Below are 114,011 nucleotides of genomic sequence, written 5' to 3' on the forward strand. Positions count from 1 at the left end.
GCCCAAGAAATTTTTTTTTTTTTTCTTACAAAGTCTCATATTCCACTAACTTGTGTCAAAAAATAAAATCTCACATGAACTCACCATACCCCTCACGGAATCCAAATGCGTAAAAATTTTTAGACATTTATATTCCAGACTTCTTCTCACGCTTTAGGGCCCCTAGAATGCCAGGGCAGTATAAATACCCCACATGTGACCCCATTTCGGAAAGAAGACACCCCAAGGTATTCCGTGAGGGGCATATTGAGTCCATGAAAGATTGAAATTTTTGTCCCAAGTTAGCGGAAAGGGAGACTTTGTGAGAAAAAGTGAGGCCATGCCCCTCATTGAATACCTTGGGGTGTCTTCTTTCCAAAATGGGGTCACATGTGGGGTATTTATACTGCCCTGGCATTTAGGGGCCCTAAAGCGTGAGAAGAAGTCTGGGATCCAAATGTCTAAAAATGCCCTCATAAAATTAATGTGGGCCCCTTTGCGCATCTAGGCTGCAAAAAAGTGTATATGTAAAAAGACACCCCAAAACGCATTGCCCAACTTCTCCTGAATACGGCGATACCACATGTGTGACACTTTTTTGCAGCCTAGGTGGGCAAAGGGGCCCACATTCCAAAGAGCACCTTAAATATCTTGGTCAAATGCCAACTTTGTATAAAAAAAATGGGAAAAGTTGTCTTTTGCCAAGATATTTCTCTCACCCAGCATGGGTATATGTAAAATGACACCCCAAAACACATTGCCCTACTTCTCCTGAGTACGGAGATACCACATGTGTGACACTTTTTTGCAGCCTAGATGGGCAAAGGGGCCCACATTCCAAAGAGCACCTATCAGATGTCACCGTCCATTTTTTACAGATTTTGATTTCAAACTACTTACCACACATTAGGGCCCCTAGAATGCCAGGGCAGTATAACTACCCCACAAGTGACACCATTTTGGAAAGAAGACACCCCAAGGTATTCGCTGATGGGCATAGTGAGTTCATAGAAGTTTGTTTTTTTTGTCACAAGTTAGTGGAATATGAGACTTTGTAAGAAAAAACAAAACAAAACAAAAACATCATTTTCCGCTAACTTGTGACAAAAAATAAAAACTTCTATGAACTCACTATGCCCATCAGCGAATACCTTAGCGTGTCTACTTTCCAAAATGGGGTCATTTGTGGGGTGTTTGTACTGTCTGGCCATTGTAGAACCTCAGGAAACATGACAGGTGCTCAGAAAGTCAGAGTTGCTTCAAAAAGCGGAAATTTACATTTTTGTACCATAGTTTGTAAACACTATAACTTTTACCCAAACCATTTTTTTTTTTACCCAAACATTTTTTTTTTTATCAAAGACATGTAGAACAATAAATTTTGAGAAAAATTTATATATGGATGTCGTTTTTTTTGCAAAATTTTGCAACTGAAAGTGAAAAATGTCATTTTTTTGCAAAAAAATCGTTAAATTTCGATTAATAACAAAAAAATTAAAAATGTCAGCAGCAATGAAATACCACCAAATGAAAGCTCTATTAGTGAGAAGAAAAGGAGGTAAAATTCATTTGGGTGGTAAGTTGCATGACCGAGCAATAAACGGTTAAAGTAGTGTAGGTCAGAAGTGTAAAAAGTGGCCTGGTCATTAAGGGTGTTTAAGCTAGGGGGGCTGAGGTGGTTAAACCTGACAGGGCACACCTGTGAAGTGAAAACCATTTCAGGGGACTACCTCTTGAAGCTCATCAAGAGAATGCCAAGAGTGTGCAAAGCAGTAATCAAAGCAAAAGGTGGCTACTTTGAAGAACCTAGAATATGACATATTTTCAGTTGTTTCACACTTGTTTGTTATGTATATAATTCCACGTGTTAATTCATAGTTTTGATGCCTTCAGTGTGAATCTACAATTTTCATAGTCATGAAAATAAAGAAAACTCTTTGAATGAGAAGGTGTGTCCAAACTTTTGGTCTGTACTGTATATATATATATATATATATATATATATCTATATCACTGGGCCCACATACACGCACAAGGGACACATGGGCAAATACTGGGCCCATACAAATATATACACAGGGGATATATGTACAGGGTGGGCCATTTATATGGATACACCTTAATAAAATGGGAATGGTTGGTGATATTAACTTCCTGTTTGTGGCACATTAGTATATGTGAGGGGGGAAACTTTTCAAGATGGGTGGTGACCATGGCGACACATCAAACTTATTGGGAATTTCACAAGAAAAACAATGGTGTGCTTGATTTTAAGGTAACTTTATTCTTTCATGAGTTATTTACAAGTTTCTGACCACTTATAAAATGTGTTCAATGTGCTGCCCATTGTGTTGGATTGGCAATGCAACCCTCTTCTCCCACTCTTCACACACTGATAGCAACACCGCAGGAGAAATGCTAGCACAGGCTTCCAGTATCCGTAGTTTCAGGTGCTGCACATCTCGTATCTTCACAGCATAGACAATTGCCTTCAGATGACCCCAAAGATAAAAGTCTAAGGGGGTCACTGGATATGCGAAATTGCTACATGATGATGTGTTTCCCTCTTTATGCACTGAAGCTGGCACGTTCCCTGAGTTTTTCCAGCAAGATGGTGCACCACCACATTATGGGTGTCAGGTCCGAGCATTCCTAGATGAACAGTTTCCTGGAAAGTGGATTGGTCGTCGTGGGCCAGTTGAATGGCCCCCAAGGTCTCCCGATCTGACCCCCTTAGACTTTTATCTTTGGGGTCATCTGAAGGCAATTGTCGATGCTGTGAAGATACGAGATGTGCAGTACCTGAAACTACGGATACTGGAAGCCTGTGCTAGCATTTCTCCATAAAAGTGACCCCATCTAAGAAACTACACCCCTTAAGGTATTCAAAACTGATTTTACAAACTTTGTTAACCCTTTAGGTGCTCCACAAGAGTTATTGGCAAATGGAGATGACATTTCAGAATTTCAATTTTTTTGTAACCTTGCCTCACAAAAATGTAATGTAGAGCAACCAAAAATGATATGTACCCTAAAAATAGTCCCAACTAAACTGCCACCTTATCCTGTAGTTTCCAAAATGGGGTCACTTTTTTTGAGTTTCTACTCTAGAGGTGCATCAGGAGGGCTTAAAATGGGACACATGTAAATAAACCAGTACAGCAAAATCTGCCTTTCAGAAACCATATGGTATTCCTTTCCTTCTGCGCCCTGCCGCGTGCCCGTAAAGTAGTTTACGACCACATATGGGGTGTTTCTTTAAACTACAGAATCAGGACAATAAATATAGAGTTTTGTTTGGCTGTTAACTCTTGCTTTGTTATTGGAAAAAATGGAAAATTTGCCAAAAAATTGAAATTCTGAAATTTCATCTCCCTTTGCCAATAACTCTTGTGGAACACCTAAAGGATTAACAAAGTTTGTAAAATCAGTTTTGAATACCTTGAGGGGTGTAGTTTCCAAAATGGGGTCATTTTTGGGTGGTTTCTATTATGTAAGCCTCAAAAGTGGGTTTTGGAAAATTTCAAGATTTGCTTCAAAACCTTGTAATGTACCCAAAAAATAAAATTGCAGTCCCAAAATGATCCAAACATGAAGTAGACATATGGGGAATGTAAATTAATAACTATTTTTGGAGGTATTACTATGTATTATAGAAAAAGAGAAATTGAAACTTGGAAATTTGCTAATTTTTCAACGTTTTTGGCAAATTTTGTATTTTTTTTATAAATAAAAAAAAAATTGACTCCATATTACCAGTGTCATGAAGTACAGTATGTGATGAAAAAAACAATCTCAGAATGGCCTGGATAAGTAAAAGCGTTTAAGTTATTCACACATAAAGTGACACTGGTCAGATTTGCAAAAAATGGCCTGGTCCTGAAGGTGAAAATGACCCCGGTCCTCAAGGGGTTAAACAGAGTTGAGGAAGCCTGGGATGAACCATCGGACCCTGGGATAAAAAATCTTGCAGGAGAGGAAGAGTCCAGGAATGATCTCCCGCTAAATTGTTTTTGCAACGGGAACCAAGCCCTCCTGGGCCAAAATGATGTTATTAGAATGACCTGAAATTAATTGCCAACTCTGACCCCTTCACACGTGTTGAGACACTATATAATCATTATTTACAAGTGGTCCAAAGGGCCAATGGTTGTCTCTTATTTACACGTGCTGCCTGTGTAGGTATCTTAAAACATAACCTTTACTTTATATTTATATTTAAAAAAAATCCTTATTCCTATCTAAAGTCTATTTTAAAACTATCAGCGGTGCCTACCGATTGACTGCTAATTGTCCTATAGGATATATTCGCACTGTTAGTTTACAGTGCTGTGCAAGCTAGTGATCAAGTGAAGCATTGACTTTGCGTATAGCCCAACGCCAGGACTATTCTAATCCCTATGCTCTTTTATCATGCAGTCTACCTATAGAGTACTCGCTGTCTAAAAGCTTATTCACAAGCTGCCCCTCGACATGTTTCGCCAACTGATTGGCGTCTTCAGGGGTTGCGGGCAGTCTGCTAGTGAAGAAAAGGGGCGGGAACTAGGCTTTAAAACTTCCCCTTTGTGACGTCACAGCCCCAGTAGCTACTTAGCAACTACTTTGTTGCAATGTTGCTCTAATGACCTAAGGTTAGTCTGGACGCATACTCTGTCAGTTGGTCACTCCTCTTTTTTCATGCTCCAATCGCTGCTTCCGATCCTATAGTCAAGCGCTGCAAATTAGACTCTAGATCGTTTTGTCGTCTCTATTGCGCATGTCACTGGACTTATGTCACCCTTACGATGGAATTATCTATTGCGCTTGCGCTCAGACTTTGAGGAGGTTGAATTCTTACACTGTGCATGTCTTGGGACTTATCTTCCATTTTGCTACGGATCTCTTTCTGCGCTTGCGCTACAACTTCTACCTTCTTCACTCATACATCATTGAAACTGCGCATCCTCCCAGACTTAAAATTTCTGGTGGTTAAGCTTTTCTATTGCGCAGGTCATTGGACTTGTATTACATTCTGCTCGAGAACTCTATCGGCGCATGTGTCAGAACTTTTACTTTTTCACGATTAGGTTGTTATCTCTGTGCATCCTCCCGGACTTGGTCTCCGGTCAGTGAAGGTGTTACACAAAGCATACAACAGAGCCAAACATATGAACAGGGCCAACCTATTGCTAAATGAAAAGCACAAGATCACAAAAGAAAATAATATAGTACGATGTATAGGTACCTTTGATATTCAACATGAGAAAATCAGGAGCATCCTTAGACGACATTGGCACATATTACTGTCAGATGAGGAACTAAAAGAAATAATTTCTCAAAATCCAGCGATTACCTACAGAAGGTTTCAGAATATCAAAGAGAAATTAGTACACAGTCATTTTTTACGGGAAATAAAACAACCTACAAGTACATGGCTAGCTACAAAAGGATCCATGTGGGGACTGCATTTTTTGTCAGAAGATGACACCAAGGAAGGACTTTGAGAATCCGGTGGATAATAATAAAAAATACCAAATAAAGGAGTATATAAACTGTAAATCCACAGGTATCATATATGCCATACAATGCAGCTGCCCTAAATTATATATAGGCAAAACTATACAGGAACTTCGAAAACGTATATCCAAACATCTTAGTTGTATTAACACAGATTCTGACATCACTCTGTCTAGACATGTACAAACTATACATAATGGAAAGCCAGTGCTTCAAATTTTGGGGAATTAAAAAAAAATGACATTAGGCCCCAGAATGGGCAATTTGGATAGAAGATTACAACAGAATGAAGCAAGATGGATTTACCATCTAAAAAGCCTAGCCCCATATGAATTAAATGGCTTTACCTATGCATCATTTCTCTGAGATTGGAAGCCTGACTAGATTAACAAATATATATATAGGAAAGTATACTAACAAAGTAAGTAATCTAACCTATCAAGTTTATAAGATAAGAGCAGGGACGGGAAAACAGAATCAATAAATATACAAAGTAACTTACTTGGGACCCCGTGTAGAAACGTCACCCCCCTGTGGAAGGCTTCTGTCTAAAAATAGGTTAGATCCGCTGCCAGTGCAAAGTATTGATCGAGGCAAGGTAGGCCCAAGTGGATGCGCATTAGTAAAACCTAGAGACATTAAAAGATAAGCTGTACGACATATATAGCTTAAGATAGAGAACCAAAATCACATAAGGTAGGAGGTGAGCGCAGAATATCATCCATGATATAACAGAAGCCCAGTGACATGCGAAGTACAAATAGAGAAGATCATTGAAGCCCCAGTCAGAGTGGTTTGAGTAAACAAATAGTATTGACCAAGTCCGTGAGGATGCGCAGAGGAAACAACTCATCAGCGAAAAAGTAAAAGTCCTGTCGCAGTTCTTAAGAGTTCTTTAGTAGGATAGAGGACAAGTCTCATGACTTGCACAAAGGAAAAAAACTAACCTTCACAATCTCTAAGTCCGGGAGGATGCATAGAGTATGCGCAAAAGATATAAGCGAATCACTGACCGGAGACTAAGTCCGGGAGGATGCGCAGTGGAAACAACTTACCAGCAAAAAAGAAAAATTTCTGCCGCATGCGCCGAAATAGATCTCTAGTAGAAAAAGAAGAGGTCTCATGACCTGCGCAATGAAAAACCTAACCTTTACAATTTCTAAGTCTGGGAGGATGCATAGAGCATGCGCAAAAGATATAAGCTAATCACTGACTGGAGACCAAGTCCGGGAGGATGCGTAGAGATAACAACCTACCGGTGAAAAAGTAAAAGTTCTGACACATGCGCAGATAGAGTTCTCGAGCAGAATGGAATACAAGTCCAATGGCCTGCGCAATAGAAAGCTTAACCTCCAAAAAATTTAAGTCCGGGAGGATGCGCAGTTTCAATGATGTATGAGTGAGAAGGTAGCAAAATGGAAGATAAGTCCCAAGACATGCACAGTGTAAGAATTCAACCTCCTCAAAGTCTGAGCGCAAACGCAATCGATAATTCCATCGTAGGGCTGACATAAGTCCAGTGACATGCGCAATAGAGACGACAAAACAATCTAGAGTCTAATTTGCAGCGCATGACTATTGGATCGGAAGCAGCGATTGGAGCATGAGAAAAGAGGAGTGACCAACTGACGGAGTATGCGTCCAGACTAACCTTCTATAGGTCATTAGAGCAACATTGCAACAAAGTAGTTGCTAACTAGCTACTGGGGCTGTGATGTCACAAAGGGGAAGTTTTAAAGCCTAGTTCCCGCCCCTTTTCTTCACTAGCAGACTGCCCGCAACCCCTGAAGACGCCAATGAGTTGGCGAAACATGTCGGGGGGCAGCTTGTGAATAAGCTTTTAGACAGCGAGTGCACTATATGTAGACTGCATGATAAAAGAGCATAGGGATTAGAATAGTCCCGGCGTTGGGCTATACGCAAAGTCAATGTTTCACTTGATCACTAGCTTACACAGCACTGTAAACTAACAGTGCGAGTATATCCTATAGGACAATTAGCAGTCAATCGGTAGACTTTTAATGAAAACATATTGATTTTAAGGCTGAAATTTTATGTCCTTCTGTAAGTAGAATAAAACCTGCTAATTGCGGAACTACCTGGTGGAACTTCACTATTTGTGTAATAACTTCCCTCTAGGGTGCACGTGTACGCGAGTGCACCAGCCTCTGGTAACCGATTGTTTGGCTACAAGGTGAAACAACTGCACATTTGGAATAAGGATCTGGGATTGGAACTCCACACTCATAAGGCAGCGCGATCAACATTTATTGGAACTTTGACTGTGAAGCAAACTTTACCCACGTCGCTTGGTGGATCTGCAGCACTGACAAGTAACCACAAAGATTAGAGACTGCTTGTATTTAAATGATTAGAATGACCTGAGCTCTTTCTTCTATAATCTTTGTTAACATCTTGGGAATTAGAGGGAACGGGAGAAAAGCATAGAGGAGTCCCCTGGGCCAAGGAGTTAACAGCGCTTCTACTTTCAGAGGTCGATCCTGAAGGGACAGAGAGTAGAACCTTTTCACTTTCCTGTTCTTACTTTAGGCAAACAAGTCAACTCTTGGAGGTCCCCATTTCATACATATTTGATTGAATACCAGTGGATTCAGACTCCATTCTCCTTCTTTTAGCCGTTGTCTGCTCAAAAAGTCTGCCACCCGATTTTCCTTTCATATGGATGGCTGAAAGAGACTATAGGTTCGCCTCAGCCCAAACAAAGATCTTCCTTGCTATGAGAGAGAGAGACACAGAGAGAGAGAGAGAGAGAGATCGGCTCCTCATCCCCCCTTGTTTGTTCAGATATGCTACCGTGGTGGTGGTGTCTGAAAGAGTTTTTACATGTTTCAACCAAACCGAGGGAGAAAAGGATTTTACTGCCTGCCAAACTGCACTCAGTTCTCGCGTATTGGAGGATGCTCGTTCCAGGTCTGCCTGGCATAGGCCCTGCTTCGTGGTAGTCCCTATGAGTGCTCCCCAACTCTGCTTGCTTGCATCGGTTGTAATCACCACCCGATTCATTTGTCACCACTCCACTCGCCGGGATAGATTTTTCTGCTTTGTCCACCATGACAAAGAACTTCACCTCTGTCAGAATTTTTACTCTTTTGTTTAAAGAGGTTTGCTTCTTGTCCCATATTTTCAACAAGAACGACTAAAGGAACCTCGAGTGGGCTTATGACCACGTCACTGATGGAATGGTGGAAGTCATGAGACCTAGCACTGTCATTATCTCCCTTATTGGGCATACCCTTAGCTGATGAAATTTTTTAATCCTCCGGATTAAATCTTCTCGTTTCTCGTCTGGAAGAAACTAAGACATCTGACGGGAGTCTAGCAATACTCCGAGAAATATTATTTTCTGTGTGGGAAGAAGACAAGATTTCTCTAAGTTTACAATTCAGCCTAGATCTGAAAGGGTGTCTGATACGGTCTGAAAATGAGGCCGCAGGTGTTTCTCTGTTGGTGCCGTAGTTAGGAAGTCGTCCAAGTAAGGTATCAGTAAGATTCCTGCCAGATGAAAGAATTTTGCTACCTCCGCCATAATCTTCGGGGCTGGAGGAGTAAAAGAGGAGTCAAGAGCAAGACCAGATTTCCAGTCTCGAGGTCCTAAGTCCCCAATCTCTCTCCCAGTCTACATTTCCTTTTCCAGCAAACCAAGTGTATTTGTTTATACACATGCACCTATATACATGCATACTCCCTCTATCGACGTTAACGTACGGGTTTATCCTGATGCGTTCCACTTGTCCCAAATTTTAAGGTATTTGTCATGGGATCTATTTAGCTAACTAGTCATCTCTTCAAATTGAGAGATCTGATTCACTTTTGCCCTCCACTCCCGGACCGTGGGGGGAATTTTGTCCAGCCAATGTAAAGGTATCAAGGATTTTGCAGCTGCGATAAGATGTGTCACCAAATTATTCTTAGCTGGGGTATACTGACTGTTTCGTTTTGAAAAGACTACCATCTCTAACGTGATCTGAAAATCATGTGAGGTGAGCTGTCTAATCTCTTCAGTGATCTCCCTCCAATATGTCTGTATCTGAGTACAAGTCCACCAAAAATGGGAAAGTGACCCAGTCTCGCTCTCACACCTCCAGCACCTCTGGGTAGGCGCCAGTCCCCTATTGAAAAGGAACTCTGGCGTTCTATACCATATAGTGAGCAATTTGAAATGGCTTTCCTGAAGCTTCACTCATTGCGAAAAGCCGTGTGACGTTGCTAACAGATTTTTTGTTTGTGAGTACTATTTTCATCATTTTTCCCCAGTCCAGTAAGTATGTCGTTTTCAAGTTCTCTCCCTGTTATCCAAGAAGGGAGTAGAGCCCAGAGACTTTTCTTACTTATTTGGGTATGCAGCAGTTTTTCTAACTCAGTCAAAGGTCTCTGAAATATATACTTCTTTTTTACTCTCCTGCACACAAAACGCATCTGAGATTCCTTTAAGAAAAATGTTGATGAATGCCTAAGTGATTTTGGTAATACTGCCCCCAGAGAGGCCTTAGTGTCCGTCAGTAATTCCTGTGTACTAATTCGTGGCAAGGATCTCCATACCTTAGGGGCATTTTGGTATGCCATGTCCACCAGGTATGGGAGGAGGGACCATGGCGTCATAGGGGACGGGGTGGGAGCTATCCTTTCCCCTAGCATCTTCCATACTTCGCAGACACCTCTAACCATTGGATCAAAGTCTGATGTTTATAAGGCAGCCAAAGGTATTTCAGGAACGAAGAACCCACACTATTCTTCACAGTTCTCTCACACATCAGCTTGTCTCTTAGGTTCTGCGAGTTCCAACCACCTGTTTAATTGTATAGCTTGATAATATTTATCTACAGTATGTCTGGGAAGCCCAGCCCACCATTTTCTCTAAGTCTACTCAATACTCTATATGAGAGTCTAGGCCTTTTTCCATTCCAAAGATACCTGGAGAACATATTTTTTATGGTCGCAAAGAAACTAGGGGGGAGACTAATAGGGACCATTTGCAACACATATAGGATCTTGGGTAGTACATATGCCTTAATGACGTTCTTCCTACCCATCCATGATAAAAAAAGGGATGTTGTACTTCTGTAATAGCTGTTTTAGGTTTTCTGCGAGGGGAGTGTAATTGTATTTGAATAGGTCTTCCAGGTGTCTCGGAATTTGTATACCAAGATATTTTATGGGGCCAAGGGACCAGTGAAAAGGCAATGATGACCGCAACAAAGTTACCTGGGAATCCTGAAGAGTAATATTCAAGATTTCAGATTTGGTGTGATTTATTTTAAAGTCTGATACTCTGCCGAAGTCATCTATTTGTCTCTCCAATGCACTCAGTCCCTTTTCGGGATTCTTGACGAGAAATAATAGGTCGTCTGCAAATGCTGTGCATTTAAGTTCTCCAGTTCCGTATTTAATTCCCTATATGTCCTGTGCTTGTCTCACTGACTGCAATAGGGTTTCTGCAACCAGGATAAAGAAGGATGGAGATAGGGGGCATCCCTGTCTGGTCCCGTTCTAAATTTCAAATGGCTGAGATAGTGTGCCATTGACTTTCAGTCTTGCGTGGGGCTGTTCATATAGGGTAAATACTGATTCTATGAATGAGTCTGGTATGGCAAATTTCCCCAGAACCAATTTCATATAACTCCAATTGACCCTATTGAACGCCTTTTCGGCATCGATACCCAAAAGTACTACAGGTATTTTCCTAGTGTTTGCTATGTGTATGGAGTGGAATAGTCTGAGAATTATCCTTTCCTTCCCTCCCTTTGACAAATCCTGACTGTTCACATTGTATTAATGAGGGAAGTACCTTACTCAATCTGGTAGCTAACAATTTCGCCCAAATCTTCAGATCCAGGTTCAATAATGATATTGGTCTATAGCTGCCACAATTTTGCGGGTCCTTGCCTTCTTTGTGTATCAAGGTTACATGAGATTCTTGTGTTTGGCTAGGGAGCGTGTCACCCTGTAGAAGTGCATTACACACTGCTGTGAATTTAGGGATAAGTATTTCTTGAAACTTGAAACAGGGCCTGGACGATGAACAAGAATATTACAATTAGACCACGCAGGGTCCAGTGCATAAATTAACAATGAGACTAGTTATTATCAGCAACACATATAGGGAGCGTATACAATCGTCAATAAATGAATAGATATATGAATACATATATAGACATTTCGTTACATGTGTCCATGATGATGGAAACCATCAAAACTTAATGGTCTATGCAACCGATTGCCAATCCCAATACAATCTTTGTGGCTCTAACTCTATCTCATTGGGAATTATCACCATTTAGTAAAACATCAACATGGGGAGAGACAAGGGCAGAGAAAGGAGGGGGTGGAAGGAAGAAGGGAGGTGGTGGAAGGAGAGACAGCATTGAAAGAAGCTAATATAGATATAAGCGTAAATGGACCTGACCTAAAGAAACTGAGAGAGGTCTTGAGTGCTACAGGAACTCATTACACTCCTATCAAGTCATTAAACTCCGGTGAGTCCAAAAACTGTAGTAAGGGGTCACAACTACGCGCAAAAATTTCAGCTCTTTCTTGCTCAATTGCAATCAACTCTTCCATACGCAGTATAAATCTCTTTTACCCATTCAAGCAAAGTGGGTGGAGAACTGAACTTCCAATGTCTGGGGATAACCATCCTGGCAGCTGACAGGAAATGTCGCAGAACCCCTTTCTTGACCTGAGCAAGAGCGCCAGGAACTAGGGATAGAAGGGTAAGTTGTGGAGTGTTAGGGATCGTCCTGCATAAATCATAGATCGTACTTGGCATAAATCTGCAAGATACGTTCCCAGAACGAGTAGATTTTCGGACAGCTCCACCAAATATGCAACAAGGAACCCTTATCATTATCCCATCTCCAGCACTTATCTGACACCGTAGGGAACATCTGATGTAGTTTAGTAGGACAGTAATACCATCTTGAGAGAATTTTGTAATTATTTTCCTTGACCTGTGACACCAATGAAATTCCATGGGAGAACGTACACATCTTCTCCACCTCCTCCCCCGATAACCTGACCTGCAAATCAGCTTCCCATCTATCGAAAAATGATGCCCTTTCACCACTATGTATATCCAGGAGCACTCTGTATATTGTGCACAAGGTACCTTTAATTATGCCTTGTTGCAGATATAATCTATCAAAATCTGTCATTGGGTTCACCACTCCTCTGGAGAATATGGTTCCAAAAAAGGAAGTTAATTGAGCATATCCCAGCCAGGAAGCCACTCTTATTGCTGCGTTCTGGCGTAGATTTTTAAAGGAGGATAGTGACCCCCTTGACAGGACATCTCTAACTCTCATTAAATCGTTATGTGTGGTTTTGATGAGAAAGGATGATGAAATCATGCCCGGGATAAACACTGGGTTCCCATGGAGTGGAGTCATAGGACCTGGTCTGAAGGTGATTTGGGATTTGGAAATCCATTCCTCCCAGACCGCAAGAGCATGTCTCACAAGAAATGGGAATTCTTCTTGAGAGGGTCTGTCATTTATATTTAGCCAGGGTAAGGCTTGAAGAGAGAGAGGCGATAAATATTGTTCCAGAGTAACCCAAAGTTTCTTTAAGCCTTTATGTCTCCAATCTAAAAGTCTAGCAAGTACCGCCGCTTCATGATATAGGCGAATATCTGGTAATCCAAACCCCCCAAGGGATTTATGTTTGATTAGGTCTTTTTTATTCAATCTAGGTTTACTAGTGTGCCAAATAAACCTATTGAGGGCCGTTTGGATCTCTAAGAAGTATTTTTTAGGTATATGAATAGGTATAGTTTGGAAAAGGTATAAAAACCTTGGCAAAATGTCCATTTTGACAGTATTCATACTACCGAACCAGGAAAGGTGTTTAAGTTTGTATGTCTGTTATTCCTCAAGGGTTCTTTTCTGTAAAGGTAGGTAGTTTAAGGGGAATAACTGGTGTAGCTGCGGTGGAACCTGAATGCCTAGAATGCCTGAATGAAGGTCTTATCCATGTTCACCTTAAAGTTGCTAAGATGGCTAAACCTATTGAACTCCTTGAGCAGGGACAGAATGGAAGTATGAGGGGAGGTTACATATAGAAGGAGGTCATCTGCAAAGAGTGCAAGTTTATGATGCAACTTGGGAGTCTCTATTCCCTTGATGTTCGGGTTGTTCCTGATTGCCTCTGCCAGATGTTCGATTGACAGGACATATAGGAGGGGAAACAAGGGGCATCCCTGACGTGTTCCATTGTGTATGTCGAATAGAGGGGCTAGAATACCATTAGTTTGGACTCGTGCTGTTGGATGTGAATACAAAGCCGCTACCATCTCTACATATCTTTCCCCAATGCCTACTTGTTTTAGGGAAGCCAACATAAATTGCCAGTGTACCCTGTCGAACGCCTTTTCGGCGTCTACCGACATCAGGCACATGGGAATCTTTTGTTTCTGAGCTTGTGAAATTAGGGTTATGGTGCATATGGTATTGTCTCTAGCCTCTCTCCCTAAGATGAATCCTACTTGGTCTTTGTTGATAATTTCAGGCAGTATGTTATTGAGTCTGTTTGCTAGAATTTTCGAATAGATCTTAATGTCGCAATTTATTAAGGATATTGGCCTATAGTTACTGCATATAGTTCCATCTTTGTTTGGTTTAGGTAAAACCACTATGTGAGCTTCTAAGGATTGTTTAGGGAAGAGACATGTAGGGGAAATACTGTTATATATCTTAGTGAGAAAGGGGAGCAGTGATTCTTGGTATCTTTTAAAGAAAATGGCTGTAAAACCATCTGGGCCAGGACTTTTCTTCCCTTTAAGAGATGAGATTACTGTTTTAATTTCTGATTCTGTGAAAGGCTGGTCCAAATCCGTACTCTGTTCAGCCGAAATCCCTGGTAGAGCTGTTTCTGACATGTAAGTAGATATACGTCTATCAAGATCTTGTTGGGACATATCTGCAAACTGGCCTCTAATATCATACAAGAATTCATAGTATGTCCTAAAGGTATTGGCAATGTGAGAGGGATGATGTATTGATTGACCCCTATGGTCTTTGATCACAGGGATATATGTTTGGATGGCCTAGGGTGTAACAGCTTGGCAAGCGCGCTTCCACATTTGTTGGCCTTGTCATATAGAAAACTCTGAAACCTTTCCCTATAGAAGGTGGAGCATTTATCTATAGCTATTTTAAGATTATCACTTATTGTTGTTAGTTCCACCAGGAGAGCAGGAGTAAGGAGTCGCTTGTGTAGTGATTCTAAATCTTGAAAGCGTTCTGTTAACCTCTTAATATGAGCCTCACCTTCCTTTTTCAGTCTAGATCCGTGTTGTATGACTGTGCCTCGTATTACACATTTAAAGGGCTTCTGTCACCCCACTAAAGTCATTTTTTTTTTTTTTGGGCTAGTTAAATTACTTATCCTGCGATATATGAAAATATAATGGTCTTACTTACTTTGATTCAGCAGTTTCTTCTAAAATCAAACTTTTATAATATGTAAATTAGGTCTCTACCAGCAAGTAGGGCGGCTACTTGCTGGTAGCAGCTGCAGAAAACCGCCCCCTTGTCGTGTTGATTGACAGGGCCAGCCGGGATCTCCTCCTCCGGCCAGCCCTGTCGGCATTTTAAAAATCGCGCGCCTGTGTTCATTCTGCGCAGGCGCTCTGAGATGAGGAGGCTCGCCTCCTCAGAACTCCCTCAGTGTGCCTGCGCCGATGACGTCTTCTATTTCGGTGATGTCATCGGCGCAGGCACACTGAGGGAGTTCTGAGGAGGCGAGCCTCCTCATCTCAGAGCGCCTGCGCAGAATGAACACAGGCGCGCGATTTTTAAAATGCCGACAGGGCTGGCCGGAGGAGGAGATCCCGGCTGGCCCTGTCAATCAACACGACGAGGGGGCGGTTTTCTGCAGCTGCTACCAGCAAGTAGCCGCCCTACTTGCTGGTAGAGACCTAATTTACATATTATAAAAGTTCGTTTTTAGAAGAAACTGCTAAATCAAAGTAAGTAACACCATAATATTTTCATATATCGCAGGATAAGTAATTTAACTAGCCCCCAAAAAAAAATGACTTTAGTGGGGTGACAGAAGCCCTTTAAGTGCTTCCCACTGCAGAGGGAGGGCTGTGGTGTCAGAAGCATGGTTCCCTAAAAAATCCTGAATCGTATCCTCAATCGCCTTATTGCACACCGCATCTCTCAACAGGGTTTCATTAAGTAGCCATGTCCACTCCCTGGCTACCAAGTCAGGCAGCTCCAGGGTAAGGAATATGGGTGCATGGTCTGACCACAAAGCTGTGCCAATGGTAGCTTTAGGATGGAACATTAAGGCATGGTGAGAGATGGCGAATAAATCAATCCTGCTGTAAGTGCGGTGAGCTGGAGAGAAGTATGTGTAGTCTCTGTCATTTGGATGTAGAGTTCTCCATACATCTACCAGTCTTCTATTGTGTAGGATTGTGCGTATTCTGGATATTGCAGAGTATGGCACTAAGGACCTGCCCAGGGATGTGTCTATCTTTGGGTTTAGCGTCAGATTGAAGTCGCCCCCAAGGAGGAGAACCCCCTCAATGAAGGAGTCCAATCCAGACATTATAGAGGCAAAGGCCTTACCCTGTCCCGAGTTTGGCAGATAGATGTTACCAATTGTGTACGTTCTCCCATGGATTGCTAGCTTGACGAATACTAATCTTCCTTTGTCACAAGACCTGAAATCCAGAACAGAACAAGAAAAGGATTTATGAAAAGCAATGGAGACACCTCTAGCTTTAGTCTCAGGATTAGTGCTGTGATACCAAGTATTATAGGACTTTGAGCGTAAACGTGGGATATGATTTGTCTTGAAATGAGTTTCCTGCAACAGAACAATATGAGCTTTTTCTTTCTGCAAATCTGACAAAATCGTTGCTCTTTTTTCTGGGATGTTGAGCCCTCGAACATTTAAGGAGACAAGTTTGATCGTGCCTGGAGTAGACATCTTATAGTGTCAGGCCTATCTCTCTAGCCTAGGAAGAGGGGGGAGAATAGGAAAGAAACAAAGGGGAAAAACACAAGGGTAGGAAAGTGAATACGATACACCAGACAGGGAAGACAAGCAAGGAGGGGATAGTGTGCAGTTCCTGGGGGGGATATACACACGTATAACCTAAATAAACCTCGGAAAAGAGGCAAATAACGTAAACGCTATTCTGTGTGGGGATGGTCTTCCAGTAACAGGTGAAAAGACCGCTACGAGACTAAACATAACTTCCTTAAATTGGTACATACTCCTCACTTTAAACACTTCTAACAAGAGGCTTAACGTACATAGGTCAGCGCCTGTCAATCTCTAATGTCTGAAGAGTTATCATAGAATTGCATAACATTACATAACTAAGGATCCCTCACAAAGTATGATCGTTTATCAATTCGGACAGTAGGCTAACTAGCCCATAGTATAACTCTCAACTCTCTTCTATAGTAACAAACAGCAGTATATTGACGCGGTATGTTACTAGGGACCTCAAGTTGAACTGCAGGTCACTGGTTAATGAGTGGTCATACTTGGAGACCCTACATCTTGTAGACTATATACCAGACCTGATTTGGAACTAATAACCTGACATATAACCAACTGCCCTTTATAAGAACAGGCAGGCACATATTGAGAACATGTGTTATCAAAGGGTCCCCCGCAACATTGCGGAGCCTTAACTGATAGGAGATCCCAGAATTAGGAGACCCTACATACTATAGATTGTACAATCATCTTTAGGGTAACAAAGATCAGGTTGGATAACCCTGGGAGTTGGCCACCATTCTTGATCCAGACTTTTTCGCTTTCCAGACCGAAAAGCGTGCCAGAAGTGGCGGAATGGCATGCCAGTCCGGCAGATTAACATCTGGTAGGCCCAAAGCAGCTAGGAAGTCTGGTAATTCGGCAGGGGGTCTTAGCTCATAACGCTTGCCTCCACGTCGGACCACCAATTGAAAGGGGTATCCCCACATGTATGGAATTTCTCTTTCCTTTAGACATTCCAACAGCGGTCGCAGAGCACTTTGTTGCAAATCTTGCAGTAGAGAGATGTGAGCATTTCTGAATTTAATGGTTGGTTGATTCCGCGTCTTCTGCATTATTTCCTCTTTGACTGTATAGTAGTGCAAGCGACATATAATGTCCCTAGGTTTAGAAGGGTCAGGGTTAGGAGGCGCCAGAGCCCTGTGCGCCCTAACACTTTCGAGGTCATCAGTAACAGACCTGTCCAGGATTTTCTTGAAAAAGTCCTGTAAACTGTGAATCAAATCTGCTGTAGGGATAGACTCTGGGAGCCCTCTGATCCTTATGTTGTTTCTTCTGCTCCTATTTTCAGTATCTTCTTGGAGCCAGTATAGCTGACTTATATGTTGATCTCTGATGCATCCTTTGTCCTCTATGTCGTCTAATCTGGCCGACATTTCTTCTTGATGAGAGACTACATCATCGACTCTTTCCTCCATGATTTGCATGTTGTTGGAGATTACATGTGGCTCTTCTTTATAAGAATTTTCCAAGCGCACTATAAACTGCTCCATCTCTTGCCTAGTCAGTAGTTGCTTCACATGCTCCCTCCAGTCCCAAGATCCCTCATTTGTGGAGAGTATTGTAGACGCCACTGGGCCATGGGGAGACTGATGTTTGGAGGGTAGAGGCTCCATAGATGGCGAGCAAGATGGCGGTCGACACGTGGCGCCTTGCGCCGGCAACTGGCCTCCCTCATCTGGTGGCATAGTTTCCCTCTCCCTGTTTGGGTCACGTTCCATGTCCCTGTCCGCTGCTCTGTGCGGCTGGAGGGGATGGGGATCAAGCGGTGGCGCCGTAGCGCACGTTTTATGCGCCATGGGGGAGAAGGCAGTAGCGTGCGGAGTGCGGCTTGTTACTGTCTGCCCTTCCGGGGCGAAGAATTTCTGAATACCGCTTCTTCCTCTCTCTGAGGTACCGGCAGTAGAGCCCTTTCTTGTCCGGACCATTTGCCAGTGAAAACGGACCGCTGGTGAGTAAGGAGCTCGTTATTTTCATCTCGCGGCGGGAGCTCACCGTGAGTGCGACTTCACGCTGCCATAGTCAGGACACGCCCCCCAGGGCCTTGACTTTTACCCGGGGGAAAGCTGTATATTATTTGTTTTATTTCCGAGTGGGTAGCAGGAATAGTCAGGCAGCAAGCCATTTCAGGAGATACCGCAGGGAGCTGAAGCGCATCTAAATACTTGCCGATATTTTGTTTTCTACGATCTCCCTGCTCTGGGCTTTCATTTAGATTTAAATTGTATAACGCTGTATAGAAACTCTGGAATGTTTTAGCTATCGCTGGAGTGTCCTTGTGTACAGCTCCATCCCGTCCCTTCACCTTGGTTATGTGTGTCATGCTCTTGTTTTTTTGAGAAGTGAGGTCCTCAGCTTCCCGCCCTTATTACAGTGAGTATACTTTGTGTTGGAAGTATAGCATCTGCTTCGTTATTCTCTTCGTCAAGATTTTACATAGTTAAACCCTAAGATCTGTTAATTTTCCTTGGAAGGCTCTACTAGCAGATTGCTTATTAAGCTTTTCCGGTGTAGCTATTTGCGCTAGCAGGGAGTCAATTATCTTTTACCGATCTTTTTTGACTTTGGTGCCTAAAGCAATGAATATACCCCTTATGGGCTTCCCAAATGATGGGATGCCCACTGTGTGCGGGAGAGTTACTATCAAAAAAAATCTCTAACTGAGATCTGACCTGTTGTTCAAAAGTGATTTGTTGAGTCTCCAGCTCCTGTCCCTCCTGGTCATGGAGTCCAAGACAAAGGCTGCAGTGCACGGAGCGTGATCAGAAACGGTGATGCTTCCTATCCCAGCTGTGCTGAAAGAAGGCAACAGAGAGACAGATGTTAAAATATAATCCAACCTCTGATATGATTTATGGGGGTTGGAATAGAAGGACTAATCCTTCACTGTTGGATTGAGAGATCTCTACACATCTATCAGCTGAAGCTCTTGGAGTTTACTGTGCAAGCGGCTAATATGTTTTTGCGCTATATGCGACCTGGAGGTAGGAGTCAACTGTAGGATTAAGGACTAAGGGCCCTTTCACACTTGCGTTCTTTTCTTCCGGCATAGAGTTCCGTCGTCGGGGCTCTATGCCGGAAGAATCCTGATCAGTTTTATCCTAATGCATTCTGAATGGAGAGAAATCCGTTCAGGATGCATCAGGATGTCTTCAGTTCCGGACCGGAACGTTATTTGGCTGGAGAAAATACCGCAGCATGCTGCGCTTTTTGCTCCGGCCAAAAATCCTGAACACTTGCCGCAAGGCCGGATCCGGAATTAATGCCCATTGAAAGGCATTAATCCGGATCCGGCCTTAAGCTAAACGTCGTTTGACGCATTGCCGGATCCGACGTTTATCTTTTTCTGAATGGTTACCATGGCTGCCAGGACGCTAAAGTCCTGGTTGCCATGGTAAAGTGTAGTGGGGAGCGGGGGAGCAGTATACTTACCATCCGTGCGGCTCCTGGGGCGCTTCAGAGTGACGTCAGGGCGCCCCACGCGCATGGATGACGTGATCGCATGGACACGTCATCCATGTGCATGGGGCGCTCTGACGTCATTCTGGAGCGCCCCGGGAGCCGCGCGGACTGTAAGTATACTGCTCCCCCGCTCCCCACTACTACTATGGCAACCAGGACTTTAATAGCGTCCTGGGTGCCATAGTAACACTGAACGCATTTTGAAGACGGATCCGTCTTCAAATGCTTTCAGTTCACTTGCGTTTTTCCGGATCCGGCGTGTAATTCCGGCAAATGGAGTACACGCCGGATCCGGACAACGCAAGTGTGAAAGAGCCCTTAGTTAAGATCTGTACCAACAATAATGGTCCCTTCAGCAAAAAGTTTGATCTTATCAAACGCCTTTATAAGCCACTGTACTGCAGAGGTTTTCGGTGCGTAGAGATTCACCAGTGTGAATTTGCGAAGCGCAAGTTCCCCTTTCAACAGGAGCATTCTACCCTCTGCATCCGAGAGTTGTTGCTCTAATATGAATGGTACTGTATGGTGAATAGCTATAGACACTCCCTTAGATGCAGAGGATGATGCGTACTATGGAACCATTGCTTATATGGAGGTGTTGGTAGTTTTGGTATTCTGCCAGAGCGGAAATGCGTTTCTTGTATAAACACTATTTCTGAGTTTAGTTTGCGCACCATAAGCATCACTTGGCGGGTTCATGCCTTTTACATTGAATGTGGTGATCTTAATATCCCTCATGCTGCGATATATTGTCTCAATAAAACTTACACAACAGAAAAGTGCAAGACAGCAGAATTCGGGGCGTGTAGTCGCCCAAACCTCACGAGTCCGTCACAGACAAGGAGAGATAGAAAATGGAGGGGGGGGGGGGAATGGGTGTATATAAGGGAGAAAGGAGTTAGGAGGAGAAGGAGTTGTGATCCAGTGAGCCTGGACAGGCCTTGTGGCTAGAGATGTCCCAAATAGTTCGCCGGCAAATAGTTCCTGGCGAACATAGCTTGTTCGCGTTCGCCGCGGCGGGCGAACATATGCAATGTTCGGTGCACTCCCTATACATCATCATTGAGTAAACTTTGACCCTCTACCTCACAGTCAGCAGACACATTCCAGCCAATCAGCAGCAGACCCTCCCTCCCAGCGATGGACTGGCCATCGGGAGTACCGGGAGAATCCCGGTGGGCCGATCGAATTATGGGCCGCCGGGCCGGCCATCAGGGGCAGGGGGGTAAAGCTCCAGTAACAGCAGGGTAGTGTGGGGGCGGCGGCGCGGCGCGGCGCTCACTCACTGACGTCACACGCCTGCTCCTCCCACTAGGCGGCGCAGGCGCGTGACGTCAGTGAGTGAGCGCTGCCGCCCGCACTTGTTACTGGAGAGGCTCAGGCTGGAGGCGGGAGCTGAATGAATGTAAGCCTGTAAGGTACTGTCTGTAGTTAAGAGACTAAAGAGATGAGATGAGCGCTGCCTGTGTTAAAATTAAAGTTACTGTCTGCAGCCTGCACTGCAGCCGGATCGGATACCGATTTATTAATGTTATACTACTGTGATGTGAGTGGCGGGGAGGGGGATCTATGGATGACGGCACTGTTATAGGGAGGGGGATCCGTGGATGGCACTGTTATGGGGGGGGGGTCTGTCATGTGGATGACACTTATGGGGGGGGGGGTCTGTGGATGACACTTATGGGGGGGATCTGTGGATGGCACTGTTATGGAGGGTATCTGACTGTGAATGGCACTGTTATGGAGGGGTATCTGTGGATGACACATAGCATAAGATGCTATATACGGTATGTGCCATCCACAGATCCCCCCATAACAGTGCCATCCACAGATCCCCTCCATAACAGTGCCATCCACAGATCCTCTCCATAACAGTGCCATCCACAGATCCCCTCCATAACAGTGCCATCCACAGATCCCCTCCATAACAGTGCTATCCACAGATCCCCTCCATAAAAGTGCCATTCACAGATCCCCTCCATAACAGTGCCATCCACAGATCCTCTCCATAACAGTGCCATCCACAGATCCTCTCCATAACAGTGCCATCCACAGATCCCCTCCATAACAGTGCCATCCACAGATCCCCTCCATAACAGTGCCATTCACAGATCCCCTCCATAACAGCGCCATTCACATGTTATTTTTTGAGTGTGTTTGGGAAAAATAAAGTGGGCCGGTCTGGCTGAAGTCCAGGGCCACTTTATTGTCCCAGTCCATCCCTGCTCCCTCCCAGACCCTCCCACCTCCTGGACAGCATCAATTTTACATTAATTCGGAAGCTGCATTCTTAGTGAGAGGAGGGACAGTGTAGCTGCTGCTGATTTAATAGGGAAATCGATAGCTAGGCAAGTGTATTAAGTGTCCACTGCAGTCCTGAAGGACTCATCTGATCTCTGCTGTAAGGACAGCACCCCAAAAAGCCCTTTTTAGGGCTAGAACATCAGTCTGCTTTTTTTTTTTTTTTTTTCCTGTGTAATCTAATTGCAGTTGCCTGCCTGAATAAATAGCAGTCAGTTAGACATACGTGTTTGTGTGTTTAAGGCCCAGTGCAGTGCATAGTGTCACTTCAGCGCCATTCATATCTGGTGTCACATTCGATTCCATTTCATTCCGCTTCAGCCCCCCACACCCTTAATGACCAGACCACTTTTTACAATTCTGCACTACACTACATTTAACGGTTTATTGCTCGGTCACACAACTTACCACCCAAATGAATTTTACCTCCTTTTCTTCTCACTAATAGAGCTTTCATTTGGTGGTATTTCATTGCTGCTGACATTTTTACTTTTTTTGTTATTAATCGAAATTTAACGAAATTTTTGCAAAAAAAAAAGACATTTTTTACACTATCAGTTGTAAAAAATAAAAAAAAAAAAAAAAAATACATTTCTATATAAAATTTTCTCTAAATTTATTGTTCATCATGTCTTCGATAAAAAAAAAATGTTTGGGTAAAAAAAAAAAAAATGGTTTGGGTGAAAGTTATATTTACAAACTATGATACAAAAATGTGAATTTCCGCATTTTGAAGCAACTCTGACTTTCTGAGCACCTGTCATGTTTCCTGAGGTTCTACAATGGCCAGACAGTACCAACACCCCACAAATGACCCCATTTTGGAAAGTAGACACCCTAAGGTATTCACTGATGGGCATAGTGAGTTCATAGAACTTTTTATTTGTCACAAGTTAGCGGAAAATGATGATTTTTTTTTTTCCTTACAAAGTCTCATATTCCACTAACTTGTGACAAAAAATAAAAACTTCCATGAACTCACTATGCCCATCACGAAATATCTTGGGGTGTCTTCTTTCCAAAATGGGGTCACTTGTGGGGTAGTTATACTGCCCTGGCATTTTAGGGGCCCTGATGCGTGAGAAGTAGTTTGAAATCCAAATGTGTAAAAAATGCCCTGTGAAATCCTAAAGATGCTCTTTAGAATTTGGGCCACTTTGCCCACCTAGGCTGCAAAAAAGTGTCACACATGTGGTATCGCCGTACTCAGGAGAAGTAGGGCAATGTGTTTTGGGGTGTATTTTTACATATACCCATGCTTGGTGAGAGAAATATCTCTCTAAAAGTCAACTTTTCCCATTTTTTTTATACAAAGTTGTCATTATAGAGAGATATTTCTCTCACCTAGCATGGGTATATGTAAAAAGACACCCCAAAACACATTGCCCAACTTCTCCTGAGTACAGTGATACCACATGTGTGACACTGTTTTGCAGCCTAGGTGCGCAAAGGGGCCCAAATTCCAATGAGTATCTTTTAGGAGGGCATTTGGATTCCAGACTTCTTCTCATGCTTTAGGGCCCCTAAAATGCCAGGGCAGTATAAATACCCCACATGTGACCCCATTTTGGAAAGAAGACACCCCAAGGTATTCCGTGAGGGGCATGGCGAGTTCATAGAAGTTTTTTTTTTTTTTCACAAGTTAGCGGAAATGTTTTTTTTTTTCTCACAAAGTCTCCCTTTCCGCTAACTTGTGACAAAAAATAAAATTTTACATTAACTCACCATGCCCTTCAAAAAATACCTTGAGGTGTCTTCTTTCCAAAATGGGGTCACATGTGGGGTATTTATACCGCCCTGACATTTTAGGGGCCCTAAAGCGTGAGAAGAAGTCTGGAATATAAATGTCTAAAAAATTTTACGTATTTGGATTAGGGGTATGGTGAGTTCATGTGAGATTTTATTTTTTGTCACAAGTTAGTGGAATATGAGACTTTGTAAGAAAAAAAAAATATCAATTTCCGCTAACTTGTGCCAAAAAAATGTCTGAATGGAGCCTTACAGGGGGGTGATCAATGACAGGGGGGTGATCAGGGAGTCTATATGGGGTGATCACCACCCTGTCATTGATCACCCCCCTGTAAGGCTCCATTCAGAGGTCCGTTTGTGTTTTGCGGATCCACGGATCGGATCCGCAAAACACATACGGACGTCTGAATGGAGCCTTACAGGGGGGTGATCAGGGAGTCTATATGGGGTGATCACCCCCCTGTCATTGATCACCCCCCTTGTAAGGCTCCATTCAGACGTCTGTATGTGTTTTGCGGATCCGCGGATCCATGGATCGGATCCGCAAAACACATACGGACGTCTAAGTGGAGCCTTTCAGGGGGGTGATCAATGACAGGGGGGTGATCAGGGAGTCTAATATGGGGTGATCAGGGGGGGGGTGTAGTGTAGTGGTGTTTGGTGCTACTTATTACAGAGCTGCCTGTGTCCTCTGGTGGTCGATCCAAGCAAAAGGGACCACCAGAGGACCAGGTAGCAGGTATATTAGACGCTGTTATCAAAACAGCGTCTAATATACCTGTTAGGGGTTAAAAAAATCGCATCTGCAGCCTGCCAGCGAACGATCGCCGCTGGCAGGCTGTAGATCCACTCGCTTACCTTTGGTTCCTGTGAACGCGCGCGCCTGTGTGCACGCGTTCACAGGAAATCTCGCCTCTCGCGAGAGGACGTGTATATGCGTCCAGGAGGAATAACAGGGTTAAAAGAAAAAAAACAATTTTGACTGAATAAATAGCAGTCAGTTACACACGTGTTTGTGTGTTTAAGGCCCAGTGCAGTGCATAGTATCACTTCAGCGCAACTCATATCTTGTGTCACAGTAGCTTGCATGCATTGTACAACTTAACTAATCTAAAAAAAGATGACAGGCAAAGGCTGGCCACCCCGCAGGGGCAGTCGTGGTCGTGGTACTGTGATTCCCTTTGGCCCTAGACTAATGCCCAGTGTTCAGAGGCCACGTACCCTGAACTCGAAAAGTTCTGAGGACATAGTTGACTGGCTAACACAGGACACCCAATCTTCTACAGCTTCCGCTCGGAACCTTGACGCACCATCCTCCTCCAGCTCAGCTTTGGGCACCTCTCAAGTTACCACTCGCCCGCCTGCCGCCACCACCAACACTAGCACCACAGCAGCTTCCCTTGATCTGTCAGAGGAGTTATTTACACATCAGTTGGAAGAAATGAGTGATGCCCAACCATTATTGCAAGAGGATATAACAGGGATATGTCTCAGTCAGGCAGCATTACACACATGGACGTATGGTGTGATGATGATGATGATGATGTTGTACCCGCTGCTGCTTCCTTTGCTGAGTTGTCAGATACAAGTGAAGCAGTTGATGATGATGATGATAATGTGTCCGTGGATGTCACGTGGGTGCCCGGTCGAAGAGAAGAACAGGGGGAAAGTTCTGATGGGGAGACAGAGAGGAGGAGGAGACGAGTTGGAAGCAGGGGGAGGTCGTCGCAAGGAGCTAGTGGCACAGTCAGACAGCATGCATCAGCACCCGGGGTCAGCCAGACAGCACGCCAATCAACGAATGCTGTTGCCACCACCAGAATGCAGTCATTGCAGAGCTCAGCAGTGTGGCATTTTTTTTGTGTGTCTGCCTCTGACAACAGCGATGCCATTTGCAACCTGTGCCAAAAGAAACTGAGTGGTGGGAAGTCCAACACCCACCTAGGTACAACTGCTTTGCGAAGGCACATGATCGCACATCACAAACGCCTATGGGTTCAACACATAAGTACAAGCAGCACACAAACTCAAAGCCGCAATCCTCCTCCTGGTCCAGCATCTTCAGCCACATCAACCACTGCTGTCCTCCTTGCCCCTTCTCAACCATCCGCCTCTCGCAGTTCCTGCTCATCTGCCCACAGTCAGGTGTCTGTCAAGGACATGTTTGAGCGTAAGAAGCCAATGTCACAAAGTCACCCGCTTGCCCAGCGTCTGACAGCTGGCTTGTCTGAACTCTTAGCCCGCCAGCTTTTACCATACAAGCTGGTGGAGTCTGAGGCGTTCCAGGGGGGACTTAACAGGGATTAAACTGATAAGAATAGAACAACATAACACACCACAACTATCTGGCGGCACATTAGATTGCACGCGCAGTGCCCCAAATTTGAAGTAGGAGGACCGACCAAGCATCTTTTTCCATCTCCCCATTCCTAAAATCGATGCCATATACACGTCCCCTGATAGGGGACGTAACAGGGATTAAACTGATAGGAATAGTACTACTTAACACACCTTATAATAACCCAGAGAGAGGCAAAGCAGAGAGAGGAGTCTGAAGAAGAGGAGTCTGAGGAGGAAGGTGGCTTTGAGGAGGTGGAATACCAACCACAGCAGGCATCCCAGGGGGCTTGTTGTCACCTTTCGGGGACCCTTGGTGTTGTACGTGGCTGGGTGGAGGAAGAGACCTTCAATAACATCAGTAAGGACAAGGAACGGGACATGGCTAGTAATATCCAACCTTATGCAAATGGGGAGTTTGCGGTTGTGCAAATGGACTGTTTGCGGTGCGTTAAACGGGGAGTTTGGTCTGTCACTGTGAAGCGGGGCGTAACCCTTACACTACCTGATCGATACAACATCATACCTGATGTTTTAAAGCACGTTATTCCAAACAATTTAGGAATGTTAGGTGATTTATGCCCATTATGGATTAAAACCCGACTCTGCGTCAACTACGTAATTTTCCATGGGAGTTTTGCCATGGATCCCCCTCCGGCATGCCACAGTCCAGGTGTTAGTCCCCTTGAAACAACTTTTCCATCACTATTGTGGCCAGAAAGAGTCCCTGTGGTTTTAAAATTCGCCTGCCTATTGAAGTCAATGGCGGTTCACGAACATTTGCGAAAATTCGCGTTCGCCGTTCGGGAATGGAAAATTTTATGTTCGCGACATCACTACTTGTGGCCTGATCGGTGATCAGAGATAGACCGTTCGATAACAGTGGATTTAGCACAATGTACAAAATGAACAAAGTAACAGTCTCGGCTATAATAAAACAGGCTTATTGCTCAGAAATAGCAGGTTTCCCAATTTGACAACTAGGCCAAAAAGGGTATATACCCTTTGAAGAAAAACTAGTTCTAAGTGATTGGGATGAAAGACAGAGCTGTTCTGACGCAGATCCTCCCTAAGGAGAAAGAAAAAGAAACAGAAAAAGAAGAAACAGAAAAAGAAGAGAAAGAAAAAGAAAGAAGATGAAAAGGGAGGCTGTAAGTAGTTGGGAGAGTACAAATTGAGCAAATCATGAAACATTAGCTATGCAGTAGGTAAACAATATCGCATTCGAGGACACCACGGAGGGTAGAAGGGGGCACACAGCTGTCTATAGCATTGAGGACAAATTAATGCAAATCAACAATACGGAGTAGTGGTGAATTGTCAGGATCTCTCATGATGGCAGGGAGCCCCAGGCTTATGTAAGTGGTGGCATTCCTTGTCTGTTCTTGGTCATCTTGCCATGATGGATTTCCTGCACCTTTCTCCATGAGGCCTCTCGCGGGAGTCGTGGCCATGCGGTCGGGTGCACTACTGGCATCTATGTGGAGACCTTTATAGGAGCGATTTCTAGAACCGACCATGCTTTTTCTAGGTCTTCCGATGTGTGTGTATGGCAATCCTTTTCCCATTTTTGGAGGACTGAGATACAGAACAGGTATAGCTATGAATATGGCAGTTTATGCGTCCTCAGGGCCTCCAGGAGAGGCTTCATAATGTGGCGCTTGTTCAAAGGTAGATGCAGCAATGTCCTGATATATAGCAATGTCCACCCCCGCGTACGACAGCTGGCCCCTTGCTCTGGCAGCAGTTAGAATGCGGGCGGTGTCTACAAAAGAGAGGATACCACATATAACATCTCTTGGTCTTTCTGTTGTCTTCGGAGCAGGCCTCAGCGCTCTATGTATGCGCTGCTTCTTGGCCCAAGAGGTCAGCGAATATTTCAAGTCCCACTTTTCGCAGCCATTCCACTGCCTAGGTTTCTGGCAGCCCTTTCATGCACACATTTCGCCTTCTGCTGTGATTTTCTTGGTCCTCTAGCATGATCAACGCCTTATTTAACTCTATAGTGTGCGTCTCCAAGCCCTCCGAATCCGATATAATCCCTTGAGTTGTGGCCTCTACCCACTGCCAGATATGTATGAGCCCAGACTTAATGTCCAATAGTTCTGTGAGGACTGGTCTGATTGCCCTTTCAAGAGCTTGCCCCAGTACTTTGGTTAAAAAAAAGACTTTCATATCAGCAAGCTGTCGCAGGCTTCTGTTTCCTCACCCTGGATGCTCTCCTACTCTGACTCCTCATCGTCAGCAGCGCACGCTTCCGCCTCCACCATCTTGGCCCCGACGTGCTGCGCTTGAGAGTTCCTTTTTTTGAAAAAAACTCTGGCTGGGTTTTTAGTTTTTTCCTTGTTGAATTTGCCCATCATGAAACAGGTCACTGCTAGTGAAAGTGGTCTCAGACGCTTGGGTGTGGAGGAGCTGAAGCTTCACACAGCCCTCCACCATGGCATCCATGCGCCCCCTACCCCCATAAAGCACTCTTTTGATAGTAGATTACAGACTTTACTGATTCCATCTTAAATCTCTTTTATACAGTGTACCTGTTTAGATTCTTCAGATTTATTATCGCCCGAAAGGAACAGTTTGGTTTCTTAACTAGGAAGATTGAAGAGTAAAATCCGTTCCCTTGTTCCTTTAACGCGGACATGCTCAACCTGCAGCCCTCCAGCTGTTGTAAAACTACAACTCCCACAATGCCCTGCTGTAGGCTGTTCAGGCATGCTGGGAGTTGTAGTTTTGCAACAGCTGGAGGGCCACAGGCTGAGCATGCCTCCTCTAATGGGACTTGCATTACGGCCTTTTTCTGTAAAAGCAAAGCGATCTGCTGGTCCATCGTTTCCGATCCTCTCCAATTAATTTTGAGTTTTCCAGTTATTTGTCTGGAGGGATTTGCAGGAACTCCAAACAGTAACATTCCCTGATGGACAAGAACACCCAAGGAGAGGCATGAATTCTTTCCCAGGCTAAATGAAAGTGTTTCACCTTGCTCTGCGACCCCTTCTCCTGCAGCAGCCCTCCAGTCAAACCAGGCTTAACAAACCTAAAGGCCCTGCACATCATGCTGATCCATAATCCTGCCTTCAGAGGGACAGGAAACTGCAGAAGGTAAGAGGGAGGGGGCCCTTTATTGGCTGATCTCAGTTGTTTCCTGTCCCTGAGAAGGCGGGATATCCTCCAGGTGGTGCCATTGGAATGTAATGGACAAACGAATGAACAACACAATCTTTATTTCTCAATATTCCATGCTGTTAAACAGTCTGCTAAAAAAGCCAAGACGTCCGGCAACCATAATCTTAAGAGTGCAGCAAAGCTTTTGATGATGATCCGCAGGCACTGTTTCAATGCTGCACATTTACATTACATATTATGGCACAATAGACTGCAGAATTACAGATGGAAATGCAATGGGAAGCGTTCTGATATTTTTGATATCCGACAACATAAAAATGTAAGAAAACAATACAATAAGGTACAGAGTGGGGGGGGGGAGGAATTAAATGGTTTTTCAATTTTTCATGACTCGAGTTGACACTACACGCACTCAGACAGTCAAACATCAGGATCCAGTCTCAGTAACAATTTCTTTATATACTTACACTATAGCCATGCTCATGTGGGGAGCATTTCAGTATAGACAAAAATGTTTCATGTTAAATTTAAGTTTTACATATAAAAGTCCCCTTGCATAACTGTAGCAGTCAGCTCTTGGGGCGACTTTGGGCTAAGTTAACATTTGCATTGTGGCTTTCGTTTATAATCACCAATATCCACTGACCCTATGGACTAATAGGGTCTAACATTTTTTTTATCAAATACAACGGAACTGGCAACAAAAGCTATGAATAGAGCCTTCGATGTAGATGCGAACATAGCCTTAGGCTGCTTTGAAACAGCTGTTCTTGGGCGGACCATGGCTCATGTGACACAAACTCAAAAGATTTATGATGCTGCAAGTTTCTGCCCGACTGCGGATTTACTGTACTGACAGCATCATGAGTATAATAGAGCAGATCTGCAGGCCAGATACCACTATGATGTCATGAGTTAGAGGGGTATCTGAGACAATGGGGGCATATTGCTAAGAAAAACCCTTTAAAAAAAAAAAAGTCAGACGAGCCATGGTCACTCAGGAAATGATGTGACCGTCAAACAGAAGGCTTCCTGGACAGCAGATGGCCATCTGAGTAATAAATATGCCTTAAAGGGCTTCTGTCACCCCACTATACTAATTTTTTTTGGTGTACTTATAATCCCCATACTGCGATTTATCCATACATAATGTGATTAATCATTTTGGTTCAGCAGATTCTGCAAAAAAATGACTTTTATAATATGCAAATTACCTGTCTACCAGCAAGTAGGGCGGCTACTTGCTGGTAGCAGCCACATCCTCCTCTCATAATGACGCCCCCTCCTCATGTTGATTGACAGGGCCAGCGGACGCGCTCGCTCTCTGCTGGCTCTGTCTGCATTCAAAATCTGGCGCCATACCAGTCTTCAGTCGGCGCAGGCGCACTGAGGGGGAGGACACTCGCTCGGCCGCTCCATCCTCAATGCGCCTGCGCCGGTGACGTCACATCTACACCCGGCCCAGGCGCATTGCGGATGGAGCGGCCGAGCGAGCGTCCTCCCCTCAGTGCGCCTGCGCCGACTGAAGACTGGTACAGCACCGGCGCCAGATTTTGAATGCAGACAGAGCCAGCAGAGAACGAGCGCGTCCGCTGGCCCTGTCAATCAACATGAGGAGGGGGCGTCTTTATGAGAGGAGGATGCGGCTGCTACCAGCAAGTAGCCGCCCTACTTGCTGGTAGACAGGTAATTTGCATATTATAAAAGTACGTTTTTTGCAGAATCTGCTGAACCAAAATGATTAATCACATTATGTATGGATAAATCGCAGTATAGGGATTATAAGTACCCCAAAAGAGTTTAGTGGGGTGACAGAAGCCCTTTAAGTTTATAAAATATTTACAAAACACTTTCAACCAGAAAGTAGGAAGGAGGATATGGCCAGTCAAACTTCGAAACAGATTTAATAATCACAACTGTTAAAGCATTTTTGATAAATGATTCTTTTCCATAACAGGTTTAGTAAGAGATGGGCAAAGAAAATGGCTGCTAAAATAAGATTATTGAATATAAATATTTAAAGTAACTAAATTAGTTTAAAAACAAAAAAAATACATACTTAATGTAACCACAGATTGAAACAGCATACATGGTTTAAAACAACCTAATGTTAACGTTATCATTGTGTTACAAGAGCACTTTGGATGAAAAAGAGGGGTTGCTCAGGATCAGACAGTCCATGGGATAATAAAAGAAAACACCACACACCTTTTCTTTTAAATCTGGACAACCTCTTTAAAGAAAGCGGACCTTCCACCACTCCTGACACGCCTGTTTTAATATTACATGGGGAATGCATGAAGCTAACAGTTCTGGAGCATCTACTCTATTATTTAAAGGGATTCTGTCACCTCGTTTTCGGTTATAGAGCTGCGGACATGCATGGTTAGATTGCCGCTAGCATGTCCGCAATATACCGGTCCTATAGGGCTGTGTCCTTTTATTTGGTTTAAAAAACAAACATCAATTTTACCAGTGACTCCCTATAATGAGGCAAATTATAAGATCCCATGTTTTACACAGCAAATTTTAGGTCTTGGGATCAAGATACATAGACCCACAGGGACAGAACACTAGTGCAAACAGATATATACAAAAATATTTAACGGTTCTCCCTGCTTAACAATGAGCTGCTTCAACACAAAAAGACCCTTTCAGACCCTAAATAGCCACAAAGTGAAAAGAGGTGCATCAGACAAACCGGTGAATGTAAAAATGATAAAATTTTTGTATTTGAAATTAATTTCCATTACCTTTTAAGAAATTGTATGAGACACAGAAAATGTTGGGGGTCATGTACTAACATTCTATGCCAGAGCAGTTTTGTGACAAAATGTTCAACTTTTTAGCTATTTCTGACACTCAAGCAACTTTTCCATGGAGTGGGTGAGGTATGAGCAGGGGGAGTTAGGGTTACCAACATGTGACCCAGAAATCTACTGCAGCTCCTGGCAGACAGACTGCAGAAGATGCAACAAGCTTATTATTAAGAGGCACGTGGCATTCTAGGGAAGTTTTTTAGTTATTTTTTTTTTACAAAAACCAGTGTGTGAAATGCCGGTCTTTAGTAAAATGATACCCATTTTTTTTTTTAAACCCAGAAACAGCACCATGCTGTATTACCAGGCAAAGCCCATGGAAGATTGTAGTGCCGTTTCTGAAAAAAAATAGAGAAATAAGGTTTTTTTTTCCCCCTCTTTCTTGCTTGTTTCCACATGTTCTTCTCCCCAGCAGTCAGATTCGCTGCTCTGTGTCGTTCTATTCTTAAAAGGGTTGTATGAGATTAGAATTTTTTTTTAAAATTTTTTTTAATCTCATACAACCCTTTTAAGAAGAGAACGACACAGAGCAGTAAATCTGACTGCTGGGGAGAAGAACATGTGGAAACAAGCAAATTACTTTAAAGGGGGTTGGACAGGATTGGGGGGGGGGGAAAGAAAAAAAAAAAAAAAAAAAGTAATTTCCCCCCTAACAAACTGTACCATGACTGTCCACGGGTTGTATGTGGTATAGCAGCTTAGCCCCATTACTCCACTGGAGCACAGCTACAATACCGGATACAACCCATGGACAACTGTGTTGCCATTTCTGGAAGAAGCCGGCTAAATTTTTTAATACTGTACTGTTAAGAGAAAAATTTAATGGGAACCTCTATATTTATTGCCAGAGGTCATCTACTGCCTTGTACAGCCTAGTAACAAAAATCTGCATCAATGCATTTTATATCAAATGCAATTGCATGTAAAAAAAAACCAAAAAAAAAAACCACCCACTCAGGAGTCATAAAAGCGTTCCATAGATCTGTCAGGTCCTCCAGAGTGAGAACCGGTCTTTGTAGTCACTCTAAGCTCTGGCTAATAGACGAGGATCTCAAGTAGAGGATACACGAGTTATGCAAGTGATTATTAAAATGGCAGCCCCATCATTTAGTACTGTTACAGCATGTTTCTGGGATATGCCACATTATAAACAGCGAGGGGACTCCAACGGTCCAAAGGACTAAGGGATAAAAGTTTCCAGTGTTCCTGACCTCCTGCTACCCAGGGAACTGCAACACTGTTCCATTTGAGTTAGGCCTCATGCAAACAGCAGGTCTGCAATATGTGGGCACTGGCCGTATGCTCCCCGCATCATGGATGCGGACCCATTTACTTCCGTCCGTGCCTCCGCACCGCAAAAATATAGAACAGGTTCTATTTTTTTGCAGTGTGGACCAATCACGGACACATTCAAGTTGAATGGGTCTCAATCAGTCCCGGACTGCAAATTGCAGTCCCCAATGCACGGAACGGCCGCGTGCATGAGGCCTTAATCGGTTGTGTTGCCGTTGTCTGTACAGTGGGTGGCTGAGGCTGCTGTGCAAGGGGATCTCTTGTACTTAGCTGGCACTGTGGCTCCTCCATTCTCAGGAACACCGAGGGTCCCACAGTATACAGATTACAGCATGGATTTTGGTAACACAATAATTGAATATGGCATTATTGCCTCCTATCTACAATGCAAATGCAACAGATGAAAAATAAATATAGCTTAACTGACCAAGGCTTAAGAACGAACAGTTTTCACAACTCAGTCTGAAAGTTCACAGGAACTGGTACACATTACTAAGTTATACAAGCTGCTATGGTACGACATGCCAGAAGCGGAGTAATGGATCTTAAAGAAGACCTTTCACTAGAATAGAAAATCTAAACTAAGCATACACAGACATGTAGAGCGGCGCCCAGGGATCCCCCTGCACTTATTATCCCTGGGCGCCGCTCCGTTCTCCCGGTATAGGCTCTGGTATCTTCATATGTTCGGCTCCACCCAGGGGAACCTGCCGGCATCTTTCTCCCAGGCTGTAGCGCTGGCCAATCGCAGCGCTCAGCTCATAGCCCGAGAGAAAAAAAACCTCTCAGGCTATGAGCTGAGCGCTGCGATTGGCCAGCGCTACAGCATGGGAGAAGGACGCCGGCAGGCTCAACTGGGTGGAGCCGAACCTATGAAGATACCGGAGCCTATACCGGGAGAACGGAGCGGCGGCCAGGGATAATAGTAAGTGCAGGGAGATCCCTGGGCGCCGCTCTCCATGTCTGTATACTTAGTTTAGATTTTCTATTCTAGTGAAAGGTCCTCTTTAAAGTATAAACTGCTATTAAAACAAAAATAGAGTAATTCAAGCATAATCCAAACTAAATGTGGATGAGAATTAATGCATCCTAAATAATGCAATGGAAGTCTTGCTTGGAAATGACATGAAACTAATTTATAAGCAGAAGTGTCACATTAGGCTTCTCCCTCCCAGGTTTACACAGGACGATTACCGTAATCTGCTTCTCAAGATAAAAAAATAAAAATAAAATCATTCCTTAAAATCCAATTAAATTTATAGGAGTTACAGCTACAATCCGGCTGTTCATTAAATTAATTTGCTCTTTATCATCCTTAAGCCGGTCAACAGCAAGTCTTGACACAAAGGCGATTTAATTGCTATTAAGCAGTGGCTATTCAAGTAGCCATTGACAATAGTTTTTTAGGGCTTCACTGGCTGAAGTGTATGGAACTGCAGGATAGCTGGGAGTGTCTGCTTCTTTCCATTAAACGGTAATTGGGGCACACTGAAGCTGTTGGAAGGAGAAAGTAGTTGAGCAGCCATGTTTAACAACCCCCTGCTGGGGCACATGTCCCTTGAGACTTCACTTTATGCCTCTGTCCACCGCGACGTCTTCCTCCTCCTCCCGTCTTGGGCTATGAAAAAAAAAGGAAAAAAAAAAAAGTTAATACAATAAGTTATGTATTGAGAAAATCACCATTGATTGTTAACATTCAGTCCACCAGGAATATGATTTGTGCCAGTGGATACCATGAACAGTCTCATGTATATAGTGACAGCTTGCCCGAAACAGGGACTGTACATGTTGGCGTTTACCCCCTTGGTATACTAAGAATTTCAGGAATGATTTGGAGTTGCTGCAGCTTTCACCCTTTTTTAATGTGTAGGGTGAAATCTGTGGTAAATATGTATGGTGCCATTTTGGGGTACACATTTTACTTTCTGGGAGGGGGATAGGAAAAAAACAAATACTGCCACTGAGTTTGTTATAAATTTAGCAGCATTCATTTTTCAGCATAACTTTATTCTCTGAGTCAGTATGATTACAGGGATACCAAATAGTTTTTTTACGTTTTACTACCTTTGCACAATAAACCCCCCCCCCTTTTTTTTTTTTTTTTTTTTAAAGAAGAAAATATTTTTGCATCGCTGCATCCCAAGACCAGTAATTATTTTTTTTTTCTTTCTATGGAGCTGTGTGAGGACTTGATGTTTGCAGGATGCCTTGTAGTCAGTTTGTTTTTTGTATAATTTTGGGGCATGTTACGCTCTCTCAATCCCTTTTTTGGTGGCGAACAAAAAGCAGCAATTTTGGCTTTTTTTTTTCTCATCCGTATTATTGGGGGGACACAGTCTTGACCTTGGGTATGGGTATTGCCACTAGGAGACGAAACAAAAAATAACCCAAGGTGTCCCAAAAAAGGGGTGGGGGGATGATATCCACCCTTTTACTGGAATAGTACACCCCAGAGAAGGGACACACAAAGATGAGACTCGGTAAGAAGCTCCCGAGTAAACTAGCAGGAAAAAAAAAAAAAAAAGAAAAAAGGAGCTCATGTTACCAAAAAATATATTGTTTATTAAGGCATGATTAAAAATGACATTAGTGAAGCCAATAAATAAATGGTGCCATGAACATGATGAAAAGTCGGAGCGGAGGACAGAAAAAGAAACGCCACCCCGGAAGAACAAAGCACACGGATCAAGAAAGCATGGTACAGTGTATAAAAAAGAGACATGGTTTAGAGCATTGTCTCTGCATTGTTTTCCATGTACTGGATATTAATGGAATAAGGTACCAGGTGAGACGCATGTCAACCGCATGAACACCTCTGTATATGAGTCATTGGTATGCAGGCAGGCAGTAAACCATAAAGTAATGCTGTAGACCAATGAGCAATGAAAAATGAGGGTAATGATGATGGCGGTACAACAGAGGGGAACAGCCGGAGACAGGGACTCACCGAATGAAGAGCCGTGTGCTAGGAAAAACCAGGGTGGCGCTACCCCTTTTTTATACACTGTACCATGCTTTCTTGATCCGTGTGCTTTGTTCTTCCGGGGTGGCGTTTCTTTTTCTGTCCTCCGCTCCGACTTTTCATCATGTTCATGGCACCATTTATTTATTGGCTTCACTTATGTCATTTTTAATCATGCCTTAATAAACATTGCCACTTGGAGGTGGACCCTTTCGGGTCACCAGGTCCGGTCTCCACAAAAGTCCCCTCTGTTACCGTTGTAGCTACCCTTACCAAGGGGTAACACACCGAAGCTGGTGACCCGGCTGAAGCCAGGGGGGAGGGGGGCAGAAAACGCCAGACGGGTGAGTATTCTCTCAGTCCCCAAGGCCCCCCATTCCTCCTCCCTTCTGAGGCCTCAGTTTTGGCAGGTGCCCCCTCCCTAGGGGTTGGGGAGACTTCTGCCTATTCCTAGACTTTCTCTAATAGCTCAGTGTGTTATTAGGTCGTTTCCTAAGAAAAATGCCCCTGTAATCTGGTGATTAACCTGCATGTGCATTTGGAAGCTAAGGGTACTTTCACACTAGCGTTTCTTTTCTGGCACAGAGTTCCGTCAAAAGGGCTCAATCCCGGAAAATAACTGATCAGGCATATCCCCAAGCATTCTGGATGGAGTGTAATCCATTCAGGATGCATAAGGATGTCTTCAGTTCAGTCACTTTGACTGATCAGGCAAAAAAGATAAAACCGCAGCATGCTACGGTTTTATCTCCGGTGAAAAAAAACCTGAAGACTTGCCTGAATGCAAAAAAATAAATGCCACATCAGTTTTGCCGGACGACACCGGAAAGACTGATCTGGCATTTCAATGCATTTTTCTGACTGATCAGGATCCTGATCATTTTTAAAATGCCTGATCAGCCTTACAAATGCCATCAGTTGGCATACGTTTTGCAGGATCCAGCGACGGAACTGCTTGCCGGATCTCTCTGCCACAAGTGTCAAAGTAGCCTAAGCAGGATGTGTTGTTGAGAGTCCAACCTGGTGTAGTAATTGCTCTAGCCCCACCAGCTGCCAATAAGCTCCGACCCTGCCTTCTGCTTAACCCCTTCCTTGCCTCAGTGCTACTGTGCTAAAGAAAGTGCTTCTGGGCTCTGTTGAGGCTTGCAGTGCTGGTTATTAGTACAGATGAATGTGGGTGCAGTTCCCTTTGGTCTGTTTGGTTATAATTCAGCTGTACTGATACATACGTCCTATGCGCTACTGCACTCCCTGTAGCTTGCCCTCTTTCTACAGGCGGAGTAGTTACATGGTAGCATACCCTACTTCCATAGGCCCTTCTATAGGCGGAGTAATTGCACGTGCTCTGGATGCTGTGCACCCTATAGCATTACCCTCCTTCCATAAAAGGTGGAGTAATTGCACGTCCAATGGATACTGTACATTTTGTAGCATTACCCTGCTTCCATAGACTGAGTAATTGCACTTGCAGTGGATACTGGGCAGCTTATAGCATTACTCGCCTTCCATAGGTGGAGTAATTGCACTTCCTGGGTGCTGTGCTGCCTTTAGGATTACCTCCTTCCAGAGGCAGAGTAATTGCACTTAAACTCGATGCTGTACTGATTGTAGCATCACCCTCCTTCCATAGGTGGAGTAATTACACTTACATTGGATGCTGTACTGCCTATTGCATTACACTCCTTTCATAGGCAGAGTAATTTGCATTTGCACTGGATACCGTACAGCAATACATTTCCTTCCTAGGTGGAGTACTTACTGTATAGCCTGCACCATTACCCTTCTTCCATAGACAGGGTAATAGCACTTCCATGGAGTACCGTACAGTCCGTTTCATTATGCTCTTTACATAGGCGGAGTAGTGCCACTAACCCTGGACATGGCAGGAGGGTAAAGCTACCGGCTGTACCAAGGGCAGAGTAGTTGCACCATCACTGGATCCTATGCTTCTGCTAGCATTCCTCTCCTTCCATAATAGGAGTATTTGCACTTACTCCGTATACTGTACATTTTGTGGTATTACCCTCTTTGTATAGAGTAGTTGCTCTACCACGGATTCCTATACAGGCTATTGCATTACTCTCCTTCATTGGGCGGGTAACTGCACTTCCGCTAGATACCATACGTCCTGTTGCATTACCCCCTCCGCAGGCGGAGTAATTGCACTAATACTGGTTGTCATCTGTCCTTTCAGTTGTCCCCCTTCTATAGGTGACTTGCACCACAATTGCATACTGTAGATCCGGTAGCATTACCTTCCTTCTATTGGTGGAGTAGTTGCACAACCAGTAGTGCTTACACTACCCGTGGACCCGATACATTGTGTCGTGTTTCCCTCTTCAGTCAGCGGAGTGATGTTCTATCGCATTTTAAGTCTTTGTTTTTAGGTGGGACGGTAGCAGACAGGCTGTGGACTCAACACGATCGACATCCATTCTCTGTCAGTAGGTGGATCAGATGCATGGCTTGTCAGTTTCCTTGCTCAAGTGGAGGATGGCACTAGCACCATATTCTGGGTGTTTACTGCCGTTTGGCCTCATTCTCAGGGGGAGCCTCTCCTCTGGTCCTGGAAACCATAGTTGGGCTATGGCCTCCACCCTATGAGGTAGCCTTGCGCTGGCCACAGATTTTATAGCTACTCTTGTTCCGTGCCCCTACTGTGGGACTCCGTCCCAGGGGAGAATTTCTGTTCACAGTCTCCCTTCTAGGGGTGGAACCTTCTCACTAGTTGTAGCTGTGATTGTGCCTACATTTCCTTATCACTGTGCTCATGCTCTGCCATCACCAGGTGCGATAGATCCTCCAGGCCTTATATGTATGGTGTTCCTGAGGCGCTGGCTGACAGGTACTCTTATTCCTTGTCATCTGCCAATACCATCACAGGTTTCAGCTGGTGGGTTTGCTCACTTCGTAGGTATTAGTACAGCTTTCGATGCATGGTATAACCTGCCGATATCTAGGGTGCGAGCTTTAAGCCTTTGCATTGCCTCTACCTTCTACTACGGTAACAGCATCAGCATTGCCTCAGTGTGGTTTTGGGTAGGCACTTATTCAGTTTGCATGTGTATTGTTTGCACGGCTCCCCTCCCAGTTAGAGCGGTGGTACTGTCCTTGTTGTCACCCCTAGATGCTGGTTCCCCCTACTGAGCCGCATCAGCCTTCTCTACTTCTCTCCTTTCGTAGGGAGAGTAGTTGCACTTTCTCCACATACTGTTACTGCCTGCTTGGCTAGTGTTCATAGCCATTGGGGGCTCGTATGCACCTTTTTGCTGTGGGGTGCCTGCACGAGTGGTGCTGGTCCAGGTTCTCTAGCCCCGACTTGTTAGTCATGGTCCTGCTGGAGTGTTCTTTTCTGCCAGTCCGGTATGGTGTGTGGGGCCTCTGCCTTCAGGCATCCCTACTTCCTCCCCCATGGGGGAGGACAAGTTTGGTCACATATGCAGTTCTTTGGCCCTTGATATCCAGACGCCATTATTTTTCAGCGGAATTTGGCTTCCGTTGAATCCTTGGGACCTTAATCTGGTGCTCTCCAGTCCTCTGTTTGAACCTCTGCAGCAGGAATCCCTTCGCTTCCAGTCCTGCAAAGTGGTCTTTTTGGTGGCAGTCTTCCATCCGTAGGGTGTCGGATCTAACGGCTCTTGCAGGTCGGTCGCCCTTCATCATCAGCGGGCATCTGGTTTGGATTTGCATCTATCCGTTACAGACGTCCTTTTTTCGACGGACTAATTCATTATTAGTCATTTCGGAGGGACCGAGACGAGGGCTGGCAAACTCCAAAGTTTCCATTTCCCAATGGATTTGTTTGGCTATTGTGGAAGCGTACCGCATCAGTGGCCGGGCTCCACCCTTCCGGGTTACTGCTAATTTTGCTCGGGCAATGGTTGGGCAGTACATCATAGGGCTTCGGCCTTTCAGGGGTGCAGGGTGGCTGCCTTGTCGTCTGGGCACACTTTTCAAAGTTTTACAGAGTGCACACCTTTGCATCTTCTGACGCTTCTCTGGGGCGTAGAGTTTTGCAGAAAGCGGTCCTCGAATTGGCAGGATGGCTTCTTCATTTATGACCCACCCCGGGGACTGCTCTGGAACGTCCCAAGGTCAAGACTGTCTCCCAATGATACGGATGAGAAAACTCTGTTTTTGTACTTACCCGTAAAATCTGTTTCTCTTCCGCTCATTTTGGGGGGGGGGGGGGGGACGATTACTTTTTTTTATTTTATTTTCTTCTTCTTTTTTTTGTGGGGTACAGATACAGAAGGAATAGGCTCATCTATATCCACTTACATGCCAAGGACAATGGCCACCATGGCATGTTAGTGGTTAAACAGTCTGGAATGGCACACCCCAGCTCTTATGCGAGAGCCAAACCCCTGCTCTCGGCTGCACGGGAGACCCAACCTAAAGCTGGGAGGGGGAAGCTGCAAGGAGACCAGCTTCTTTCTGGTCACTGAGTGGTGAGCTGACTATCCTTAAATTTTTTATACTCTATAGGGATTTCTGTCAATTAGCTCCAAGTGATTTTACAAAGTTTGTTGATCATGGTGGAAGATTAATCTTCTACCTAGTTGAAGCATGTTTTTCCATGAGATCTGCCACCTGAATATTTTATATTGTAAGTTTCCTTTTCTAACTGACACTTTAAAATGCGGAAAGTTTTTGGATTTCACCTGTACCTGTGTTTGCAGTGGGGATGCTCCTGAGGCGGCAGCATTAGCTGTGGGGGAAACCTCATCTGTTACTGCTGTCCCTGGGCTCGATTCTTCCTTCTTTCCAAGTGGACCTTTTTTGGTGGACTGCATCTTTACCTGTTGTGGCTTTGAGTTCATTGGCAAGTTGTTTGTGCTCTGTAATAACTGGAAATTACACAGTAATTACAATTTTTACTCTACATTTCTATCAATATCATTATATACAATGAAATTTAAAAAGTGCAACTTCAATATCTGACGTGTGCGAATACTAGAGTTGCCATCATTATTCAGCAAATGTATTCTTTAGTGCTTAGACAGATGCATTTCTTTTAGGGCTAGAGGAATGGACACACATGGGTAACCGATGAGGAAACAACGATCAGTCATTTTAGTCTTGAAATAGTCTGACAATCTCAAACATTCTCTCAGCGAGGACTACTCTACCTTTGTTATGGTGCCCACAGCTTTGGTTCGTCCCTCTCTGAAAACCAGCCTTTGGTCTATATGCAAGTACTCAGGAGTCTTAATGAATCTGAAGTGAACTGTAGCTTTATCACCAGTACGTAGGCAGTCACGGCTCATGCTCAAGATGGTGGCAGTTTGGCGAATACTTCCACAGTGTACTAAAAGAGAATATTTCTTTGACATGTTATATAAAGTACAAGGTCACTGACTACTCAGAAGATTTAGAATTAAACATGAAGCTGTAGGAGACATACCTACTGACTTAACCTTTGGCTAGCAGCTCTCTCATATGAATAACCAGCCATGAAAATAGGAATGCAAGACGATAGACAAATTAATTATATAATGCTAAGCTGAACCTTTGGATGTGCTAGTGTAAATTTTCTTGCAGTATGTTTGGAGGGTAGCCCCCTCCTTTAGATTGAGCACTCCCCACCCATCTGCCCAGGGCTTCTGAGCAGAGTATAAATGTAGCTGGTTCCTACACCGCCCTGAACATTGTAGACTTAGGTTAGGTCCAGGAGAGGCAGTTCTGTTAGTGTTAGGTACCCATCTGCGGAAGCCACCTTGATGCAGTTTGATCAAAAATGTGCGCAAAGAGCTTCTATTTTCTATGTATAGTAGCACTTTAATCCAGAATAATCCCTAGTTCTATTGTTTGCACGTTCAATGATGTGCTGCCATACATTTGTTTGCAGTCTGCATGCTAGCTTTATGGATGTGCACCTGTGCTTGTCTAAATGTTCTTGCGGAATCTTTGAACCTTATCCTGTAATGATTATTCAGGGCTGTACACATTTATGCTCTTCAATGTCTCATCAGAAGCTCGATGCATTATACTGACAGCATGCTGAAAGGTTATTTAGCACCCTTGAGTATAACACAGGGTGTGCCATTTATATGGATACACCTTAATAAAATGGGAATGGTTGGTGATATTAACTTCCTGTTTGTGGCACATTAGTATATGTGAGGGGGGAAACTTTTCAAGATGGGTGGTGACCATGGTGGCCATTTTGAATCCAACTTTTGTTTTTTCAATAGGAAGAGGGTCATGTGACACAAACTTATTGGGAATTTCACACGAAAAACAATGGTGTGCTTGGTTTTAACGTAACTTTATTCTTTCATGAGTTATTTACAAGTTTCTCTTTGTTTACAGCCATTGACATGTCGCCGAGGTTAACACGTGAGGAGCGGATAGAAATTGTGTTGATGTCTGGTGAACGCAGTAACCGGGTCATTGCAGCAGATTTCAATGCAAGACACCCTACGAGACCACCCATCTCCCATGCTACAGTTAGCAAACTGCTTGCCAAGTTACGTGAAAATGATTCAGTGTTGGATTTGCCAAAATGTGGACGCATGAAATCTGTCTCTAATGAAGAAACATCAGTGGCTGTCCTAGCTTCATTCAGCAAGAGCCCACAGCGTAGCACTCACCGCATGTCACTGGAGAGTGGCATTAGTCGAACATCCCTTTGGCGGATATTAGCTACTCACAAATGGCACACTTACAAACTCCAGCTACTGCAGCATCTCAACGATGATGACCCAGATCGGCGCACTGAATTTGCAGAATGGGCAAAACAAAAATTGGAACAGGACCCTCAGTTTACGCAGAAGATTTTGTTCAGTGATGAGGCAAACTTTTATGTGAATGGTGAACTTAACAAACAAAACCACCGCTATTGGTCTGACACTAACCCACATTGGATAGATCCCTCCAAGACTGTTGGAACCAAAAAAATTGATGGTATGGTGTGGTATATGGGGTACAAAGATAGTGGGGCCATTCTTCATCAATGGAAACCTCAAGGCCACTGGATATGCGGAATTGCTACATGATGATGTGTTTCCCTCTTTATGCACTGAAGCTGGCACGTTCCCTGAGTTTTTCCAGCAAGATGGTGCACCACCACATTATGGGTGTCAGGTCCAAGCATTCCTAGATGAACAGTTTCCTGGAAAGTGGATTGGTTGTCGTGGGCCAGTTGAATGGCCCCCCAAGGTCTCCCGATCTGACCTCCTTAGAATTTTATCTTTGGGGTCATCTGAAGGAAATGGTCTATGCTGTGAAGATACGAGATGTGCAGCACCTGAAACTACGGATACTGGAAGCCTGTGCTAGCATTTCTCCTGCGGTGTTGCTATCAGTGTGTGAAGAGTGGGAGAAGAGGGTTGCATTGACAATCCAACACAATGGGCAGCACATTGAACACATTTTATAAGTGGTCAGAAACTTGTAAATAACTCATGAAAGAATAAGGTTACGTTAAAACCAAGCACACCATTGTTTTTCTTGTGAAATTCCCAATAAGTTTGTGTCACATAACCCTCTTCCTATTGAAAAAACAAAAGTTGGATTTAAAATGGCCGCCATGGTCACCACCCATCTTGAAAAGTTCTCCCCCCTCACATATACTAATGTGCCACAAACAGGAAGTTAATATAAGATGGTAACCAATCTGTACAGAAAACCCACCGCGACCAATAACCTGTTAAGATGGGACAGTGGCCACCCGACACCTCTGAAAAGAGGTATACCGAAAGGACAGTACTTAAAGGGGTTCTGCACTTTGTTTAAACTGATGATCTATCCTCCGGATAGATCATCAGCATCTGATCGGCGGGAGTCTGACACCCAGTACCCCTGCTGATTAGCTGTTTGAGAAGGCACCGTTGCTCCAGCAGCGCAGCGGCCTTCTCACAGTTTACCGCTGGCCCAGTGACATCACGACTAGTACAACTGGCCTGGGCAGGGCTAAGCTCCATTCAAGTGAACAGAGCTTAGCCCCGCCCAGGCCAGTGATACTAGTCGTGACATCACTGGGCCTGTGGTAAACAGTGAGAAGGCCGCAGCGCTGCTGCCTTCTCAAACAGCTGATAGTCGGGGGTCCCGGGTGTCAGACCCCTGCCGATCAGATGTTGATGATCTATCCAGAGGATAGATCAGTTTAAACAAAGTGCAGAACCCCTTTAAGGACTTGAAGAAACTGTTAATAAAAAAATAAAAAAAAAGCGTAGCAACCGTGAGCAATTGCTATGCCCCCAGGTTAGACCAAGGGAAGACAAGACTTGTCGAATTATTGCCACTTTTGATAGATCCCAGCGTGAGATCCGAGAAATACTGTCAGCATATTAGAGTATTTTAAAGTCTGAGCAAGACGTTGGGGCCCTCTTAACTAGTCATCCATCCATTACCTATTGCCACAACAAAGACAGTCTTGTCCAGAGCTTTTATCAGGCTCCGAAACCAGCAAGGTCATGGTTGAGGAATGACCTGGTTGGCACATGATCTTTTTGCAAATACATCTTAACCCTTTCATGACCAAAGGTCATTGATGCCCCAGTGTCCAGGTCAAAATTTACAAATCTGACATGCGTCACTTTAAGTGGTAATAGCTTTGGAACACTTTTACTTATCCACGCCATTCTGAGATTGTTTTCTTGTGACACATTGTACTTCAGGACAGTCATAAATTTGAGTCAATATATATCACCTTTATTTATGAAAAAATCCCAAATTTACCAAAAATAAATAAAAATTAGCAATTTTCTAAATTTCAATTTCTCTGCTTCTAAAACAGAAAGTGATACCTCATAAAATATTTATTACATAACATTCCTCATATGTCTACTTTATGTTGGCATCATTTTGGAAATGTTATTTTATTTTTTTAGGACGTTAGAAGGCTTAAAAGTTTAGAAGCAATTCTTAAAATTGTTAAGAAAATTTCCAAAACCCACTTTTTAAGGACTAGTTCAGGTCTGAAGTCACTTTGTGGGGCCTATATAGTAGATACCCCCATAAATGACCCCATTGTAGAAACTAGACCCCTCAAGTTACTTAAAACCAATTTTACAAACGTTATTAACCCTTTAGGTGTTCCACAAGAATTAAAGGAAAGTGGAGAGGAAATTTCTAAATTTCACTTTTTTAGCAGATTTTCTATTTTATTACATTTTTTTCTTTAACACATTAAGGGTTAACAGCCAAACAAAACTCAATATTTATTACTCTGATTCTGGGGTTTACGGAAACACCCCACATGTGGTCGTAAACTGATGTAAGGGCGCACGGCAGGGCACAGAAGGAAAGGAGCACCGCGTTTTTGGAAGGCAGATCTTGCTGGATTGGTTTTCTGAACGCCATATGTTTTTTATTTTTCTACTGATCGTCTTGTGCAGGGGCTCATTTTTTGCAGAAAGGAGTTGAGGTTTTTATTGGTACCATTTTTGGGTACATAGGATTTTTTGATCATTCATTATTACACTTTATGGGACAAGGTGGCCAAAAAATTGGCTGTTTTGGAACAGTTTTTTTTTTTTACAGCGTTCATCTGAGGGGTTAGGTCATGTGACAGTTTTATAGAGCAGATCGTTACGGACGTGGCAATACCCAATATGTATACTTTTTCTTATTTAAGTTTTACACAATAATAGCATTTCTGAAACCAAAAAAAATGATGTTTTAGTGTCTCCATAGTCTGAGAGCCATAGCTTTTTTATTTTTTGTGCGATTGTCTTAAATATGGGCTTTTTTTGCGGGATGAGGTAACGGTTTGATTGGTACTATTTTGGGGTATATACGCCTTTTTTGATCGCTTGGTGTTGCACTTTTTGTGATGTAAGGTGACAAAAATGGCTTATTTTTTTACACCGTTTTTTTTTTTTTATGGTGTTTATTGGACGGGGTTGATGATGTGATATATTTATAGAGATGGTCGCTACGGACGCGGTGACACCTAATATGTGTGGTTTTTGTTAGTTTTTTTTATAGGAAAAGGAAATTTATTTTTTACATTTTTATTTATTTTTACTTTTATTATTTTCAATTTTTTTTTTATCAGTTCCCTCTTGGATCTTGAAGATCCAGTGGGGCTGATGGTTGTACTATACTTTGCAATGCTTTTGCATTGCAAAGTATAATACAAATCAGATGCCTGTAGGTGGCAGCACCGGACGCCTATGCCATGGCAACCGGACGCCTTTGCAAAGCGTCCGGTTGCCATGGCAACAATCGGGCGCTGCAATCGCAGCAGCCCTGATGGTTGAGATAGGGAGACCCTCCCTCTATTAACCCCATGGATGCCGCTACTGCGGCATCTATGCGGTTACAGCAGTGTCAGCATAGAGCTGACACACGCTTCTGATGGCGGCGGCTCAGGAATGGAGCCGCCGCCATCACACACAGAAGGGGGACCGCATCGGGGGCAGCATTTTACTTATTACAGATCGGGGCAGGAGGGGGCGGACCGCATCGGGGGCAGCATTTTACTTATTACAGATCGGGGCAGGAGGGGGTGGATCGCATCGGGCGCGGGATAAGAAGAAGAAGGACAAGAAGGGGGCACAGATCGGGGCAGGAGGGGGAGGACCAAATCGGGGGCAGGATAAGAATAAGGACAAGGGGGCACAGATCGGGGCAGGAGGGGGCGGACCGCATCGGGGGCAGGGTAAGAAGGACAAGAACAAGAAGGGGGCACAGATCGGGGGCTTCAGGACACATTACCGATTTCAGGCTGTGATCTGCAGAGCGCAGATCAGAGCCTGAAACCGGCATTTTAACACTGCCGCGATCCGATTGGTTAGTCTGCACAGACTAACCAATCGGATCGATTGCCGGCAAGGGGCCACTCTGATTGGCCCCTTGCTGGCATTACTAGACTGTATGCTGTCCGTGACAGCAGCAGGGTAGGGGCAGAAGCTTTAATCCAAGCGCTTTGCAGCGCTTGGATTAAAGAGCTGGCTTGATGTCTATACACGTGATAGCTGCACGGGGCATGTGCAGCTATCACGTATATATACAGATTGCGGTCGTGAAGAGGTTAAGGAGCAAACTTCAGAAAAAAGACCACTGGGGCCTCATATGTGATAAGATCGTTTATGAACTGTAAGACGATAGGTGTGATCTATCTCCCAATATGCGATTGTGGTAAACAGTATATCGGGAAGACGAAGCGTGGATTGCGAAAAAGAATTGGTGAAAATCTATCAGATATCAGGAATGAAGCAGAGACACCAATAGCACGGCACATAAGTGAATGCCATACTGGCTGAGAAGACACAGTTAGGTTTCAGGGTGTCAAACGATCTATACGGGGCAGAGATATAGATGAAATTTTGCCAAGTAAAGACGTACAGTGGATTTTCAGGATGCAGACGGTCAAACCAATGGGCCTAAATTATGCCATCTTAAAATGCATGTTTTATCTAGGCTCCATATATTCACTGTGTACAGCATGATAGCTCCCACTGCTAGGCTGTGTTTGATCACATCAATGCATGGTACACAACCGGTTGTCATATTTACTATGACATACCTGGATGTTGTCCCTGGCTTATACTGTTATGCACGGACTGATGGTCTTTGCCAATCAGTTAAGGTGGTGCAATTAAATCATGATACAATTGCAGTTATATGCAACATTGTTTCCCACCACGTCTGGTAATGGCTGATATGCCACGCCGATTAACATTTTAATATTAGAACTATGTATCAGGTGTGATGTTTGACACATTGGGAAGTATCCCGATACATGCTAAGTGCTACGGATGATCTATTTGACATTCTTCCGACTTTGCTATGGGGCTGATACCTTAATATCCTGGTAGCTAAAGGCCAAGTGTCCCATCATGTTTAATATGACTAACTGGCCCCGCTTTGGTCACTGCCACGATGGGCAGTGACCGAACCTGCTGGGGGCGGAGCTTGAGCTATATAATGCCGGAGTGTGTTCGGACATCATAGCGCTGGGATGCTGTTGCACTGTGCACCACCATGTGCAGCATGTATATTTGCTATTTACTTCTATTACTAAGGGCTCTTTCACACTTGCGTTCTTTTCTTCCGGCATAGAATTCCGTCGTCGGGGCTCTATGCCGGAAGAATCCTGATCAGGATTATCCCCATGCATTCTGAATGGAGTGAAATCCGTTCAGGATGCATCAGGATGTCTTCAGTTCCGGTACGGAACGTTTTTTGGCCGGAGAAAATACCGCAGCATGCTGCGCTTTTTGCTCCGGCCAAAAATCCTGAAGACTTGCCGCAAGGCCGGATCCGGAATTAATGCCCATTAAAAGGCATTGATCCGGATCCGGCCGTAAGCTAAACGTCGTTTCGGCGCATTGCCGGAGCCGACATTTAGCTTTTTCTGAATGGTTACCATGGCTGCCGGGACGCTAAAGTCCTGGCAGCCATGGTAAAGTGTAGCGGGGAGCAGCATACTTACCGTCCGTGCGGCTCCCGGGGCGCTCCAGAGTGGCGTCAGGGCGCCCCAAGCGCATGGATCACATGATCGCATTGGACACGTCATCCATGCGCATGGGGCGCTCTGACGTCATTTTGGAGCGCCCCGGGAGCCGCACGGACTGTAAGTATACCGCTCCCCCGCTCCTACTATGGCAACAAGGACTTTAATAGCGTCCTGGCTGCCATAGTAACACTGAAAGCATTTTGAAGACGGTTCCGTCTTCAAATGCTTTCAGTACACTTGCGTTTTTCCGGATCCGGAGTGTAATTCCGGCAAGTGGAGTACATGCCGGATCCGGACAACGCAAGTGTGAAAGAGCCCTTAGCTGCTCCTGATGAAATGCGAGTTCAGCACTGCATGGAAACGCATAGAGTAGGTTATTGTTAAGTGGGAATAGCATGTTTAATTGGTATAAGGCTACTTTCACACTGGCGTTTTGAATTCAGTTTGTGAGATCCGTTTTAGGGATCTCAAACCGTTCAAAAACAGATCAGTCCAGCCCCAATGCATTCTGAATGGATAAGGATCCGTTCAGAATGCATCAGTTTGGCTCCGTTCAGCCTCCATTCCGCTCTGGATGCAGACACCAAAATACTGCTTGCAGCGTTTTGGTGTCCGCCTGGCGATGGAGCCAAACGGATCCGTCCTAATTTACAATGTAAGTTAATGGGGACAGATCAGTCCCCGATTGACTTTCAAAGTAAGTCAGGACGGATCAGTTTTGACTTAGACTTTTTTAAAAAAAAAAGAATAATGCAAACAGATCCGAGATCTGAACAGATACAAACATTTGCATTATAGGTGCGGATCAGTCTGTGCAGATACCAGACAGATCTGCACCCAACGCAGGTGTGAAAGAAGCCTAAAGGGTAGAAACTACACGCTACCCTTGTGAGCGACCATATAAAATGAGGCCGCTACACAGAGCCCATTGCTGTATTTCTTCTTTGGGGAGAGTCCCTGATGATATCTTTCAGCACAACAGCATACAGCTGAGACTTTCAAGAATGGTAGCACTATAATTGATAGGCACTGTTTGAAATATCTCAGTTGTAAAGGCTTAGGCCACTTGCAGACAAGCATGAGCAGATTATGTCCGGATGCGTTTAGTGAAAAATGCGTAATTTCGGAAAAAAGTTTATTGCACGCATGATGAGATGTTTGTAAACATTCAGTTTAGCAAACATCAGTGAAAAGCGCATCGCATCCGCACTTGCTTGCGGATGAGATTTTCACGCAGCCCCATTAACTTCTATGGGGCAAGCGCTGTGTGAAAAAAAAAAATAGAACGTTTGTTTTCACGCAGCACTTGTGCATTGCGTGAAAATCGCAGCATGTTCATGTACACAGCCCCATTGAAATGAATACTCTCTCGTGTGAAAGGGGCATTAGGGTGAGGGGTGTATATTTAGTGCTTTGATCTCCTCTACATCATTGAGAGACGATAGGTGGAGGCAAACATCCATATGGTCTCCATCCTCTAAATCTGACCCCCCATGAGGTCATACCTGTTAGTCTGATTAGGTAATATAAGTGAGCTCCTTGCTCCTCTGTTTTAACAAATATATGTATGTAATAAAGATTATTTTTAACGTTCCATTCAGCTAAAGATTGTGATTTGTGATATTAGGGACGTATATGATAAGAAATATATTGAGCAGATTCAGTGACTTACTTATGCATGAGCAGTTAAAATGACTGCATACTTTGCATTTAAGTACAGACTATTTGGCCTGAATGACCTTCAAATTTTAGAAATAGAAGCATAGTACCCATTGCCTGGTATCGCGGGCTGATTGTGGTTGGATGATGCAGCACCAAGATCTCTGCTTCAAACTCCCAGGATGCCTGAGGATTCAGGCGTGGGGAAACCATCACCATGCCCTTCCTGATAGATGAACGTTTGATCTGAAGATGGAACACATTATAAAAGGTTTGGAGTAAAAAAATTATACTGTCCACCAATTAACATATTTGCTGCTCTGGACTGTTTGCCTTCCAAGGTGTTTTTCTTCTTAACAGACATTTACCTTCTTCAAAGCAAAAGATGCTGTCTGGCCACCTCGCACTTCTTTGACAGGCATACGCTTGCGATGTATTGACTTTACTGCAATTGATGTAAAGTTGCCCAGAGGGTCTGGTCCTAGTAGCAGCAGATCGTTGAGCTTAATCAGACCCCTTAAGGTAGTTCCAGAAACCACTGTGCCCACACCCTAAAGAGAAAATGTCATTAAAAACTATCCACCAAAAAGTCCTGGGAGAACCCTGCCTTAGTGTTCTTGTTCTACAATATGAAAAAAAAATAATAATCATAATTATGCAATTTCCCAGCCTTACCGGTACTGAGTAAGTATCGTCAATCTGAAACTCTGCAGGTTCCTCCTCCCTGGAGCTAGTACGGGGCGACAGCAGATTAAGGAACATCTTAAGGAGATCCAGATTCTCCCCTGTTACATTTGAGATCTGAAAGATCGGACACATCCTGTGAAGAAAGTCAGAGCACTGATCAGCTACTAGTAGACAAAAATAAATTAAATAAATCTTTAGGTTCCTACTTTTTTTAAACACTTGAATCTTTCATTTAATCATCATCAGATCCTTGAGCTCAGTTCACATTAGTATCAGGGATTTCATTATTAGCCGAGACATGGCAACTGAAGGGATTTTTTTAAAATGTATTTATTTTTTAAATATCACCGCAAACTACTGCATCCTTGCTATCAACTCAATAGAATGGCTACTAGAGCTCAATGGTGTTCACATGTTCATCATCACACACGGCCGTTCTAATTTTAACATAACCAGAAATTCCATTTATATTGGAGACTTGTACCTTTCTGAGCTGAAGTTGGAAGCAGTGACAATAACATCGTCTTTGTTTTGAACCAAGACTGGGATCTTTCTGCAACCTGGAGACTTAAGTAGCCTCTGCAGCAGCTTCAGGGTTTCTAAAAAGTTAAACAACCCAAAGTTTTTATAAAGCAACTGAAATCTGCTGTGTCTGAATAAGGCCTTACAGGACAGAATTGCTAGTTTGAAAAAAAAATGTTCATACGAATAAACAGTCTTACGTAGATTTGCTATGTAATGCAATGTCGGCTAAGCACCTGTAAATTCACGTATGATAAGGAAAAGGTTACTACTTCTCACCTTGCAATATGTTTGCTGGACACATGTCAATCTTTGTTACCACCACAAAAACTGGGACGTTCAAAGCCAGCGCCAAACCCAGGTGCTCTTTTGTCATGCCAACGATACCAGCATTACTGCCCACCTATGGAAGGAACAACATATTGCTAATTTACAGGCAATTATAAAAGGCAATGTCTTACTAGAGGAGTTCTACTCATGAAATCAATGGCAAATTGAAGTTAAAGGTGTTCTCCGGGCTAGTCATAAAATCCTGCATGTGCAGATGGACAGGAAGACTCCCGATCACAAGCAGTTGGAATCGAGTGGAAGAACCTGCAGCCAGTCTAAGCAAAGCAGAGACGGCACCGAGACTGACAAACCTATCTCGGGTCATAAAATGCCAGGAACTTATGAAAAGACTGGATAACCCTTTTATTATGTCAAATCAGGCAGGTTACAAAAAGGTTTAATTATGGGTGATAGGACAAGAAGGACGTCCAAACATAAGGCATCTGCTTATGCTCTCAAGTTTCTGTTTTTTTACTCTCAATAGAGGCGACTGCCCAAAGACTATCCATGTAAAAACTAAGATAGATTAGATACAGTCAGGTCCATAAATACTGGGACATCGACACAATTCTAACATTTTTGGCTCTATACACCACCACAATGGATTTGGAATGAAAAAACAAACAAGATGCGCTTTAACTGCAGGCTGTCAGCTATAATTTGAAGGTATTTACATCCAAATCAGGTGAACGGTGCAGGAATTACAACAGTTTGTATATGTGCCTCCCACTTGTTAAGGAACCAAAAGTAATGGGACAGAATAATAATCAGAACTCAAACTTTCACTTTAATACTTGGTTGCAAATCCTTTGCAGTCAATTACAGCCTGAAGTCTGGAACGCATAGACATCACCAGACGCTAGGTTTCATCCCTGGTGATGCTCTGCCAGGCCTCTACTGCAACTGTCTTCAGTTCCTGCTTGTTCTTGGGGCATTTTCCCTTCAGTTTTGTCTTCAGCAAGTGAAATTCATGCTCAAATCGGATTCAGGTCAGGTGATTGACTTGGCCATTGCAGAACATTCCACTTCTTTCCCTTAAACGCTTTGGTTGCTTTTGCAGTATGCTTTGGGTCATTGTCCATCTGCACTGTGAAGCGCCGTCCAATGAGTTCGGAAGCATTTGGCTGAATAGGAACAGATAATATTGGCCGAAACACTTCAGAATTCATCCTGCTGCTTTTGTCAGCAGTCACATCATCAATACATACAAAAGAACCAGTTCCATTGGCAGCCATAAATGCCCACGCCATGACACTACCACCACCATGCTTGACTGATGAGGTGGTATGCTTAGGATCATGAGCAGTTCCTTTCCTTCTCCATACTCTTCCCATCACTCTGGTACAAGTTGGTCTTGGTCTCATCTGTCCATAGGATGTTGTTCCAGAACTGTGAAGGCTTTTTTAGATGTCGTTTGGCAAACTCTAATCTGGCCTTCCTGTTTTTGAGGCTCACCAATTGTTTACATCTTGTGGTGAACCCTCTGTATTCACTCTGGTGAAGTCTTCTCTTGATTGTTGACTGACACACATACACCTACCTCTTGGAGAGCATTCTTGATCTGGCCAACTGTTGTGAAGGGCGTTTTATTCACCAGGGAAAGAATTCTTCGGTCATCCACCACAGTTGTTTTCCGTGGTCTTTTGGTGTTGCTGAGCTCACCGGTGCGTTCCTTCTTTTTAAGAATGTTCCAAACAGTTGATTTGGTCACACCTGTGGGTTTGTTGTGTTTTTTCAGCCTAATGATGGCTTGCTTCACTGATAGTGACAGCTCTTTGGGTCTCATCTTGAGTTGACAGCAACAGATTCCAAATGCAAATAGCACACCTGAAATGAACTCTGGACCTTTTATCTGCTCATTGTAATTGGGAAAATGAGGGAACAACACACACCTGGCCATGGAACAGCTGAGAAGCCAATTGTCCCATTACTTTTGGTCCCTTAACAAGTGGGAGGCACATATGCAAACGGTTGTAATTCCTACACCCGCTCACCTGATTTGGATGTAAATACCTTCAAATTAAAGTATACTGGTATACAGCGGCTCACCCACCTTCTCCCCACGGACCCAGTGCTCACTCCACGGATTCACCCAAAGCCGATTAGGAAAGTGCAAAATAAAACAATTGGAGGGCACTCAATTACCTGACAACATCCGACAGGGTATCAATAGACCTATTTATTACACATAAAATAAATCGCTGGAATGTTCGCATCAAATAATCGCATGAACAATTCACCTAAAACACTATAAAAATTGTGTACACATATAATCGCATAGGGGTATGTTCGTATAATGTAAAGAATCCGATTTAAACTGCAATATAAGTATTGGGCTGCATTGATTTAATATATCCGTTATACTTGGCTATTGAACACGCTTTCTATATATGCCATGGTTTGTGATCATAGGCGGCAATAAGATCGCACAAAGAGACCGCATACTTATATTGCAGTTTAAATCGGATTCTTTACATTAGGATCGAATACATTATCCAAACATACCCCTATGCGATTATATGTGTACACAATTTTTATAGTGTTTTATGTGAATTGTTCATGCGATTATTTGATGCGAACATTCCAGCGATTATTTTATGTGTAATAAATAGGTCTATTGATACCCTGTCGGATGTTGTCAGGTAATTGAGTGCCCTCCAACAATTGTTTTATTTTGCACCTTCAAATTAAAGCTGACAGTCTGCAGTTAAAGCACATCTTGTTAGTTTCATTTCAAATCCATTGTGGTGGTGTATAGAGCCCAAAATGTTACAATTGTCCCAAAGATGTCCCAATATTTATGGACCTGACTGTAGATAGATAGAATTAGATAGATAAATGCACACTAACAGCACACACCCAATAACCCATTACTTTCTCACCATGAGCATACAGAAGTCTGGTAGATGACCAGTCATTCCAAACACAGTTGTCTTCAAGTATTTTTCATGACCAGCTAGATCAATGAAAGTAATTATCTTTGAAGATTTCTCGCATATCTTGGTCCACTCCAAACTTCCACCATGACTGTCTGGCTTATTGACAACAAGACCATGGCTATCAAACCCCAAGATGTCATTGCCTACACTACTAGTGCGACCTGACTCGATCTCATGCTTGTGCCGAAAAAGTTTCTGCCTGGCAAAGCCACGACCATTATCAAGTTCTCCATGAGTCAAAACTCCCAAGAGTGTGCTTTTTCCAGCATCCACATTCCCTACTACAGCAACCCTATAAGAGAACACAAAGAAAATAAAAACATCATACTAGTAAATGAAGTTAAAATGAAAACACTGACCATTAGATATTACATTGAACTGACATCTTTGGTCCAAAGTTAAAGGGCTAATCCTATCACTATATTATACCACAACATTACTGGGGGGGGAGGGGGGAAGCTAGGAAGAGTCAAACTTTTAAACGGGTTCTGTAGCTTTTGTTAACTGATGATCTATACTTCTGATCAATCTGATCGGCGGGGCTCTCGCGTTTCGGCTATTTCAGAACAGAAGGCAGTGGTGCTGGCAGTAGCGCTGCGGCCTTCTTGCCATTTCCTGCAGGCCCAGTGATTTCATGACTAGTATCAGTGGCCTGGGAGGAGGATAGGTTATCAGGGGGGGGGGGGGAAACAACACACACACAGAATACCCCTTTAAAGGGCTTCTGTCACCCCACTAAACTTTTTTTTTGTGTACTTATAATCCCTATTCTGCCATACATTATGTTATTAATAATTTTCGTTCAGTAGATTTAGCAAAAAACTTACTTTTATGATATGCTAATTACCTTTCTACCAGCAAGTAGGGAGTCTACTTGCTGGTAGCAGCCGCAGAAAACCGCCCCCTCCTTCTGTTGATTGACAGGGCCAGCCGCGATCTCCTCCTCTGGCCAGCCCTGTCAGCATTTCAAAAATCGCGCGCCTGTGTTGATTCGGCGCAGGCGCTCTGAGATAAGGAGGCTCGCCTCCTCAGCACTCCCTCAGTGCTCCTGCGCTGTTGACGTCTTCTCTTTTGGTGACGTCATCGGCGCAGGAGCACTGAGGGAGTGCTGAGGAGGCGAGCCTCCTTATCTCAGAGCGCCTGCGCCGAATCAACACAGGCGCGCGATTTTTTAAATGCTGACAGGGCTGGCCGGAGGAGGAGATCGCGGCTGGCCCTGTCAATCAACAAGAGGAGGGGGCGGTTTTCTGCGGCTGCTACCAGCAAGTAGACGCCCTACTTGCTGGTAGAAAGCTAATTAGCATATCATAAAAGTAAGTTTTCTGCTAAATCTACTGAACGAAAATTAATTAATAACAATGTATGGCAATATATATAATAATAATAATAATAAAATAATAATATAATAATAAAATAATAATTTTAGTGGGGTGACAGAAGCCCTTTAAGGCCAGTTTTAGAGCTTCAATCTATGAAACATGGTCTTTGTGACAGACATTTCCCAGACTGACCAGAGCTCAGGTGACCCGAACTTTATTGTAGTGATCTATGATGCTGTGAGTTCCAGCCCAACTGCGGGTCTATTGTCCCATACTCACATCAATCAGTATGATACAGTAAGTTCAGGTCAGCCAAGCCACGGCCAGTATGGGAAATACATTCATCAGACAGACCATGCTTCATGGATCGAACATGTTGCTCTGAAACTGTGTTTAACTGAACTGAACTCAGAGTATGGATCCTTACCATGCTGCGAGTTCAGGTTAGTTAAACCCAGTTAGGCCGTGACAGTCGAGTAATACGGACATATAATGCATTCAGAACAGGGATGTGTGAATCCAACCAAAGCCAAACACGTAGGGGGACATTTATTAAGACTGTCAATTTAGATGCAGTCTTAGTCCCTCTGCGCTTCCGGTGAATGCACAGGCCTCTACATAACTTTGGCACTTCCTCCAGTAGGCCGTGCGACATACTAAAATCTACACCAGCTTTCTTGCTGACGTAGATTTAAGTAATTTTCTTCACCAAAAGCTGGCGCCCTCTTTCCTCGGCACTCAGTAAAAGTGGAGTGAGTAGCAAAGAGTTACAGATTTTGCAACAATATCTGCCAAATTTAATTTAATAATAAAATAGACAATAATAAATAATTGTTCCCTATAATTTCAGGGGGGGGGAACAAAAAAAATAAAGGGAAAGGTTAACCGCACACAAAGCTTACCTTACTTCCAAGAAGTCATTATCTCCTACACATTTGCGGACCAAATAGTCTCGAACTTTGCCTCCAGCCTCCTGGTGCTCCCGCAGCAGGATCATATCAGCACCAATTTGCTCTGCCATGCTGGTAACTGTAGCAACAGATGCCTCCATATCCGCTTCATTAAGACCATATTCTGTCCCATCTAAACCAAGGATCAAATCATTATGTGAAGGAACACGTGACATGAAACGCGGACTTAATAGCAATCAAATCAATAGCGTATGCCTGAGGTGGTCAGTTTTACCTATAATTGCTCCACAATGTGCTATGAGAACATATTGCAAGTAATGTAATCATAAGCGGCAAGTTATTATGGAAATGAAATGACAGTGCCCTAATATCTGTGCCAACCATACAGCTCTATTCAAGGCCTACAAATTACATTAAAAATATGGATGCAAGTTCGCCAAACTGATACACCTATGGGTGCAGTATGGATACTTTATAACTTTTAGGGCTCATTTAGAAGACCGTATGAATGGGTCCACATCCGTAGTTCTGTTCTACGGCCAAGCAAAAAAGATAGAGCATGCAATTGTGGACAAGAATAGGCATTTATCATAGTGCCGACCATATGTGGCCCGCAAAGTGCGGAACGCACACGGGCTGGTATCAGTGGTTTGCGGACCGCAAACTACTGAAGCTGAGAATACACAAGATGGCGGCCAGCAGGTTATGCCCCAATAACAGTTAACAGATATGCCTGTTCTGATGCTTGACACCCATGGCATGAGCTTTATAACAGTACTTCTGAACACAAAGATCCAGTTACATATAAGGAATAGGAAAATAAAATGGACTGAATATTTCAACGACATGCACTTTGGGGCTTTATCGTAGTACTTTGTGGCTTTATCACCTCCCAACACAAGCTGTCAAGACGACAAGGTCAGCAGGACCAGCCCTACACGGTCACAGAGATTAGAAGTCACAGCCTTGTAATTCTGTAAGAAACAAGGATCACAGATGTAGGGACAAGTCTGAACGTACTACAGTCCTGATCAAAAGTTTAAGACCATCATATTTAGCATGGCTGGATCTTAACAAGGTTCCAAGTAGAGCTTCAACATGCAACAAGAAGAAATTAGAGTGAGACAAAACATTTTTTGAGCATTCAATTTAATGAAAACAAATAAACTGAAACAGGCTGTTTTTCAGCTGATCAAAAGTTTAGGACCACATGCTTTAAAAGGCCAAATCTGTGCAAAGATGTGGATTCATTGTCATTTTCTGTCAGGTAGTCACACGTTGTGATGGCAAAAGGCAAAAGAAAACTCTCCCTTTTTGAACGTGGTCGGGTCTCTCACAGCGCGCCATCGCTGCCGAGGTGGGACGCAGTAAGACAGTCATTTGGAATTTCTTAAATGATCCTGAGGGTTATGGAACAAAAAAGTCAAGTGGAAGACCCAAAAAAAATGTCATCAGCACTGAGCCGGAGGATCCAATTGGCTGTCCGTCAAGACACTGGACGATCCTTGACCCAAATTAAGGCCCTTACTGGTGCGGACTGCAGCCCCATAACCATCAGACGGCATCTAAGACTGAAGGGCTTTAAAAAAAAAAAAAACGTCTTCAAAGACCTCGTCTCCTTGAACGCCACAGAACTGCTCGTTTGGACTTTGCAAGAGAGCACCAAACATGGGACATTTAAAGGTGGAAGAAAGTTTTATTCTCCGATGAGAATTTTTTTTGAACCTTGATGGTCCTGATGGTTTCCAACGTTACTGGCATGACAAGCAGATCCCACCCGAGATGTTTTCTACGCGCCACAGTGGAGGGGGCGCCATAATGGTCTGGGGTGCTTTTTCCTTCAGTGGAACAATGGAGCTTCAGAAAGTGCAGGGGCATCAAACGGCCGCTGGCTATGTCCAGATGTTGCAGAGAGCATTCCTCATGACTGAGGGCCCTCGTCTGTGTGGTAAACACTGGGTTTTTCAACAGGACAATGCTACAGTACACAATGCCCGCAGGATAAGGGACTTCTTCCAGGAGAATAACATCACTCTTTTGGCCCATCCTGCGTGTTCCCCTGATCTAAATCCAATTGAGAACCTTTGGGGGATGGATGGCAAGGGAAGTTTACAAAAATGGACAACAGTTGCAGACAGTAGATGGCCTTCGTGCGGCCGTCTTCACCACTTGGAGAAATGTTCCCACTCACCTCATGGAAACTCTTGCATCAAGCATGCCGAAACAAATTTTGGAAGTGATAAACAATAACGGCGGAGCTACTCATTACTGAGTTCATGTTTGGAAGTTGGATTTCATTTTTTTTTTTAAGGGGGGGGGGGGGGGGGGGGGGTTAGTTTTTTTTTTTTTTTTGGAGGTGTGGTCCTAAACTTTATCAGCTGAAAAACAGCCTGTTCCAGTTTATTCGTTTTCATTAAATTGAATGCTCAAAAAATGTTTTGTCTCACTCCCATTTCTTCTTGTTGCATGTTGAAGCTCCACTTAGAACCTTGTTAAGATCCAGCCATGCTAAACATTATTTCTTGCCATTTTTCAAGTGGTCTTAAACTTTTGATCAGGACTGTATTAGGAAGTTATAGGCGGAAGAACCATCAACGACTTGTAGATCAACTACAGCAAGAGGCGCAACTACAATGTATCAGGTGGTAGCAGTCATATGAAGATACAGTATGCTATATCTGTGTAGATTTCTAGCGAGATTGATCTAGGAGATCATGTGACAGACACAGCCGCAAGAAAGCGCAGAGCTCCATATATTTGCATATGATGAAGTTGCATCAGAGGGCTACAACTGGGTGACTACAACTGATGTTTACAGGGAGTAGGAGTTTCACAACTTTTCTCATTTGCTGTTATGCACTAACAAAATTTATTCCCATGCAATGAAAAAAATTCCTTTAAAAAAGGAGGGAGGAGAGGATCAGAATAGATGCAGTGGAAATTTTCTCCATTGATTTTGCTATAAAATACACTTACAGATCTGGAGAAATACTGTTTGCAATGCAAAGAGCGAAATAATTAGCAAAATTCAGCAACAAATGTAGGAGCCAAGACAGTACACTACGTGACAGGAAAATGGATATTATAAAAGTGAGAGTAGCCCTCTTCTTTAAAGGGAACCAAGGAAAGCCCCCCTTAAAGGGGTTGTCCGGGTTAAGAGCTGAACCCGGACATACCCTTCTTTTAACCCCGGCAGCCCCCCAGATGTTGGCATCAGAGCATCTGATGCTCAGATGCGCTCCCTTGCCCTGCACTAGATTGCGCAGGGCAAGGGCTCTTGTTTTCAATAACACACTGCCGGGCGGAAACTTCCGCCCGGCAGTGTGTTCGGTGACGTCACCGGCTCTGATGGGCAGGCTTTAGCGCTGCCCTAGCCTTTATACTGGCTAGGGCAGCGCTAAATCCCTCCCATCAGTTCCGGTGATGTCACCGGGGTTCCTGGCAGCCCCATGGAGAGCCCCGGTACATCACTGGATCTCCAAAAAATGCCTTTTCCCCGCGTGATTTAGCGCAGGGCAAAGGAGAGCATAGGAGCATGAACTGCTCCGATGCTCATGTTAGGGGGGCTGCCGGGGGGAAAATGGAGGGATATCCGGGTTCAGCCCTTTAATCCGGACAAGCCCTTTAACTATTGCTCTCTCTACCTACTTACCTTCCCCCACAAAGGGTCCATGCTCCATATGCTAATGCATACAGAGGACACCTAAAGCTCTGCAATTATAATGATGCGGACTTCTAAGTGCTTCAGCCCTAGGCAGGCTTAGTGCAGAGGAATACAAGGGAGCAGAGCCGCTGTTATAGTAGTTCAGGAGGGGAGGTCTTATTTTTTTTGGAGGAGAACTATGCATACATTGCTTAATCTCTACAGGAACTATGGTAATGTACCAAGGTCTATCCATCTGGATGAAGACCACACAATTAGGTAGAGATATTGATCTTTCTACTACAGTGCACCCTATTAGACACTTAAAAAGGTTGTGCCATGAATAATATTCTACAGTTTTCAAACCAACACCTGGATCTTTTTTTAAATCAGATTATTTTTATTGAACAATTTTAAAGAAATAAAGAGAACAAACAAACAAACATTCTCGCCATCCCTCCCCCCCTGGTCCCAAATGTCCTACATCGGAGGAGAAGATCTCCAAAAGTCTCTGAGAAGAAAAATCTGATCATGAAAAGCAGTAGTAACTCCAATCCACTATTAACCAGATACACAGTTCACATTGGTGTAGTACATATAGCAAATCTTCAGTTCAACTCATATGATAGCATATTACAAGGTAAGGTAATAAATCACATGTAGCACATCGACCCCTTCAGGACACAGCCTTATTTCACCTTAAGGACCAGGCCATTTTTTGCAAATCTTTAGTGCTGATAACTTTAAAACGGTTTGACTTATCCAGGCCATTCTGAGATTGTATTTTCGTCACATATTGTGCTTCATGACACTGGTAAAAATGTAAAAAATTTTATTTATTTATAAAAAAAATTATAAAAATTTACCAAAAATTGCAAATTTCCAAGTTTCAATTTCTCTACTTCTATAATACATAGTAATACCTAAAAAAAATAAATAGTTATTACTTTACATTCCCCATATGTCTACTTCATGTTTGGATCAATTTGGGAATGATATTTTATTTTTGGGGGATGTTACAAGAAGTTTAGAAGCAAATCTTGAAATTTTTCAGAAATTTTCAAACACCCACTTTTTAGGGACCAGTTCAGGTCTGAAGTCACTTTGTGAGGCTTACATAATAGAAACCACCCAAAAATGACCCCATTCTAGAAACTACACCCCTCAAGGTATTCAAAACAGATTTTACAAACTTTGTTAACCCTTTAGGTGTTGCACAATGTTTTATGGAAAATAGAGATAAAATTTAAAAAAATTCACTTTTTTGGCAGATTTTCCATTTTAAGATTTTTTTTCCAGTTACAAAGCAAGGGTTAACAGCCAAACAAAACTCAATATTTATGGCCCTGATTCTGTAGTTTACAGAAACACCCCATATGTGGTCGTAAACTGCTGTACGGGCACACGGCAGGGCGCAGAAGGAAAGGAATGCCATACGGTTTGCTGGACTGTTTTTTTTTTTTACACCATGTCCCATTTGAAGCCCCCCTGATGTACTCCTAGAGTAGAAACTCCAAAAAAAAAAAGTGACCCCATTTTAGAAACTACGGGATAGGGTGGCAGTTTTTGTTGGTACTAGTTTAGGGTACATATGATTTTTGGTTGCTCTATATTACACTTTTTGTGAGGCAAGGTAACAAGAAATAGCACCTTTTTTCTTTTGTTATTTACAACATTCATCTGACAGGTTAGATCATGTGGTATTTTTATAGAGCAGGTTGTCACGGACGCGGCGATACCCAATATGTATACTTTTTTTTATTGATGTAAGTTTTACACAATGATTTCATTTTTGAAACAAAAAAATATATATAAAAATAGAAAAATAAAAATCATGTTTTAGTGTTTCCATAGTCTAAGCCATATTTTTTTTTCAGTTTTTGGGCGATTATCTTGGGTAGGGTATGATTTTTGCGGGATGAGATTACAGTTTGATTGGTACTATTTTGGCGTAAATGCGACTTTTTTGATCACTTTTATTACCTTTTTTGGGAAGTAAGGTGGGCAAAATTTCAATTTCCTCATTATTTTTATGGCGTTCACCGTGCGGGGAAAGTAACATGACCGTTTTATAGATCAGGTCGTTACGGACGCGGCGATACCCAATATGTGTTGTGTAGTGCGACCCCCCCCCCCCGCGCATTTAGCCGAGGTGCCTGCTCAATGATTTGAGCAGGCACCTTGTTCCGATCACCTCCCTCCGGGCGGCGGCGATCGGAACACCACATGACGTATCGGTACGTCATGTGTCCTTAAGGACTCGGGAAACATGCCGTAACGGTACGTCATGTGTCCTTAAGGGGTTAAAAGCTAGAACCTTATCCCACCCATATCCATAACATCTCACCTGCTCCCTAAGAGTATCGGCACCAGATTTCCAGAGGGATAACACCCAGAAGCTCTTGCAAGATCGGGGCAGTTCAGTCACCAACTCTCAATCTACAATATTATAATGTTTCTTCCATCTGCCCCAGATCTTCTCAAACTTTGAGATTATTCCTCTTTTGGTATACAAATCTCTCCAATTGCAACAGGGTGTGAACCTTATTGACTAGTTCCCTAACCTTAGGAGGATCAGGATCCACCCAATGATACGCTATCACCTTCCTTGCCTGATATAGTATGCGAATAATCGCTAATTTATGTTCAGCAGGTAATGATAAAGTTTCAACACAGCCAAGTACACACACCCTGGCAGCGATTACAATTTGTGTCTCAAACACCTTTTGTAATACATCCATCACTCCTCTCTCCCCCCCCAATACCTCCTCAGCCTGGGGCAGTTCCACATAAGGTGTATCAGCATAGCCTTAGGTGCACCACATCTGGGACACAAGTCGTCTAAACTGTATCCCATTTTCCTTAGGAGGCCAGGTGTCCGGTAAACTCTATGTAACAATAGCAACTGTGACATTGTGTGTTTCACCTACCGCTATATCAGTAAACCCTCCAAGCACTGTGTGCCACTGGTCTTCCGTCAAGTCTGTTATATCTTTCCGCCATTTATCATACAAATCGGAGAGGCGGCTTTTTAAATTGCGTTTCCATGAGACTACTGTAGTGTAGCGATATGTCCCCGCTAGTGGATCCCCCAGAGCTCGCCAGAGGCCGGTTTAATCCCCTCTACTCCTCCTTGGGAATTGATAGCATGCCGAAGCTGTAAATATAGGTAAAATTGGGAGTGTGGAAGCTGAAACTCACGTTGTTGTTGGGCATATTCTTTCAGAGTATCCCCATCGTAGAGCTGATGCAGGTGTGTAAGTCCATATTGTCCCCAAGTCTAAACATTAGATACTTTATGCAGTTCTGCATACACGAGATTGGGCCAAGTTACGGTAAACTTAGTGTAACTTTGTATCCCTGCTACTTTCCTCGCTCTCCAAACTTTATGAATTACTCGAAGTATTGGAGTATCATTCCCTGCTTTATCCAGCGATCTATCCTCTACTAGAATTTGCGTGATTCGCCCCGCCTTATTAATGTCCTCGTCCACCCCCCAAACCCGCAGATGTTGGAGTTGGGCAGCCAAATAATAAGTCCATGGGTCTGGAGCCCCAAGTCCTCCATCTGTTTTTGGTCTGCAGAGCGTAGCCAATTTTATACGTGGAATCCCTCTTCCAGATTAAGTCCCTAAATATGGCATTAACCGTGACAAAGAATCAGGCAGGAACCCATATAGGCCCATTATGTAGCAAGTATAGGAGTTGTGGCATTGGGATCTTTTTTAGAAGGTTAACCCTTCCTATTACTGAGTGTGACAATTTGGTCCAAATCTGTACCTTCTGTCGAAATCTCTGTAACAGCGGAGTTAAATTCAGTCTTTCATAGTCCCTGACATCAATGGTGACCTGGACACCCAAATATTTAAAAGACGTGACAAGTTGCAGGCCTTCTGTTGAGCGGTAATGGTTCCCATTGTCAGCAGAGAGCAGCATCAACACAGACTTGGACCAATTAATGTTCAGCCCTGACAGGCGACTAAATCCATTAATAATGCTCATGGCTGCCGGAAGAGAGGAGCTCCATTCATCTAGGAATAGAAGCATGTCATCGGCGTAAAGAGCCACTTTTTCGATAAGCCCGTTATATCTAAAGCCCTGGACTTCCCGCTCTTCCCTTAGCGCCGCTGCCAGGGGCTCAATTGCTATTGCAAAGAGTAAGGGTGACAGGGGGCCCCCCTGCCTAGTCCCTCTATGCAAATGGGAAAATCGGGAGAGAGCTCCATTCACCCTAATCCAACTGCTGGGGAGTTATACAAGAGTTGGATCCACTGGATAAAGGTTGTCCCAAAGCCCATTCTTTTGAGCACAGCCCACAAGTATCTCCATTCCACGCTATCGAACGCTTTGGCCGCGTCAAGAGACGCGACCGCCGTATTCAATCAGTGGAACAGACCTGCCTGTATGTTTAGGAAAAGACGCCTGATATTGACCGCAGTCGACATATTAGGCATGAACCCTGCCTGATCTGAGTGTATAAGCGTCGTTATCACTGTATTGAGTCTATTCGCTAACACTTTCGCTAGCAGCTTCACATGAACTGGAAGCAGAGAGATAGGCCGATATGATTCTGCCATCAGGGGGTCTTTGCCCTGTTTGGGAATGATGACTATGATCGCCTCATTCATACTGCGTGGCAATCCATGCCGAAGTTGTGCCTCCTTAAGCACCTCCAACAACTGAGGAAGCAAGATAGGGGCGAATGCTTTGTAAACTTCGGCAGGCAGTCCATCACAAATTGTGTGATTGTTATGGGACCATCTAAAATCGTTACCTGATCAATACTCAGTTTAGGAAGCTGAAGCCCATCTAGAAAATTTGTAATCTCTGGGTTCCTACAGTGATTTTGGACTCGTAAAGGGATGAGTAAAATACATGCATAATATCTAAAACTTTGTCTTGAGCCGTACATACAACCCCCTCGACGTCGCAAAGAGCAGCAACATACGCAGAGGGCTGTTGCGCTTTGGAGAGCAATGCCAACAGTCTACCTGTCCTCTCCCCCTCATAAAATGATCGTTTTTGGAAAAAGCGTTTGTTTTTTGCTCTAAGAAGAACTTTATCATTCAGTTTACGTTGTGCTTCCTGCCATTGAGCTCTATGCACTTCCGTGGGCTGCATGACAGTTTCTGCCTCAACCGTTTGGCGTTCTAATGTTCTTACCGTCGTTCGGGACTCCTTTTGCTTTTTATTAACCTCAGCAATAAGTACTCCCCGCAAAAAAGGCTTTCATGGTATCCCAAACTATCAGTTAAGAAGCGCCTGGAAGATTAAAGGCAAAGAATTCTTTTAGCAGATCCCCAATGTTTGAGACTGTGGGCAAAACAGACAGCCAAAATGGATTAAATTTCCATAATGACCTACAGCCGGTCACAGAGGGTAGGAAATTGGCAGATACGAATATAGGAGAGTGGTCTGAAAGTTGCCTGGTTAGATAACCGATATCGCAAATACGGCAGCCCATCGCTTCATTCCCAAGAGGTAAATCTATTCTAGACAATGTTTGATACGCGCTAGAACAGCAAGAATACTGACGTATACGTGGATTACACAGCCTCCAAAAATCCATTAATGACGCTTCCTCTAGAAGTCTCCCAAACGGTGTAAGCAGCCTCTCCGATTGTGTCACGGAAGCGGACATTCTATCCCATTCAGGACATATTACATTATTGAAGTCCCCCAGTATCATTGCTGGGGTATCTGGATAGTCTGACAGAAAAGCCATCAACTTCTTAATTACAAGCGGGGAATATGGCGGTGGTATGTATATCCCACATATAATACATAGAACATTAAAATGTTTGCCATAAAGGAAGACGTAGCATCCATTCGTATCAATCCTCTTATCTATGCAGCTAAAATCCAGCTGTCTGAATCAATATACAGGGTGGGCCATTTATATGGATACACCTTAATAAAATGGGAATGGTTGGTGATATTAACTTCCTGTTTGTGGCACATTAGTATATGTGAGGGGGGAAACTTTTCAAGATGGGTGGTGACCATGGCGGCCATTTTGAATCCAACTTTTGTTTTTTCAATAGGAAGAGGGTCATGTGACACATCAAACTTATTGGGAATTTCACAAGAAAAACAATGGTGTGCTTGGTTTTAACGTAACTTTATTCTTTCATGAGTTATTTACAGGTTTCTGACCACTTACAAAATGTGTTCAATGTGCTGCCCATTGTGTTGGATTGTCAATGCAACCCTCTTCTCCCACTCTTCACACACTGATAGCAACACCGCAGGAGAAATGCTAGCACAGGCTTCCAGTATCCTTAGTTTCAGGTGCTGCACATCTCGTATCTTCACAGCATAGACTATTTCCTTCAGATGATACGAGATGTGCAGCACCTGAAACTACGGATACTGGAAGCCTGTGCTAGCATTTCTCCTGCGGTGTTGCCATCAGTGTGTGAAGAGTGGGAGAAGAGGGTTGCATTGACAATCCAACACAATGGGCAGCACATTGAACACATTTTATAAGTGGTCAGAAACTTGTAAATAACTCATAAAAGAATAAAGTTACGTTAAAACCAAGCACACCATTGTTTTTCTTGTGAAATTCCCAATAAGTTTGATGTGTCACATGACCCTCTTCCTATTGAAAAAACAAAAGTTGGATTCAAAATGGCCGCCATGGTCACCACCCATCTTGAAAAGTTTCCCCCCTCACATATACTAATGTGCCACAAACAGGAAGTTAATATCACCAACCATTCCCATTTTATTAAGGTGTATCCAGATAAATGGCCCACCCTGTACTTACTCCCCTTGCATATGAGGAGTAAGTAGAATGAGAACAATGACTCGTCTACCTAGGGGTAAGCAAATGGGATTGTTCTGCAAGGAGGAGAGTCTCCTGTAGGCAGCAGACCGTAGGGTGATACACTTTAACAACTCTCCATCATGGCCTTCCTTTTAATGGCATCTTTAACCCAAACACCTGGATCTTAATACTTTTCTAATTGCATGTAATTAAAAATGTTGTATAGCTACTGATTTGTTCAATAAAATGTATCTGTATAGCGCCACCTGCTGTTTGTTCTTTTACTTATTTCATTGTTGAAATCACTTTGGTGGTCGCATGCACTCAGTTTAAGGGTCCATTCACACATCCGCAAAATTGTGCAACGGATGCGGACCCATTTTGCGGAACGGGTGCAGACCCATTCTTTTTCAATGGGGCTGGAATATGCTGTCCGCATCAGCATTTGCGGATTCACATGCCTCAGTTTCCGCAAAAAATAAATAAAAAAATAGAACATGTCTTATTCTTGTCCGCAATTGCGGACAAGATTAGGCATTTTCTATTATAGTGCCGGCGATGTGCGGTCCGCAAATTGCGGAATGCACATTGCCAGTGTTTTGCGGATCCGCAGAACACTTACGGACATGTGAATGGACCCTAAATCAGCAACTGCCATAACTTCTGTTACAAGCTGTGGCAGTTACAGGAGGAAGATGAGGAGCAGAAAGGACACATTCCCTCAGCCGACAGCTTGAAACAAATCCAGCAGAGCGACTGGTGCAATGAGTGGGCAGATCTCTGGTTCCATGTGAGGTATAAGGCTGGTTCTAGCTTTGTTAGAAAGGAGGTTGTCATTTTTTTTTTTTTACATCAATCATGGCATAACCCCCTTTAAAAATACAATTCAACAAACAGCGGGACTGCTTGATTAATTAGTCCTTTCACAGCCCAACAATATAGATTTTTTCAGATCACCCCATGTCAGAAATAGACAACTGCAAGCTTTACTGCGTCCAGATAGGGAGAAGTCTGGACACCGGGAATACCTCCATGCTGAACAGTGCTCTTCACCTGTAGAAACCTTTTACCTTCACGTACCTCAAGCAGGACTCTCGCGTTGCCCTTTCCTCTTCTCCATACATCCCATTTCCACTTCCCGACAACATGTAAATATGCATGACCAATTCTTTGGTCTTTATATGGTGGCACCATTGGGGCAGATTTATTAAGACTGTCTAAAAGGAAAGCCATCTTTGTTGCCCATGGCAACCAATCACCGTGCGGCTTTCATTTTACCAGATCAGCTTAAGAAACGAAAGCTGTGCTGTGATTGTTACTGGTAACAAAGACGGCATTCTCTTTCAGACAGTTCAGATAAAGGGTTGTGTAGGAGCCTTATTGTATCATTTATATGAGCAGTTTCTCCCCAAGTTACAGCTATACACACAGTTAGGTTTTTCTACTAATATGTTAGCATACGTACCAACTTTGTAGTGGGTACACTGGGTCAAAGAGACCCTGCCACAGGAACACCCCCATACTGTGTGGGACTACAGTGATTACATAAGGGCCGCCGCCCCCCCCATTTTTGGCCCTGGAGAGCCCAAAATTTGCAGGGACTGTCTGAAAGAGACAGTCCCTGCAAATTCAAAACTGTTGGGCAACTATGTGTTGATACTTTGGAAAGCAACTTCATTGGATAGAAGAATCATTAATAAGGTTCAGTAACTTACCGGACCCTTGTCCTATGACGTATATCGTCTCCCCCCTTCCCTCATCCATCCGATCTCGTAGCTGATGTAGTAGGCTGTCATACTGCTCTGCGCTGGGGCTCACCAATACATGCTGCAAACAAACGGAGTTACAATGAGTGAACCCCAAAATGTATCCTGTTTTCAGGATTTTATGGCAGGTCTCTAACATGACTACACATTGAAGATACCATCTTATGTACCCGCTGCCCCACAGCATCTCTATCAAATATAAAAAACTGCTGATCGACATAGGAGCGGGGAGTGTCCTTGGCTATAGTGGATGTAATGCTGAAAATATCAACTTCGAAAACTGCTGACAGACTCCCTTTAAAATACTAGAGGTACTGATAAGGAACCAGTGTATTAGAGCCAGTGCCTGGTAAGGACATTACTGAGGTTTCTAGGGCAGAAGGAAAGGCAATATGGACAGGACCCTTCCACGCCAAAAGCAATGCCCAAAACATACCAAATAAGAGCTCTGTCTAATGTGCAAGACCTGATGAATCAATGGATGTAATGTATGTACAGTTGTGTTCAAAATATAGTGTGCTTAGAAAAGTGAATAAAGCTCAAAATCCTTCTAATAGCTTTTATTTCCATACACACAAATGCATTGGGAACACTACACATTCTAGTCCAAATCAAAACAAGAAAAATTATAGCAAAATGTGTGTTCGTCTAAATTTTTTTTTAAAGAAAAGTGAATATTAGACGGTTTAAAAAAATTGCTGTGTTTGTACTCTTCTTTACAAACTCAAACATTCACTATATAAACTGAAAAATGTTTCAAGATTTTGCTTTCCTTTGAATCACTTAAAGGGGTTCTCCGGGAGTGGTGACATTAGTATATGTGTACAATGGTCTTCTAAATATTACATTCATGCCGGTCCTTCCCTTACCAGACATTTCTGATGGCCCTTTTTCACTACACAAATGTTCAGCCGGAAGTGCAGTTTCTATCACAGTCCGTGACGTACCGGGTCCCTTTCTGCATAGCCAAGCCTCTTCTTCCGCTTTGCAAGGAGCCCGGTGAAGTCATTGTCAGCCTCAGTAATTATTCCGAGCGCATAGAGGGGCAGTAACTAGGCGGCAACACACCGCGCTAAGCCACGCCCCGCTGACGTCACCGGGTAGGGAGCACTCTCAGGAAGGAGGCCTTAAGGGACGTGACTAAGGGGGAGGAATAGATGTGGCAGGAGGCGGCATATGAATTAGGGGGTTGGCTGCACTGAGGTGCAGACACACTTGAAACAACGCGATGCTGCGCTGCGCCGCAGAAAGCAGTGAGGCAGGAAGTTACCGCACACATAAACCGAGAGGTAATCAGTGGGGGACTGAAGGAGCCCTGCTGAAGTGTAAAAATACATAAAAACATCTGTAAAAACTGCTATTAATAGTGATTTAAACGGTTTTAAAAAAAAAATCTTGATCCCGGACAACCCCTTTAACTAATATTTAGTTGTATAACCACTGTCTGAGAACTGCTGTGCATGGAGTCAACCAACTTCTGGCCCCTGTGAACAGGTATTCCAGCCCAGGATGATTGGACTACATTCCACAGTTCTTCTCTATTTCTTGGTTTTGCCTCAGAAACTGCATTTTTGATGTCACCCCACAAGTTTTCTATTGGATTAAGATCCGGGGATTGGGCTGGCCACTCCATAACATCAATCTTATTGGTCTGGAACCAAGATGTTGCACGTTTACTGGTGTGTTTCGGGTCGTTGTCTTGTTGGAACACCCATTTCAAGGGCATTTCCTCTTCAGCATAAGGCAGCATGACCTCTTCAAGTATTCTGAAGTATTCAAACTGATCCATGATCCCTGGTGTGCGATAAAACGAGATTTTTGTGAACTCGCCTGTAAAATCTCTTTCTCGCTTTATTCATTGGGGGACACAGGACCGTGGGTATAGCTTGCTGCTGCCACTAGGAGGCGACACTAGGCTGAAAGCAGCTAGCTCCTCCCCTGCAGGCTATACCCCCTCCAGCCTGGAGACAGCATATCAGTTTGTGCTTCAGCAGTAGGAGAACCAGTACCGAAACAAAAACACAACCAGTAAGGACCACTGCCCAACAAAAAAACCGAACCGGACACCAGCCCCACCAGCAACTCGGACCCACTGGCCTCATAACAAAAGAAAAAATGGGTGGGTGCTGTGTCCCCCAATGAATAAAGCGAGAAAGAGAGATTTTACAGGTGAGTTCACAAAAATCTTGTTTTCTCGCTCATATCATTGGGGGACACAGGACCGTGGGACGTCCTAAAGCAGTCCCCGGGGCGGGAAACAACCACTGGCCCAGAAAAAAACAACTCCCTCAGGTAAGACACTACACTGCGGCCTGCAAAACTCTGCGGCCAAGAGCAGCATCTGCCGAGGCGAAAGAATGCACTCGGTAAAATTTCGTGAAGGTGTGTAAAGAGGACCAAGTTGCTGCCTTACACAATTGAGACGCCGAAGCGTGGTGAAGGTGAGCCCAAGAAGCCCCGACCGCCCTGGTAGAGTGAGCCGTGATACCGGGAGGAGGAACCTTGCCCTTGGAGCGGTAGGCCTCGGCAATGGCCGATCTAATCCACCGAGCAATCGTCACCTTGGAGGCTGCCAAACCTTTACGGGGACCTTCCGAGATTACGAACAGGGAGTCAGTGCGTCTAAAGTGGGCCACCACTGCCAGGTAGATCCGCAAAGCCCGTACCACATCCAGACCGTGGAGAGCCACCTCCCTAGGATGAGAAGGCTCAGGGCAAAAAGAGGGCAGAACAAGGTCCTCATTAACATGAAACGCCGACACCACCTTCGGAAGGAAGGATGGCACTGTCCGAAGTACTACCTTGTCTTGATGAAACACCAAGGGCGGCTCTTTGCACGAGAGAGCCGCCAGTTCCGACACCCGCCGGATGGAGGTAATTGCAACCAGAAACGCGACCTTCCATGAAAGCATGCGAAGGGAGACTGTTCGCAGAGGTTCAAATGGCTCGGACTTTCTCGCTTTACCAGCACCAGATTCAGGTCCCAGGAATGTAACGGTGGCCGATAAGGGATTGCGGTGTGAGCTACTCCCTGTATGAAGGTCTTGACTGGACCCAACACCGCCAGCGTACGCTGGAAAAAAATGGAAAGAGCAGAAACCTGACCTTTCAGCGAACTCAGAGCTAGTCCCAGCTCTAAACCCGCCTAAAGGAAAGCCAGCACTGTAGGGAGGGAAAACTGCCTGGGAGGAAGATCCCTGTCCTCACAGAATTTAAGGAAAAAGACTTCCACGTCCGATAATAGATCTTGGCGGAGGAGGGCTTCCTAGCCCTAATCATCGTGCGAATGACCGCATCAGAGAAACCTCTTTGCTTCAACAGGAAGGTTGCAATAGCCACGCCGTTAAACGAAGCGTATTTAAACCCTGGTGGAAGACTGGGCCCTGTGAGAGCAGGTCGGGCCTGAGCGGAAGGGGCCACGCTAACGGAGGGAACACGTACAGAAACGTAAAGTTGTCCCACGGAGCCACGAGGGCGTCCACGTCGTACGCCATCGGATCTCTTGCGCGAGACAAAGCACGGGAGTTTGTGATTTAGCCTGGACGCCATCAGATCCACTTCCGGGCGCCCCCACCGGAGACAAAGGTCCTCGAACACCTCCGGATGGAGCGACCACTCCCGAGTCCACAGTCGTTCGGCTGAGGAATTCCGCTGTCCAATTGTCCACACCCGGGATGAATATTGCCGAGATCACTGGAACGTGGGCTTCCGCCCACTGCAGAATCCTTGCGGCCTCGTTCATCACCGTCCCGCTGCGAGTCCCCCCTTGGTGGTTGATATAGTCAACCGCTGTGGCGTTGTCCGACTGTATCCTGACCAGACGGCCCTGCAAATAGGGGGTCCAATGGCAGAGGAAGAGGTAGATGGCCCGGAGCTCCAGTATATTGATAGGCAGTTTGGACTCCGACGGAGACCAAACGCCTTGGGCTGTCCGGGTACCAAAGAACCCTCCCCAGCCGCGGAGGCTGGCGTCGGTCGTGACCACAGTCCATGACACTGGGAGGAAGGACTTCCGAGGACAGGTGGTCCGGCACCATCCACGAGCTGCGCGCACGGGCTGAGACAACGAGATCCTGAGGTCCAGAGAATCCCGGGACTTGTCCCAGGAGGACAAAATGAGCCGCTGAAAATCCCTGGTGTGAAATTGGGCGAATGGAATCGCCTCGAAGGAGGCCACCATCAAGCCCAGTACTCGCATGCAGCTGCGAATCGACACCCTGCGGCGCTGGATGAGCAGATGCACCGCCTTCTGAATGTCCGATCTCTTGTCCAGTGGTAGACGCACCACGGCAGCCTCGGAGTCCAGTGTCATGCCCAAGAATCTGATCTGAGTGGTGGGAGACAGGCATGACTTCCTCAGATTGATTATCCACCCGAAGCGAGTGAGGGTGCTCATCGTAATCCGAAGACTCTCTTTGCATTGAGCCGCTGTAGGTGCCTTGACCAAGATGTCGTCCAGATACGGGAGAAGAGTAATGCCTCTGGACCGCAGAATCCCCAGAAGAGGGGCAAGAACCTTTGTAAATACTAGCGGAGCCGTCGCCAGACCGAACGGCAGAGCGACGAACTGGTAATGAGTTGTCTGGATGGCAAATCGAAGGAATCGTTGGTGGGCTGTGGCGATGGGGATGTGGAGATATGCATCCTGGATGTCTAAGGACACCATGTGCTCCCCTTTCACCAGTGAAGCAACCACGGAACGGAGGGACTCAATTCTGAACCTTTGAACCCGCAGATAACGGTTCAACAGTTTGAGGTCCAGCACTGGCCTCACATCGCCCTCCTTCTTGGGGACAACAAACAGGTTGGAATAAAAACCTGTAAACCGCTCCTCCAAGGGAACAGGGGAAATCACCCCCCGTGAGAGAAGTGACTGGACTGCGTGCAAAAGAGCCGCGGCCCGGATGGGATCCCTGGAGGGCTGGGAGAGGAAGAGACCTGAACTCTATTTTGTAGCCCGAGGAGACAACCTCGAGCACCCATGCGTCCGGAATATGGGCGTGCCAAATCTCCTGAAATAGAAGAAGACGCCCCCCCACCTGTGAGGGTGGGGACAAACCTTCATGCTGAAGGCTGCTTACCTGGGGCTGTGCGAGGCTGCTGAGCCCGCGGACACCAGGCCTGTTGGGGCTTAAAGGATGGTCCTTTCCGCCGATCCTGATTGGGCGGTCCCGCAGCTGAGGTGGGTGCTGGACGGGTGCCCGAAAACCGGCGAAAGGGCTGGTAGCGAGAAGATTAAGTTCTGGACTGAAAAGGCCGCTTTGCCCTGGGTTGGGGCAGATGGGTGCTTTTTCCACCCGTAGCCTCAGAAATAATCTCATCTAGTTTGGACCCAAATAGCCGAGACCCAGAGAACGAGAGCCTCAACAGGGAGCGCTTAGATGAAGAATCAGCTTTCCAGGCCTTGAGCCACAACTCCCGGCGGATTGAAGTGGCGAGAGCCGAGGAACGGACGACCATAGTCCCAGCATCCAGAGCCACTTCACAAAGATATTTCCCTGCCTGAGAAATTTGGAGCGCTGACGATTGAAGTTCCGCGGGAGGAAGGTCGGACGCTATGTCCTGGTTCAAACGGAGGGACCACTCCGAAACCGCCTTGGCTACCCAGGCAGAGGCGAAAATCGGCTGCAATGCCGAACCGCTCGCTGTAAAGATAGACTTAGAGAGCGACTCTATGCGGCGGTCCACTGGATTCTGGAGAGAAGAGCCATCCGCCACCAGTATGTTAGTGAATTTTGCCAAGCGAGCAACCAGTGGGTCCACCTTCGGTGGGAGGACCATTTGTCCACGGACTCGCGTGGAAAAGGGTAAAGAAGGTCTAGGCGTTTCGGAATAACGAAACGCAAACCTGGCTGGTCCCAAACCTTCGTGACAACGACAGAAAAATCGTCATGTAATGGGAACGTTTTGGGGGACTGTTTCGTACGCAGAAATGACACCCCTTGTTGGCTAGTGGAGGGAAGGTCCTCCTGAACCTGGAAGGTGTCCCTTACTGCCGATATCAGGCTATCCACCATGGATGCAATCTGAGAAGAATGCTCCAGATCCATATCTGCATCCGAATCCCCAAGCTCTCCTTCTGACAGTACGTCGCCTAAAAGGGAGGACGCCTGTGAATGGGAACCAGGAGCAGGGGGGGATGCCGAGGCGTCAGAGGAGGAACGGGTGCCTGCTCTGGGACGCTTACTAGGAAGTCTGCCTCTGGTTTGTGCGCTATGCGACTGTGCGGATTGCGCCGGTGTAGATTTCTCTACCAAACGACCCAGCAATGAAAGGGTGGAATGGGAGATTTTTGAGAGGTCTTCCACTGCCCGTGACAGGGATCTTGCCCAGTCTGGTTCCCCCTGGACAGGCCGCTCCAGGGCTTCTGTGGGCTGCTGTGCCCTAGGGGAATGGCTCTGTGCAGGTTTCTGACCTGCAGAGCACAGTGATGGTGACTGACCGCGAGGGAACTTTTCTGAACACAAGGAGCAGGCATAGTAAGTGGTCCTACAGGGTGCCTGGTGAGGGTCAGACATGGTCAAATCTCCTGCTGGATGGGGGTATCGCTTGCCTACCAGTATGGAGGTCTCAGGTCCTGTGTCCTACCCACGCAGCGCCGAGGAAGAATCAGGAAGTTGAACCAGGGCGGGAGACTAAGCCACGCCCCCCTTCCAGCCCGGGAACGGCAGCCTAATGCTGGAGTGGGAGGCCATGCCTCCCACTCTGTGAATGGCCCGGGGAGCGCACGTGACCGCTGATTCTGCGGTCAGAATGCTCTAATGTCCCCCATGCCCCGGTCCTGACCGCAGCGGTACTGGAACCGCTGCGGCTGAAAAGTAAATGCCCGGCACCCTAACTACTTCCGTTTCCCCCGGCGCTTAAGCGCGCCCTTGTATTATGCCGCCGCCTCTGAATAAGTCAACCCAATCTGCCGCGGTGCGGCCCGTGCGGCGATGGAAGAGTGAGGTCGGAGGTCGGGCTGGCGGGCCGGGGGTAGGGGAGATGGAGGAGGCTCTCCTGCAGCCAGGGGATGAAGCGGTATACTTACCTGCCTTCATCTGTGTTCTTCACCCTATGATGCAACACCAGCAGGGCCACCCTATGACCGCTGGCACCAGGCGACAGGGGTCCGGGCAGAGAAGGGCTGAAGAGAGGGTGGCCCTCTTGCTGGGGGGGGGGGGGGGAAAGCAGGGGAGCGAGGCTGCACTGGTCCACTTTTCTTCTTGGGGGAGGCAAGGCGGTGAATTAGATACACCGGCCAGCCTCCCGGGGGTACAGGGACGCAGGCGACCCTGTGCCCCCTTCCAGTAGTCTGTGAATTAGAATAAAAAATAAAATAAAAAAATAAAAAAGAAAAAATAGAAACGCCAGGGGAGGTCTGCCTCCTACGACACTAAGCTAAAAACTGATATGCTCTCTCCAGGCTGGAGGGGGTATAGCCTGCAGGGGAGGAGCTAACAGCTTTCAGCCTAGTGTTCCCTCCTAGTGGCAGCAGCAAGCTATACCCACGGTCCTGTGTCCCCCAATGATATGAGCGAGAAATAGGCCCAACACCATAGTATGAGAAACATCCCCATATCATGATGCTTGTGCCACCATGCTTCACCGTCTTCACAGTGTACTGTGGCTTGAATTCAGTGTTTGGGGGTCGTCTGGCAAACTGTCTCCAGCCACTAGACCCAAAAAGAACAATCTTACTTTCATCAGTCCACAAAATGCTGCGCCATTTCTCTTTAGTCCAGTCAATGTGCTCTTTGGCAAATTGTAACCTCTTCAGAACAGGTCTTTTTTTCAAAAGTGGGACTTTGTGGGGGCTTCTTGCAGATAGCTTAGCTTCACATAGGTGTCTAATTGTAACAGTACTCACAGGTAACTTTAGACCTTTGATCTTCCTGGAGCTGATTGTTGGCCGAGTCCTTGCCATTGTGGCTATTCTTCTATCCATTCGAATGGTAGTTTTTCGCTTTCTTCCACGTCTTTCAGGTTTTGGTTGCCATTTTAAAGCATTTGCAATCGTTTTAGCTGAGCAGCCTATCATTTTTCTGCACTTCTTTATATGTTTTCACCTCTCCAATCAACTTTTTAATCAAGGTACGCTGTTCTTCTGAACAATGTCTGGAACGACCCATTATCCTCAGAATTTCAGAGAGAAATGCACTGTAACCAGCATGTACAATATTTGCTGCCTTCCTTAAATAAGGGCAATAATTGCCACCTGTTTTTCAAAGAATGAATGACCTCACTAATTGAACTCCACACTGCTATTATTTTGAACATGCCATTTTCAATAAGTGATTCAATTACAAAGAAATCAGCAGCATGCATGTCATGACTGTTGGGTTTATATTACTCTACTACACCTGCTAGTAAATAATTTGCCATGTAGAAATATCATTTCTACCAAAAACAGTGATTGATCAGGTTAGTGATGTCTGTATGTGAACCCTTTGGAATGATATGGATTTCTGCATAAATTGGTCATAAAATGTGATCTGATCTTCATCTAAGTCACAACAATAGACAATCACAGTCTGCTTAAACTAATAAACACACACAGAATTAAATGTTACCATGTTTTTATTGCACACACACCATGTAAACATTCACAGTGCAGGTGGAAAAAGAATGTGAACCCTTGGATTTAATAACTGGTTGAACCTCATTTGGCAGCAATAACTTCAACCAAATGTTTCCTGTAGTTGCAGATCAGACGTGCACAACGGTCAGGAGTAATTCTTGACCATTCCTCTTTACAGAACTGTTTCAGTTCAGCAATATTCTTGGGATGTCTGGTGTGAATCGCTTTCTTGGTCATGTCACAGCATCTCAATCGGGTTGACGTCAGGACTCTGACTGGGCCACTTCAGAAGGCGTATTTTCTTCTGTTTAAGCCATTCTGTTGTTGATTTACTTCAATGCTTTGGTTCGTTGTCCTGTTGCAACACCCATCTTCTGTTGAGCTTCAGCTGGTGGACAGATGGCCTTAAGTTTTCCTGCAAAATGTCTTGATAAACTTGGGAATTCATTTTTCCTTCGATGATAGCAATCCATCCAGACCCTGATGCAACAAAGCAGCCCCAAACCATGATGCCCTCACACCATACTTCACAGTTGGGGTGAGGTTTTCATGTTGGTGTGCTGTGCCTCTTTTTCTCCACACATAGTGTTGTGTGTTTCTTCCAAACAACTCCTCAACTTTGGTTTCATCTGTCCACAGAATATTTTGCCAGTACTGCTGTGGAACATTCAGGTGCTCTTGTGCAAACTGTAAACGTGCAATGTTTTTTTTGGACAGCAGTGGCTTCCTCTGTGGTATCCTCCCATGAAATCCATTCTTGTTTAGTGTTTTACGTATCGTAGATTCGCTAACAGGGATGTTAGCATATGCCAGAGACTTTTGTAAGTCTTTAGCTGACACTCTAGGATTCTTCTTCACCTCATTGAGCAGTCTGCGCTGTGCTCTTGCAGTAATCTTTACAGGACGGTTACTCCTAGCGAGAGCAGCAGCAATGCTGAACTTTCTCCATTTATAGACAATTTGTCTTACCGTGGAATGATGAACAGCAAGGCTTTTGGAGATACTTTTATAACCATTTCCAGCTTTATGTAAGTCAACAATTCTTAAATCGTAGGTCTTCTGAGAGCTCTTTTGTGCGAGGCATCATTCACATCAAGCAATGCTCCTCGTAAAAAGCAAACCCAGAACTGGTGTGTTTTTTTTTAATAGGGCAGGGCAGCTGTAACCAACACCTCCAATCTCATCTCATTGATTGGACTCCAGTTGGCTGACACCTCACTCCAATTAGCTCTTGGAGATGACATTAGTCTAGGGGCTCACATACTTTTTCTACCTGCACTGTGAATGTTTACATGGTGTGTTCAATAAAAACATGATAACACACACAGAATTAAATGTTATTAGTTTAAGCAGACTGTGATCGTCTATTGTTGTGACTTAGATGAAGATCAGATGACATTTTATGACCAATTTGTGCAGAAATCCATATCATTCCAAAGGGTTCACAAACTTTTTCTTGCAACTGTACATCAAATATGTTTCCCTAGTGTGCACGGACATATAAAACAAAGCTACTTCTCTACAGCTTTCTTTCTCCAGCTCCCATGCAGACTGTGTCCATGGCAACATACAAACTGAGTAGTCATATAATATTACCTCCTACCTGTCCTACTCCAGGGTAACCTACCATGGAGAACGTGTACACAAAGTAGGGGGCGAATGGAGGAAAGAATGAAACGGCAAGACCACAGGAGGACACTACACAGAATGTGTTTGCCTCGGTTACCATGGCAATGCATGGTCTGCAAGGGAGCTGGAGAAACAAAATTGTAGGGCTATTTTAAATTTAGACTTAAAGAAAGTTGCATTAGAAGGCAACAGAAGGTCTTGCCCTCAATAGACCAGTCCATGATACAGACAAGAATAGGACATGTTCCATTTGTTTTGCAGGGCCACGAAAAAAAAAGAAAAAAAAAGTGGCTCGTATGCAGAATCAATGTCCGTGTGCATGAGGCCTTAGGCATGAATTCCAGATGATATACCATCATTTACATGCATATTCCTTTCTCCCTGCATTTTTGATGCACTCCCGTAGACTGTAATAGGCGTATTTGGAAACAAATACGCACAAAACTGAAATGTTCTGCGCACTTCAAACACTGACGGAAGTTATACGCATGTGAATAGCTCCAATCATTAACATTAGCAGCGGATTCTGGTACATAAAATCCAGGGCAAATACACTTTTGTGGAAGTGGCCTTAGGGTTCATTCACACGTTAGTAAGTCCGTAAAACACGGACACCGGCAATGTGCATTCCGCAGACCGCACATCGCCGGCACTATAATAGAAAATGCTCTTTTTCTTTCGGGAACAGAATTGAGGATTTGGAAATGCGGATGCAGACAGCACATAGCATCCGTTCCAGCCCCATTGAAAATGAATGGGTCCGCAAAATCCAGGGAAAAAAAATAAAAATTAATAAAAAATTACGGAGGTGCGAATGGACCCTTAGGCCGAATGCAAACGACCGTGGAACACGGATGTGAGCGGTCTGTGGTATCCCGGCCTGGCATCCTGCTGAGAGCAGGAGCGGACGGTGTCATTGTTTGCTATGACGCCGTGTGTTTCGTGCCCCCGCACTACAGTAATACATGATGATCTATACGAGTGTATTACTGTACTGCAGCGGTGGCACCAAGCGCACGGCATCATAGCAAACAATGACGATGTGCGCTCTCTCAGCAGGATGCCAGGCCGGGATACCACGGACCGCTCACATCCATGTTCCACAGCCGTGTGCATCCGGCCTTATACTGAATCTTTTCCTACAATACCATATATCAATCTGCTCAGCTCCTCCTGCTCTATAACTCGCTGCCTGCACATCAGACACCATGTTTAACATGACAGAGTCCCTTTACGCCTGAAGAAAGCTTTGAACATATAATCCAAATAGGTTGTTAAGCTGAATGACAAAGTTCCAGGCCCCTGCCCATCCCATGTACTTTGCTACTACACAACCTGCTTCATATCCCAGAGATAGTGCACTAACTAAACAGGTTTACTAGGCTTGTGACACCACAAGGAATAACATGCATTGTAAAAAAAATAAACAACCAAACAACTAGTTCATAGGTCCCATGAAGCTGCCACTTGTCTGGTAGAGTGAGCTTTGAGAAAACCCAGTGAATCTTTTACCAAAGTTTTGTATGCCTTTAGCGATGGCGGATTTTACCCATCTGGAAATAGACCATTTAGTAGCTTTTTTCCCTTTTTTTGCCACCCTGGAACTGGATGAAAAGGAAATCAAACTTTCTAAATGGACCTGTAGATTCTCCAAGTACTGGAGTACTGTCAGTCTCACATCAAGGGAGTGAAATCTACATTCCCCAGAGGATCTAGGTAGCTCACAAAAATGGGGTGGAAGTACCAAGCGGAATACTATTTTGTCAGGGAAAACCCTGCAAAATGGCTTGATCATTTTTAAAGCCTGGATTTCACTGACTACAGGCTGAGGTGATGGCTACCAGAAAAACAGCCTCGAGTGTAACCAAAGGAAGAGAGGCCTTAGAGATTCAAACGGGGATTCTGTGAGGCCTGACAGAACTAGATTTACTGGTAGGTCCAAGGGGGCACTATATGTCTGTCTTAGTGTGGGACGAAGTCTGTCTGCTCCTCTGAGAACCCGATTATCCACAGAGGGTCAGCTATTTTGGCATCAAACCTGGAGCTTAAGGCCCCTTTCACACAAGCGAGTTTTCCGCGCGGATGCGATGCGTGAGTTGAACGCATTGCACCCGCACTGAATCCTGACCCATTAATTTCTATGGGGGTGTTCAGATGAGCGGTGATTTTCACGCATCACTTCTGCATTGCGTGAAAATCGCAGCATGCTCTATATTCTGCGTTTTTCATAGAAGTGAATGGGGCTGCGTGAAAATCGCAAGCATCCGCAAGCAAGTGCTGATGCGGTGCGATTTTCGCGCACGGTTGCTAGGAGACGATCGGGATGGAGACCCGATTATTATTATTTTCCCTTATAACATAGTTATAAGGGAAAATAATAGCATTCTGAATAGAGAATGCATAGTAAACTAGCGCTTGAGGGGTTAAAAAAAATAAAAAATAATTTAACTCACCTTAGTCCACTTGATCGCGTAGCCCTGCATCTCCTTTGTTGAATAGGACCTGTGGTGAGCATTAAATACAGTTACAGGACCTTTGATGACGTCACTCCGGTCATCACATGATCTTTTACGTGTATTCAGGAGAGAGATGAGAAGGAGACAGCGGCACTCACCAATTCCAAGATAAAACGTCCAGTTTATTAGGCTTCTATAAAATAGGGTACAGGCAGGTCTGTGCACATAGGTCAAATGGAGGTACGGCTACAGCTGTTTCACGCTAAGAGCGCTTCATCATGCCTGTACCCCATTTTATAGAAGCCTAATAAACTGGACGTTTTATCTTGGAATTGGTGAGTGCCGCTGTCTCCTTCTCATCTCTCTCCTGAATACACCATTGTGTCTATCTCAGCAGAGCACCACCGTATCCATTTGCTGAACCGCATTACCTGTGTCTCCCTTGCAATCCTGCATACTGGTCAGGTGTAGCAGTGTCGGCAGCGCTTTCTCCTCTTGATTATTTTGAACATGATCTTTTACCATGGTGATGGATCATGTGATGACCGGAGTGACGTCATCAAAGGTCCTGTAACTGTATTTAATGCTCACCACAGGTCCTGTTCAACAAAGGAGACAGAAGTAGATGCCGGGCCGCGATCAAGTGGACTAAGGGGAGTTAATTTTTTTTTTTTTAAATTTAACCCCTCCAGCGATGTTTTACTATGCATTCTGTATTCAGAATGCAATTTTCCCTTATAACCATGTTATAAGGGAAAATAATACAATCTACAGAACACCGATCCCAAGCCCGAACTTCTGTGAAGTTCGGGTACCAAACATGCGCGATTTTTCTCACGCGCGTGCAAAACGCATTACAATGTTTTGCACTCGCACGGAAAAATCGCAGGTGTTCCCGCAACGCACCCGCACATTTTCCCGCAACGCCCATGTTGCTAGGAGACGATCGGGATGGAGACCCGATCATTATTATTTTCCCTTATAACATGGTTATAAAGGGAAAATAGCATTCTGAATACAGAATGCATAGTAAACTAGCGCTGGAGGGGTTAAAAAAATAAATAAAAAAATTTCATTTTAGATGACAAATCTCCTGCCCCAGATTTTTTGCCAGAGAGGTCTCCTAGCTAAAAACTGTTAGTGCTGTAGATATAGCGGTCATCCTGACAGACTCAACAGCTTAAGGCCTCATGCACACGACCGTTGTGTGCACCCGTGGCCGTTGTTCCGTTTTCCGTGATTTTCTGCGGACCCATTGACTTTGAATGGGTCCGTTGAAAACTCGGAAAATGCACCGTTGTTCATCCGCGGCCGTGATCCGCGTTTCCTGTCCGTCAAAAAAAATAAATAGGACCTGTCCTATTTTTTGGACAGACAACGGTTCACGGACCCATTCAAGTCAATGGGTCCATTAAAAAAAAAAAACAACCACGGACGCACAAGATTGGCATCGGCGTCCGTGTCCGTATATTCTAACACAGAGGCGTTCCCATGGTGATGGGGACGCTTCAAGTTAGAATATACTAAGAACTTTGTACATAACTGCCCCCTGCTGCCTGGCAGCACCCGATCTCTTACAGGTGCAGCACCTGAGGGGTTAATTGTGCCGATCACAGCCCCCTGTAAGAGATCGGGTGCTGCCAGGCAGCAGTCATCTACACAGTTAATAGTATATTCTAACTTGAAGCATCCCCATCACTATGGGAACGCCTCTGTGTTAGAATATACTGTCGGATCTGAGTTTTGACGATCTAGTGGTGATGGGGACGCTTCAAGTTAAAATATACCATCGGATTGGAGAAAACTCTGATCCTATGGTATATTAACTCCTGACTTTACATTGAAAGTCAATGGGGGACGGATCCGTTTGCAATTGCACCATATTGTGTCAACGTCAAACGGATCCGTCCCCATTGACTTGCATTGTAAGTCAGGACGGATCCGTTTGGTTTCGCACGGCCAGGCGGACACCAAAACGACTTTTTCGTCATGTCCGTGGATACTCCAAAAATCAAGGAAGACCCACGGAAGAAAAAACGGACACAGATCACGGAAATCCGTTTTACGGACCGCAAAAAAAACCAAAAAACGTCCGTGTGCAAGAGGCCTAAATGAGTAACGGAAAAGAGTCTTTGAGAATCAAAGGGGGTATTATCCTTCAAAAGGGTTTCTAGTTTGCACAACTATTTTTTGAACGATCTGGCTACCGAAGTAACAGACAGATTCGATTTAAACAAAGCTGCCGCCATATCCCAGGGTCTTTTAAGGCATGCGTCCACCTTTTTATCCATGGGATCCTACAGTGAACCCATATCCTCAAAGGGAAGCCTTACAGCTTTTAACTAGCTTTATACAGGAAATGTCCACTTTAGGGCATTGGGTTAGTAATGTCTCGTCCTCATCACTAAAGGGGAGTCCGAGTCTAATAGGAAACATTTTGTTACGAAAACTATGTGGAACTTTCCATTCAAGTTTTATCAAAGCATGCAGGCTGCCAGTTTCCTCACCGCGCCGTTGTGGGAGGATGAAATGAAAAAAAAAAAAAAAAAAAAAAAAAAAAAGGATATTCTGTGGGGCTACATGACATTTGTGGCCTACGAGACCGCCTGGGTTTGGCGCTTATACACCTTTATAACAAGCAAACATTAACTAATTCGCCTTGTTCAAAGGCCCAGTGCTGCAGAGTCTTTTAGATGAAGAGTAAACACAGTGTTTGTCTAGGCACCTGTTCCTGGAATACTACCAGTTCCCACAACTACATTTCTACAATTTTTTCATTCACTGTAGTACCAGTTGCCCATGTCATCCTATTACAGTGTCAAAGACACCTGGAAGATTTGTCACTGAAATTTCTGCCAAGTACACAAACCACAATATAAAACTAACTCCTTATTTATCCTGCAAAGTAAGAACTAAAAAAAAATAAAAAAAAACAACATTACTTACCGGTAATCGTTTTTCTCGATACCCATGACGGCACCCAGTGCGACTCAGGACCTCCCATCAGGACAGGAAACCTGAGAAGATAAAAAGGACACACCTCCACCCAACACCAGTGGAAGAAATAAATTGTTCTCCGGAGAGAAGTGATAAGGGATTAAAGACCCTCTTATTCTTTCTTTTTTTTTTTTTTTTTTTTTTTATTAAATCTATATTACTTCATATAGACCTGACTGATACTTTATATATTTTTATAAATGTATCCGAATCTGTATCTATATATGGGGAGGGAACTATCGGGTGCCGTCATGGGTATCGAGAAAAACGATTACCGGTAAGTAATGTTGTTTTCCCCTCACCCATGACGGCACCCAGTGCGAGATAGACTATAAGTAGAGTCTAGGGGGGGGCTACAGCCTGCAGGACCTTCTGCCCAAATGAGGCGTCAGAATGGAGCTGCAACCTATAATGTCTGAGAAAGGTATGTGGGGAACTCCACGTAGCTGCCCTACAAATCTGAGCTAAGGACACATCAGCTCTTTCAGCCCATGAAGTAGACACTGCCCGAGTAGAATGGGCCCCGAACCCAGAAGGAGGGGAAAGACCCAAGGAGATGTAAGCCCTTGTTATGGCCTTCTTTACCCATCTGGCAATAACCCCGCAGGATGCTTTTTTACCCCTATTCTTCCCTAAAAACTGGACAAGAAGGTTCTCGTCTTTCCTCCATGAAGACGTAACATCCAGGTAAACTAACAAGCATCTTTTAACGTCCAAGGAATGCAAACTTTTTTCCCTGCTATTGGAGGGGTTAGGAAAAAAGGAAGGCAACACAATGTCCTGGCTCCTGTGAAAATCTGAGACAACTTTGGGAAGGAAGGAAGGCAGGGGCCTAATTACTACTTGATTGTCCTGGATGACAGTATATGGTGGATATGCAGAGAAGGCTTGGATCTCCGAGACCCTCCTAGCAGAGGTGATTGCCAGTAGAAAAGCCAATTTAATGGACAGGATGTCAATTGGGATCTCTAACAAGGGCTCAAATGGCTTATCGGTTAGGGCTGTCAAGACCCTGTTTAAATCCCATGGAGGGGAAAGAGGCCTTACAGAAGGATGGATTCTGGCTGCGGCAGAAAGAAAACGTTTGACCCAAGGATGCATTGCTAACTGATAGTCGAAAAAATAGCTCAAGGCGGATACCTGTACTTTTAGGGTGGAGGCTTTGAGTCCCTTGTCTAACCCTGCCTGCAAGAAGTCTAAAACTTTAGGTATTTCTGGAGGTTTAAATGGATCAGGGCTAGACCCTAGAAAGGAAGCAAAGATATTCCACACTCTATTATATTTCCTGGCTGTTGTAGCTTTCCTACTGCCTAAAAGGGTGGAAACAACCTTGTTAGAGAGCCCTCTACTCAACCAGATGCCCCTGTCAAACTCCACACTGCCAATTGTAGAATCTCCGGATTGGGGTGGCATACAGGCCCCTGGAGAAGGAGGTCCTCCCTTGGAGGGATCATCCAGGGGGGGCTTCTGGCTAGATTTAACAGGGTGGAGTACCAGATCCTTTTGGGCCATTTCGGGGCTACCAGGATTATAGAGGCTCCCTCCCTCCGTACCTTCTTCAGTACGTGAGGAATTAGGGAAATAGGTGGGAAGGCATAGCCTCGTTCTCGGCTCCAATCCTGGGCCAGACTGTCCACGGCCGTGGGGTTCTCTGTGTGATTTAAAGAGAAGAACCTCTCTGTCTTCCTGTTCTTCCGGGTAGCGAAGAGGTCTATAGTTGGAGTCCCAAACCTTAAGACAATCTGGGAAAAGACTTCTTCGTTCAGACTCCACTCTGCCTGGCTGAGTTCCACTCGGCTTAAAAAGTCGGCCACCGTGTTCTCTTTTCCCTTTAGATGTATTGCAGATAGGAGCAGGTTCCTGTCTTCTGCTATTTTGAAAATGTCCTGGCAGAGGAAGATTAGGGATGGTATTTTTGTTCCGCCCTGGTGATTTATATAGGCCACTGTTGTTGAATTGTCCGAGTAAAAGACCAGTTTTTTGTCCAAGACATCTGGGACTGCCACCCTTAGAACTCTTTCTACTGCCCTGAGTTCCTTGTAATTTGATGTGCAGGCTCGGGTTCTTAGATCCCATCTTCCCTGCCAATATTTCCCATCTGAATGAGCCCCCCAACCCCACGGACTGGCATCTGTTGTTATCCGTATGGGTTCTATGAAGGACCAGGGCATCCCTGCCGAAAGATTCTTCTCGGATGTCCACCATAGGAGGGAATACCTTGCTCCGGAGGAGAGATGAAATTTTTCCTCTAGTGTTTGTGGAAGACCATTCCATTTCTTTAAGATATCCCACTGTAACGATCTTGTGTGAATCTGAGCAAACGGCACTGCGGGAATCGTAGCCGTCAGGTGCCCTAATACTGCCATCGCCTTCCTGATGGAACATCGGAAGGAGCGGAAAAGGATCCAAACATGTTTCTTTGTTGAAACTATTTTCTTCTGAGGAAGGAATGTTTTCTGAGCCCTGGAATCTAGCTGCATCCCTAAAAATACACAATTTTGAGAGGGGGTTAGGCAAGACTTTTCTCGATTGATCTTCCATCCCAGATCTTTCAGTAGAGAACACACCAGGACAAGATCCGTCTGTAACTGTACCTTCGTCTGGGCTATGAACAAAAAGTCGTCCAGATAGGGTACTAACACTATCCTGGACAATCGGAGGAATGCCACCATCTCCGCCACAATCTTTGTAAAAATTCTCGGGGCTTGTGAGACCCCAAACGGGAGGGCCCTGTATTGCAGGTGCAGAAGCTGGCCCTTTACTTGGACTGCCGTTCTCAAATACCTTTGGGAGGAGGGATGAATAGGGATGTGGTAATAAGCATCCTCTAAGTCTATACTTGCCATCCAACAATCTTTGTATAGCAGGTCTATAGTTGTTTTTATCGTTTCCATCCGGAATCTTTTGTATTTCAGGAATTTGTTTAGTCGTTTTAGATTTAGAATCATTCGAAAGGACCCATTGGGTTTCTTTACTAGAAAGAGTGGGGAGTAATACCCCTTGCCCTCCTCTTTTATGGGAACTTGACAAACGACTCCTTTGTCCAATAACGACTGAACCTCTGCCTCTAAAACTGTGGATTTTAAGGGATCTTTCGGAGTTGGAGTGTGGGTGAAGAAATTTGGGGGGTAGGAGAGAAACTCCAATCTGACTCCCTCTGCTATCCCTCCCAACACCCATTTGTTTTGGGTGACCTTTGACCAAGCAGGGAGAAAGGAAGAGAGTCTCCCCCCAACTTGGAGCCCGGCGTCATTGCTGCTTATCTTTTTTATTATCCTGGGATTTGAAAAGAAAGCCGCTAGATTTCCTTTGAAATCGATCTCTCTCTTTCCTATCGTAGGGCTTGCCCCTCTGCCTTCTAAAGCTCTGCTGGGGCCTACGAAAAAAGGGGGGCTTCTGAGGGACAGGAAACCCCCTTTTTTTGTCAGAGGCCTTCTCCAGGATGTCATCTAAAGATGACCCAAATAATCTGTCGCCTTCACACGGAAGGGCACAGAGTCTGGCCTTAGATCCCTGGTCACCCTTCCAGGATCTAAGCCAAATAGCTCTTCTAGCCGCATTTGTCATAGCAGAGGCTCTGGCGGAAAAGCGCATCACATCCGTTAAAAAATCAGCTGCTTTTGAGAAGGTGGGGAGAGAAGCTAGGAGCTCTTCTCTAGGTCTTTTTTCTTTAAGATGTGACTCTAGCTGGTCAATCCATAGTCTCAGCGACCGGGAAACCCAGGTGGCTGCGACTGCCGGTCTGAGACAGGCGGCCGATGTCTCCCAAGCCCGTTTAAGATATATGTCCGCTTTTTTATCTAACGGGTCAGAAAGACAACCTAAATCATCAAATGGGAGGGCAGACTTTTTTGCAATTTTGGCGACTGGCGCATCCACCGTAGGGGCCCTATCCCAACTTGAGGACACTTTTTCTTCATAAGGGTATTTTCTTTTAACAGAGGAAGGTATGAAGAACTTTGTCAGGATTTTTCCACTCTTTTTTAATAATCGCCTGCATGCTTTCATGCATAGAAAAAACCCTATGCTTTTTAGGGCCTAATGCCTGGAAGGCCTGATCCGCAACTGATCTGGTCTGCTTAATGTCCTCCAGCTGCATAGTTGCTCGGACCGCTTTTAATAATGGCTGCGTATCCTCAGGGGAAAAGAAGGACTTCCCTGAATATTCCTCGTCCGAGGAATCTGAATTACTGGAATCTAGCTGCCCGGATTCCCTGGCCTCACTATCGGATGAGTCCATTTCCATACTATCACATTCTGTGGCTTTATCCGGGGATCTGGAACGGCCTTTACTGAATGTCTTGAAGGATGCTTTAATTAAGGACCTCATAGATCTTGTAAGGGTCTGGGACTGCTCCGCTACCAGTTTGTCTATACATGCCGTACACAGAGGCTTCTGATAGGATGCAGATAGAGTCGTCTTACAATCTGCACACTCTTTGTGTTTTGACTTGGAAGACGACTTTTTTGGAGGCTTTGGGATCTAAGACAGAAACACCTTATTAGTAAAAAAAAAGGAACGTTCTCACCATGTGAATTTTTCCTTCCCCATCCTTAGGACCAGTACCGGACTTGCAGGCCTCAAGGGGTCCAGGGGTTCAGCGCGTCCATCTGTAGGCTCCGACATGCTTGCTAGCTGGATCCTACTTCAGCACAAACACACTGTGCCTCCGCTGGCTGCCTGCACCTGCGGCCGCATTTATAGATTTAAAAGACGCGCCTCGGCCCTCACTTCCGGGTCCTGCGCGTCAAGGGAGAAGCCCCGCCCCCCGACGTCATCGGCCAGCCCTGAAAGATGGCCCCGCGCATGCGCATAAGCGCTCAGACGCGCGGGCGCCATTCTCAAACTGGGCAAACCGGCATGGGGAGCCGCCTGAACACGGCCACAGCGGCTCCCCGCAGGACCGGCAGCGAGTGCGGGCGCAGGCAGACTTGTGGGGAGCGGCTTCCGGCACGGCCACAGAACTACCGCTCCCCAGGGATAGGTCTTCCCACGGCATAGCCACAGACCCCCCCCAGCGCTGGTGCTTCTTCTTCTGAGGTATGTCGTGCAGTATTACTGCTGCTTCTCAGGAACTCCCATCCGGAGGACAGGAAACCTGAACTGGTGTTGGGTGGAGGTGTGTCCTTTTTATCTTCTCAGGTTTCCTGTCCTGATGGGAGGTCCTGAGTCGCACTGGGTGCCGTCATGGGTGAGGGGAAAAATACTTGAAGTATTTTTATTGTGACAAGTAGAACAAAAGCAAAACTATAGAAATTTGGTATCACCATAAAAGTAAATGACCAACTGAACTAAGTTAACATGAATACTGTAAAGACAAAACCACCCTCCCTAAGGGCTCATGCCACACGAACATGTGCAGCCCGTGTTCGTATTATGACCCTCAAACAGCGGGTCCACAATATACCAGAACCGGCCGTGTGCTCTCCGTATCACGGATGCAGACCCACTGACTTGAACGAGTCCGTAATCTGCAAGATACAGAGTGGTACTGAGTGGAACCATTACAGAACACTTCCATGGGATTTTGGTCTATGTCTCCACACCGCAAGGAAGAAATATTGGATTACACCAACTGGTTTTCTTTGAAACTGACAGCACCCCTGCAGAGACCGCCTCCACAGGACGGGAACCAGAACCGCCTTTTAAGGCCTCTTGCACACGACCGTATGGCTTTCAGTATTTTGCAGTCTGCAAAAAAAAAATAAGGATGACGTCCGTATGCATTCAGTTTTTTTTGCGGAACAGAACAGCTGACCCCTGATAGAACAGTACTATCCTTGTCCGTTATATGGACAATAATAGGACATACGGAATATCTTCATGTTTTTTTTCCATTGAAATGAATGGTTCCATAAACGGAACAAAAAAAAAAACAAAAAAAACGTTTGTGTGCAAGAGGCCTAAAGGGAGGAATGATCCCCTCTATCTCCAGTCCTTTTCTCAAGAACATAGAGTTGGGAATTAACCGGGTGCTGCCATAGGTTCAAAGAAAACCGATTACCGGTAAGTGTAATCCAATATTTCTTTATTACCTATGACAGCACCCCTGGAGAATAGGCAAGAATTTGTCTAGGGTGGGACCACAGCCTGAAGTACCTTATGACCAAAGGCAAGACCTTCATTAGAAGGCAATTGTAGTCTATAGTGCCTAAAAGAAAAAAGACCTATGTGGAGAGCTCCAGTTAGCTGCCTTACAAATCTGCTCTATAGAGGCAGAAGCTCTCTCTGCCCAAGACGTGGAAACCGATCTCGTAGAGTGGGCCCCAAACCCCGAGGGTGGATTAATCCCCTTAGAAGATTAGGCTAAGGAAATGGCCTGTCTAATCCACCTAACAATAGTGTGAGAAGAGGCTGCAGATCCCTTCTTTGCTCCCTGGAACAAAATCAGCAGATGCGAGGATGATCTCCAAGGCTTGGAGTGACCAGCAGGTATTGCAAAATACATCTTTTAACGTGCCTATTTTGAGGGGAAGCACAGAAGGAAGGTAACTATCTCCTAAGAATGGTGAACCTGTGAAGAGACTTTTGGTAAAAAAGAAGAATCAGGAGAAATCACTACTCAATCTTCCAGGATCACCAAATAGGGAGGGTCAATAGAAAGAGCAGAAATCTCACTAACTCTTCTAGCCGAAGTAATGGCCATAAGGAAAGCAAGTTTTAGGGTGAGCAACTTTGGGGAGATTTCATCAATAGGCTCGAAAGGGTCTGAAATGAGAGAGGAGAGGACCAAATTTAAATCCCAGGGGGGAGGGGATTCTATTTTTACAGACCAGGGACAATTTAGACACTGCTGTTATAAACCTTCTAATCCAAGGCGTTCCGCTAACAAACTCAAATAAGGCACTTTATGCTCAAATCTGGACTTTTAAAGTGCTGGGCCTAAGTTTTTTTGTTCTATCCTTCCTGTGGGAAATCTAATACTAGCGGGATGTCAGGAGCTTCTAGCACATCCACAGGTTTCTTGGAGAATCTGAAAAAAGGTCCTCCAAACCCTAAAGGTAGATCTTAGAAGTGACCTCCTTCCGACTGGCCAAGAGAGTGCTAACTACATCCTCGGAGAGACCTCTTTTCTTTAAAATCTCCCTATCAATAAACAAGCAGTCAGGTGCAGATTCTTCACCTCTGGGTGAAAAACTGGACCCTGGGACAGAAGCTCTTGAGATTCTGGAAGAACCCATGGTGTTTCTATCGGCATCCTGCGGAGCCAGGAAAACCACATCCTTCTTGGCCAAAAAGGAGCTATAACTTACTGTGGCCTCCTCATCTCAGATTTTCTTGAGGACTCTTGGTAGCATTTTTAGTGGGGGAAAGACATACAGAAGGCCCTGCCTCCAAGATTGAGCCAGTGCACAGCTCTCGGATGCTCCACCAGAGAAAGGGAAAAGACTTTTACCTTCCTGCTTGACCTGGTGGCAAATAGAGCTATCTCTGGAGTACCCCACAATGCTGCCACCTGATTTAAAACCTCCTGATCTAAGGACCACTCTCCCTGGAATAGTTGATGACGACTGAGGAAGTCCGTTTTCACATTGTCCTAACCCCTTAGATGTACTGCAGAAAAATATAATAGCGAAGCTTCTGCTAGGCTGAAAATCTGATGGGAGAGAGACATTAGGCCCCGAGCTCTTGTACCTCCCTGCCGGTTGATATAGGTCACTGCTGTTGTGTTGTCCGAATAGACTCCTACATGTCTGCCTCTGATGGTCGGGAGACTTTGTACTAAGGCTATCCTGACTGCATCCAATTCCCTGAAATTGTGTGAATGGGACAGATTTGCTATCCCAAATCCCCTGCAATAGCAGTGACCCCACATAAGCTCGCATTTGTGGTTAAGGGGAGAACCGCCTCCCTGGTACAAGGAACTCCTCTTTCTAGATTTTGTAGATCCATCCACCACCCCAAGGAATCTATGGTCTGGGAGGATAGAGATATCCGAGTCAAGAGAGGGGAGACCTTCGCCCCAATCTCGCAGGATCTGAAGCCTTGAATGGTACTGGGCCCATTCCACCCCTGGAATAGTGGCGATCACGAGACCCAGTACCGACATGGCCTCTCTTATAGTGACTGACGGAGACAAGAGAAGAAGCTGAACTCTTGATCTGATTAGTAAAGCTTTTTGCAGAGGTAGCAGGCACTTCTGGGAAATGGAGTCCAAAATCATTCCTAGGAAACTGCATCTCTGGCCTGGGCATAAAGCTGGATTTTTCTAGGTTTATCTCCCATCCCAGCTTATCTAGAACTTCGCTAAACTAGACTATCTGACCCTGAAGAATTTGACTTGACCGGACCACCAGCAGTAAATAGTCTAGGTAAGGTAGAATGATGATCTCTTTCTCCCGGACGTGGGCTATCATTTCCGAAACGATCTTTGTCAAAACCCTCGGAGCTTTAGCGAGGCCGACGGGTAATGCTCGGAATTGAAGATGCAGAATCTCCCTTTCTAACCGAACTGCTACCCTCAGGAACCTCTGGTGGCTGGGATGAATGGGGACATAGTAGTACACACAATCAGGTCTACTGTGGCCATAAAGCAAAACGGCAATAGATTGTTCACTGCCGACTTGGACTCCATACGAAATCTCTCGTACTGCAGAAATTGGTTCAAACACCTAAAGTTTATTATAGACCGAAATGAGCCATATGTTTTTTTGACCAGAAAGAGAGTTGAATAAACCCCTCTGTCAATTCCTGCTCTGGGACTCTTACCAGCACCCGTTTTTCTATCAGGGAAAAAACTTCTGCGATGATGGCAGATTGTTTTGCGGGATCTGAACGGCAATCTTTAATTACAAATCTCCCTACTGGAAAAACCCTAAAATTTTAAATTTTTGGCCCTCCCCTATCACAATGTATCAAGGGCTGTTGGAGATCTTCTGCCACCGAGGTGCAAAAAGAGGCAAATGACCTCCGACAGGTGCTCTGGCATCATTGGGACTACTTTTTTGTGGTGTCTGACTAAGGGTTGAGTGGTAAACCTGTGTCAACGGTATACCGCGGTATTAAGAAACAGCGATATCGCTGTTTCCACATAACCGTGGTATTTGGTGACGTTATAGGAGCGGTCATATGCGCGCTGACAGCTCCTAAACATATGCACAATGCAGGGGTGGGCTGACATGTGTACCGTACATATTACTTCCTGCAGCGGCCGCCCCCGGCTCCCATATTCAAGTCTCCGCCCACCGACCGAGCACAGGAGCAAGGAGCGCAAAGTCAGTCAGCAGTCCATGTCCAAGCCAAGGTGGGGGAAAGAGGAGTGAGAGACCCTAACGGCCCAGGTGTCAGAAATAAAACTTGTACTGTCTGTCTTCTGCGGCCCTGGCCCTGCTTGCAAGCTGCACGTGGTGATTGCACTTAAAGGGGTTGTCCGGGTTCAGAGCTGAACCCGGACATACCTCCATTTTCACCCCGGAAGCCCCCCTGACATGAGCATCGGAGCAGTTCTCCTTTTTGGAGATCCAGTGACGTACCGGGGCTCTTCATGGGGCTGTCAGGAACCCCGTGACCTATCCAGTAAAACAAAAACCTTGCCCTGCGCGAGCTAGCGCACAGCAAGGGAGCGCATCAGAGCAGGAGATGCTCCAATGCTAGCTTCAGGGGGGCTGCCTGGGTGAAAATAAGGGTATGTCTGGGTTCAGCTCTGAACCCGGACAACCCCTTTAATAAGCTATAATGTCTCCCTGTTGCCCCCATACAGAAGCAACAAGACGACATTACTGTAAGCGGGCCACAAGACATTATACTGATGGGGGAGGGGTTACAAATTGTTGCCCCATACAGTATATTGTCACCTTGTGGCCCCCTTACAGTATAGTTCCTAAGTTCAGACAGAATAGTGTCTCCTGGTGGCCCCATGCAGTAGTGACTCTTGTGGCCCACTGCCTGCCCATACAGTATATAACGTCTCCTTATGCCGAGCAGCCTGCCCCCAAGTGTTTATTTCTTCTAAATAGGTAATTATCGCAATATAGATAGTTATCGCGATAAAATTCTTATCGTTATCGTGGAAATATATTTTTGATATCGCCCAACCCTAGCCTGACCTGGAAAAAAGAAATCACTTTTCTTATTTGGACCTACAAATTGTTTTGCTCTCCCTTTGCCCCTAAAGCTCCCCTTATTAAATCTGGGACGGAAAGACTTCCTGGGTGCCTGACTAACATAGGGAAAGCCCTTCTTTCTGTCTGAGGCCTTTTCTAGTAAGTCGTCAAGGACGGGCCCATCTCCTTGACAAGGGATAGCACAAAGTTTTGCCTTGGAACTAGCTTCCCCATTCCAGCTTTTCAACCAAATAGCCCACCGGGCAGAGTTGGATAAGGTGGAAGCCCTAGCAGAAAAGCTTAAGGTATCCGCAGAAGCGTCAGGTAAGAAATCCAAGGCATTACTTATAACAGGGAAGAAAGACAATAACTTCTCCCTAAGAGTACCCCCTTTAATGTGTGCTTCTAACTCCCCCATCCACACTTTTAGGGATCTGGCAACAGACATAGCGGCAATAGCAGGTTTAAAAGCTGCTGCAGAGGCTTCACAACTTTTCTTTAAATAAACCTCTGCTCTCCTATCCATCGGGTCCTTGAGCGAACCCATGTCCTCAAAGGGGAGTGCAGCTTTTTTGGACATTTTTGCTACTGGGGCATCAAGCTTTGGGGCTCTATCCCAGGGGGCAGACAACTCCTCAAACGGATACTTTCGCTTAACCGAAGGTATGAAAAACTTCCTATCTGGCCTTTTCCATTCTCTGGCAGTCACATCTTGAATGTTCTTATGCCCAAACACCTTACTCTTCTTGGGAGCTAACCCTTCAGACAGAGTCCTGGACTGAATGCTGTGGAAGTACTGAGGCGGTGCTTTCTCAGACCTCTTCACGTATCATCTGTTTTATGCTGCCCATAAAAGATGGAGCTTCCTCTTCCATTAATTTGCCAATACACCCCTGACATAGGGGTTTTGCCCAGGCAGAAGAAAGCTTCTTCCACACACCACATCCCTTCTCCTTTACTCTGGAAGTCTTCCTAGAAGACTCCTTTGAAACCTAGGCAACAGAAGATGACCCCATAAGCATCAAGATAAATAATATATGCTGGGGTATAACCCCCCCTCTTACCCCACCATGCTACCGATGCATCATTGGTGGTCTCCGCGTGCTGAGCCTGCTCCATGTTCCATACAGCAAACTTCACTCAGCATGGCAGTGAGCTGGCTGGCCATTTCTCCTCGGTGCACGCTAGCCGGCATCCCTCCCCTTCCGATCAGCAGAGTTAGCTTCCTCCCACCGCAGCAACCTGGATGTACATGCAAATCATCGCGCGCGCGTCGGCGGTTAAACATGCGAACGCGGCTGCAGAGGTTCACAGGAGCCTAGGAAGGCCAAGATTCCCCCCCCCCCCCAGGACGGAAGGGGTAAGGACAGAAAAGGGAGCCCAGACTTCTGCAGCGGCTCCTAGAGGAGACCTACACCGCACGGGTTAAACCTCCACATACTATTTTTATAGCCAGGGCCCCCGCAGCTCTTTCCTTAATATCTAGCGGATCCGATTCCCTCCTGCCCCTTAGAACAGGAAACAGAACGGGGATGATCTCTCCTTTAAAAGGCGGTTCCGGTTCCTGTCCTGAGGAGGTGGTCTCTCCAGGGGTGCTGTCATAGGTGATCAAGAAAAATAGAACATGTTCTATTTTTTCTAAGGTGCGGACTGAATCTCGCAGATTGTGGACCCATTCAAGAAAATGGGTCCGCATCTGCAAACAGCGGGTGCCCGTGCACTGCGATCCGCCATTTGCGGTCAGCAGCACAGGAACGGGGCACACACGTTCGTGTACATGAGCCCTAGAGAAAATGAATAGCTTTTTTAAATGCATTATATGCACCAACTGGTGCCAATAAAAGATAATCCTGAAAAAAATAAAAATAAAATCCTCATACAGCTACAGTACACAGATGAAATAAAAATAAAAAAAGTCACTTCAGGTGACACTTGAAGGGGGTTAATGGGATCCCCTCTACCTCCAACTTCAACGCACCAGAGCACTGAGGACAGACTATGAGGGTCCATGATTAATTTTGATGGCTATTACATTACAGGGTTATCCGACACTAACAAATGCTCCCCCATATGCCCGGGCCCCTCACACTGATTCTACTTACCTGGCTCCCCGCATCGCTGCTTCTCCCTGTGCACAGATGAAAACATCTGATGGGGGGGGGGGGGGGGGGGGGGGGGGGGGGGAAGTGTCAGCCAACTGTCACCGCCTGCATCCCCCCACCCCAGATGTTTTCATCCCCGCATGGGGAGAAGCAGCGATGGTGCGCGGATCAGGAGTGACATGGGGAGCCAGGTAAGTAGAATCAGTGTGAGGGGCCTGGAATATGGGGGAGAATTTGTAAGTGTCAGATAACCCATTTAAGCTTTTTTTCTTAGATGAGACCCCCAATACCTGAAGGGTTGTTCCACAATGGCCATTTATCACCTATTCACAGGATAACTGATAAAGGATTGCTGGGGCCTGCAACACTGGGTCTCCTAATGCCGTGAGGAAACAGAGTTTGGATGGAGGTAGCGGCTGAGCATGCGAGGTGCTGATCCAAAAGTCTGAGACTGACAGACACTGCCAAGTACAGCTCCACCGACACGGAATGGAGCAGCCTGCTCGACTGCAACTCCTTTTCACTGCGGTCATGCAGTATTGAGAAATGGGGGAGTCAGGACCCCTGTTCCAGAAATCAGGGGAGGTCCCAGCTGTTTGGGCCCCCACTGATCACACATATCACCTACTCTGTGGATAGGTGATTAACATCCATTGTGGGACCTCCAGAATCTAATGGTGTTCTGCTTTACACTGCAACCGATTCTCTTTATTGACTCTTAAGCCTTATTCACACAAGTAAGACAATCTGTGAGGCCAAGTAAGCAGGCTTGACCAATTACTCCCAAAAATTAAATGGCAAAATGTACTGATCCCCTAGGGGACAAAGGGGTAAAACTTAACATTTAATATAAATATTTCTAAAATAGATGAGCGCTAACAGGAAGAGCCTCTAGGACAAACATAAGACCGCCATTAGGGCCTAAACAAGACATGCGCAGTATGGTAACAGAAAAGAGATATACAAAACAGGAACGTTCTCACCCATGTATGCAGTAAACCTGGGTGGTGGAGTCTTTCGTGTTGCAACTATCAAGCGGTAGACATTGTTGATGTGTCACCATACCAGATCAGTGCCAGCGTAAAAACCACAGTATAGACAGGAATCGGGAGCAAAAGGCCCTAGAACACCCTACTGGAGGAGCAGGGGCCATAACGCCCTACCTGTCTACACGAGGTACTTGCCCCGCAAGGAGCGTCCCCGTCCGGATACCAGTGGGGGAGTTACCTGAATAGGGTGTACTAGGGATTCCGCCTCAAGCAGGGATAGGTATCCGGACGGGGACGCTCCTTGCGGGGCAAGTACCTCGTATAGACAGGTAGGGCGTTATGGCCCCTGCCCCTCCAGTAGGGTGTTCTAGGGCCTTTTGCTCCCGATTCCTGTCTATACTGTGGTTTTTACGCTGGCACTGATCTGGTATGGTGACACATCAACAATGTCTACCGCTTGATATTTGCAACACGAAAGACTCCACCACCCAGGTTTACTGCATACATGGGCGAGAACGTTCCTGTTTTGTATATCTCTTTTCTGTTACCATACTGCGCATGTCTTGTTTAGGCCCTAATGGGCAGTCTTATGTTTGTTTGTCCTAGAGCACGGGTGTCAAACACAAGGCCCGCGGGCCGAATCCGGCCCGCCAGACCTAGTCATGTGGCTCGCGCAGCCGCCGCCGGCCTTCACCTTTTATTCTCGTTTTTTTTTTTTGACACAAGAAAGCCGCCTCTTCAGCGCATGCGCGGCAGCCTACAAGCCAGAGAACGTCTGCCCTCTAGCGGCGCCGGCCGTTCTGCACAGAAAATAATTGTACCGTATATCCTAATTGCTTGTGTAGAATGCAGGCAGGGCGGGCGGCAGCGTAACTCCCTGATGTCACGTGCCTGCACCGCCTCCTTTATGAATGAAGCAGGCGGCGCAGGCAAGTGACGTCAGTGAGTGACGCGCCGGCCGCCCGTCCTGCCTGCATTATACACAAGCAATTAGGATATACAGTACAATTAGGAATGAGGGGGTATGTTTAATAACTTTTAATTCAATAATACATTTTATATTTGTATACTGGGGGGGGGGGGGGGTTTACACGGAATCTGTGGATGGCACAGTTATGGGGTGGATGGCACATATATAACACCGTCATCCACAGATCCCCCCCCCCCCCCCGTAACAGTGTCAGTCATCCACAGATCCCCCCCCCCCCCGTAACAGTGTCAGTCATCCACAGATCCCCCCCCCCCCCGTAACAGTGTCAGTCATCCACAGATCCCCCCCCCCCCCGTAACAGTGTCCGTCATCCACAGATCCCCCCCCCCCCCCCGTAACAGTGTCAGTCATCCCCAGATCCCCCCCCCCCCCCCCGTAACAGTGTCAGTCATCCACAGATCCCCCCCCCCCCCCCCCGTAACAGTGTCCGTCATCCACAGATCCCCCCCCCCCCCCCCCATAACAGTGTCAGTCATCCACAGACCCCCCCCCCCCCCCCCGTAACAGTGTCAGTCATCCACAGATCCCCCCCCCCCCGTAACAGTGTCAGTCATCCACAGATCCCCCCCCCCCCCCCCGTAACAGTGTCAGTCATCCACAGATCCCCCCCATAACAGTGTCCGTCATCCACAGACCCCCCCCATAACAGTGTCCGTCATCCACAGATCCCCCCCATAACAGTGTCCGTCATCCACAGATCCCCCCCATAACAGTGTCCGTCATCCACAGATCCCCCCCATAACAGTGTCCGTCATCCACAGATCCCCCCCATAACAGTGTCCGTCATCCACAGATCCCCCCCATAACAGTGTCCGTCATCCACAGATCCCCCCCATAACAGTGTCCGTCATCCACAGATCCCCCCCATAACAGTGTCCGTCATCCACAGATCCCCCCCATAACAGTGTCCGTCATCCACAGATCCCCCCCATAACAGTGTCCGTCATCCACAGATCCCCCCCATAACAGTGTCCGTCATCCACAGATCCCCCCCATAACAGTGTCCGTCATCCACAGATCCCCCCCATAACAGTGTCCGTCATCCACAGATCCCCCCCATAACAGTGTCCGTCATCCACAGATCCCCCCCATAACAGTGTCCGTCATCCACAGATCCCCCCCATAACAGTGTCCGTCATCCACAGATCCCCCCCATAACAGTGTCCGTCATCCACAGATCCCCCCCATAACAGTGTCCGTCATCCACAGATCCCCCCCATAACAGTGTCCGTCATCCACAGATCCCCCCCATAACAGTGTCCGTCATCCACAGATCCCCCCCATAACAGTGTCCGTCATCCACAGATCCCCCCCATAACAGTGTCCGTCATCCACAGATCCCCCCCATAACAGTGTCCGTCATCCACAGATCCCCCCCATAACAGTGTCCGTCATCCACAGATCCCCCCCATAACAGTGTCCGTCATCCACAGATCCCCCCCATAACAGTGTCCGTCATCCACAGATCCCCCCCATAACAGTGTCCGTCATCCACAGATCCCCCCCATAACAGTGTCCGTCATCCACAGATCCCCCCCATAACAGTGTCCGTCATCCACAGATCCCCCCCATAACAGTGTCCGTCATCCACAGATCCCCCCCATAACAGTGTCCGTCATCCACAGATCCCCCCCATAACAGTGTCCGTCATCCACAGATCCCCCCCATAACAGTGTCCGTCATCCACAGATCCCCCCCATAACAGTGTCCGTCATCCACAGATCCCCCCCATAACAGTGTCCGTCATCCACAGATCCCCCCCATAACAGTGTCCGTCATCCACAGATCCCCCCCATAACAGTGTCCGTCATCCACAGATCCCCCCCATAACAGTGTCCGTCATCCACAGATCCCCCCCATAACAGTGTCCGTCATCCACAGATCCCCCCCATAACAGTGTCCGTCATCCACAGATCCCCCCCATAACAGTGTCCGTCATCCACAGATCCCCCCCATAACAGTGTCCGTCATCCACAGATCCCCCCCATAACAGTGTCCGTCATCCACAGATCCCCCCCATAACAGTGTCCGTCATCCACAGATCCCCCCCATAACAGTGTCCGTCATCCACAGATCCCCCCCATAACAGTGTCCGTCATCCACAGATCCCCCCCATAACAGTGTCCGTCATCCACAGATCCCCCCCATAACAGTGTCCGTCATCCACAGATCCCCCCCATAACAGTGTCCGTCATCCACAGATCCCCCCCATAACAGTGTCCGTCATCCACAGATCCCCCCCATAACAGTGTCCGTCATCCACAGATCCCCCCCATAACAGTGTCCGTCATCCACAGATCCCCCCCATAACAGTGTCCGTCATCCACAGATCCCCCCCATAACAGTGTCCGTCATCCACAGATCCCCCCCATAACAGTGTCCGTCATCCACAGATCCCCCCCATAACAGTGTCCGTCATCCACAGATCCCCCCCATAACAGTGTCCGTCATCCACAGATCCCCCCCATAACAGTGTCCGTCATCCACAGATCCCCCCCATAACAGTGTCCGTCATCCACAGATCCCCCCCATAACAGTGTCCGTCATCCACAGATCCCCCCCATAACAGTGTCCGTCATCCACAGATCCCCCCCATAACAGTGTCCGTCATCCACAGATCCCCCCCATAACAGTGTCCGTCATCCACAGATCCCCCCCATAACAGTGTCCGTCATCCACAGATCCCCCCCATAACAGTGTCCGTCATCCACAGATCCCCCCCATAACAGTGTCCGTCATCCACAGATCCCCCCCATAACAGTGTCCGTCATCCACAGATCCCCCCCATAACAGTGTCCGTCATCCACAGATCCCCCCCATAACAGTGTCCGTCATCCACAGATCCCCCCCATAACAGTGTCCGTCATCCACAGATCCCCCCCATAACAGTGTCAGTCATCCACAGATGTAAAAAAATAAAAATTACTGTCCGTTACCAAAAATCATTTTTCAATAAATTGTACAATAATTGTACATTTGAATATCTACTTGCCATTATTCTGACTATGTTTCTGCTTTCAGAGCTAGTTATTACTTACATTATTACAAAAAAACAGTAATAATTGAATGCAGTGACAATAAAGAGTGGACACTGGACACATAGTCCTACAGATACAACCGGCCCTTTGAGGGTGACCAAACTGCTGATGCGGCCCCCGATGAATTTGAGTTTGACACCCCTGTCCTAGAGGCTCTTCATGTTAGCGCTCATCTATTTTAGAAATATTTATATTAAATGTTAAGTTGTACCCCTTTGTCCCCTAGGGGGATCAGTACATTTTGCCTTATTCACACAACAGTCGGCACTGTCAGTTTTGTGGCCTGTAAACCGCGGATCTGCAAAATACGGATGTTGTCCGTGTGTGGTTTGCATTTTTTTTTGCGGACACACTGACTTTAATGGGTCCATGATCCACATTTTGTGACAGACACACGTACAGATCCATGTGCTATCCGTATGTCGTCCAGCAAAAATATAAAGCCTGTCCTATACATGGCTGCAGACTGTGGACCACAAACCCACTGTCAACAGGTCCACAAAAAAAGTAATGACACGGAGGGAATCCAGAATTTGCGGATTGCAAAATACATACGGTCAGGTGCCTAAGGCTTTGGGCTCCCGAAGCTCCCCATGAGCATTTTATGCAGCTATGGCCTGTTACTCTGAAGCACTTGGGGGTCCCTTCTGTTTGAGTGCGACCCACCGTACAGCTGGCCGCATGCAGTCAGTAGGCGACTACTTCACATAACCTCTGCAGATAATCATTCATTGGTAGGTCATTCCTGCAGGGAACAAGGACCACCGCCAAGGTCTGAGCAGGCTAGTAATGCTTTTTTAGATTTTCGAACGTTTGCAGCCGTCAGCCCATTTTCTGTGGGGTTCGTTCCCCCTGTAACATTGGAGCGGGCTCCTGGACCTGGTGTAGGTTCCAAGCAGGCAGAGACCACAGTTGCAGTCATGTACAGTCCCGATTCCTGTTTGGATATATTGGGCTCATAGTCATCACATGTTACACGTTACTATCTGAAACACACAAACACAGGCCGGTGTGACCCATATCCTGCGAGTGGACATTTTCTATGAGGTTTGGTTTGTTTAGAAACTAAGTTGCCGGGAGGAATGCGATCACTACTCCACCCACCCGGCTCATTCTGTTGCCTCCAGGTTTCATCAGCTCTAGTAAATGATACCAGATTGTCTGTCATATCCAGACAGCGGCCTGCAGCAGATAAAGCTTCCGGCATAATGGGAATGTGCATGGATCAGGAGAAAGGACGGGTTCCAGACCCATGTCTGCTGCCGCCCATTCATAGCAGAAGCCGCTGTCAGCTCATTATGTGGCAGCGTCACAGGCTATGTACATAGGTTACCAGAAAACTAAACACCAGGAGGCGGTTTTAGGTTTGACGCCATCCTGCAACTTTATCAGACATTTCTACAAATGGTGCAATCCGATAAACTAAGAGTAGCCTGTACAACTTGGGGCTGTTCACAAAACCGTGGTAGATCTCCGCGATGCATCCGCGACCAGTCAACCTACAAGAGGTGACGCCATCGGGGACACTTCATAGAGAAAACCCAACACTGACCGCGGTATGGGGAGTATAAGACTATGTCTACACACGATTTGTCGCAGTACAGCTGCGCGGCAATCTTTGTAATGAGAATAGGCAATGGTGTTGCACTGTGACGTGACAGTCGCAGCATTTCGCAGTGCAGCACCATTGACTATCGCGATACGACAAATGTCACAGTGTAGAAGTACCATAAGAGCGGTGTGACGTGGAGAAAGAAGCGGACACCTTCCTTGTGTGAACTGCGCTCTACTGAACTTTGTGTGCTCATTACAAGGACCCAACATGTACCAGGAAAAAAAAAAAAAAAGTCAAAAAGTTGCATGTCCTCCACAGAAGAGGCGCCAGGTGACAGGTGGGGCACAAGGTGGACTGAGATGAATGGATCCAGCCCAGTATCCGCACAGAGGCCCCGTATCCCCGCCCTCTCCTAAGTGACACGTCCACTTGCCCCTACATTTAGCCGGGGGCCTGCTGTCACATAGCAGCCCCGTCCATCTCAGCGCTTACTTTACTCGTCAGGTCCAGTTCGGACTCTCCGTTCCTCAAAGGCTCCCCGTCCAAACTGCAATCCGAATCGTCCGCCTCAGGAGAGAACATTGAAGCCGGGACCGGAGAGTCACATAGACTCGGCTCCGCTAGCGATGCTGATGGAGACGCCATCTTGGAAATACTGCTTACCTTCCCGCAGCTCATTACCCTAGACTTGCGAGAGGCACGCCTCTTTTATCTCATTGTGGTTTCTGATTGGCTGCCGCTGCGCGAGACCGACAAAACTGACATGTAGTAAGACACGCCTACTACCAGACGGCTCATAGATTAGGACCGCTAAACAGGACACGCCCCTTTGTGGGCGGTGTAAATAAGACTTCACGCGGCTCATTAATAATAAGTAGTCTGATGTCTGTGACTCCTTCAGAGCTGCATAGTGTGGAGCGGGAGAGCCACTAGCGGCCGAATAACAGAACCATATAATGTCCTGCCTGCCCTCCATACAGAGCTAGCAGGGGCCCTGGGCCCTAATGCAAAAGTTCTGCTTGGGTCCTCTCAAACCTCCTCCATAAGGCCAAGTTCACACTTCATTTATTTGGTCAGTTATTTCCATTATTACAGCGCCAGTCATTCCATAGCGCTGTACATATGATAAGGGGTGCACATACATAATACAGACAATTGCACTAAGCAGTTACAACTGGTACAGAAGGAGAGAGGGCCCTGCCCGTGAGGGCTTACAATCTATGGGTTTTCCATCAGTTATTGTGAAGCCTACTTAGGCTATTTTCACACTTGCCGTCGTCGGAACTGCCCGCCGGATTTGCCGATCTGGATGTGACAGAAAGCATTTGCGAGACGCATCCAGATGCGGATTTGTCTCACAAATGCATTGCAAGAACGGATCCGTCTCTCCGCTTGTCATGTGGACAGACGGATCCATCTTGTATCTTTTTTCACATTTTTACCGGTATTTTGAATGCCGGATCCGGCACTAATACATTCCTATGGGGAAAAATGCCGGATCCGGCATTCAGGCAAGTCTTCCGTTTTTTTCGCCAGAGATAAAACCGTAGCACGCTGCGGTTTTATCTCTGTCCTGATCAGTCAAAATGACTGAACTGAAGACATCCTGATGCATCCTTAACGGATTACTCTCCATTCAGAATGCACTGGGATATGCCTGATCAGTTCTTTTCCGGTATAGAGCCCCTGTGACGGAACTCTATGCCGGAAAAGAAAAACGCTAGTGTGAAAGCACCCTTAAAGGGGTATTCCCATCACATACAATAGGGGCATATCGCTAGGATATGCCCCCATTGTCTGATAGGTGCGGGTCCCACCTCTGGGACCCGCGCCTACAACGAGAACGGAGCAGGGAGAGCTGTGGCTGGAGGACCCCAGATTTCCCGGGGTTCGTCCACCACCAAGCGCTGCTCCTATAGAAGTGAATGAGAGCGCACTGCGCACGCGCGGCCCCTGCTCCCATTCATTTCTATGGGGCAGATGGAAATAGCCTAGCCAGCTCTTCTATTTTCGGCGGCCCCATAGAAATGAATGGAGGGCGGCTGCACATGCGAAGTGAGCCCTCCGTTATTTCCCCACTCCGTTATTGTATCCCAGAGGTGGGACCTGCACCTATCAGACAATGGGGGAATATCCTATCGATATGCCCCCATTGTCTGTGATGGGAATACCCCTTTAAGCTACCTTCACAATGGCGGCAGCAGGGTCCGGCAGGAGAACAGCCACCAGAAGTGGCAGCCGGACAAAAACTACAACATGCTGAGGACTTCCGGCGGCATGGTGGGCTAGCATTAGTATGGATCCGGCAGGCTGTTCCCCCACCGGAACAGTCTGCCAGACCCTGCTGCCGCCAGTTTTTTGTTGTATTATGTCTTCTATAGCCATAACGGATCCATCATGTACACCACTGAAAGTCAATGGGGGACGGATCCGTTTTCTATTGTGTCAGAGAAAACGGATTCGTCCCCATTGACTTACATTGTGTGTTAGGACAGATCCGTCTTGCTCCGCACCACATCGCGGACAGAAAAACGCTGCTTGCAGCGTTATTCTGTTAGCGATGGGGACGCAACCGAACGGAAAGGAATGAATTTTGGTGCATTCCGTTTCGTTCAGCTTTATCCCCATTGACAATGAATGGGGACAAAACTGAAGTGTTTTCTTCTGCTATTGAGATCCTATGACGGAACTCAATAGCGGAATTGAAAACGCTAATGTGAAAGTAGCCTAAGGTATAATGGAAAGATCTGCACCTATTTAGATTTTTTGAACAGCACCTGGCTTTGGCTTACAATAACTGACCAAATAATTGAAGTGTGAACTCAGCCCGAGGCCTCATGCATACGACCGTATATATATTGTGTAATCCGCAAAAAAACTAATCCGTAAAAAATACGAATGACATCCGTGTGCAGCTGGCCCCTAATAGAACACGTAATGCGGACAATAATAGTACGTGTTCTATTTTTTTGTGGAACGGAAATACGGAAACGAAATGCACATGGAGTAACTTGCTTTTTTTTGCAGACCCATTGAAATGAATTATTCCGTATACTGTGAACAAAAAAAAAAAAAACAGAAAGGACACGGAAAAAGAATATGTTTCTGTGCATGAGGCCTTAGACAAACCCATAATAATGTGGTATGAAGCATAAATATTGCAGTCAGTGATGGCAGAGAAGTAGGGCAGTAATAAAGAGCCCTACTTAGGCCTCATTCACACGGCAGTTGTGCGGCTGCTCCGTGCATTGGGGACCGCAATTTGCGGTCCCCAATGCACGGGCAATGTCCGTGCGGCAGCTGGGATGGATCGAGACCCATTCAACTTGAATGGGTCCGTAATCCGTCCGCACAGCAAAAAAATAGAACATGTTCTATGTTTTTGCGGTGCGGAGGCATGGATAGAAACCCCATGGAAGCACTTTGTTGTGCTTCCTTGGGGTTCCGTGCCTCCGTTCGCACTGCCGCTCCATATTACGGACCCATTCAAGTGAAAGGGTTCAGATCCGTGATGCGGGGAGCACACGGCCGGTGCACGCATATTGCCGTACAGCTGTTTGCGGGCCACAATACGGCCACGGCTGTGTGCATGAGGCCTTATAGTGGAGGAATTCAAGGCACTCCTCTTGGGCCCCTTCCACACGGGCGAGTATTCTGATGGGTACAATGCGTGACGTGAATGCATTGCACCCGCACTGAATCCTGACCCATTCATTTCAATGGGGCTGTGCACATGAGCTTTGTTTTTCACGCATCACTTGTGTGTTGCGTGAAAAATCGCAGCAGGTTCTATATTCTGCGTTTTTCACGCAAGGCGGCCCCATAGAAATAAATGGGGCTGCGTGAAAATCGCATAGCATCCGCAAGGAAGTTCGGATGAGGTGCGATTTTCACGCATGGTTGCTAGGAGATTATGTTAGTAAATAGGGATGAGCAACCCCCGGACCCCATTAAAGTCAATTCATTGTATTATTTTCCCTTCTAACATGGTTATAAGGGAAAATAATAGCAATTATTAATACAGAATGCTTAGTAAAATGGATCTTCTATCTTTATTCAGCAGGATCTGCGCTGACGTCACCGCACTCACCACGTGGTCCTTTTGCAGGTCCTGCAGGAAGAAGAAAGAAGATGATACAGGCTGCGCGATCAAGTGGATGAGGTGAGTTAATTTTTTATTTTTTTTAACCCTCAAGGGACAAGTTACTAAGCATTCTGTATTAAGAATGCTATTATTTTCCTTTATAACCATGTTATAATGGAAAACAATAAAATCTACAGAACACCGATCCCAAACCCGAACTTCAGTGAAGAAGTCCGGGTTCGGGTCTGGGTACCACATTCAGTTTTTTATCACGCGCATGCAAAACGCATCAAAACGCTTTGCACTTGCGTGGAAAAAAACTGAACAACGCAACGCAATCGCAGACAAAACTGGTTTCCTACAATGCACAGGTGTGCTTTTGGTGAGTTTTGAACTAATGGTGGTCTGTGGATGACACTTTTATGGGGGATCTGTGGATGACACTGTTATGGGAGCGGATCTGTAGATGACACTGTTATGGGGGATCTGTGGATGACACTGTTATTGGGGGATCTGCGGATGGCACTGTTATGGGAGCGGATCTGTGGATGACACTGTTATGGGGGATCTGTGGATGACACTGTTATTGGGGGATCTGTGGATGGCACTGTTATTGGGGGATCTGTGGATGGCACTGTTATGCGGGATCTGTGGATGGCACTGTTATGGGAGGGGATCTGTGTATGGCACTATTATGGGAGGGGATCTGTGTATGGCACTATTATGGGAGGGGATCTGTGGATGGCACTATTATGGGAGGGGATCTGTGGATGGCACTGTTATGGGAGGGGATCTGTGGATGGCACTGTTATGGGAGGGGATCTGTGGATGACACTTTTATGGGGGATCTGTGGATGACACTGTTATGGGAGCGGATCTGTGGATGACACTGGTATGGGGGATCTGTGGATGACACTGTTATTGGGGGGATCTGTGGATGGCACTGTTATGGAGGGGATCTGTGGATGGCACTGTTATGGAGGGGATCTGTGGATGGCACTATTATGCGGGATCTGTGGATGGCACTGTTATGGGAGGGGATCTGTGGATGGCACTGTTATGGGAGGATATCTGTGGATGGCACTGTTATGGGGGGTCTGTGGATGACACTGTTATGGGGAGGGGAATCTTTGAATGACACTGTTGTGGGGAGGGAGATCTGTTGATGACACTGTTATGGGTGGAATCTGTGGATGACCATGCTATGGGGGGATCTGTGGATGACACTATATAGCATCTTATGCTATATGTGTCATCCACAGATCCCCCCCATAACAGTGTCCCCCGCCGCTCACAGCAGTATACATATCTAAACAGTAATCCTTAACCTCGAGTAACTTTAACACAGCGCTATCCTGTTTACTACCTTACAATCAAGGTCCGGTAACAGGTAGAGCAGGCGTAACGTCACTCACTCACATCACGTGCCTGCTCCGCCTGCTTCATTCATTAAGTGGGAAGAGCAGGCGAAAGTAGCCTAAGTTCCATCCATAGGAACGGCCCCATCCCACCAGAAACTTTCTCTGAAAATTAGGGACAGTGTCTGCACATTTGGCACTGATGGGGTTATTACACAAGCATTAGTAATGAACACTGAATAAATTAGTAATGAACACTGAATAAACCGTACAGGGGGATTTCCTGGGGGATGTTTATGGGGATGCACTGTGGTATTGTATTGCTGGCCCGCCTACTTGTGTTGGCCCTGCCTTCCATCAATTTGGACCCGACTATAAAATAGGGCCACTTTTTGTATTTTTTTTTACCTGGGCCACTTTAAAGGGAACCTGTCACCTGCAAAACGCATATTAACTGCCTCCGGACCGCCCAACGCAGGATCGCGTTCCGGAGGCGGCAGCCCTGCGCAGAGTCACGCATATATGCGTCATCTCGCGAGACGCAAGATTTCCTGTGAACGCGCGCACACAGGCGCGCGCGTTCACAGGATCGGAAGGTAAGCGAGTGGATCTCCAGCCTGCCAGCGGCGATCATTCGCTGGCAGGCTGGAGATGTGATTTTTTTAACCCCTAACAGGTATATTAGACGCTGTTTTGATTTCAGCGTCTAATATACCTGCTACCTGGTCCTCTGGTGGTCCCTTTTGTTTGGATCGACCACCAGAGGACACAGGCAGCTCAGTAATAAGTAGCACCAAGCACCACACTACACTACACCTCCCCCTGTCACTTATTAACCCCTTATTAACCCCTGATCACCCCATATAGACTCCCTGATCACCCCCCTGTCATTGATCACCCCCCTGTAAGGCTCCATTCAGACATCCGTATGATTTTTACGGATCCACTGATACATGGATCGGATCCGCAAAACACATACGGACGTCTGAATGGAGCCTTACAGGGGGGTGATCAATGACGGGGGTGATCACCCCATATAGACTCCCTGATCACCCCCCTGTCATTGATCACCCCCCTGTAAGGCTGCATTCAGATGTCCGTATGTTTTTTACGGATCCACGGATCGGATCCGCAAAACACATACAGACGTCTGAATGGAGCCTTATAGGGGGGTGATCAATGACAGGGGGGTGATCACCCCATATAGACTCCCTGATCACCCCCCTGTCATTGATCACCCCCTTGTAAGGCTCCATTCAGACGTCTGTATGTTTTTTACGGATCCACGGATCGGATCCGCAAAACACATACAGACGTCTGAATGGAGCCTTATAGGGGGGTGATCAATGACAGGGGGGTGATCACCCCATATAGACTCCCTGATCACCCCCTTGTAAGGCTCCATTCAGACGTCTGTATGATTTTTACGGATCCACTGATACATGGATCGGATCCGCAAAACACATACGGACGTCTGAATGGAGCCTTACAGGGGGGTGATCAATGACAGGGGGTGATCACCCCATATAGACTCCCTGATCACCCCCCTGTCATTGATCACCCCCCTGTCATTGATCACCCCCCTGTAAGGCTCCATTCAGAAAAATTTTTGGCCCAAGTTAGCGGAAATTTTTTTTTTTTCTTACAAAGTCTCATATTCTACTAACTTGTGTCAAAAAATAAAATCTCACATGAACTCACCATACCCCTCACGGAATCCAAATGCGTAAAATTTTTTAGACATTTATATTCCAGACTTCTTCTCACGCTTTAGGGCCCCTAGAATGCCAGGGCAGTATAAATACCCCACATGTGATCCCATTTCGGAAAGAAGACACCCCAAGGTATTCGCTGAGGGGCATATTGAGTCCATGAAAGATTGAAATTTTTGTCCCAAGTTAGCGGAAAGGGAGACTTGTGAGAAAAAAAAAAATAATCAATTTCCGCTAACTTGTGCCAAAAAAAAAAAAATATTCTATGAACTCGCCATGCCCCTCATTGAATACCTTGGGGTGTCTTCTTTCCAAAATGGGGTCACATGTGGGGTATTTATACTGCCCTGGCATTTTAGGGGCCCTAAAGCGTGAGAAGAAGTCTGGGATCCAAATGTCTAAAAATGCCCTCATAAAAGGAATGTGGGCCCCTTTGCGCATCTAGGCTGCAAAAAAGTGTCACACATCTGGTATCGTCGTACTCAGGAGAAGTTGGGCAATGTGTTTTGGGGTGTCATTTTACATATACCCATGCTGGGTGAGATAAATATCTTGGTCAAATGCCAACTTTGTATAAAAAAATGGGAAAAGTTGTCTTTTGCCGAGATATTTCTCTCACCCAGCATGGGTATATGTAAAAAGACACCCCAAAACACATTGCCCAACTTCTCCTGAATACGGCGATACCACATGTGTGACACTTTTTTGCAGCCTAGGTGGGCAAAGGGGCCCACATTCCAAAGAGCACCTTTCGAATTTCACAGGTCATTTACCTACTTACCACACATTAGGGCCCCTAGAATGCCAGCGCAGTATAACTACCCCACAAGTGACCCCATTTTGGAAAGAAGACACCCCAAGGTATTCCGTGAGGGGCATGGCGAGTTCCTAGAATTTTTTATTTTTTGTCACAAGTTAGTGGAAAATGATGATTTTTTTCTTTTTCTTACAAAGTCTCATATTCCACTAACTTGTGACAAAAAATAAAAACTTCCATGAACTCACTATGCCCATCACGAAATACCTTGGGGTGTCTTCTTTCCAAAAATGGGGTCACTTGTGGGGTAGTTATACTGCCCTGGCATTTTAGGGGCCGAATGCGTGAGAAGTGGTTTGAATTCAAAATCTCTAAAAAAATGGCCGGTGAAATCTGAAAGGTGCTCTTTGGAATGTGGGCCCCTTTGCCCACCTAGGCTGCAAAAAAGTGTCACACATCTGGTATCCCCGTACTCAGGAGAAGTTGGGCAATGTGTTTTGGGGTGTCTTTTTACATATACCCATGCTTGGTGAGAGAAATATCTTGGCAAAAGACAACTTTTCCCATTTTTTTATACAAAGTTGGCATTTGACCGAGATATTTATCTCACCCAGCATGGGTATATGTAAAATGACACCCCAAAAAACATTGCCCAACTTCTCCTGAGTACGGCAATACCACATGTGTGACACTTTTTTGCAGCCTAGGTGGGCAAAGGGGCCCACATTCCAAAGAGCACCTTTCGGATTTCACCGGCCATTTTTTACAGATTTTGATTTCAAACTACATACTACACATTAGGGCCCCTAGAATGCCAGGGCAGTATAACTACCCCACAAGTGACCCCATTTTGGAAAGAAGACACCCCAAGGTATTCGCTGATGGACATAGTAAGTTCATAGAAGTTTTTATTTTTTGTCACAAGTTAGTGGAATATGAGACTTTGTAAGAAAAAAATAAAATAAAAAAAATCATCATGTTCCGCTAACTTGTGACAAAAAATAAAAAGTTCTATGAACTCACTATGCCCATCAGCGAATACCTTAGGGTGTCTACTTTCCGAAATGGGGTCATTTGTGGGGTGTTTGTACTGTCTGGCCATTGTAGAACCTCAGGAAACATGACAGGTGCTCAGAAAGTCAGAGCTGCTTCAAAAAGCGGAAATTCACATTTTTGTACCATAGTTCGTAAACGCTATAGCTTTTACCCAAACCATTTTTTTTTTTTACCCAAACATTTTTTTTTTATCAAAGACATGTAGAACAATAAATTTAGAGAAAAATTTATATATGGATGTCGTTTTTTTTGCAAAATTTTACAACTGAAAGTGAAAAATGTCATTTTTTTGCAAAAAAATCGTTAAATTTCGATTAATAACAAAAAAAGTAAAAATGTCAGCAGCAATGAAATACCACCAAATGAAAGCTCTATTAGTGAGAAGAAAAGGAGGTAAAATTCATTTGGGTGGTAAGTTGCATGACCGAGCAATAAACGGTGAAAGTAGGGTAGGTCAGAAGTGTAAAAAGTGGCCTGGTCATTAAGGGTGTTTAAGGTAGGGGGGCTGAAGTGGTTAAACCGACCACAGTACCTTACAGTATCCCCCAGTGTGTTGCTAATCATGTTTTTCTTTCCTCTTTGTGTTTCTTCATACTTATTAAAAACGCTGTTTTAATGTCGGTTGGCGCTGTCTCCGAGTCAGGCTTGAAGTCAAGGGGGCAGTGGCCTCCTTGCTTCAAGTAAAGCTAAGCACGCCCCTTACCCCTCCTCTACAATTAGATGGACATGCTGCCGTGATCACGCTCTTCCAGTGCAGCGTGATGCAGCGTGACGGCCGGGCGCGCGCGATCAAACTGTCCGGCGCATCCGCAGTCAGCAAAATGCAGGCGGGTGAGTGAGGATTGCGCTGTAACAGGCAGAGTACCGCGCATGCGCTAGAAGAGCGCGATCCCGGCTTCACGGCAGCATGTCCATCTAATTGTAGAGAGGAGGGGTAAGGGGCGGGCTTAGCTTTACTTGAAGCAAGGAGGCCGCTGCCCCCTTGACTTCAAGCCTGACTCGGAGACAGCGCCAACCGACATTAAAACAGCGTTTTTAACAAGTATTAAAAAACACAAAGAAAAACATGATTAGCAACACACTGGGGGATACTGTAAGGTACTGTGGTCGGTTTAATATGCGTTTTGCAGGTGACAGGTTCCCTTTAAGTACCCAGTCCA

General features: G+C 45.4%; 1 protein-coding gene across 1 annotated transcript; it reads right to left on the reverse strand.

The window, feature by feature from the left end:
• Positions 1-34,756: 34,756 nt before the first annotated feature.
• On the reverse strand, positions 34,757-104,559 carry GTPBP1 (GTP binding protein 1). Its single transcript, XM_040407686.1, has 12 exons — positions 104,377-104,559; positions 69,473-69,584; positions 57,335-57,515; positions 55,057-55,405; positions 52,124-52,247; positions 51,807-51,921; positions 51,311-51,455; positions 51,004-51,186; positions 50,746-50,881; positions 41,697-41,875; positions 41,235-41,414; positions 34,757-35,220 (listed from the first exon to the last, which is right to left on the reverse strand). The coding sequence occupies exons 1-12, from the start codon at positions 104,527-104,529 to the stop codon at positions 35,131-35,133; spliced, it is 1,947 nt and encodes a 648-aa protein (XP_040263620.1). The 5' UTR covers positions 104,530-104,559; the 3' UTR covers positions 34,757-35,130.
• Between the last annotated feature and the right edge of the window lie 9,452 nt (positions 104,560-114,011).

The sequence above is a fragment of the Bufo bufo genome, chromosome 9 (assembly GCF_905171765.1).
Source record: "Bufo bufo chromosome 9, aBufBuf1.1, whole genome shotgun sequence".
NCBI classification, from domain to species: domain Eukaryota; kingdom Metazoa; phylum Chordata; class Amphibia; order Anura; family Bufonidae; genus Bufo; species Bufo bufo.

Excerpts from the sequence above, each read along its gene's own strand:
- GTPBP1 (XM_040407686.1), bottom strand. The coding sequence starts at position 104,529 with ATGGCGTCTCCATCAGCATCGCTAGCGGAGCCGAGTCTATGTGACTCT. Across the intron at positions 52,248-55,056 it reads CAGACTTCTGTATGCTCATG|GTGGGCAGTAATGCTGGTAT; the intron begins GTGAGAAAGTAA and ends TTCCTTCCATAG. Across the intron at positions 41,415-41,696 it reads CTGTGGGCACCATAACAAAG|TTATTACAGAGCACAAACAA; the intron begins GTAGAGTAGTCC and ends TGTAATTTCCAG.